Consider the following 144,179-nt stretch of genomic DNA (forward strand, 5'->3'; position numbering starts at 1 on the left):
ATTATGGCTTTCTTTCTTCCTGTATTTCAGCGGCGTGTGACTCTCGTAGTTTCGAAGAGGAAATTACTCCCGGAAAATGCCAGGGCATTCACTAAGCGCCCACCGACCATCATAGCTATCGTGGCCATCCTATATTTACTTCATAATATTTTCAGGTATTATCCCTTGTTTTACTAGGATGTCTTTTGTGGCCATCGCCATACCAAGGTTCATTATGAGCATACCCATATCCTGCAGGTTGAAATCTAGCTTGATAGTTGGTTGTTTAAGCACCATTTTGGTCAACCGAGCGTACCCTACGGCTAGACTGGCGACCACTGTGGCGTGGTATGCGTCGTTGACGAACGTTTTCCCCTCAGACATTATGTATATGATATAAAATATTAAATTATAACATGATATGCGGGTCGACCTCTAATTGGGGACGGATCACTGTGAGGTCTCCCTCCCCGGAATCCTTTGGATTCCTGTGTCGTGTATATAACCACGAGATAGCCACGGCAGCAGTTACACCTACAGCCAACAAGAGTCGAGTTGGGTGAGTCACCGTGATAATTTTATGTTGGTTACACCACCGTTTTTTACCGGCAGCTACTCTCTTAGGATTCTTCTGCCTGGTTACTGTAGGGGGTTGGGTTTCCGCCAGTTGTGGGGTCTCCTCCAGTTGGGGTTTCCCCAATGTGGGGGTTTCCTCTGAAGGGGTCTGGGGTGGGGTCTCCTCCAGTTGTGGGGTCTCCTGTGCAGCATCCATCTATACTATTATTATTATTTTTCCTCTCAAATTGACAATGCTTTGCCGTGATAATTGCCGCTGTCACCGGGGCTAACAACATACCGTATTTGTGGTACAGCTCGCAGCTATATAGAGCTCAAGGTATTAACCGATAAAGGATCTTTCTCGAGGTCTTCCCACAATCGGCGTTTTGGGGAATGGGAAGGAAGTACGACGCAATACCAGTGTATATCTGGGTCATAGCCGATCCTATTGTCTTTGTCATCTCTGCTCCGAGACGGGACTCGTATCTAGCGTACAGCTTATCAATTTCTTCGGCTGACATTTTGTGAATTTTATCTGGAGTGTACTCCCCAAAGTAATGTTTGGCTTTGCCGCCAACAGCCAACGCCACCAGTTTCTCTCGCCTGTCATCGTCCACCTGTGGTGATTGGGGTACCAACAATTGTTCGAGCAATTCCTCACACTCCATCTTATAATGTAACAAGTAAGATTTAGTTTTAACTATATATAATACGATATAGACGAAACATAGAGAAATAAAGGTTAAGTTGCACACGACGAACACTTCAAATATCATAGCTATAACTAAATGCTAAGTATTTATACTAAGCATTGCTAAGCTTTTGCTTAGCTTTTGCTTAGCTTTGCTTAGCTTTTACTAAGCATTGCTAAGCATTGCTAAGCTAAAACACCCTATAGGCCACGGGTTGGTCGGTCTTGAGCACGAGCTTAGCGTGTTTAGTTTCAGAGAGCTGTTTCTTCACCCGTTCCCGTTCTAATTTACTCATCACATCGTTCTCTCTCAAACACTCCTCGAACGAATCCCTGTCCTTGCAGTGAAATAAGGCCACCCATCGCGTCTGCTCCCTGAGGTCTTTCAACACCGAGTTGAACTTCTGCGTTAGCACCCAGACGCTGTGATTTGCGTGTCGACCAGAGAAGGCCAGGATGCGATAGCATGTCTCTCTTTTTGTTATCTCTCAATTAAGCTGCAGTCGTCCAGTATGAACAGTGTAGACTCCCTTTAAATTTCGTGAAGAGCTTTCAACCAGTCCTGCGAGGCGTGTTCCCGGTCGATTTTGTAATGCGTCGGGTCCGTCATCACCAAAGGTCTTTCCGTGTACGTTTTATTCATGCTCAGAGTAGGGCACATGATAACGATGTTGTCGAACACATCCTTGTAGTAACCCTCCAACATATCCAACACGAAAACGGTCTTCCCACAGCCAGTCTGCCCGCACACTATGGCACAGTGTGGGTCGCGGGGTAGCAATAGCTTGCTGGCAGGCAGTGGCCTAGTAGATGGCTTGCACGAATCTCCCATTGTCTATATTAAGTTGCGCGTCCATAATAACGTACAGATATAATTTCAACTTACCAGCGGGTTGAGCCTTCTTGGTAATCAGGATAGTAATCCCTTCGCTGCCGTTATCTATGCGGCACCCGCTACCATGCAGTTTATCGTCATCTGGTGGTCAGGTATTCACCGATCTTCACGGAGGATAGGTCCAGGTCCTTGGTTATGTAATGTTGTTTGCTCGGTAGCTTTTTTATCTCATCCCACTGCTGGTATGGTCTCATACCATGACTGAACAGCTGGTTGGGCGCGCCCTCGATGGTCACTTCCACCTTTTCAATCTCGGGGTTGAAAAACTTCTCGCTGTCCCTCCGGAACCGCTCGTAATCCTCCACGGGGACGACCAGGATACCTTTCATCGATCGCACCGGCACGTTCAGGTTGATATTCCACACAGTGTCGCTCTTATCACACACGACTGATCTATGCCTCAGTATGCGGTCGTACAGGATGGCCATCTTCCCAGAGTACTGGCTTCGAACCTGCCTGGCCAGCTCCGGGCTAGTGACCATGTCGAACTCCAGAGAGATGTTGTCTATGGCATAACTGGCCTCATCACCATTCGGCGTACGCACTACTTTGCTATAGTCATTAAACGTGAGCTTGTATTCGAGCCTATCACCCAGCGCGGCCTGGTAAAACGGCGCGTGTCCCGTGAGCAGCTCGAAGTCAAGCGGCACGCAGAACCGGTTCCCGTACGCTTGAGCGATGGCCTTTTCACCGTCCGTGATCTTATCTAGCTGGTCTTTAGCGTGAAGCCATACCCTATCGCTGCGACCGGGTTGATTTGCTGATACCCTGGTACACGTCATTGGCCAGCGTTCTCCCCTCGCTTTCCAGAGGTCCCCGTAGCAGTGAAACACGTCGCTGTCGTCGATGCTCAGCACCTCGTTACCGCTGATCTTGATGGTGGTTTTCTTGATAATGGCCCGACCTACGTTCCGCACTAGCTCGCGTTTGTCGTTGGTGGAGGTCAGCGTGAGGTTGAACGCCAGTCGAACCGTGCCTGGTACAATGAGGTCATTCTCACCAAGGTTTGGGAATCTAACCAGCAGAGTTTGATTCTGGTCTATCTTGCTGGGATTGTTGGTGATGGTCACCGACTGGCGCACGGCTCTGACACCTAGAGGCTCTCTTGATCTTCTGAAAGGATCTAGTTTTCTACCGTACATTGTTATATAAATGAAATATATTTTAATACTAAATAATGGATTTGTACATACCTATGGATGATATGTGGGATGATAGTGCCCAGGCATTCGAGGATGACGAAACCTCATTCCAGAATGAAGCCTCATTCTCGCAAGGTAACGAACTCGTGAAGCAGGCCGTCAACGGATTTTATGATGGCTTAAAAGGGGATAGAAATTACGTAGAGCCGTGGGGGCGAGACTATTCCAAGTTTTTTGTTGATGACAATGGCACGCTGCGACTGAGGGGTCGCCCTGAGATCGATCTCATGAATAAGCGCACTAGAGAACCGCTTGCCTTATCAACACTCAGCAGTCACCATGGGAGTGACTTTATTCGCGATGAACTAGGCTTCATAGATTACGGGGGCGCACGGCCTAAAGCCCTTCCCATTCAAGATCTGCAAGACATCAGAAGCCACATCGGATCAAGACATGACCGATAACATTGAAAAGCTGTTGGCCACCTACCATGACAAGCCCTTACCCGAGTTTGAATTTACCGCTCGGGAACTGCGGGGGCTGGACATGGCCATGCAAACCATTCGCGGACATCTCGTGAACAACACGGCCAAACTGGACGCGATAGACGACCACATCACCCATGAAAAGGTCAAACTCGGTGAAACGGAGGACAAGTCTCTGAAAGCCACCATTGAGGAATGAATACGTAATTTGGAAGAGGAAAGGAAGACCTGGCTGGAAACGGCATCCTCCTTCCGAGACCAGCTTCGATCTCAGGTCAGCCGTGTGCGGGAAACGGTTGATCGAGTCCTCCACCAAGACACCACGCTAGCTGACAGGATTCGGATCCTGTTCCGGGAGCAAGGCATCACCATCGCCAGCATTCTGACTGCATTGGGCTTCATCATATCAACCCTGGTGGTGTCACTGAGTGGGGGTACCCCCACGCCTGCCGGCGGCAGTGGCAAACCACCAAGTGGTGGGGATGTTAAAGACTGGATTAAAAAACACCTGAAATCCCTCGGGGAGGCCCTGGCTAAACTGGCTGGTAAGGCTGCCGAAGCCCTGCCCGGCATCCTGGGTAGCATTGTCTCGTGGCTGCTGGGTGCTCTGGCTAAAACTGCCACGTGGCTTAGTCAAAACCTGTGGGCAGCCATTGTCGCCATGGTGGGTTTGGTGTACGTAGCGGCTAAGAAATTTTTAACCAAATAAGTCCCAAAGCTACCCCACCAACCACCATGGTTGTTTTACGGTCGATGTGCTGCTCCTGAACGTGTGGGGCCAGCCCCACAGGGGGTGTTTGTTGAGCCCTAGGCTCCGGGGGTGGCACCACTATACCCGTTTCACCGGTCGTGGGTGGTGGGACGTGCAGGATGTTGACATCGAGGTGGACGCCCAACTTTTGGTCCGCCGTGGCTACAACTATTTTGTTGTTGTAGCCCACCACTTTTTTTACTCTCAGTTGCATATCGCTCGGAGCCATGTACAGCCCCACATCGAAGACGTAGTCGACTTTCGACCTGGCGTATTCCAACACGTCTTGGTAGCGTTTGATGGCACTCGGGAGATCAACTGGAGCATTGATAGCATCCTCAACGTTGGCAACGAACTGTTTCTGAGCGTCGTAAGCAGTCCCCTTACCGATAATACTGGAACGCGTTTGCGTCTGCGCACCCAACAGCGCCAAAACGTACGTTCGAATCGAGTCGTTTAACCTGATTACCCTGGCACGAGTAAACCCTTTCGACGTGTCCAACATAAACTTTTTCCAGTCATCCGCTGCCCCTCCCTGATCAAACCTCCAGACTCTGTACTCCTTGTTGGTATTGAAAGCCATGTAACGGTCATCCCACTCGTTGGTTGTGAAGAGATGATACGACTTGTATCCCCAATCTTTCACCAGCAGTTTGCTGGCTTCCACGAGGGGCATTTGGTGAACGATGGGGATACCCAACCCGTGGTTCGGCCCCGGCAAACGCCAATCCGTCTTCGGGTCTAGTTCGAATTCGTTGCAAATACGTTCGTAGGCCCGTCTATCGTACTTGTTGTTTAATGGGTTCCATGCGCCGTCCAGTGGGAGTGGGACGCTGATTTCTTTAAGGATACGCCTGACCTGGTAGTACACGTGGAACTTGAACACAGACTGACTCAGCGGTCCACGCCGTGTGTCGGTCAATGTCACACCACACCCCAGTGTAGCGCACCACACGGCGAAGTTGAGTTGATTCTGCCAGAACTGCATCGGATTGTTGAACCAAGCATGAACTACCTTAGCGTTAGTCACTGAAAATTTATACAGGCTGAACACATCTAAAAGCTGGGGGTGAAATACATCCCATCAGCAACTGCGATCTTCATGGGTGAGAAATCTATGTCCAGTTTAGGGTAAAACACTCCAGGGGAGTAAGACACTCCTTGGGAATACATTTTAAAACTATTATATAATGAGCATATATACTCTAACATGTACATAACACTTCCAGGAATAACGAGCGGTGAGGCCGTTCAGCTGACGCATGCGATCGATAATACGTCCTGTCAACTCGAAGTCGCACTCTGCGATATCACCTACCTACCGCAATGGACTAACATCAACGCCAGCAACAATAAGCTGTTCGTCAGTGGAGCTCGCAGCCAGATAACTGACGGCTACTACAGCGTGTGCTCTCTAAGCGATGAGGTCTTCAAACCCCTGGGAGCCAAACTCAAGATGAACGACTCAAACGGCACAGTGGTGTTAATCAACAACGGAAGAAACTCCTTGAGGCTCGGCCGACCATTTGGCGAGGACACTAGGTATGTAAGCCTGAGGAGATAAAACCAACAACAACCGTCACGGAGTGCGAAGTTACCGACCTAGTACCGTACCGAGAGCTGTAAATTCATCTTGGCCAGGTGAGCACAGCGTACAACATTCAAGGGGGTCACCCTTCCACTATACTGAGAGCCGTACCGGTGAAAACAGAGAAATACAACGACGGTAGAACCGAGTCGTTTTCACCCGCGGCAGTATAAGAGGTTGACTCAGGGCAATATACCTGAGCTGATAATATCGGTGTTAGATATAAATCATAATCCTGTGAATATAGGATACCTCAGCTTAACGCTTCACATAAAATGACCAGCGCACAAGGGCCCGGGGTGAAAAAATGCATCAATGTCGGGATCTCCGACCTCGGGGACACACGCGGTTTCGACGCGCCCGGAGTAGATGGTAAATTGTACGCCTTGCAACTGAAAAACAACATTTACAAACGCGTTGAAGTCCCTTCCGGTGGAGCCCTAGGTGATATAGTAGATACCACAAGAGCAACAACACCGGTGATGATAACTGGATAATATACCCATCGTTCGGGGGCAAACTGTCCGACTTAGACGATGTTGAGAGCACTACCGTCGCCCGAAACAAGCCATATACACTCGTCTTCACCGAAGATGACAAGTGGGTGTTGTTACCCGATAAAGACGACTGGTTTCTCAATATTAGGCTCGGCTCCCCCTTCGTGTTCACTGATAACAAAGACAACCACCTAAACAAAGTCGTTAACAACGGAACCCTGCTCGTGGCTTACGTCCCGACTCAGAGACGTAGCATAGCCATCAGCCCAGTCGCCAGTATGGCGGCCCATATGCTATCGAGTAAACCGAACATGCAAAACGTAACATTGCAGTTGGTGTCTGAATTCGAAGGCGTGGTCAGGATACTGGAGAGTCTACCGGCAAACTCAACACTGATCATCAAAGTCTACCTAGGGGAACCATCGCGGGGTGATGTCGAGATCGTGAAGGGGATCAAACTTGGGTGGGTGAAACGGCACCAGTATCAAGTTTGCAACGTTTACGGGTGGGTGTCGGCTCCAACACCAGTCTGCAGGGTGTCACCGTGATCGTGGAAAACACGATATCACTAACCAAGATATTCCTACCCGACAACATACACTTCATGGGGGTGAAGTTCACCCCTGAACTATTATCAGAAAAATGTATATATCACACCAATACCAAACCACTCGGGCAACATGTTAACTTCCAGGGAGAAGGAGAAGATAGAGATCAAATTACTTGATTACCAAGAGGTCTTTAAAAATGTCGCGGAAAACTACACATTCATCATAGACGTCTATCTCGGAGATAACCCGTCGCCTGGGAGGTATATTTACATTATGGCCGATATGATCATAAATTGGGAAGCCAGATGTAATGGCAAACGTTGCCGTATTACTAAGGTATCGGGAAACAGACCTGTAGCAAGCCTTGATGGAGTTCGTCTCCTTAATGGAAGTAGAGCTAAGACCCCGGTTTTTTACGTGCACACAAATCTAAGTATTATCAGCTTTAAGTACATTAGCCGAAGGTTAAATGAAACCGAATTAAAATATCTTTTGTAATATATATTATAGGATGGGTCTGTACCCAGTCGTAGAGGAAGTAGCGAAAACCCTGGAAACCGTAGACGGGTTCCGTTTGAGACAGTTATGTGATGTAAAAAGCGTAACTAGAACAAGACGGCGACGCAGGAAAAGCACTATGTAAGAAGTACCATAGAGCTTTCAATATCGATGGACGGGGCTGACACTGCTATATGGCAACCAGCATGGGGCTAGGGGCGGTAGGTGTTGGATTGTTAGCTACCATCGTGGCTACCCCCGTAGTGCTAGGTATTGAAATAACAGCTGGGGTGGCAGGGGTGTTAGGGTTGGTGCTTAAGTTTACATCCCGCAGACTGCATCGTAAGGCATTGAAGCACGACGAGATCAGGGTTCTGGCTGAAGCAAAGCTGAACACAGTAAGTGAGCGTATTTCCACGGCACTCACTGACAGTAAGATCTCCGAGGAGGAATTTCGTTCAATCCTCTCTGAACTCACAAAATATAACGAAATGAAACAAGAGATTCGATCCAAGTCTAGTACGTCTGCTATCAGCGAGGATGATAAAAAAAGTACATAGAACAGGGAGTACAAAAAGCCCGGCAAGCCTTTATTACAAACACCAAAGAGATCATAGGCGATTCACATTAAACTGTTTCATCGAGGTAAATGTGACATAGCGGCACGTTAGACGCAGCCCAGTATTGGATGATACAATCCCAGGGTAGACCAGTTCCTTCACCCATACACCCGGTAGCGCGATTGTGAGGTGCGTTCGCATCCCCCAACTTTTTCATAGTAGGGGTAATGGTAGCAAGAGCTAAGGGTCCGACCAAAGCCTTATTTGTGAAATAAGGCTTTGCAGAGGCTTTGGTTGGAACTGGTCCAGAACCCCCACTGTATATACTACTAGTTGTGTATTGAATATTGTCATTAGCAGACAGGCAGGCAGACACACAGGTGTCAATAAAACAAGACATTGAGTTTTGTCTGAGACAACGACATATCTATATCACAGTTAGAAATTCTGTCAACGCTAAATAATGACATTGCTTTTAAGTATGGAACTGAGAAAGTGTCTCGGTAAGAAGAACGTGTGGTGAAATAGACAAATTATATTAACAGTTAATTTACTGTCATAACATATAAAAAGCTCTCGCCTGTGAGATATCAACAAAACATTATGAAAATAGCTCACACCAAAGCCTTCACCGAGTATTCACCCGACAACCCGCTTCCAAGCTGCGCGAACCTATTTACTTGCGCACGTGCTATGAGCGCAGCCCAGCTGTTGAAACCCGTTTTCCCCTGAAAAGTCTGGGGAAAATTGGTGAAACGTTTGAACTCCGATTTCGCGTGTGTTTTTTCATCGCGTTATTTTTCGAATAAGTCGAATTTGCATTTTTTGACGATGTGTTTCGGTATGTCCATACCGAAAGGTATCAGAATCTGCAAAGTTGTGTTTTACGTTGCATGTGACCTTTAACTGTCTTTTTCTCCCACTTGCCTCCGACATGTTGGAAACTAAAAGAAATCTTCAGTCTTCGCTTTCAAAGTTAACAGGTTAACTGGTCATAAGCAATGTCAAAGTTCATGAACTAATTTTGATACCAACGGCGTACCATGTTGAATTTCCAAACACACGTGCTCTGTTAGTGTCAATATACTTCCCACAATGCAAGCTTGACGAATGTTTTCATTTTGAAACGACAGTTTATAAAGTTCCTTCAACACCAAAATATGATTTGAATTATGTTAGTAACACTTTGAAATAGCATTTGTCTGTCTTGAACTTGACTGTTACCTTCATGACACTGTATTGTTGCGCAGTGTTAGCCTCGTGTTTTTTCCGAGTCTTCAGCCGCGTGTCCTGTTTCCGTGAAACTTTCGTGACAACTGACGGGCGGGTTTTCAACTTTTGTAGGTTCCACAAACGCAGGACGTTTTTCCGCTTCTTTATTCAGGCCCATTACAGTTACAGTAACTCATATTTACAATGCAAAACCTTTAAAATACGCTGTAATACGGTTGAAAACCGTGTAGCCCTATGCCTGAACGTTGGCATGGTTTCTGCTTCGGCCGACCTCTCTCTCTCACCACTGCCCGTGGCTCGCATCGCCTCATCTCGCTGTCACATGACTGTCACATGACCCATACTCTTGTTTCTAATTATAGCTTACTGCTGTCAGTGTCAAACAGATGCTATAACTGGCACTTACAAGTATGATACCCATAGAAAAGATTAAATCAGCTATCGCATTAAATGTCGCAAAATATATAGGTGGCATGACCACCCGAAGATCGACAGGATTGGATGTTATTTGTAAATTGTTATGACATGCCGTTTACTTTCCCAGCTTAATTCCCCTAAAGGATTATCAGCTGATATCTCTATCCCCCAGCCCGATCCCAATCACCGTCTGCGACACCCGTCCTGGTTTTGCTTTTGAGACGACCCCTCCTATCTCTTCCTTTTTATAGTGATAGTGAGACTTCATGGTAGCTACATCCTTAATAGTTTCAATATCAAAGTTATAATTTTTTACGTCAGTTATCGTTTATTATGAAGCTAAGTTTAATTTCAAAATGGGCATATAAAAAAGTGCCCTTTGTAATACAATATCATCGCACACTAATTTGCATGTGGTCTGTTCCAAATAAGTCAGTTTGTTTGAGATGACCAGTTAAAATTGATATTGAAGGCGTCACCGTAAACGTTACTGTTGCTGAATAATCAAGGTGTCATTCCGTGGAGTGCAGTAGTGTTTTGGTTTACCTGACTACTGTAAGGCCTACATTCAAACCATTTTGGAAGTGACATGCGTTGTTGGTGAGAGACAGCTTTAGACGAATTGTCAACAGGAACAAGAGGGTTTTCTTAACTACAAGTAAGGATACTAGACATGTGTTTCTGCATTGGAAGGGAAGCAACAGCATAGTCATTGAGACTGTTCACAGTTTTGTGCCCTGACAGCTGACATATTGTCGTCGGTTCTACAACGGAATGAAGCAGCTGTGTACACATGGACTTTCGAGCACTGTGTCTGTGATTTTGCTGACCAAACCGGCACGGGAATCCTTTTCACGAGGCCACCGAGTGTGTTGATGCCGTTGTTTGGCAAAGGATTTGTACACTGTGAGGATTCATGTTTCATTTCCGGGGAATATTTTAGGATTGAACATGCGATGGTGAGTGGAATTTCCTTCCCTTTTTTCAGTCTCCCTTTCCCAAAATCTCAAGACACACCTGACCATCAGAATCTGTTTTTAGCTGAACGTCACCCCATTTTCATTTTCTGCTTTCATCCCGAACACGCAATCCAAACATTTTAGTAAAATAGTACCATAAAAATTGACAAAGGTGAATGACTCCTAAATTTACCCTTTTCCCACAACCGCTCCTCATCTTCCACTGACAGAGACTCGGATTTATTTGGCCGATTCCTCTTACCTGTTTGATTTAGTTCTTTCTTTTTGGCTTCAAGAACTTTTCTACTTGTACGGAATTCCGCATCTCGCACAATGTTAGAGGGGTCATCGTTGTCAGGAAGGTGGCGATCAATGGCGCGATGGTAGGATGTTAATGTATCAGGTTCGTAGGGTTCACCATTGTCCTTCTCCAGAGAAAGAATGTAGGATCCAATAAGAACATCAAGTTCTGGAGGAGGGAGAGTCAGCATGTCTTGTTTCACATTGTTTTCCAATAACAAATGGTTGAATTTAGAAACAAGACTGTTTGTTTTCTGTACCGTGGTGACACTTTTCTTGGTCTCGATGTATGCATTGAAATCTTTGATGTTCTTTGTTACGAGAGGCACTGGTGATGATTCCAAAGTAATCATAGAGTATTCCAGTTCAAATAACATGTCAAATAAGTCTTGATGGATAGTACCATCGATGTCATTGTTGCCGACATTTTGACAACAAGCAGACCATGTATGTGACGTGAAAAAAGACAAACACATTTTTTTCTTTCAATCTTTTAATGTAATCAACAAGTACGATATTGTTTTAAGTTTCTAAATTAATCATATACAACATAAAAAGCATATCATTATATTCAATTGATACACCTCTCGTTAGCTGGGTACGGAAAATCCCGGAAAGTGCCGACCTTTGGAGAAACTAGAACCGGCAGGGGTTCAGTACGGAATCTGGAGTGCAATAGGGAATTTCACCACGTCATCCTTATTGCACCCCTGTATTACTAACCTAAGTTTACATGGGTATGTAATAAAAAAAGTAGAATACGGGTTGACTTGAAATCAGTTTTGAAGAGAAACATACGTGACCTAAATACTCACAACATTTAAAATTGATTTCCTCGAGTGGCATACAGAAGCTGGTATGATGAACAGGTAAGATGTTTTAAAGAAAGACTATTGCAATAGGTGCGACGTTTCGGTGTAGATGCTAACACCGTTATCAAGCAGGTGATACACAACATTATGAACAAAGAGAGTATATACATGATAGATGTTTGAGCTTACCGGTTTCACCATGCTGTGCTATAGTACATGGGTCTAACGTTTACTGCAAGACTTGGAGTTCGGTTAATCTTCTGTCAGGGACACATATGTCAGACATATCCTTTATACAATTTTATGCTGATATCTCATGTATTGGAGATATCCATATACCTGAGGTATCCAAAATATATCTTGTCATCTTTAAGGTTTCTTGTGTATACTCAACATCATACTGTCTCGGCTTTTAAAGATCCTACCCTGATGAGAAGCTGAGAGAGTGATTACATGTATGCCAAGTCTGACACATAGACTTGACTGTGGTTACACGTGAACACCTTAATAGGTCCCTCAGTCTGAGACAAACATACATGTAACCATATGGGTCTACACAGACACCCTCAGGATAGTTCATACCGCCCTCTTCTGTCAGTATGTTTCTGACAAACTGTCCTGACTCAGTCAGATGAACGACTCTGTGTAGACTGCAGTCTGTAACCAGGATGTCGCCTGTGTCGGTACTTGTGATACCCTGAGGACAATCCAGTGCTGTGTCTCCTGTAGGGCTGTAGCTGAATACCACATCTCCGTCGCATGGTAGTTACTTTATGATATTTTGTGACAATATGATCAACTACATAAACCTTGTTGTAGACAGACAAGAGGACATACCCACAACACTACCATCTTCTGTCTGCATGTTTCTACCAGAATGTACTGACATGTAGGATCACAACATTTCCTTTTTCTGTCTGTATGTTTCTACCAGAATGTCCCGATATGTAGCAGCAGAACACTACCATCTTCTCTCAGTATGTTTCTACCAAAATGTCCTTACATGTAGCAGCACAACATTACCATTTTCTGTCTACATGTTTCAACGAGAATGTCCTGACATGTAGCAGCACTACACTACCATCGTCTGTATGTATGTTTCTACCAGAATGTCACGACATGTGGCAGCACAACACTACCATCTACTGTATGTATGTTTCTAAACGAATGTCTCGAAATGTAGCAACACAACACTATCATCTTCAATCTGTATGTTTCTTCCAGAATGTCCTGACATGTAGCAGCACAACAGTACCATTTTCTGTCTGCATTTTTCTACCAGAATGTCATGATATGTAACAGCACAAGACTACCATCTTCTGACTGTATGTTTCCACCAGAATGTCCTGACATGTAGCAGCACAACATTACCATTTTCTGAGTGCATATTTGAACCAGAATGTCCTGAAATGCAGGAGCACAACACTATCATCATCTGCCAGTATGTTTCTACCTGAATGTCCTGACATGTAGCAGCACAACACTACCATCTACTGTCTGCATGTTTCTACTGTAATATCCCGACATGTGGCAGCACAACACTACCATCTACTGTATGTATGTTTCTATCAAAATGTTCTGACATGTGGCAGCACCACACTACCATATTCTGTCTGTATGTTTCAACCACAATGTCCTGACATGCAGGAGCACAACACTGTCGTCTTCTGTCTGTATGTTTCTACCGGAATGTCCTGACATGTGGCAGCACAACACTACCATCTACTGTATGTATGTTTCTACCAGAATGTCCCGACATGTAGCAGCACAACACCATCTTCTGTCTGCATGTTTCAACCAGAATGTCCTGACATGCAGAAGCATAGCACTACCATCTTCTGTTTGTGTTTCTTCACGAATGTCCTGACATGTAGCAGCACAACACTACCATCGTCTGACAGCATGTATCTACCAGAATGTCCTGACATGTAGCAAGACAACACTACCATCTTCTGTCAGCATGTTTCTACCAGAATGTCACGACGTGTGGCATCACAACACTACCATCTTCTGTTTGGATGTTTCAACGAGAATGTCCTGACATGCAGGAGCACAACGCTACCATCTTCTGTCTGCATGTTTCAACGAGAATGTCCTGACATGCAGGAACACAACACTATCATCTTCTGTCTGTATGTTTCTACCAGAATGTCCTGACATGTAGCAGCACAACACTACCATCGTCTGTATGTATGTTTCTACCAGAATGTCATGACATGAGGCAGCACGACACTACCATCTGCTGTCTGTATGTTTCTACCAGAATGTCTCGAAATGTAGCAACACAACACTATCATATTCAGTTCGTATGTTTCTACTATAATGTCCTGACATGTAGCAGCACGATAGTATAATTTCCTGTCTGCATGTTTCTACCAGAATGTCACGACATGTGGCAGCACAACACTACCATCTACTGTATGTATGTTTCTCCCAGAATGTCTCGAAATGTAGCAACACAACACTATCATCTTCAGTCTGTATGTTTCTACCAGAATGTCCTGACATGAAGCAGCACAACATTACCAGTTTCTGAGTGCATGTTTGAACCATAATGTCCTGACATGCAGGAGCACAACACTACCATCTTCTGTCTGCATGTTTCTACCAGAATGTCCTGACATGCAGGAGCACAACACTATCATCAGTCTGTATGTTCCTACCAGAATGTCCAGACATGTAACAGCACAACATTACCATCGTCAGTATGTATGTTTCTACCAGAATGTCCCGATATGTAGCAACACAACACCATCATCCTCTTTCTGTATGTTTCTACCAGAATGTCCTGACATGTAGCAACACAACACTACCATCTTCTGTCTGCATGTTTCAACCACAATGTTCTGACATGCAGGAGCACAACACTATCATCTTCTCTCTACATGTTTCTACCAGAATGTCCTGACATGCAGGAGCATAACACTACCATCTTCTGTCTGTATGTTTCTACCAGAATGTCCTGGCATGTACCAGCACAACATTATCATCTTCTGTCTGTATGTTTCTACCGGAATGTCCTCACATGTGGCAGCACAACTCTACCCTCGTCTGAATGTATGTTTCTGCCAGAATGTCACGACATGTGGCAGCACAACACTACCATCTACTGTATGTATGTTTCTACCAGAATGTCTCGACATGTAGCAACACAATACTATCATCTTCAATCTGTATGTTTCTGCCAGAATGTCCTGACATGTAGCAGCACAACATTTCCATCTTCTGTCTGTATGTTTCTACCAGAATCTCCTGACATGTAGCAGCACAACACTGTCATCTTCTGTCTGTATTTTTCTACAAGAATATCCTGACATGTAGCAGCACAACAGTAAAATTTTCTATCTGCATGTTTCTACCAGAATGACACGACATGTGGCAGTATAACATTACCATCTACTGTATGTAATTTTCTACCAGAATGTCTCGAATTGTAGCAAGAAGTCACTATCATCTTCAGTCGATATGTTTGTACCAGAATGTCCTGACATGTAGCAGCATAACATTACCATTTTCTGAGTGCATGTATGAACCATAATGTCCTGACATGCAGGAGCCCAAAACTACCATTATCTGTCTGTATCTTTCTACCAGAATGTCCTGACATGTAGCAGCAGCACGACACTACCATCTTCTGTCTGTATGTTTCTACCCGAATGTCCAGCCATGTAGCAGCACAACATTACCATTTTCTGTCTGTATGTTTCCACCAGAATGTCCCGACATGCAGTATCACAACACTATCATCTTCTGTCTGTATCTTTCAACCAGAATGTCCTGACATGTAGCAGCACAACATTATCATCTTTTGTCTGTATGTTTCTACCCGAATGTCCAGATGTGGCAGCACAACACTACCCTCGTCTGAATGTATGGTTCTACCACAATGTCACGACATGTGGCAGCACAACACTACCATCTACTGTCTGTATGTTTCTACCAGAATGTCTCGAAATGTAGCAACACAACACTATCATCTTCAATCTGTATGTTTCTACCAGAATGTCCTGACATGTAGGAGCACAACATTACCATTTTCTGTCTGCATGTTTGAACCATTATGTCCTGACATGCAGGAGCACAACACTACCATTATCTGTCTGTATGTTTCTACCAGAATGTTCTGACATGCAGGAGAACACTACTATCGTCTGTCTGCATGTTTCTACCAGAATGTCCTGACATGTAGCAAGACGACAGTATCGTCTTCTGTCAGAATGCTTCTACGAGAATGTCCTGACATGTAGCAACACAACACTACCATATTCTGTCTGCATGTTTCTACCAGAATGTCCTGATATGTAGCAGCACAACATTACTATCGTCTGTCTGTATGTTTCTACCAGAATGTCCTGACATGTAGGAGCACAACATTACCATTTTCTGTCTATATGTTTCTACCAGAAAGTCCTGACATGCAGGAGCACAACACTACCATCCACTCTCTGTATGTTTCTACCAGAATGTCATGACATGTAGCAGCACAACATTAAAATTTTCTGTCTGCATGTTTCTACCAGAATGTCAAGACATGTGGCAGCACAACACTACCATCTTCTGTCTGCATGTTTCTACCAGAATGTATTTACATGTAGCAGCACAACATTACCGTTTTCTGTCTGCATGTTTCAACGAAAATGTCCCGACATGCAGGATCACAACACTACCATCGTATGTCTGTATGTTTTTAGCAGAATGTCTTGACGTGCAGGAGCACAACACTATTATCGTCTGTCTGCATGTTTCTACCAGAATGTCCTGACATGTAGCAGCACATCACTAGTATCGACTGTCCACATTTCAAGAATGTCCTGAAATGCAGGAGCACAACACTACCATCTTCTGTCCGTATGTTTCTACCAGAATGTCCTCGCATGTAGCAGCACAACACTACCATCGTCTGTCTGCATGTATCTTCCAGAATGTCCTCACATGTAGCAACACAACACTACCATCTCCTATTTGCATGTTTCTACCAGAATGTCACTACATTTGTCAGCACAACACTTCCATCTACTGTATGTATGTTTCTACCAGAATGTCTCGAAATGTAGCAACACAACACTATCATCTTATATCTGTATGTTTCTACCAGAATGTCCTAACATGTAGGAGCACAACAGTACCACTTTCTGTCTGCATGTTTCTACCAGAATGTCCCGATATGTAACAGCACAACACAACCACCTTCTGTCTGTATGTTTCTACCAGAATGTCCTGTGTTGTTGCTACATCGGGATTCTAATAAAATACATATAAGATGATAGTGTTGTTGTTTTTCAGACATTCGGGTAGAACACATAGAGTAGATGGTAGTGTTGTGCTGTTGATGTCGGGACATTCTGGTAGAAACATACAGACAGATGATGATAATGTTGTGCATGAGTGCATGTTTAAACCAGAATGTCCTGACATGTAGCAGCACAACACTACTATCGTCTGTTTGCATTTTTCTACCGGAATGTCCCGACATGTGGCAGCACAACACTGCCATCGCCTTTATGTAAGTATCGACCAGAATGTCTCGATATGTAGCAATACAACACTATCATCTTCTGTCTGTATGCTTCTACCAGAATGTCCTGACATGTAGGAACACAACACTACCATCTCCTATCTGCATGTTTGTACCAGAATGTCCTGACATGTGGCAGCAAAACACTACCAACTTCTGTCAGCATGTTTCTACCAGAATGTCCCGATATGTAGCAGCACAACACTACTATGTTCTCTGAGTATGTTTCTACCAGAATGTCCGTACATGTAGCAGCACCAGATTTCTCTTTTCTGACTACATGTTTCAACGAGAATGTCCTGACATGCAGGAGCACAACACTACCATCTTCTCTCTGTATGTTTCTACCAGAATGTCCCGACGTGTAGCAGCGCATCACTATCATCTTCTGTCTGTATGTTTCTACCAGAATGTCCTGACATGTGGCAGCACAACACTACCATCTACTGTATGTATGTTTCTACCAGAATATCTCGAAATGTAGCAACACAACAGTATCATCTTCAGTCTGTATGTTTCTACCATAATGTCCTGACATGTAGCAGCACAACAGTAAAAATTTCTGTCTGCATGTTTCTACCGGAATGTCACTACATGTGGCAGCACAACACTTCCATCTACTGTATGTATGTTGCTACCCGAATGTCTCGAAATGTAGCAACACAACACTATCATCTTCTATCTGTATGTTTCTGCCAGAATGTCCTGACATGTAGCAGCACAACAGTACCATTTTCTGTAAGCATGTTTAAACCAGAATGTCCTGACATGTAGCAGCACAACACTACCAACTTTTGTCTGCATGTTTCTACCAGAATGTCCCGATATGTAGCAATACAACACTATCATGTTCTGTCTGTGTGCTTCTACCAGAATGTCCTGACATGTAGCAACACAACACTACCATCTCCTATCTGCATGTTTGTACCAGAATGTCCTGACATGTGGCAGCACAACACTACCAACTTCTGTCTGTATGTTTCTACCTGAATGTCCCGATATGTAGCAGCACAACACTACTATGTTCTCTCAGTATCTTTCTACCAGAATGTCCGTACATGTAGCAGCATAACATTTCTCTTTTCTGACTACATGTTTCAACGAGAATGTCCTGACATGCAGGAGTATAACACTACCGTCTTCTGTCTGTATGTTTCTACCAGACTGTCCTGAAATATAGTAGCACAACACTACCATCTTCTGTCTGTCTGTTTCTACCAGAATGTCCCGACATGTCGCAGCACACCACTATCATCTTCTGTCTGTATGTTTCTACAGGAATGTCCTGACATGTGGCAGTACAACACTACCATCTACTGTATGTATGTTTCTGCCAGAATGTCCTGACATGTAGCAGCACAACAGTACCATTTTCTGTCAGCATGTTTCTACCAGAATGTCCTGACATGTAGCAGCACAACACTACCATCTTCAGTCTGTATGTTTCTACCAGAATGCCCTCACGTGCAGGAGCACAACACTATCATCATCTGTCTGTATGTTTCTACGAGAATTTCCTGACATCTTGCAGCACAACACTACCATCTTCTGTCTGCATGTTTCTACCGGAATGTCCCGATATGTAGCAGCACAACACTACCAACTTCTGTCTGCCTGTTTCTACCAGAATGACCCGATGTGTAGCAGCACAACACTACTATCGTCTGTCTGTATGTTCCTACAAGACTGTCCTGACATGTAGGAGCACAACACTACCATCTTCTGTCTGTATGTTTCTACCAGAATGTCCCGACTTGTGGCTGCGCTACACTATCATCTTCTGTCTGCATGTTTCCACCGGAATGTATTGACATGTGGCAGTACAACACTACCATCTACTGTGTGTTTCTACCCGAATATCTCGAAATGTAGCAACACAACACTATCATCTTCTATCTGTATGTTTCTACCAGAATGTCCAGACATGAAGCAGCACAACAGTACCATTTTCTGTCTGCATGTTTCTACCGGAATGTCTCGAAATGTAGCATCACAACACTATCATCTTCTATCTGTATGTTTCTACCAGAATGTCCCGACGTGTAGCAGCGCAACACTATCATCTTCTGTCTGTATGTTCCTACAAGACTGTCCTGACGTGCAGCAGCACAACACTACCATCTTCTGCCTGTATGTTTCTACCAGAATGTCCCGACGTGTAGCAGCGCAACACTATCATCTTCTGTCTGTATGTTTCTACCGGAATGTCCTGACATGTGGCAGCACAACACTACCATTTTCTGTCTGCATGTTTCTAACAGAATGTCCTGACATGCAGGAGCACAACACTACCATTATCTGTCTGTATGTTTCTACCAGAATGTCCTGACATGTAGCAGCACAACACTACCATCGTCTGTCTACATGTTTCTACCAGAATGTCCTCACATGTAGCAGCACAACACTACTATCGTCTGTCTGTATGTTCCTACCAGAATTTCCTGACACGTAGCAGCACAACACTACCATCTTCTCCCTGCTTGTTTCTACCAGAATGTCCTCACATGCAGGAGCACAGCACTATCATCTTCTGTCTGCATGTTTCTACCAGAATGACCCGATGTGTAGCAGCACAACACTACCATCTTCTCCCTGCTTGTTTCTACCAGAATGTCCTGACAAGCAGGAGCACAACACTATGATCATCTGTCAGTATGTTTCTACCAGAATGCCCTGACATGTAGCTGCACAACACTACCATCGTCTGTCTGTATGTTCCTACCAGAATGTCCTGACATGTGGCAGCACAGCACTACCATCGTCAGTATTTATGTTTCTACCAAAATATCTCGATATGTAGCAACACAACACTATCATCTTCTGTCTGTATGCTCCTACCAGAATGTCCTGACATGTAGCAACACAACACTACTATCGTCTGTCTGTATGTTCCTACCAGAATGTCCTGACATGTTGCAGTACAACACTACCATCTTCTGTCTACATGTTTCTACCAGAATGTCCTGACATGCAGGAGCACAAGACTACCATCTTCTATCTGCATGTTTCTACCAGAATGTCCTGACATTTAGCAGCACATCGCTACCATCGCCTGTCTGTATGTTTCTACCAGAACGTCCTGACATGTAGCAGCACAACACTACCATCTTCTATCTGCATATTTCTACACGAATGTCGTCATATGTAACAGCACAACACTACCATCTTCTGTCTGTATGTTTCAACTACAATGTCCTTACATGCAGGAGCACAACACTACCATCTTCTGTGTGTATGTTTCTACCAGAATGTCCTGACATGCAGGAGCACAACACTATCATCTTCTATCTGTATGTTTCTACCAGAATGTCCCGACGTGTAGCAGCGCAACACTATCATCTTCTGTCTGCATGTTCCTACAAGACTGTCCTGACGTGTAGCAGCACAACACTACCATCTTCTGTCTGTATGTTTCAACCAGAATGTCCCGACGTGTAGCAGCACAACACTATCATCTTCTGTCTGCATGTTTCTACCAGAATGTCCTGACATGTGGCAGCACAACACTACCATCTACTTTATGTGTGTTTCTACCAGAATGTCACGACATGTAGCAACACAACACTATCAGCTTCTATCTGTATGTTTCTACCAGAATGTCCTGACATGCAGGGGCACAACACTACCATTATCTGTCTGCATGTTTCTACCAGAATGTCCTGACATGTAGGAGCACAACAGTACCATTTTCTGTCTGCATGTTTCTACCAGAATGTCACGACATGTGGCAGCACACCACTACCATCTACTGTCTGTATGTTTCTACCCGAATGTCTCGAAATGGAGCATCACAACACTATCATTTTCTATCTGTATGTTTCTACGAGAATGTCCTGACATGTAACAGCACAACAGTACCATTTTCTGTCTGCATGTTTCTACCCCAATGTGTCGAAATGTAGCAACACAACACTATCATCTTCTATCTGTATGTTCCTACCGGAATGTCCTGATATGTAGCAGCACAACACTACCATCTTCTATCTGCATGTTTCGAGCAGAATGTCGTGACATGAAGAAGCACAACACTTCCATCTTATTTATGTATGTTTCTACCTCCTATATACTACAATTTTATTTTTTTACAAGTTTACCGATAGTTTCCATTCATTGCTATATTTTCCCAAAAAAATTCAGTTGAGTTTGTGGTCCAAGAACAGGGTCCGATACTAATATTACATCATCAGGATAGAGAAGTATTAGAAGTTCTGCTAATTTAGGTAACATTTGATACATTGCCACAATTTAGAACAATCAACTAAGTCAAATGCTTTTTAGAAATCTACAAAGGCTACGTATAGTTTATGTTTTCTTTACTATTACCCGTTTTTTAATTATTGCATATAAAGTAAACATGTTATCAGTAAGTGTATAGTTCTCTCGGAAACCAGTCTGGCATTCTGGTAGTGTGTCGTGCATATTTGCCCAAAGCGAAATTCTGTTCTTAAGGAGTCACTCATCAGTGATATACACCTATAGTTGTCTGGACTTTTTTGAGTCCCCCTTATTGACTTCTTGAGGAACGGGATTATAACAGAGGACGCCCAGGAATGTGGGACAATATCTTCATCAAAGGTTTTGTTAAAATGTTTCTAATGAATGACAGAATTTCAGGCCTCGAACATTTCCACATTTCAGCCAAGATATTATCAAGGCCTTGTGCCATTCGTAATTTCAAGAGGTTAATAGCTTCACCTTTCTCACTATCACTTATGGCTGATTCCATTAACAATCCACATCATCATAGGGTGCACTGAGCATATTATCATTAACATCAACGTTTATCATTGGGAACGCCATACGTTTCTTCAATTGAAAATAATAATTTGAAACGCGTAAACCACTGTTGTTTTTAAATACATCTTGACGTAGTTCGAGGACTTTTCAGGAGTATTATTAGTTTACAAAACTGTGATGGGCAGTAGATAGTATGTGTTAATCAGTAATTTTTCCATTTATTTAGGTCAGCAATAAAGTTTCTGCAGCCTGTTCGATACACATTTGTATTTCGTTCAACTGTATATAACTCAATAAACGTTTGTACGACATTTTCTAAACATTTTCAGGGCTTAACGGGCGTCCGGCATAGCAACCTTACATTCTGTAGGTAGACGTGGTTTCTTCGAGTCATATTGTACATTTTTAGTTTATTATCATGCAATCTGCAGATTCTACTAAAATATCAACAAAGTTCTCTATTGGTTCAAATTAATTTGCCCAAGTAGCGAAAAAATTATTTGAGAGCATATTCTCTCGTACGATTAAAAGATACATCGGAACAGGAAACTATTTTTAAATTAAGGATGCAATCTATGTTTTTAACACGAATAATGTTCGAACCGGTCAAGAGAAGAAATAATGCATTCGGCGTCCTTTTGAGCATTGTTCCCTTGTCCTGATCGTGTATTCAGATCACCACAGATTAACATATGGTTATCTCGCCTACTTGAAACACTTACTCATGTTTATCTCTCATTGTATCTTTATAGCACAGGAAACACTAGTAACAAACATTGACCAACTCAGTAAGACCCTACTGACACATTTCTGTGACGATCACTTATTGAATTCTGTTGAGCACCCAGCGACACATAAGCTGGCCACTTTATATGGTACACCTGTAGTCCATCTGTGGGCGTTGCTTTATACATGGGAGTCTCAGTACGATGGTTGGGGGTTTCGTCAACTGGGATGGTCGGGACAGGGGAACTGAACCCCTGGGGTGGGAGGGACAGGTGAATGGGAGAGCTGCGGTGGGTGTGACAGTTGAATGGGAGTGCGTTGGTGGGTGGGACGGGTGAATGGGAATGCTGGGCTGGGTGTGACAGGTGAATGTGAATGCTGGGGAGGGTGTGACAGGTGAATGGAATTGATGGGGCGGATAAGACAGCCGAATGGAAGTGCTGAGGCGGGTGGGACAGGTGAATGGGAGAGCTGAGGTGGGTGGGACGAGTGAATGGGAAAGCTGGGGTGGGTGTGACAGGTAAATGGAAGTGTGTGGGTGGGTTGGTGGGACGGGTGAATGGGGATGCTGGGGTGGGTGTGACAGGTGAATGGGAATGCTGGGGTGGGTGTGACAGGTGAATGTGAATGCTGGGGTGGGTGGGACAGTTGAATCGGAGTGCGTGGGTGAGTGAATGACAGGTGAATGGGAGTGATGGGGGTGATGGGAAAGTTGAATAGTGAATGGGACTGCTGGGGTGGGTGTGACTGAATGGGAGTGTGTGTGGGTGTGGGGTGGACAGGTGAATGGGAGTGATAGGGTGGGTGGACAGTTGAATTGGAGTGCTAGGGGTGGAGTTGGACAGGTGAATGGGATTGATAGGGTGGATGGGACAGGTGAAGAGGAGGAATGTGTGTGTGTGTGTGGGGGACAGTTGAATGAGGAGTGCTCAGGTGGGTAAGAAACAGTTGAATGGGAGTGCTGGGGTGGGTTGGACAGGTGAATGGGATTGAACAGGTGGATGGAACAGGTGAATGGGATTGATGGGTGGATGGGACTGTTGAATGGGAGTGCTGAGGTGGAGTGGAACAGGTGAGTGGAGAAGCTGGGGTGGGTGGGACGGGTGAATGGGAATGCTGGGGTGGGTGTGACAGGTGAATGGGAGTGTGTGTGTGCCAGGCAGGGGACAGGTGGATCGGAGTGCTGGGGTGGGTGTGCCAGTTGAATGGAAGTGATGGGACAGTTGAATGGGAGTGCTGAGGTGGGTGGGACAGGTGAATGGGAGAACTGAGGTGCGTGGGACGGGTAAATGGGAATGCTGTGTTCGGTGTGACAGGTGAATATGAATGCTGGGGTGGGTGTGACAGGTGAATGGGAGTGCAGGGGTGGGTGTGACAGGTAAATGGGATTGATGGGGTGGATGGGACAGTTGAATGGGAATGCTGAGGTGGGTGGGACAGGTAAATGGGAGAGCTGAGATGGGTGGGACAGGTGAATGGGAATGCTGGGGTGGAGTGTGACAGGTGAATGTGAATGCTTGGGTGGGGTGTGACAGGTGAATGGGAGTGATAGAATTGGGTGGGACAGTTGAATGGGAGTGATGGGGTGGGTGGGACAAGCAAATGGGAGTTATGGGTAGGTAGGACAGTTGAATGTAGTGATTGGGTGGGTAGGACAGAGCAAATAGGAGTGCTGGGGTGGAGTGTTACTGAATGGGAGTATTGTGTGTGTTGTGTGTGTGTGTGTGTGGGGGAACAGGTGAATGGGGCTGCAGGGTGGGTGGGACAGTTGAATGGAGCTGCAGGGGTGGGTAAGACCGGTGAGTATTGGGTCGGTGGCTGTTTCCTCAAAATGGAAAACGTATGGCAGACACACACTGATGGACAGACATGGTGATCGCTACATCCTACCGTTTCTTAACCAGGAATACCAAGAAATCTCTTTGGTAGAGAGTATATAGTGTTGTGTACCTTTGGTTTCAGGACCAAACGTGTCCAAGAGTCTCTGGATGACGAAGATAGGCTTGATGTCACCCGCCCAGTCCTCCACTGGTCTCTCAGGGGCAGACACTTTCGTCATCTTTCTGCAGAATGGACACAGGAGGGACTTGGCACTGATGGCTTCTGGTCTGGTTTTGGTGTAGTTGACGATACATTTCCGACAGAAGGTGTGATTACACACAAGTGTACAGGGCTTGTCAAACACCCCTGTACATATTGTAAAGGACAAGAAATGGTCCGTCAGCTTCTGAGAGGTTGCCATCTGAAACCAGGAAAATAATGTCTACACTCTTGACATCTATCTAACATTGTCCAACTGCAGGTGATTCAGAACCTCTGTACAGACAGGTGACTGTAAAGTTAAACTCACTCACTCACTGTCTCAATGTACCTCATGTGATGCTGATGCCCACACTGTGTACATATCACGTTTTACTGATTGGTCAGATAGTCAAGTATGCAATTAAAGCTTATGGCATATATATACGCTTCCAATACTGTCTATGGTTAATGTAACCATCTTTGGTTCTGTGGAATTACGATTTGCACACACGAATCAGTCAAAGTTATTGTGTGTAATGAATAGTCGGGTATTGTCAATGGATGTGACTGATATAAACCAATCTTCATTGAAAGCAGTCTAAGTAAACTTAGGCTAAGTATTATTCGTTACACTGAAGGTCGCGTCAGCTAACCTTTTGAACTGACCAATCAACACAGTTTACCAATTCGCGAAAGGTAACATTCGCACATGCCGTTTGAACTTTTACCTCGAAAACGTTTGTATTCGAACGATTCCGAATGCTATTTTCCGCATGTTATATAAACTTATCTACTTATTGCACAACAAGATGTAAACAAAATGAAACTACATGTACTTAATAGATGAAAATAAACAAATAAAAATAATCAATTGAGAAAAACTACTATTCCCGAAATTGAATGTTAATTATGCTCAAATCTAATGTTTTGTTTAGTTGACAGTTTTGTTGAAAAACTGCTTCAATGGAGTTAGAATGTTAATTAAGAATATCGAGGTGGCGACAGAAAGGTCGACGTTATGACGTCACTATCGTTGAATAACCTAGTTTGGTTACACAATACTCGACTTTCGTTAATCAACACCTGTTTCAAGTAACCAAACTCATCTCATAAAGATATTCAGAACATATGTATAATAATTAGTAACTTACCGGGTAGTAATGCACATTACCGGGCGCACTTTTTCAGATTGATAAAACCCTAAACCCTTAGGATCGTAGACTGGCAGCGAAGGGAGCCGGTGTAAGATTGAAAACATACCCGCGTTGAAAAGGTACCGGGCGGGTACTTTTTCAACATTGAATTATTACCCGGACTCACTTTTCAACGCCCGGGGTCTTTTTTCAACATTGAATATTTACCCGGCTGCTATTGAAAATAAGCCCGGATCACGTATTGAAAAGATACCCTCGTTGAATAATGACCCTCGCTGTTTCTACACTGTCAAGGAAGATACATATGTTCAGATATATACGCGTATGCGTACCGGACATCTGTGATTTGATGCAATGTGCGAAATAGCCACTGGTCCGCTAGTCCGTGGCTAGTAAAATTCCAGTCGGGCCAGTAAATCTCCACAGTTACTAGTACTTGGCCGACTGGCAAGTGAACTTTCATGGGGTGATTTTGAAAACTTATAATTCTCTCCGACATGTTAACTTACACTATACTTTTAAATCATGCAAGATTATGGCCTGATAAAAATGTTCATCATATTGGCAGCTTAATGATGAAACCCGTCTCTACATTCAAATTTCGAACTAGTGATATATTTTGAGGGCTAGAAACTTTCAGGCATAGCTTGCCCGACTGGTAAGTACAATTTGGAAACTATTTCGCACACTGGTTGGATGGTGAACATAGACATATTTTAGCTCACCTGGACAAACTTCAGATGAGCTTATGTCGTTGGCTGTATGTCCGTCGTCGTGCGACATCTGTAAACATCATTTCCGAAACTACCTAGCCGATGAGGCTGAAACTTGACATACATGATCCAAACCAAGAGGACACCAAAGGTTGTTAGAGGCATTCCGATCCAATTTCAGATATGGCGACTACAGCCGCCATATACTGAAAATGCCATTTTCGCTCTTTAGTCCCCTATTTCTGCAGTGAATCAGCTGAAAGATGATATATCAACTATATTTGCTTTACTTCGCCATTTTACCTCTGTTTGACCTGCTATTCGACACGGCCTTTAATTTTAGTTATATCTTTAAAACATGTTCACTGAAACTACTATCTTCTGGAGTGGTGAAGCTGAACATTTTCATATATCTTCTTGCAATATGTATATGGCCATATTGAAAATGCCATTTTGACTGATTTGTGACTCATTTCTGCAGCAATTCAGCTAAAATTTACTATGTAGGTACTGAATAGTAAGAATCAACAAACAGAGTGCGGGTTTTGCTGTGCATAGCATTTTACCTTCATGATAAAATTGCCATCTGGTCTCATACGTGGCTCATTTTCGCACCGATTCAGCTGGAATGTGTTAAATAGCCAAGCCTAACGCATGCATATCATGTTACGGATTTGGCTGTGTGTTTTGTTTTGACCTCTTTCGTTGCGCTAAGCACGTTTCCGTAAACTACAGTGCCATGGCACCATTGTTTCTGATATAGTTGTGTTATTGTAGGTATGTGTCTCTTTGATTAATTGTGTCATGGCGAGAGTACTTTTGTACTGTTGAAAATTGACCAGTAGTATGTTGCACGTTTTATAACGTATGACAGAAGTAACTTTGTCAGCGTTCCTTGAATTTTGTATACCGTGCGTGTCAAATCTCGTAGATTGTAGTAGAATTATAACTTATAGCATGAACTATTTTCAAGAGTAGATGTCCAATTTTGTTAAAACATGTTGATCACACGTTCTTTAAAATGTGAATAAAAGCGCACGGATCACAGCTTGTGAAAACCGGGCAAATCCAAAACCGTGTAAGCAAAGTATATGACGGATCTCAGACGTCCATGTGTGGTACCCAGCAGTATCTAGATAATACAACATAATATATGCCTTTTTCTGAATTCGTTTATCATGCATTGACATCAACTTAAGCCATTATTTCATCGTTCGAACGGAGGAATTAATATAAACTGGAAACCGTCAACATTCTCCATATACTATTGCATTTGGTGTCTGTGGACCGACATTTAAATACATTTTACATCCTTGTAAGTGAATTGTTTTCAATGCTATCGGATATTTTAACCCCCCAAGCTTCTGACACGTACAAACATATTGGCTGAATTTGGCTGTCAAATATTAATAAAAATACTTTCATAGGTATTGGTAATAAATTCCTTAAAGATCACATGCAACGTAAAAAACAACTTTGCAGATTCTGATACCTTTCGTTATGGATTTACTGAGCCAAATCATCAAAAATGCAAATTCAACTTATCAAGTTGAAAAATAACGCGATGAAAAAAACCTCGCGAAATCGGAGTTCAAACGATTCAATAATTTTCCCCCAGCGCTTGGGGGAAAAAGTGGTTTCAACAGTTGAGCTGCACTGCGCTGGGCTCCGGTCGTAGTCACATGCGCAGTGAAATAGGTTCGCACAGCTTGAAAGCGGGTTGTCCGGTGAACACTCGGTGAAGGCTTTGAATGAGCTATTTTCAAATGTTTTGTTGATATTTCACAGGCGCGAGCTTTTTATGTTATGACAGTAGATTACCGATTTAACTGTTTATATAATTTCATTTGTCTATTTCACCACAAGTTCTTCTTACCGAGTCACTTTCTCAGTTAGATACTTAAAAGCACTGTCATTATTTAGCCCTGACAGAATTTCTAACTGTGATATAGATATGTCGTTGTCACACACAAAACTCAATGTCTGTTTTATTGACACCTATGTGTCTGCCTGCCCGTCTGCTAATGACAATATTCAATACACAACTTCGATCACTGACCACATGCAATTTGAACACCTATCAGGCTATACACCATAAACAAATCGCATTGATTTATGGCCCGAGTTTGGTCGTCGTCACATTATGTAATTACACAAACAGGCAGGTGTGATACTTGTACACATGACATGTTATGATGTCTATACATTGCAAAATGTTATACACCAAAAATGAGCATGTATTTACAAAACCCTACATCTCTATATATACACACACAATGAGCCGTGAGGGAATCTGCAAATGTTGAACCAGCCGTTACACTTGAGTGCACACCCACCCGAGTAGTGTACAGTGTCACCCTGGGGTCTTTTTCAAGATGGCGGCACATCCGGTCCCAATGGGCGCCGCCATCTTGGATCAAGATGGCGACGCCCACGGGGACCGGATGTACCGCCATCAGGGGGAGATCACTCGGGTTCCGGTTCCGGTTCCGGTGGGTGCGTACGCATCGCGATGACGTCACGACCGGTTCCGGTGGGTGCGCGCATGACGATGACGTCATCTCCGGGCCAAGATGGCGGACGCGTTTCAAGAGGGCGGCCCATCCGGTGGGATCGCGTGAGATCTCGCGGGATCTCGTGGATTCTCTCGGGATCAAGATGGCGGAACGGACGAGCGGCGGACGGGACGGGACGGAGAGGGAAGGGAAGGAGAGGAGAGGAGAGGGAAGGAGGGAGGGAGGGAAGGAGAGGGGGTGAGGCGGACGATGGCGTGGCTAGACAAGTGTGTGTGTGGTTAAAAAAACATTGGATGTAGCATTCTTTCGAGCGAGGTGGGTGGCCCTGAAAAGGGCCGTTGGTATGGGTGGGTGAGAGATCACCGAGGTATCTATTGTGGTGATGGTGGTGCACTGGAGGCAGTGCTGCTGGAATCGTCCATGGGTTCGACAAACTCCAAGATGCGTTGAAGTAGAGAGTACATGGTGTCTATGCGATCTTGAACGAGGAGGACCTTGTCATGGAGTAGAGCCAGCAGATGTTTCACGTTTACTCACTTTCTTTGGCGGTTCACTTGGCTGGTAGGTGGACGTTTCTGGGTCTTGTTAGAGCAGTTCATACTCTTATGGTCCTCTTTACCACAGTGACGACAGGGATGTGGACAGGCGTAACTGAGATGACCTTCGTTTTTTCCACAGTTGTAGCAGGTGTTCTTGGGACATACGTAATGGCGATGACCTTGAGCACCACACTCGGTACAGGACACCTTGGGGCAGTGTAGATAACTGTGGTCATCTGTTTCGCACAGGCGGCAACGGAAGGAGGCGGAGGCGGGAGGCGTCTGCATGCTTCCAGTTTCAGTGAGCAACTGATGGGGAGAGCTCGAAAACCTCGAATTTATATAGCTTGGGTTGATGACGTCACTTTGACGCATCTGGTTCGCACCGGTTGCATCCGGTTCGCACCACTCTCATCCTGACTCAACAGGGCGATAGGCTAGTGTGACGTCATGGGTATGTCATCATTCCTATAAATAACATATGAGCTCATGGTGTGCACTGCCACGCTTAGGACGACCTATTGTGACGTCATAGGGTGACGTGACCTATATAAACCAGGCTCAGCGTGGGTCTTACCAGTTCTCACCATACCGTCACCCAGAATGAACGAAGATGAACTTGAAGAGGAGCCTGTGCCCTACCAGTTGGAGCGGACGACCCAAAGAACAACCAAGAAATTCCGGACTGGTACCCAGCGCTACAACCTGACGTTCAATCCAGCTTGGCTGCAGCGTCAACAGCCTGAAGACCTTCCCGTCGTTCTCAGAGAACAGGAGTATGGAGGGTGAAGGGGAGGGTGGGTATGCAGGGTGAAGGGAGGGTGGGTATGCAGCGTGAAGGGAGAGGGGTGGGTATGCAGGGTGAAGGGAGAGGTTTGTATGCAGGGTGAAGAGGGAGGTTTGGGTATGTAGGGTGAAGGGAGAGGGGTGGGTATGCAGTGAGAAGGGAGCGGTGGGTATGCAGGGTGAAGGGAGAGGTGGGTATACAGGGTGAAGGGAGAGGGGTGGGTATGCAGGGTGAAGAGGGAGGGTGTGTATGCAGAGTGAATGGAGAGGGGTGGGTATGCAGGGTGAAGGGAGAGGGATGGGTATGCAGTGAGAAGGGGAGCGGTGGGTATGCAGGGGTGAGGATCTTATTTTCGTGAGCAAACCTAAATAGTATGTCCGACTTCCGGCTTTCAACAGGGTGAAGTTGAGGGGTGGGTATGTAGGGTGGAGTTGAGGGATGGGTATGCAGGGTGAAGGGAGGGGTGGGTATGGAGGGTGATGGGGAGGAGGGGTATGGAGGGTGAAGGGGAGCGCTGGGTTTGTAGGGGTGAAGGGAGGGTGGGTATGCAGGGTGAAGGGGAGGGGGTGGGTATGGAGGGTGAAGAAGGAGGGGTGGGTATGCAGGGTGAAGAGGGACGGTTGGGTATGCAGGGTGAAGGGAGAGGGATGGTTCCGGCTTTCAACTTCGTTTAGTCCAAGTTCTTGCTCAAAGGTTAAATATCGTTATAGAACAATGGTTTGACATCACTGGAAGTCTATGGATCTACTGCAGGTATGCTACATGTAAACATCAGCTTGATGCGGATCCATTCTTTGGTTTAAAGGAGGATAAGAAAGGACCTCGGACCAACAAGAAAAGGTGACGTCACTCTACAAGATGCCATTGTGTCCGGGATGAGAGCTATTGTACAGGAATTATCTGAACAGTATCTTTTACGAGCTATCAATGTTAAGGCTTCATTCACCACTGGAGCATGTGATATGTTATAGAACATTTGTAAATAATACATGGATGTGTCATAAGTTAGCTAATCATTTCTTTATTTCGTGACATTTATTCCATTTTCTTCTGCTGTCACTCAATGGTCCCCATCTATTTTTATTTGAAATATACATCTACAAAGCTAATACATTCGGATTTGGAAATGATGTGAAAACTTTTGACACATTTCTGTTGTGAATGATCTGAGCATGTGTATTATTTGATATGGTAGCAGAAAGTATGTAACATTTAAATGTTTATAACAATAAGTAAGTATGTTTTTGATTAATGTCACATGGGATGAAGGAAGTAGGCTTTTTAGGTGCAGCTGTACTGGTATTCTTTTAATGTGTACATATGATTGATACAACTGATTGCTTGTTATCAGAATAACTTCTTTTATTGACTTTGTTTTGGACGTTGTTACAACTGAGCAGCAAGTAGCGCCTAATGTTGATGTTTTTGTTGGCTGTATGTTAGCGATTCCTATATAATTGTGATAGTATACTTTTAAGTTCAGCTGACATTGCCTTTGTGTAAAAGTGTTATGCCTTCTTTGAGTGGCATTTTAGAAGTTGGGAAGTACAATATAGAACAAACTTTATGGATAACAACTTCTTTTTATTTGTGAATGCAAAGTTTCGATACAGATTCTGGTACCGTTGTCAATTCCTGCTTGAGAATGGTACAAGAATCTGTATCTAAACGTCGCTTTCACAAATAAAAAGAAGTTGTTATCCATAAAGTTTGTTCTATAAAGTGTAATACTTCATGAAAGTGGTACTTGTCAACCTTCGAGTTCACATCCTTCATGGACATTAGTTTACAATGTTGAACTACAACTACAGGTGACTGTATATAGTTGAGGCAACACATATATTTTACCTGGTTTCCTGTATCAGTTGCTTTGTAATTGAATAGATGTTATAACTTTCTTTCTGGAAACAAAGTCAAGGGGTTATCATTTTTTAAATGAAGCCAGATTTTATGAATTCATATTTTAATGTAGATTGGAATTGTTAAATAAAATCAAAGAATTTCAGACAATTTAAAAAGATATTTCTTCAGTGTGTTACACATGAAATTTAGTGAATTACACACATATTTCATAAGAAAGATCTCTGTAATTTGCTGTGTGGAGTTGCCTCCCTTGGGCATGCCAGGAACCTGTAATGGTTGGTTTGAATCCCTAATTATGTTTATCAGCACAAAACACATACTCATGGGTTTCACAAAAGTTGTAAATTTCTGAGACTTTCATCACTTTGAGGTTTGATCCTATGTTCAGCTGACACACCATGATATACCTGGAGTACTGTTCAAATGCAGAATTAAAAGCTACTCACTCACTCACGCATCCACACACTCACTCGTCAGATGGTTCAAGGGTCACAGGTCACTTGCTGCGAGGTGTGTCCTGTTCTCACTCACTCACTCACTCACTGCGTCCTGCGTTGACTGGTCATATATTAGAATTGAGATCTGTACACAAGTGTCATATTCAATGAGTCACTCGTTCATCTCCAGGAAAGCACCCGGAAGTAATGTGAATGAAATGCTGGATAAAGGTACACAAAACCTCAACTGCAATTTTACATTGACAAAACGGCTATCTGATTTAATCCACTTTCACTGATATAAGAGAGTTATCTGAGGGAAATGAGAACACAGTCATGATATTGTTATGTGTTGATTCACAAGTTCCCCGTAAAGATTCAGACAAACAACTTTAAACACAAAGTTTTCTCAAAGTTGGAAAATTTGCTTCAAACATGGCAATTCTAGGTGACACAGGAAGACATTTGATTTTTATATCGACACAAGCAAAGGCCATCAAGTACTGGATAAAAGTTCTACGAATGACAACCGATCGCTGCCCACACCAGTTTTACCAAATGCTTAAATCACTCGATGATGTAGGAAAGAGAAACTGGACTTCTGATATTCGAGAAACACCGTTCAACCTAGGATCTCTCATGTATAGATCGCCCAGGATGTCGGATATGTAGACAATTCTTATCAAGTTTTAAACAGCACCTCAAAGATATATCACTCCCAAACTGGCATCATGAGATAAACAGTTCCAGTTTTCTTACCCATTACATTTCATTCAAGTTTACACTGGAAAGTGAATCATATATCACGAACATCAGGAACAAACAGCTACAAGAGTTTACTTCAAGTTTAGAACATCGCTAACTAACTTCAACATAAACGGTAAAGTAAAGTAAAGATACAAAGGCGACCATCCGGGTATATTTCCCCATATGTGAACTTTGTAATGATAACCTTAATGAAGACGAGAACCGCGTATGTTTTGTTTGTGACAAGGACAGTGAAGTCCGAATTAGAGCCAGATATCTACAGAAGCTACAACCAGTCTCCAGAGCCAGATATCTACAGAAGCTACAACCAGTCTCCAGAGCCAGATATCTACAGAAGCTACAACCAGTCTCCAGAGCCAGATATCTACAGAAGCTACAACCAGTCTCCAGAGCCAGATATCTACAGAAGCTACAACCAGTCTCCAGAGCCAGATATCTACAGAAGCTACAACCAGTCTCCAGAGCCAGATATCTACAGAAGCTACAACCAGTCTCCAGAGCCAGATATCTACAGAAGCTACAACCAGTCTCCAGAGCCAGATATCTACAGAAGCTACAACCAGTCTCCAGAGCCAGATATCTACAGAAGCTACAACCAGTCTCCAGAGCCAGATATCTACAGAAGCTACAACCAGTCTCCAGAGCCAGATATCTACAGAAGCTACAATCAGTCTCCAGAGGCCCACTAACCGTTGAGGCTATTTTCATGTCACAAAACAGTCATGTACAGCACCTAATAGCTATATAACTCAATGAGATATTTAAAATAAGATCTATATGAAATTCAAATGTTTATGATCACGTGTAATTTATATTGTATTTGTTAACTGTATCATAGACCTTATGGCCCAAATACTACTGGATATACTTCTGTCTGTCTCATCCCCAAGTTGAAAGTACAAAGTTAAATGAGTACCAGGCTGTAAAGATACTCTGAGATACAAACAACAAAGAAATGTGATGTTTTTAACAATTGTATTCTAAAATAAACAAAGTAGAATCAGTACAATTTGAAAGGTAAACTGAAATGCAAGCAACAAAGTGCTGCTTTTAGCAATATTCCTGCAAAATCACGGCAGGGTACACTAGAAATGGGCTTCGCACATTGTACCCATGTGGGGAACTAAACCGGGAAGCTTGTCGAGCAAAGGCCTTAACTACGAGGCTACCCCACCGCCCCACAAACAATAAAGACAATGATGGTACTATTCACCACTCAGTAACATTCATCCAACTTGATAGCAATGACTAGCCAGATAGGATCGAGGGTGTAAAGATCATCACACACAATGATGGTCTTCTTGTGGCTTGAGATGTAATGTGAGGCTTGAAGCAAGAGTTAGCTCCCCTAACGTGCCAGATATTTCGATACTGTTCCGTGTCGCGTTACACAACAAACATCACCGCCACATAACACTTTTCCTCAGTGTTATACCCCGCAGCGCGTTTAGCGGTCACAATGTCATTTCAAGGTCACAAGGGGACTTTAACGTTTTACCTTTGTCGGCAAGATATCTCAAGAGACGTTCACTGGATTATCTTCATATTTGACACCAAGCTTCATCTGGGGAAGGCGCAGGACCCACTGACACTTTGAAGATTTCAGTATGTTCAGGGGCGGATACAGCTTTTGAAAAAGGGGGGTGGGGGTGGGTGGGTGTTTGCACACTATTGAGAAAAGGAGGGGTACACACTTCATTTTCACCCAAGTTTGCACCCCTACACCCCGTTCTGGATCCCTCGTCCTGGGGTAGATGTATGTGGGGTAGAGGATTCTGACCAGATCTAAAGTCTATGGTGCATGACGTGACAGGATCCTAGTCTGAAGTGATGCCTGCGGGAGATGGGATAGCTTAACCTGGTCTGAAGCGATGCCTGCGGGAGATGGGCTAGCCTAACCTGGTCTGAAGCGATGCCTGTGGGAGATGGGCTAGCCTAACCTGTTTTGAAGTGATGCCTGCGGGAGATGGGATGGCTTAACCTGGTTTGAAGTGATGCCTGCGGGAGATGGGCTAGCTTAACCTGGTCTGAAGTGATGCCTGCGGGAGATGGGATAGCCTAACTTGGTCTGAAGCGATGCCTGCGGGAGATGGGCTAGCCTAACCTGGTTTGAAGTGATGCCTGTGGTAGATGGGATGGCTTAACCTGTTCTGAAGCGATGCCTGCGGGATATGGGATAGCCTAACCTGGTCTGAAGTGATGCCTGCGGGAGATGGGATAGCTTAACCTGGTCTGAAGTGATGCCTGCGGGAGATGGGCTAGCTTAGCCTGGTCTGAAGCGATGCCTGCGGGAGATGGGCTAGCCTAACCTGGTTTGAAGTGATGCCTGCGGGAGATGGGATAGCTGAACCTGGTTTGAAGTGATGCCTGCGGGAGATGGGATAGCCAAACCTGGTTTGAAGTGATGCCGGTGGTAGATGGGATAGCTTAACCTGGGTTGAAGTGATGCCTGTGGTAGATTGGATAGCTTAACCTGGTTTGAAGTGATGCCTGCGGGAGATTGGATAGCCTAACCTGGTCTGAAGTGATGCCTGCGGGAGATGGGATAGCTTAACCTGGTTTGAAGTGATGTCTGTGCTAGAAAGAAAGGGGTAGTGGATCCTGTCTACAAGTGATGACATGTGATGACCGTATAAATCTGGCACTGCTCAGGAATGCAATTTGCACGGCTGTGCCTCATATGCGTTGGTCTTTATATGTACTAACAATGCACTTAGTTGATTTTGTTGGATCCAGTATTGCCTTTATGAAGTGTCTAGCTTTCATATTTTAAGAAGTAATTCTTGCACATTGCCTTTTGCACTTTGACCATGCTCTTATATTCATTAACAATATTTTTTCTCTCATTTTTAACATCATGTCCTCAGAAGCTTTTGACAAAGAATCTGAAACAAGGTGACCTATGAAAAGGATGTCAAGGGGTTTCAGTCTGATGTTTTGATTATGGGTAGTTTGACACCTGAAGACCATTACTGAGACATCTTTGCTCAAATCATAATGCTTGTAAACATTGTAAGGTGTTGACTATATATCCCAGTGTGCTACATACCTGTGGCACTGTATATATCATTGTTCTGTACATTTTGTTGACTGTCTCCGTCACAGACCCAGTGGCCTTGAGAAATGTCACCCATTGACCTTATTTGCATGACCTTTGAATATGTCCATACTGCCCGCCTTAGAATCATCCTCTGGTATGCAGGGTGTTTATAGCCACTGTATTGTGTCAAGTACTCTTATTGCATGACAAATTCAAATACAACATTTTCTTCATAGTGAATGTTAGAAGAGGGTCTTGAATAGTGCTGGACTTCTACATACCTGGACTTGGACAGCTCCAAAGGAAGTCAGCACTGGCACTGTGATCAGTATCCGGTCTCCAATAACTGGGTCACACTAATAACTGTTGACATCTCGCCCAGTTTGAATAAAGGATTTGTATGATTTTCTGTAACATGAGGCCTCTAAATCGTGAAAAATACACCTGGCACATCTGTTTTAATGTATTTTTGGGGGGGGGGGGGGGGGGGGGGGGTACATTGTCTGAGCTTTAAACAATGACATGTCATGTTTCCTTCTGTGTTTTGTGTCATTGTTGGGGAACATTGTCTGAGCTTTGAACAATAGCATTTCATGTTTCCTTCTGTGTTTCGTGTCATTGTTGGGGAACATTGTCTCAACTGTGTATTGTGTAAGTACCTGTCATCTTAATGCACAGAGGCCTACTGTTTTAGGACTGACTTCTTACAATTCAGTTTTACGTCTGCAGTTTGTCTGTGTTGAAATTTTATAACAGGATGTTTAAGTTGGAATTTGCGTCCAAACATAATGTTTTACATAGCTATTTGTACGTGGCGATCAAAGGTTCCTGGTAATGGGTAACACTCCCATAGTTGAACCCTGAGTCATTGGGGCTTAAGAATGTGGCCGTTGTACTTGGTTCAGACTTGACACGCGCTGGGTCTCAACAGTTACAGTAGTGGACACCCAGGCTACAATGCTGTACACATTAAGGCTTTTAGAAATAATTACTTTATGATGCCTACAATTCCACAGCTGAACTCTGAGCCAGAGTGCGATTTGTACACATTAACAATTAATTAGTTTATTAAGCTTTCAACCCAGGTTTCACAGATTTGGAATGAAATTATGTTTGAAAACTGATTCTCTCTCTTGAGTTGGTTGGCTAATGAATCTTGAATCCAGGTCTTCAGCGTAACGACTGAATACTTTACCACTGGGTTACTGACAGACTCTAATTCACTTAATACATGGCCATAATTAGTTCGTCCTTAATATAAACTTGGAATACGTGTTGATTGACTTGAAATCAGTGTCGAAGAGAAGCATAAGTCACATAAATACTCACATTATTTTAAATTGATTTTATTGATTTCCTTAAGTGGCATATAGAAATTGGTATTATGAAAAGGGCGATTGTTTAAAGAAAGACAACTTGTTTGTTGTAACGGATGCGACGTTTCGGTGTAGTTGCTGACACCGTTATCAAGCAAGTGATACACAACATTATCAACAAGGAGAATATATACATGAAAGATGTTTGAGCCAACCGGTTTCACTTTGTTGATAGTGCTATAGTACATTGATCTATCGTGTGCTGCAAGACATAGTATTCTGTTTATCTAATGGCTGTGAAACATTTGTCAGACATATCGGTTATTCAATTAAGTGATGATATCTCATGTATTGCAGACATACATATACCTGAGGTATCCAAAATATAATCTTTAAGATTTCTTGTCTATGCTCCACGTCATACTGCCTCGGCTTTTAAAGATCCTACCCTGATGACGGAAGGAAGCTGAGAGTGTAAATACTCCTACGTCACGTCAGACACGCAAGATTTGTATGTGGTTACAATTGAACACCTTAATAACTCCTTTAGTGCTGAGACAAACATACATGTAACCAGATGGGTCTACACAGACACCCACAGGAAAGTTAATACCGCCCTCTTCTGTCAGTATGTTTCTTACAAACTGTCCTGACTCAGTCAGATGAATGACTCTGTTTAGATTGTAGTCTGTAACCAGGATGTCGCCTGTGCTGGTACTTGTGATACCCCGCGGATAATTCAGTGCTGTGTCTCCTGTAGGGCGGTAGCAGAATACCACATCTCCCTCGGGGGTCAGACACACGACACAGCTGGTCCCACAGTCAGACACCAGGATGTTACCTGTCCTCGTGGTACTGAGGAAGTTGGGATACTGTAAGATGTCGTTACCTTTGTGGAGGGGACTGATAGACCTCAGCACGTTTCCTGTCATATCCAGGATATCAACACAGGGAGGAGACTGGGAACTAGCTGCTAGTGTTGATGGAGTCAGGGACGTTATACCCACATACTGTTTGCTGGTTGTGATGGTTGTCAGTAACTCCAGGTCTGGTTTGACTTTTACTGTTACAATCTGTTCACTGTACGGGACAGTGACAGCCACCCGGTTGTGTGTCAACTTGGTCAGACTCCATGGGTCACCACTCAGACTGAGTTTACTGTGCTGTGTCTGGTTGTTCTTGACGTAGAAGGACTTCACACTGGTGTTACCCCAGTCTGTGACTACAACGGTGTCTGTGTCATTCCCCACCAGCACTGTCACGTCATTGGGGTTTGCCGTACTCCTATTGCCTGCTACGGTGATGTCAATGGTGTCTTGTAACACAGGAGTAGCCTTCAGGTCCAGCATACTCTCATACAGGACCTTTATCTCACCCAGCTGTAGATCGTCCAGTGCTTTACTCAGCTTGCCTGTGTCCTGTCTGAATGTGACACTGGCTATTCTTCCTCTCTCCTTCAGGTCAGCGTCTCCGACAGCCTCCACATCACCGGCCTCACATCCCTGATACATCTCATACACATCCATGTCACACTCAGATTGTAGAGCCAGGTCTATCAGCTCCGTCTGTTGTTGGTATATCAGTACTGACATCTCACCTGTCTTTATGTCTGCTTTCATTTGTCCGATGTGTTTATGTGAAATATCTTCCATCCGATCGAGTAGCTTCCTTTCTTTTTTCTTGGCCCGATCTATAACTTTCTGGCATGCGGAATGAATATGTGACTTCATCAGTGAATAATGATCTCTCTCTCTCTGCTCCTGCAACTTTTGTTCCTTCACACGAAGTTTTGTCTCACCTTCCTTCTTTGATAATGACTTCCTCATTTCTGTCAGATCTGTTTTCATTGTCACCATCTGTGAGGGGATCGTGACAACGGCATCACATTTCCTGTGGTAAAGTATGCAACATTTCTGACACACGGCCTTCTTGCAGTCCTGACACAGAAATTCTAGCGACTCCTGTTTGTGCTCTGTGCACATGGCCTTTCGCTTACCCTTGACCTTGACCTCTCCAGACAGGTCAGTGACGTCATGGTGACGAAATGATGGGATGCAGTTGTGAGCTCCAGTACATTTCTCACAGAGTGCATCAACACAGACGGAGCACCAAGCAACAGCCACAGTTGTCTCCCCATGTTCTTGGCAGTAGGTACAATTGGTCGTATCTGTAAACACATCACATTTGCAAAATAACATCTCGCCTACTTGAAAGACTTACACATATTTATCTCTCATTGTATCTGTATAGCACAGGAAACCCTAGTAACAAACATTGACCAACTCAGTAAGACCCTACTGACACATTTCTGAGACGATCACTTATTGAATTCTGTGGAGCACCCAGCCACACATTAGCTGGCCACTTTATATGGTACACCTGTAGTCCATCTGTGGGCGTTGCTTTATACACGGGAGTCTCAGTACAATGGTTAAGGAGTCATGTCAACTGGGATGGTCGGGAAAGAACAGAACAGAACAGGACTCCTGGGATGCGGTGATCGGGACAGGTAAATGGGAGGGTCGGGATGGGTTGGGCAGGTGAATGAGACTCCTGGGGTGTGTGGGACAGGTTAATGGGAGTGATGGGGTGGATAAGACAGGTGAATGGGAGTGCTGGGGTGGGTGGGACATGTGAATGGGACTACTGGGGTGGGTGTGACAGGTAAATGGGAGAATCGGGGTGGGTGGGAGAGGTGAATGGGACTACTGGGGTGGGGTGGGTGGGGGGAATGGAAGTGATGGGGTGTGTCGAACAGGTGAATGGGACTGCTAGGGTGGTTGTGACAGGTAAAATGGGAGAATCGTGGTGGGGGGGACAGGGCTACTGGGGTGGGTTGGACAGGTGAATGGGAGTGTTGGGGTGGGTGGGACAGGTGCATGGGAGTGTTGGGGTGGGTGGTGCAGGTGAAAGGACTACTGGGGTGGCGTGACAGGTGAATGTTATTACAGGGTCGGTAGGGACAAGCAATGGCATTGCTAGGGTGGATAAGATAGGTGAATGGGAGTGTTGGGGTGGGTGGGACAGGTGAATGGGAGCGTTGGGGTGGGTGGGACAAGTGAATGGGAGTGCTGGGGTGGGTGTGACAGGTAAATGGGACAGCTAGGGTGGGTGGGACAGGTGAATGGGATAGTCGGGGTATGTATGGCAGGTGAATGGGAGTGTTTGGGTAGGTGTGACAGGTGAATGGGAGTGTTTGGGTAGGTGTGACAGGTGAATGGGAGTGCTGGGGTGGGTGTGACAGGTGAATGGGAGTGATGGGGTGGTTGGGACAGGTGAATGGGACTGCTAGGGTGGGTGGGATAGATGATTGGGAGAATCGGGGTGGGTGGGAGAGGTGAATGAGGATGCTGGGGTGGATGGGACAGGTGAATTGGAGAGTCGGGGTGGGTGGGACAGGTAAATGGGAGTGATGGGGCGGGTGGGACAGGTGAATGGGAGTGTTGGGGTGGTTGGGACAAATGATTGGGAGAATCGGGGTGGGTGGGACAGGTGAATGAGGATGCTGGGGAGGATGGGACAGGTGAATGGGACTGCTGGGGTGGGTGGGACAGATGATTGGGAGAATCGGGGTAGGTGGGACAGGTGAATGAGGATGCTGGGGTGGATAGGACAGATGATTGGGAGAATCCGGGGTGGGTGGGACAGGTGAATGGGAGTGTTGGGGTGGGTGGGGCAGGTGAATGGGAGTGTTGGGGTGGGCTGGAAAGGGAAATGGGAGTGTTGGGGTGGTTGGGACAGATGATTGGGAGAATCGGGGTGGGTGGGACAGATGAGTGGGAGAATCAGGGGTGGGTGGGACAGTTGAATGAGGATGCCGGGGTGAGTGTGACATGTGAATGGTAGTGTTCGGGTGGGTGGGACAGTTGATTGGGAGAATCGGGGTGGGTGGGAGAGGTGGATGGGAGCGTTGGTGTGGGTGGGATTGGGGAATGGGAGGGTTGGGGTGGGTGGGACAGGCGAATGACAATGCTGGGGTGGGTAGGACATTCTTCTGCCACTAATCTACTGACATAGACCACTAGACTCGTTATATTTGCAGCAAATGTTATTTGGTTACTTTTGCACACTTGGCCAACGATTTAGGAATTCTTCTCCGGAAATGGAAAACAGACGGGCAGACGTGGTGATCGCTATATCTCACTGTTTCTCAAACAGGAATATACATATATCTCTTGGGTAGAGGGTATAAAGTTGTAGCTACCTTTGAATCCAGGACCAAACGAGTCCAAGAGTCCCTGGATGAGAAAGATAGGTTTGACGTCATCCGCCCACTGCTCCACTGGTCTCTCAGGAGCGGACACTTTTGTCATCTTTCTGCAGAATGGACACAGGAGGGACTTGGCTCTGATGGCTTCTGGTCTGGTTTTGGTGTAGTTGACGATACATTTCCGACAGAAGGTGTGATTACACACAAGTGTACAGGGCTTGTCAAACACCTCTGTACATATTGCACAGGACAAGAAATGGTCCGTCAGCTTCTGAGAGGTTGCCATCTGAAATCGGGTAAATAATGTCTACACTCTTGACATCTATCTAACATTGTCCAACTGCAGGTGCTTCAGAACCACTGTACAGACAAGTGTACCTTAAAGTTTGATCACTTGATGCCGCAGTGTGTACATATCACGTTTTACAGATTGGTCAGATAGTAAAGTATGCAATTAAAGCTTATGGCATATATAAACGCTTCAAATAGTGTCTATGGTATATGTAACCATCTTTGGTTCTGTGGAATCACGAATTGCACACACGAATCAAGGATATTGTGTGTAATGAATCGTCGGGTGTTGTCAATGGATGTGAATAGCCAATATCAATGGTAAAAAAGTTCCATCAAACTTTTGTGGCAGACTAATTCTGAGATCTAATAATGAGATTAAGAGTAAAAGAGTATTTGCAGCCCCACACGGCCATGTGTTGATCGACCTAGAAGTCGTTAGATATGGACAGCCATAGCATGTGATATCTCCGGGACTTCAGGGGCCACATGCACGAAGCCATCTTAGCCCTACGACTATCTTATGTCTATACTGAAGCAAGGGTGTTACGACCGCTATAGCGCTAAGATCGTCTCACATGCAAATTAAATGACCCAGCAAAAGGGGCACGGGTTGCCCAGCCGTCTGAGGTGCGGAGATTGTTCTTCAACACCAAGTATATTATCCTAAATATTATAGTTCCTAAATATAACATAGTTGTACTTGACAGAGGAACAGTTAAACCAGAAAAAGACCATTTTCCCACAAGAAGAGTGTCCGTTACAACTGGCGAGAAATTGGTACAAATCCTGAATACACGTTGCGCTCTTACAGTTGGTTTACTTGCTATGACACAATAAAGCCATATATAGCAAAATTCCCCCTTGTGAAATGGTCAATATGATGATTATGATTTTCTTGAAGTATCAGTGGAGCACAACAGCTGACTGAATACCTCATGCGTCATTCCGTGTTGATCACGTGTGCTCATTACCATAACGAAAGTAGAAACATGCACTTCCTTGTTGTGTACACTATCTACATGTACAATGTATGTAGGGCACAGGTGACACACGGGAGATTGTGGCGGCTGTAGACCACGACAGGAGACTAATACACACACACTGCTTGCATAAACTACACATAATTATCATTGTTGACATTAACTACACATAATTATCATTTTTGACATAAACTACACCTAATTATCATTGTTGACATAAACTACACATAATTATCATTGTTGACATAAACTGCACATAGTTATCATTGTTGACATAAACTACACCTAATTATCATTGTTGACATAAACTACACCTAATTATCATTGTTGACATAAACTACACATAATTATCATTGTTGACATAAACTACACATAATTATCATTGTTGACATAAACTACACATAATTATCATTGTTGACATAAACTACACATAATTATCATTGTTGACATAAACTACACATAATTATCATTGTTGACATAAACTACACATAATTATCATTGTTGACATAAACTACACATAATTATCGACTCACTTTACTCGTCAAGATCTGACGGAATACAACAAACAATATTCGACTTTGGACTGAGGCCTTGGACAGGGCGTAAATAGTTATAAATATATTGAATACTTGAAACATCAGATAACCAGAAACAGTGTGCTTGTGTTTCCATCAATACCAGGACCAACCATCCAGTATTTGATACATTATGATGTATAGCAACTTACCGCACTGTCCACCTTCACACTTCACAACCGCCACTTGCCGTGTGGGCGTCACCAGCGGTGTAGAGGGTAAATGTACATCCGCGATAAAGTATTACCTGTCAGGACAGGTAAAGATGATCTTGTGCGATATCTGCACTTCGTACCGAAGGGTAAAAGTCCAGCAAAATGGTTGGGCGCTGACAAACCTAAAGTACTGTCGGAAATAGAAAACAACTGTTTTTAGGCTGTTACTCTATATCCCTAAAATTTACACAATTGCAAATAGCATAATCGAAAAAACCCATATCGGCCTAACAGGGCGTTCAGTGGGATGCATAGTTAGATATCCAGAAAAGGCATGTCAAAGCTTAGAAAAAATAGGAACAGCTGCTGAAAACAATAGATCAGACTAAAGATGGCAATAAGGTCGCTCAGCCTTGGGTGTTGTTTTAATTAATCTCTGTATTTAGTGTCTAAGACGTGGGTGTCTGAAATGGATGTGCTGCCTACAGGCACAAGGGGTCATCTCAAATAAGATGATATACTTTTCATGTGTGTTGAATATGTTTCATCTATTGATTACGTGTCTTTCTTTCATAAAGTTTATGTTGAGATGTGTAAAAGAGTATGATACCCATAGAAAAGATTAAATCAGCTATCGTATTAAATGTCGCAAAATATATAGGTGGCATGACCACCCGATGATCGACAGGACTGGATGTTATTTGTAAATTGTTATGACATGCCGTTTACTTTGCCAGCTTAATTCCCCTAAAGGATTATCATATCTTAGCTGATATCTCTATCCCCCAGCCCGATCCCAATCACCGTCTGCGACACCAGTCCTGGTTTTGCTTTTGAGACGACCCCTCCTATGTCTTCCTTTTTATAGTGATAGTGAGACTTCATGGTAGCTACATCCTTAATAGTTTCAATATCAAAGTTATAATTATTTACGCCAGCTATCGTTTATTATGAAGTTTAATTTCAAAATGGGCATATAAAAAGTGTCCTTTGTAATACAATATAATCGACACTAGTTTGCATGTGGTCTGTTCCAAATAAGTCAGTTTGTTTGAGAATACCAGTTAAAATTGATATTGAAGGTGTCACCGTAAACGTTACTGTTGCTGAATAATCCAGATGTCATTCCGTGTATTGTAGTAGTGTTTTGGTTTACCTGACTGTTGTTAGGCCTATAGTTTGGCATGAAATGCATGTGGACCCGTTTTTCGTAAATATCTCTTCATCCAATGATGCAATCTATCCCAAACTGTGCAAGTGGATGTTTTGTCAGACAACCTAATCGCATTGTAAATCACCGAATTTATGCATTTGTATTTAAGAATCTGTCTATGTAACTGTCAACAAAATTAACAGCAGAACGCAGACTGGTTGCAGAGGGAGGGAGCCAATGACCTGTAACAGCGGCAGTGTTTGGTCATAAAGGTCAACGTTCGTCAATGTAGGTCAGCTATGCACGTGGCAGGTATGAATAGGTGTCACAGGTCGTGAATAGGGTAAGGTGGGTGCCAACTGTTAACCATCATACGGAGTTTGTTTCTCTGAGTTGTTCAACATTAACCACAAAACCCATTAGTGAGAATTATTCTGTAGGTTAAAATCTTTAAATCTGTAATGTTAATGTCATATTTTGTTTATGCAGTACCTAAGTGGAAATGCATTTAAAGAACACAGAAAGTATATTTACACTAAATCATTAATCTGACCACCTATAGTTAGAACTCAACAACTGCTAAAGCCCCGTTCCCTCGGACACAAGCACACACAATCATGTGCACTCATTGAAGAAAAGTCTGCGTTCTCCTGTTTATTTTGTTGACAGTTACATAGACAGATTCTTTAATACAAATGCATAAAATTGGTGATTTACAATGTGATTAGGTTGTCTGACAAAACATCCACTTGCACAGTTTGAGATCGATTGGATCATTGGATGAAGAGATAATTAGAAAAAAACGGGTCCACATGCATTTCATGCCAAACTATACATTCAAACCATTTTAGAAGTGACATGCGTTGTTGGTGAGAGACAGCTTTAGACGGCTGACTGACTGACTGAGTTTGGTTTTACAACGCTTTTAGCAATATTCCAGCAACATCACGCCGGGGGACACCATAAATGGGCTTCACACATTGTACCCATGTGGGGATTCGAACCCGGGTCTTCGGCGTGACGAGCCAACGCTTTAACCACTAGGCTACCCCACCGCCCCACCTTTAGACGAATTGTCAACAGGAACAAGAGAGTTTTCTTTACTACCAGTAAGGCTACTAGACATGTGTTTCTGCATTGGGAGGGAAGAAACAGCATAGTCATTGAGACTTCACAGTTTTGTGCCCTGACAACTGACATATTGTCGTCGGTTCTACACCGGAATGAAGCAGCTGTGTACACATGGAATTTCGAGCACTGTGATTTGTGATTTTGCCGACCAAACCGGAACGGGAATCCATGTTTTTCACGAGGCCACAGAGTGTGTTGATGCCAAGAAGACCGATTTGAAAACATAGACCGTCAGACTTTCTCTTGTGATTGATCGCTAGGTAAAATGGTCCATCGGGAGCTAACATGCTTTTCAGCCGTTGCTTGGCAAATGATTTGTACAGTGTGAGGATACATGTTTCATTTCCGGGGAATATTTTAGGATTGAACATGCGATGGTGAGTGGAAGGTCCGTCCCTTGTTTCAGTCTCCCTTTCCCAAAACTCCAGATACTCCTGGCCATCAGAATCTGTTTTAAGCTGAACGTCACCTCATTTTCATTTGCTGCTTTCATCCCGCCCACGCAATCCAAACACTTTAGTAAAATAGTACCATAAAGTGTTCAAAATTGACTGAGGTGAATGACTCCCAAATTCGCACTTTTCCCACAACCGTTCCTCATCTTCCACTGACAGAGCCACGGATTTATTTGGCCGATTCCCCTTACCTTTTGTTTTAGTTCTTTCCTGTTTACTTCAAGAACGTTTCTACTTGTACGGAATTCCGCATCTTGCACAATGTTAGAGGGGTCATCGTTGTCATGAAGGTGGCGCTCAATGACGCGATGGTAGGAGGTTAATGTGTCAGGTTCGTAGGGTTCACCATTGTCCTTCTCCAGAGGAAGACTGTAGGATGCAATAACAACATCAAGTTCTTGGGGAGGGAGGGTCAGCATGTCTTGTTTCACATTGTTTTCCAATAAAAAATGGTTGAATTTAGAAACAAGACTGTTTGTTTTCTGTACCGTGGTGACACTTTTCTTGGTCTCGATGTAGGCCTTAAGATCTTTGATGTTACGAGAGGCACTGGTGATGATTCCAAAGTAATCATAGAGTATTCCAGTTCAAACGTACCAAAATTCTCGTCGAATAACATGTCAAATAAGCCTTGATGAATAGTACCATCGATGTCATTGTTGCCGACATTTTGACAACAAGCAGACGATGTATGTGACGTGAAAAAAGAGAAACACATTTTTTTTCTTTCAATCTTTTAATGTAATCAACAAGTACGATATTGTTTTAAGTTTCTAAATTAATCACATACAACCTAAAAATCATATTATTATATTCAATTGACACACCTCTCGTTAGGTGGGTACGGAAAATCCCGGAAAGTGCCGAGCTTTGGAGAAACTAGAACCGGCAGGGGTTCAATACGGAATCTGGAGTGCAATAGAATTTGACCACGTCATCCGTATTGCACCCCTGTATTACTATCCTAAGTTTACATGGGTATGTAATAAAAAATTAGAATACGGGTTGACTTGAAATCAGGTTGAAGAGAAGCATAAGTGACATAAATACTCACAACATTTAAAATTGATTTCCTCGAGTGGCATACAGAAGCTGGTATGATGAACAGGTAAGATTTTTTAAAGATAGACTATTGCAGTGGATGCGACGTTTCGGTGTAGATGCTAACACCGTTATCAAGCAGGTGATACACATCATTATAAACAAGGAGAATATGTACACGAAAGATGTTTGAGCCAACCGGTTTCACTTTGTTGTACTGTAGTACATGGGTCTAACGTTTACTGCAAGACTTGGAGTTCAGTTAATCTTCTGTCAGGGACACATATGTCAGACATATCGTTTATACAATTATATGCTGATATCTCGTGTATTGGAGATATCCATATACCTGAGGTATCCAAAATATATCTTGTCATCTTTAAGGTTTCTTGTGTATACTCAACATCATACTGTCTCGGCTTTTAAAGATCCTTCCCTGATGGGAAGCTGAGAGTGTGATTACATGTATGCCACGTCAGACACATAGACTTGACTGTGGTTACACGTGAACACCTTGATAGGACCCTCAGTTCTGAGACAAACATACATGTAACCAGATGGGTCTACACAGACACCCGCAGGACACGTAATACCGCCCTCTTCTGTCAGTATGTTTCTGACAAACTGTCCTGACTCAGTCAGATGGATGACTCTGTGTAGACTGCAGTCTGTAACCAGGATGTCGCCTGTGCCGGTACTTGTGATACCCTGAGGACACTCCAGTGCTGTGTCTCCTGTAGGGCTGTAGCTGAATACCACATCTCCGTCGGAGGTCAGACACACGACACATTTGGTTCCACAGTCAGACACCAAGATGTTACCTGTCATCGTGGTACTGAGGAAGTTGGGATACTGTAAGATGTTGCTACCTTTGTGGAGTGGACTGATAGACCTCAGCACGTTTCCTGTCATATCCAGGATTTCAACACAGGGAGGTGAATGGGAACCAACTGCTAGTGTTGATTGAGGCAGGGACGTTATACCCACATACTGTTTGCTGGTAGTGATGGCTGACCGCATTACCAGGTCAGAGTTCACTTCAACTATTACAATCTGGTTCCTGCTCGGGACAGTGACAGCCACCCGGTTGTGTGTCAACTTTGTCAGACTCAATGGAGGACCATCCATACTGAGTTTACTGTGCTGTGTCTGGTTGTTCTTGACGTAGAAGGACTTCACACTGGTGTTATCCCAGTCTGTGACTACAACGGTGTCTGTGTTATTCACCACCAGCACTGTCACGTCAATGGGGTTTGGTTTACTCCAATCGTCTGCTACTCTGATGTCAATGGTGTCTTGTAACACAGGTGTAGCCTTTAGGTCCAGCACACTCTCATACAGGACCTCTATCTCACCCAGCTGTAGATCGTCCAGTGCTTTACTCAGCTTGTCTGTGTCCTGTCTGAATGTGACACTGGCTATTCTTCTTCTCTCCTTCAGGTCAGCGTCTCCTACAGCCTCACATCCCTGATACATCTCATACACATCCATGTCACACTCAGATTGTAGAGCCTGGTCTATCAGCTCCGTCTGATGTTGGTACATCAGTACCGACATCTCACCTGTCTTTATGTCTGCTTTGATTTGTCCGATGTGTTTATGTGAAATATTTTCCATCCGATAGAGCAGTTTCCTTTCCTTTTCCTTGACCCGATCTATAACTTTCTGGCATGCGGACTGAATATGTGACTTCATCAGTGAATAATGATCTCTCTCTCTCTGCTCCTGCAACTTTTGTTTCGTCACACGAAGTTTCGTCTCACCTTCCTTCTTTGATAATGACTTCTTCATTTCTGTTAGCTCTGTTTTCATTGTCACCATCTGTGAGGTGATCGGGACAACGGCATCACATTTCCTGTGATAAAGTATGCAACATTTCTGACACACGGCCTTCTTGCAGTCCTGACACAGAAATTCTAGTGACTCCTGTTTGTGCTCCTTGCACATGGCCTTTCGCTTTCCCTTGACCTTGACTTCTCCAGACAGGTCAGTGACGTCATGGTGACGAAATGATGGGGTGCAGTTGTGAGCTCCATAACATTTCTCACAGAGTGCATCATCACAGACGGAGCACCAAGCAACAGCCAGAGTTGTATCCCCATGTTCTTGGCAGTAGGTACAATTGGTCGTATCTGTAAACACATCACATTTGCAAAGTAACATCTCTCGTACTTTGAAGAAGAAAACAAGCTTTATTGTATTTTAGGCATCTGGCCCACATACAGAGTAAACAAAATATACAGTATAGCTCATAGTCTGTCATACAGACCCTGAAGCAAATATATCCAAGAAAGCCCACGCAAGTCTAGAAAATGTGGCAAGTCTAGATTTCCACAGCTTCAGGCTGAAAATGAAGAAAGTCTCAGGGCTCCTTTTAATTAGATTTTATTTTGTTTATTATGAGCTCTTTCTCTGTAAAATATTGTCATTTCAGAGACTTGTTGTTAGTCTATATTGCTCACACAATCAAATCTTACACGTAACCTTACATCAATCTGGATATACAATATCTTTCAATGCGTTATTTCTTAAGCGTGTTTCATGTTTTAAATATAATGACAGGTGTAAAATATCGGTATCATTTCTAGAGACCAAAGAAGAAGAGAACGCAATTTCTTGTTGTTTAATTAAGTACTTTTTGGCACAAAAAGAATTCTCAGGTTATCAAGAGTACGACACGTGGATTTCATTCTCTATACCTCTTTTACATAACATACAAATCATTTCTTTTTTATCAATCCTTATTTTCCTACCTTGATTGATCATTAAGTCTGACAAATCCAATCTGAATCAAACAACTAAGTCACGTAACGTTCCAGACGTGAGTACGAAAAGGTATTTTAAACGATCTGTAAGATTCAAATGTTGTACTTTCGTTTATATTCGATTTCAGATATTGAAAAAAAATAGCGTTCCCTGAATTTATTTAAAAATATACGTACATTACCAATTGTCTGGGACAACCAGACAATGCCATAACCGTATGAGAGTAAAAGGGTTCGAATGTGTGAAGCCCATGTTACCTTACCTACCTAAGTGTAGGAGCATATTGTAGGTTATTTTCGGTGGACGAAATGTCTAAAATGTGTAACCAGAATTTACGGCATCTGTTTTGTTAAGTGGATATCTACCACATCCACCATTAATCAATAGAATGTGTCGTAGAGGGCGCCACCCTAAGATATATTTTCATGCAAAAAAGGTGGGGTTTTTTCAATCGTATCTTCGGAATCCCCATACTTCTGAACCGTACATTAAAATTGGTTGTATTTGAGAATCTAACTGTTTAAAAAAGACATTTGGGGGGAATATTTCCAAGCTTAGAACAAATGTGGATTTCTTGAAGCTCTTTTTGTGAGGAAATGCCAAACCAAGATATGCGTGAAATTGTAAGCATTGAGAGAATTTCTTTGAAAACTCGGCCCACCCCTCCTATATACTACAATTTTATATTTTTACAAATTTACCGATAGTTTCCATTCATTGCTATATTTTTTCCAAAAAATTCAGTTGAGTTTGTGGTCCAAGAACAGGGTCTGATACTAATATTACATCATCAGGAAAGAGAAGTATTAGAAGTTCTGCTGATTTAGGTAACATTTGTACTCCATGTTTACCACAATTAAGAATTTTAAAGTACAATTCATTGATGAAAAAGGAAAACAGAATAGGACTAAGCATGCATCGCTGACGCATCCCATTAGGACAAGCAAACACGTCTGTGAGGTCATATCCACAACGAACACATGATTTAACATTTGCATACATAGCATTCAAGGTGGAATACATTTTACCTCTCAGGCCAACTTTTTGTGATACATTGCCACAATTTAGAATGATCAACTAAGTCAAATGCTTTTTAAAAATCTACAAAGGCTACATATAGTTTATGTTTTATTTACTATTACCCGTTTTTTAATTATTGCATATAAAGTAAACATGTTATCAGTAAGTGTATAGTCCTCTCGGAAACCAGTCTGGCTTTCTGGTAGTGTGTCGTGCATATTTGCCCAAAGCGACATTCTGTTATTAAGGAGTCACTCATCAGTGATATACACCTATAGTTGTCTGGACTTTTTGAGTCCCCCTTATTGACTTCTTGAGTAACGGGATTATAACAGAGGACGCCCAGGAATGTGGGAAAATACCTTCATGAAAGATTTTGTTAAATATGTTTCTAATGAATGACAGAATTTCAGGCCTCGAACATTTCCACATTTCAGCTGAGATATTATCAAGGCCTTGTGCCATTCGTAATTTCAAGAGGTTAATAGCTTCACCTTTCTCACTATCACTTATGGCTGATTCCATTAACAATTCTTCCACATCATCATAGGGTGCACTGAGCATATTATCATTAACATCAACGTTTATCATTGGGAACGCCATACATTTCTTCAATTGAAAATAATAATTTGAAAAGCGTAAACCACTGTTGTTTTTAAATACATCTTGACGTAGTTCGAGGACTTTTCAGGAGTATTATTAGTTTACAAAACTGTGATGGGCAGTAGATAGTATGTGTTAATCAGTATTTTTTTCATTTATCTAGGTCAGCAATAAAGTTTCTGCAGCATGTTCGATATACATTTGTATTTCGTTCAACTGTATATAACTCCATAAACGTTTGTACGACATTTTCTAAACATTTTCAGGGCTTAACGAGCGTCCGGCACAGCAACCTTACGTTCTGTAGGTAGACGTGGTTTCTTCGAGTCATATTGTACATTTTTAGTTTATTATCATGCAATCTGCAGATTCTACTAAAATATCAACAAAGTTCTCTATTGCTTGATTTAGGTTCAAATTAATTTGCCCAAGTAGCGAAAAAATTATTTGAGAGCATATTCTCTCGTACGATTAAGAAATACATCGGAACAGGAAACTATTTTTAAATTAAGGATGCAATCTATGTTTTAAACACGAATAATGTTCGACCCGGTCAAGAGAAGAAATAATGCACTCGGCGTCCTTTGGAGCATTGTTCCCTTGTCCTGATCGTGTATTCAGGACCCTGTGCCGACATCCATCATCCTTGATAACATTGATCTTTTAATTCCGACTCTTACAAAAATCATCAACATTAGTCTTGAATATGGAATTATGCCGTCTTCCTTTAAATCAGCTCTAGTGAAGCCACTCCTGAAAAGGCCAAACTTAGACTTTGATCTGCTTGGCAACTACCGGCAAGTATCTAATCTCAGTTATCTTTCCAAGTTAGTTGAGCGTGCTGTATGCACACGACTTTCTGAACATCTTGATAAACATGACCTTCATGATCATCTACAGTCCGCCTACCGTAGCCATCATAGCACCGAGACTTAGGACCGGTTCTTTTCACCTTGTATATAAAGGAGCTTGGAAGTGTCGTGGAAAGACATGAAGCGGACAGACATCACTATGCTGATGACTCTCAAGTCTACAGATCCATGGAGTCAAGGCCACCTCAGGCGCATAGGGCTTTGAGTGAATTGAGCACTTGTTGTGAAGACATCAAGGCGTGGATGCATTACAACAAACTAAAACTGAATAGTGACAAGACGGAATGCATTGTCCTAGGGCCACAGAAAAGGAGATCACAGTGTGGTCTTACATGTTTTAGGTTTGATAATACAAACATCAAAATCGCTGACAAGGTCAAAGACCTTGGTGTGATTATCGACTCAGATGTGTCACTGGATGATCACGTTTCCCATCTAGTCCAGAGCTGCTTTGCTCAGTTGCGTACTATTGGACATATCCGACCATATCTCACCACCGAATCTGCCACCACTCTTGTCCTGTCTCTAGTTATGAGCAGGATTGATTACTGTAACTCCCTTCTCGCTGGTGCCACTAAGACACAGATAAGGAAACTTCAGCGTGTGCAAAGCGCTGCTGCACGTATAGTGACCCAGTTACGTAAATCTGAGGACGCTCTGAAACTCCTACATTCTTTACACTGGCTGCCCATTCACTATAGGATTCAATTCAAGCTTCTGTGCCTCACTTTCCGCTGTCTGTCTGGATCTGCCCCTTCGTATCTGGCCCAGTCCCTCACACAGCACCGCCCATGTCGCTCTCTCCGTTCACAGGATAAACGTTTCCTCGTTATCCCCACTGTTAGGACTTCTACGTATGGTGAAAGGTCCTTTTCGTATGCAGCCTCTACAGCCTGGAATCAACTACCTCAATATCTACGTGACTGTTCTGAACTTTCTAATTTTAAATCTTTACTAAAGACGCACTTTTTCAGATTAGCTTATGAATGTAAACGATAATTCATTGCATTGTTTCCATGTATCTCTCTAATCTTTTATTCTCTCCTATAGTCTGTTTGTATGTACTTCTATGTCTTGCGCTTTGAGCATGTTGTACATGGAGAACAGCGCATTACAAGCATGCTATTATTATTATTCAGATCACCACAGATTAGTATATGGTTATCTCGCCTACTTGAAACACCTACCCATGTCTATCTCTCATTGTATCTTTATAGCACAGGAAACACTAGTAACAAACATTGACCAACTCAGTAAGACCCTACTGACACATTTCTGTGACGATCACTTATTGAATTCTGTGAAGCCCCCAGCGACACATAAGCTGGCTACTTTATATGGTACACCTGCAGTCCATCTGTGGGCGTTGCTTTATCAGTCTCAGTACAAGGGTTAAGGAGTCATGTCAACTGGGATGGTCGGGACAGGGGAACTGAACTCCTGGGGTGGAAGGGGACAGGTGAATGGGAGAGCTGTGGTGGGTGGGACAGTTGAATGGTAATGCTGGGGTGGGTGTGACAGGTGAATGGGAGCGCGTGGGTGGGTGGGACAGGTGAATAGGAATGCTGGGCTGGGAGGGACAGGTGAATGTGAATGCTGGGGTGGGTGTGACAGGTGAATGGGAGTGAAGGGGTGGGTGTGACAGGTGAATGGGAGCGTGTGTGTGTGTGGTGGGAACAGGTGAATGTGACTGCTGGGGTGGGCGTGACTGAATGGGTGTGTGTGGGTGGGGTGGGATGGGGTGGGTCAGTTGAAAGGGAGTGCTGGGGTGGGTGGCACAGTTGAATAGGATTGCTGGGGTGGGTTTGACAAGTGAATAGGAGAGCTGGGATGGGATGAACAGGTGAATGAAATTGATGGGGTGGATGGGACAGTTGAATGGGAGTGCTGTGGTGGGTGGGACAGTTGAATGGGATTGATGGGACAGTTGAATGGGAGTGCTGAGGTGGGTGTGACAGGTGAATGGGAGTGCAGGGGTGGATGGGACAGGTGAATGGGATTGATTGGTTGGATGGAACAGTTGAATGTGAATGCTGGGGTGGGTGTGACAGGTGAATGGGAATGCTGGGGTGGGTGGAGTGCCGGGTGAATGGGAATGCTTGGCTGGGTGTGACAGGTGAATGGGAATGCTGGGGTGGGTGTGACAGGTGAATGGGAATGCTGGGGTAGGTGTGACAGGTGAATGGGAGTGCTGGGATTGGTAGGACAGGTGAATGGAATTGATGGGACAGTTGAATGGGAGTGCAGGGGTGGGTGTGACAGGTGAATGGGATTGATGGGGTGGATGGGACAGTTGAATGGGAGTGCTGTGGTGGTTGGGACAGTTGAATGGGAGTGCTGGGGTGGGTGGGAAAGTTGAATGGGAGTGCTGGGGCAGGTGGGACAGTTGAATGGGAGTGCTGGGATGGGTGGGACAGTTGAATGGGAAGTGCTGGGGTGGGTGGGACAGTTGAATGGGAGTGCAGGGGTTCGTGAGACAGGTGCATGTGATTACTGGGGTGGAGGTGTGACAGGTGAATGGGAGTGTGTGGGGTGGGTGGGACAGGTGAATGAGGAGTGCAGGGGTTCATGAGACAGGTGCATGTGACTGCTGGGGTTGGTGTGACTGAATGGGAGTGTGTGTGTGTGTGGGGGGGCAGTTGAATGGGAGTGCTGGGATGGGTGGGACAGTTGAATAGGAGCGCTGGGGTGGGTTGGACAGGTGAATGGGATTGATGGGGTGGATGGGACAGGTGAATAGGAGTGTGTTTGTGTCCCGGGGGTGGTTGGAGTCAGGTGGAGTTACAGTTGAATAGGGTGGGTGGGACAGTTGAATAGGAGTGCGTGGGTGGGTGTGACAGGTGAATGGGAGAGCTGAGTTAGGTCGGACAGGTGAATGGGAATTGGAGACAGGGTGGGGTGTGACAGAGTGAATGTAGGAATGCTTCGGTGGGTGTGACAGGTGAATGTAGGAATGCTGGGAATTAGGTGTGACAGGTGAATGGGAGGGATGGGGGGGAATGGAGAGGTACACAGGTGGAGGTAGTCGGGTAATGTGAGAATGCTTGGCTGGGTGGAGTGTGACAGGTGAATGGGAATGATGGGAAGCTGGGGTGTGACAGGGTACATTGAATGGGAATGCTGCTAGGGGTAGGTGAAGACAGAATGAATGGGAGTGCTGGGATGGGTAGGACAGGTGAATGGAATACTGTCAATTGGAGTGGGACAAGGTGAATAGAGTGCTGAGTGGGTGGGACAGGTGAATGGGGAGTGTGTGTGTGTGTGTGTTGGGGGGGCAGGTGAATCGGTGAATCAGGAATGCTGGGGTGGAGGTGTGAGAGGTGAATAGGAGTACAGAGGTGGGTGTGACAGAGTGAATAGGATTGATAGGAATTGGATGGGACAGTTGAATAGGAGTGCTGTGAGGTGGTTTGGGACAGTTGAATAGGAGTGCTGGGAATTGCTGAGTGGGAAAGAGAAGTTGAATAGGAAGTGCTGAGGTAGGTGGAGACAGTTGAATGGGAGTGCTGGGATAGAATTACAGGACTGTTGAATAGAGAATAGTGTGAGGTGGGACAGTTGAGGACAGTTGGAATAGGGAAGTGAATAGGAGGGTGGTAGGTGGGACAGTTGAATCAGGAGGAGTGCTGAGGGTGAATAAATTAGGGTGACAGACAGTGAATAGGAATTAGTGTGTGTGTGAGAGCCAGGTGAATCAGTGGAGAATCTGAATTAGGTAAGAATGCTGGAGTAGGTGCTGACAGAGTACAGGACATTTGAATAGAATGGTGCAGGTAGGTGTGACAGGTGAATAGGAGGATTGATAGAGGTGGGTGAGACAGACAGTTGAATAGAAATTGCTAGAAATTGGGTAGTGGGACAGTTAAATAGGAGTGCTGAGAAATTAGGTGGGACAGTTGAATAGGAATATGCTGGCGTTAGAGGTGGGACAGTTGAATATGGGAAGTGCTTTAAGGAGAACAGGTGGAGACAGTTGAATAGAATACTGAGACAGGTAGGGCAGACAGTTGAATAGGAACACTAGGATAGGTGGAGACATGTGATTGAATAGGAAGTACTGAGATAAGGTAAGAGCATTTAGACAGAGTACAGGGAGTTCGTAGAGACAGAGTGCATGTAATTACACTAGAATTAGGTGTGACTGAATAGGAAGTGTGTGAAATTGGGAGTGAGACAGAGTGAATAGAAATTACAGGGAGTTCATAGAAGACAAGAGTGCATGTGACTGCTGAGGAGTTGGTGTGACTGAATAGGAAGTATGTGTATGTGTGTGTAGAGAGCAGTTGAATAGGAAGTGCTGAGATAGAGTAGAGACAGTTGAATAGGAAGCACTAGAATTAGGTTAGACAGAGTGAATAGAGATTGTCAATTAGATGAGACAGAGTAGAATAGGAAGTATATTTGTGTCCCAGAAATTGCCTTGGAGTCCAGTGGGATTCACAAATTGGAAGTAGGGACAGTTGAATAGGAAGTGCGTAAGGTAGGTGTGACAGAGTGAATAGGAAGCACAGGAACTAGAGTCGAGACAGGTGAATAGAAATTCTAGGTAGAATTGTGACAGATGAATGTAGAATACTTCAGTGGAGTGTGACAGAGTGAATGTAGGCACTGGAAATTGGGGAGTGCTTGACAGAGTGAATAGAATGCTAGGGTAAGGTAGTCCCAGGTACATGAGAATACTTGGCTGGGTGCTGACAGGTGAATAGAAATGATAGAGTGGAGTGCTTGTACAGAGTGAAGAGGAATGCACTAAGAGGAAATTGTATGACAGAGTGAATAGGAAAGTGCTGAGATAGAGTAGAGACAGGTGAAGGCAGGTGATGAGACAGTTGAATAGGAAGTACTGAAGAATGGGTGAGACAAGAGTGAGCCAGGAGTGTGTGTGTGTGTTGAGAGGAAGCAGAGTGAAAATGGTGACTCAGGAGAATACTAGAATTGGAGTGTGAGAAGAGTGAACTAGGAAATACAGAAATTAGGTGTGACAAGATGAATAAGGATTGATAGAATGGAATGGGAGACAGTTGAATAGGAAGTACTATGCTGTGATTTGAGACAGTTGAATAGAATTGCTGAGGTAGGTAGGAAAGTTGAATAGGAAGTACTAGAGGCAGGAGTAGAGACAGATTGAATACAGGAAGTGCTAGAGATGAGTGAGAGACTGTTGAATAGAGAATAGTGTGGTGGAGTACAGGACAGATTGAATAGGTAGTGCTAGTGTATGTAAGACAGTTGGGCCAGGGGAAGTGCTAGAAATTAGGAAGTGACAGAGTGAATAGGAAGCATGTATGTGAGAGAGAGCAGGTGAATCGAGAGTGAATACTGAATACTTTAGGAATTGGGGTGCTTGACAGAGTGAATAGGAAGTGCAGAAATTGGGTGCTTGACAGGTAAAGACAGAGATTGATAGGAGTGTAGGTAGAGACAGATTACAGAATAGAGAGTGCTAGAAATAGAGTGAGACAGTTCAAAATAGGAAAGTGCTGAGGTAAGTGAATGAGAACGTTGAGCCAAGGTACTAGCATTAGGTGGGCACAGTAGAATAGAGAGTGCTAGAAATTACAGGTGAGACAGTTGAACCTAGAATACTAGAGACAGAGTGAGGACAGATTGAATAGGAAAGAGCACTAGGACAGAGTGAGACAAATTGAATAGGAAGTGCTAGGATAGGTGGTGAACAAGTGAATAGGAAATTAGTGAAATTAGAGTGAGAGACAGTTGAACTCTAGGAAGTACTGAGGCCCAAGGTGAGACATTTGAACTAGAGAAATAATTGTAGTAAGAGTGAGACAATTGAATAGAAATTGCTAGAAATTGGGTAGAGACAGTTGGAATAGGAAATTACTTAAGAGGTAGATATGAGACAGTTGGAATAGAGAACTCATTGTAGTGGGTAGAAAAGTTGAATAGAAATTGCACAAGAGTTGAAGTGGAACCCCAGATTGAATAGGAAGTGCCTAGAGATAGGTAGAGACAGTTGAATAAGGAAGTACTAAGAATTGGTAGGTAGAGACAGATTGGAATAGGAAATTACAGGAGTTCGTAGGAGCAGAGTACATATGAAACTACTAGAGTAAATTGTGACTGAATAGAAATGTGTAGAAATTAGAGTAGAGACAGAGTGAAATAGGAAATTACAGGGATTCATAAAGACAAGTACATGCTTGACCTGCTAGGGAGTTAGTGTGACTGAATAGGAAGTATGTGTGTGTAGAGAAACGTTAGAATAGGAAATGCTACTAGGATAGAGTGAGACAGATTGAACAAAGAGCACTAGAAATTAGAGTTGGAACAGAAGTGAAATAGACAAGTTGATAGAAATTAGATAGAGACAGAGTGAATAGGAGTATATTTGTGTCAGAAATTGCAACAGAGTCAAATTGGGAGATTCTACAAGGTAGAGTAGAGACAGATTGAATAGAAAGTACGTGGAAATTGGGCAGCAAGCTTGACAAGAGTGAATAGAGAAACTGAGAGATTGGAATCAGACAGGTGAAGCGAAATTCTAGGTAGAAATTGTGACAGAATGAATATGAAATACTTCAGTGGAAATTGTGACAGAGTAAGAATGTAATTGCTGAGAGGTAGGTGCTTGACAGGTGAATGTCGGGAATACTACAAGGGGTGGGTGGGTCAGGGTAAATGAGAAATGCTTGGCTGGGTGTGACAGGTGAATGGGAATGATAGGGGTAAGGTGTGACAGGTGAATGGGAATGCTGGGGTGGAGTGTGACAGAGTGTGAATGGGAGTGCTGGGGTGGGTAAGGGACAGTGGAATAGGAGTGCTGGGAATTGGGTGGGACATTTTGAATAGGAATGGTGTGGTGGAGTAGGACAGTTGAATAGGAAGTGCACTGGGGTAGGTAGTGGGACAGTTGAATAGGAGTGCTAGGGTAAGATGGGACAGTTGAATGGGAATCGTGTGGTGGGTGCAGGAGAAAGTTGAATGGGAGTGCTGGGGTTGGTGGGACAGGTGAATGGGAATTGATGGGACAGTTGAATAGGAGTGCTGAGGTGGTGGGTGGGACAGGTGAATGGGGTGTGTGTGTGTGTGTTGGGGGCAGGTGAGATCGGTGAATCAGAATGCTGGGGTGGAGTGTAAGAGAGGTGAATAGGAGTACAGGGTGGGTGTGACAGATAGATGGGATTGATAGGGTGGATGCAGGACAGTTGAATGGGAGTGCTGTGGTGGTTGGGACAGTTGAATGGGAGTGCTGGGGTGGGTGGGAAAGTTGAATAGGAGGGAGTGCTGGGGCAGGTGGGACAGTTGAATGGGAGTGCTGGGATAGAGTGCAGGACTGTTGAATAGAGAATGGTGTGGTGGGTGGGACAGTTGAATAGGAGTGCTGGGAGGTGTTAGGACAGATTGAATAGGAAGTGCTAGGAGGTAAGAGGTGACAGGTGAATGGGAGTGTGTGTGTGTGGGGGGCAGGTGAATCAGTGAATCTGAATGAATGCTGGGAGTGGGGTGTGACAGAGTGAATGGGAAGTGCAGAATTGGGTGTGACAGGTGAATAGGATTGATAGGGGTGGGTGGGACAGTTGAATAGGAAGTGCTGAGGTGGGTGGAGACAGTTGAATGGGAGAGCACAGGATAGGTGGCACACTTGAATAGGAAGTGCTAGAGGTAGGTGAGACAGTTAATCGAGGAGTACTTAGAGGGTGGAGTGGGAGACAGTTGAATGAGAGTGCTGGAGTGGGTGAGACAGTTGAATAGGAAGTGCTAGAGGTGGGTGGGAGACAGTTGAATAGAATGCTGAGACAGAGTGGGACAGTTGAATAGGAAGCACTAGGATAGGTAGAGACAGTTGAATAGGAGTGCTGAGATAGGTGGGAACAGTTGAATGGGAATTGCTGGGAGGTGGGTAGGACAGTGGGAATAGGAGTGCTAGGGTGGGTGGGAGACATTTGAATGAGAATCGTGTGGTGGGTGAGACAGTTGAATAGAATTGCTGGGGTGGAGTGTAGGACAGTTGAATAGGAAGTACTGGGGTAGAATGGAGACAGTTGAATAGAATCGTGTGGTGGGTAGAGAAAAGTTGAATAGGAAGTGCTGAGAGGTTAGTAGGACAGTTGAATGAGAGTGCTAGAGATAGGTGTGGGACAGTTGAATAGGAATTGCTAGGAATTAGAGTGGAGACAGTTGAATAGGAGTACAGGGTTCGTAAGAGACAGGTGCATGTGATTACTAGGATTGGGTGTGACTGAATAGGAGGTGTGTGGGGTAGGTGGGACAGGTGAATAGGAGTGCAAGGGAGTTCATAGAGACAGAGTGCATGTGACTGCTAGGGGTTGGTGTGACTGAATAGGAGTGTGTGTGTGTGTGTGGGAGGCAGTTGAATGGGAGTGCTGGGATAGGTGGAGACAGTTGAATAGGAAGGCGCTAGAAAGTGGGTTGGACAGAGTGAATAGGATTGATAAGAAATGGGATAGAGACAGAGTGAATAGGAGTATGTATTTGTGTCACGAGGTGGTAGCAGAGTCAAGTGGGGAGTTCTAAGGAGTAGAGTGGGACAGTTGAATAGAGGGAAAGTGCGTAGGTAGGAGTGTGACAGAGTGAATGGAGAGAAACTGAAGTTGGAGTCAGACAGGTGAATAGAAATTCTAGGTAGGAGTGTGACAGAATGAATGTGAATGTTTCAGGTGGGTGTGACAGAGTGAATATGATTGCTGGGAGTGGAGTGTGACAGAGTGGAATAGGAGGAATGCAGGTAGAAGGGTGGGTGGGAATCGGGTAGTAAATAGAGAATGCTTGGGCTGGAGTGTGACAGAGTGAATAGAGAATAGTAGAAGGAGTAGAGTGTGACAGAGTGAATAGAATGCTGAGAGGTAGGTGTGACAGAGTGAATAGAAATTACTAGAGATTGGTAGAGACAGAGTGAATAGAATTGATAGAGACAGTTGAATAGGAGTGCTGAAAGTAAAGAGTAGAGACAGAGTGAATAGGAAGTATGTGTGTGTGTGTGTTGGGGTAGAGGCAGAGTGAATCAGTGAATCAGAATGCTAGGAGGTGGAGGTGTGAAAGAGTGAATAGGAAAGTACAGAAATTGAAAGGTGTGACAGATGAATAGGATTGATAGAATTGGAATGAGGACAGATTGAATAGGAAGTGCTGTAGTAGTTAGAGACAGTTTGAATAGGGAGTACTGAGAGTAGGTAGAGAAAGTTGAATAGGAAAGTGCTAGGAGGCAGAGTGAGACAAGTTGAATAGGAAGTGCTAGAGATAGGTAGACTGTTGAATAGGAATAATTGTGGTAGGTAGAGACAGTTGAATAGGAAGTGCACTAGAATTGTGTGGAGACAGTTGAATAGAGAGTGCTAGAAATTAGGAGGTGACAGAGTGAATAGGAATGTGTGTGTGTGAGAGCAGAGTGAAATCAGTTAATCTGAATACTGAGAATTAGGTGTGACAGAGTGAATAGAAATTACAGGATAGAGTGTGACAGAGTGAATAGGATTGATAGAATTGGAGGTAGGACAGTTGAATAGGAAGTACTGCTAGGTAGAGTAGAGACAGTTGAATAGGAGAGCTGAGGATAGGTAGCACACTTGAATAGGAAGTGCTAGGAGTAGAATTAGAGACAGTTAAATAGGAATTGCTGGAGAGTGGGAGTGAGACAGTTGAATAGGAGATGCTGGCATTAGAGTAGAGACAGGTAGGAATAGGAGTGCTTAAATTAGGTAGAGACAGTTGAATAGGAATGCTAGGACAGAGTACAAGGACAATTGAATAGGAAGCACTAGGATATGAGTAGAGACAAGTTGAATAGGAGTGCTAGAGATAGAGGTAGAACAATTGAATAGGAAGTGCTAGAAATTAGGTAGAGACAGTAGAATAGGAAGTGCTAGAATTGGGTAGGACATTTGAATAGAATAGGTGTGGTAGGTAGAGACAGTTGAATAGGAAATTACTAGAGAGTAGGACAGTTGAATAGGAAGTGCTGGGGTAGATGAGAGACAGTTGAATAGAATCGTGTGAGTAGGTAGGACAGTTGAATAGGAAGTACTGAGGAGTTGAAAGTAGAGACAGATTGAATAGGAAGTACTGAAGGTGGGTAGGACAGATTGAATAGGAGTACTGAGAGGTAGGTGTGACAGTTGAATAAAGTGCTAAGAAATTGAGTAGGAAAGTTGAATAGGAAGTACTTTAGGAAAATTAGAGACAGATTGAATAGGAAATTGCTGAGATAGGTAGAGACAGTTGAATACGAAGTGCTAGGAGTAGGTAAGAGACAGTTGAATAGGAAATTACAGGGAGTTCACCGTAGCGAGCAAGAGTACATGTGATTACTGAGGTAGAAAGTGTGACTGAATAGGAGTGTGTGTAGAAATTAGGGTAAGGTCATGTGAGGTGGACTGCTAGAGGTAAGGTGTGACAGAGTGAATAGGAAGTGCTAGAATTGGGTAGGACAGTTGAATGGGAGTACAGGGAGTTCATAGAGACAAGTACATGTGACTACTAGAGATGAGTGTGACTGAATAGGGGAGTGTGTGCATGAGGGGGCAGATTGAATAGGAAGTGCTAGGAATAGGTGAGACAGTTGAATAAGGCACTAGAAATTGGAAGTTGAACAGAGTGAATAGGATTGATGGGGTAGATGGGACAGAAGTGAATAGGAAGTAATGTTTGTATCAGGGGTGAGTAGGTGGATTGCACTGGGGTTGAGGTAGGCCAGATTGAATAGGAGTACGTGGGTGGGTAGGACAGGTGAATGGGAGAAGCTAGAAATTGATCGGACGGGTGAATGGCAATTCTGGGTGGGGTGTGACAGGTGAATGTGAATACTTGAGTGGGTGTGACAGGTGAATGGGATTGAAGGGGTGGGTGTGACAGGTGAATGGGATTGATGGGGTGGATGGGACAGTTGAATGTGAATGCTGTGCTGGGTGTGACAGGTGAATGGGAATGCTGGGGTGGAGTGGGACGGGTGAATGGAAATGCTGGGGGTGGGTGTGAGAGGTGAATGGGAATGCTGGGGTGGGTGTGACAGGTGAATGGGAATGCTACTGGGGTGGAGTGGGACAGGTGAATGGGAGTGCTGGGGTGGGTGGGACAGAGTGAATGGGATTGATAAGATTGGATAGGACAGTTGAATGGGTTTGCTGGGAGTAGGTGGGACAGTTGAATAGAAGTGCTGGGGTGGGTTGGACAGTTAAAATAGGAGTGCTGGGGCAGGTGGGACTGTTGAATGGGAATGGTGTGGTGGGTGGGACAGTTGAATGGGAAGTGCTGGGGTGGGTGGGACAGTTGAATGGGGAGTGCTGGGGTGGGGTGACAGGTGAATGGGGAGCGTGTGTGTGTGGGGGCAGGTGAATCGGTGAATCTGAATGCTGGGGTAGAGTGTGACAGGTGAATGGGAGTGCTGGGGTGGGTGTGACAGGTGAATACGATGAATGGGGTGGATGGGACAGTTGAATAGAGTGCTGGGGTGGGTGGGACAGTTGAATAGGAGTGCTGGGGTGGAGTGGGACAGTTGAATAGGATTACTGGCGTGGGTGCAGGACAGTTGAATAGGAAGTACTGTGGTGGGTAGAACAGTTGAATGGAGTGCTGCTGGGACAGGTGGGACAGTTGAATAGAGAGCACTCCAGGGTGGGTGGGACAGTGGAATAGGAGTGCTGAGGGTGGAGTGGGACATTTGAATAGGAATGGTGTGGTGGGTGGGACAGTTGAATAGGAGTGCTGGGGTGGGGTGGAACAGTTGAATAGAATGCTGGGGTGGGTGGGACAGTGGAATAGGAGTGCTGAGGGTGGGTAGAGACATTTGAATAGGAGAATGGTGTGGTGGGTGGGACAGTTGAATAGGAAGTGCTTTAGAATGGGGTGGGACAGTTGAATAGAAGTACTAGGATTGTAGATGGGACAGGTGAATAGGAATCGTGTGGTGGGTGGGACAGTTGAATGGGAGGTACTGAAACAGGGTGGGTGGGACAGTTGAATGGGAGTGCTGGAGGTGGGTGGGACAGTTGAATAGGAGTGCTAGGTGGGTGGGACAGTTGAATAGAATGATAGAATTAAGGTAGGACAGGTGAATCAGGAGTGCTGGGGTGGGTGGAGACAATTGAATAGGAAGTGCCTGGGTGTTAAGGTGGGACCGGTAAGTGTTGGGTCGGTGGTTGTTTCCTGAAAATGGAAAACGTATGGCAGACACACAATGATGGACAGACATGGTGATCGCTACATCCTACCGTTTCTTAACCAGATATATCAAGAAATTTCTTTGGTGATGCCCACACTGTGTACATATCACGTTTTACAGATTGGTCAGAAAGTCAAGTATAAAATTAAAGTGTATGGTATATACAAACGCTTCCAATACTGCCTATGGTTAATGTAGCCATCTTTGGTTCTGTGGAATTACGATTTGCACACGAATCAGTCAAGGTTATTGTGTGTAATGAATCGTCGGGTATTGTCAATGGATGTGACTGATATAAACCAATCTTCATTGAAAGCAGTCTAAGTAAACTTAGGCTAAGTATTATTCGTTACACTGAAGGTCGCGTCAGCTAACCTTTTGAACTGACTAATCAGAACATAGTTTACCAAATCGCGAAAGGTAAAATTCGCACATGCCGTTTGAACTTTTACCTCGAAAACGTTTGTATTCGAACGATTCCGAATGCTATTTTCCGCATGTTATATAAACTTATCTACTTATTGCACAACAAGATGTAAACAAAATGAAACTACTTAATAGATGAAAATAAACAAATAAAAATAATCAATTGAGGATAATAATCAACCCTAAGGATCGTAGACTGGCAGCGAAGGGAGCCGGCGCAATTATCGCGATACAGCGAGACAGCGCTGCAGCGCAGTAGCGGTATAGCGCGAAAATTGCTCAGCGGCTGGTGCCGAGCCCGGTAAACTGCATTCAAGCCGTGACTTGGGTGGAAGGCCGCTTTGATCGTTGGAGAAAGCCCGAAGTAATGCAGGTCTCAGACGTTCGTCAACCAACAGAATAGTTCGGTATTAATAAACCAAGAAACATTATCAGAATTAATCGTGATTCGAGACGGCAATGACAGATCTGTGGAGTATCCAGGGGACGCAACTCTGCACCGCGTATAGACGGAGTTACCTACAGTGAACACGTACAGTGTATCACACGTGCTGGTATGGTCTCTGCACACAGCAGGGCTGAGACATCTTAGTCTGTGATGTCCCTGGCTCGTCTAACGGTTAACATACATCCCCGTCATGCCACCTGTGTCCATGTCAAGACAGCAGTAGGCCTACTGCAGTACGCACTGAGACAAAATATACATATGTTTATTGATACAGCTATGATATCAGTACGTCATGACTATACGTAATACAGGGGCGGATACAGCTTTTTGAGAAAGGGGGGGTGCACACTATTGGGAAAAGGGAGGGTGCACACTTCCTTTTCACCAGAGTTTCAATGGTCATTTAATAAACTTTCAGGACAAAGGGGTGTGTGGGGGTGTGGGGGTGTGGGTGTGTGTGTGTGTGTGTGCACCTCCCCTCTGGATCCGCCTATGGTAATAGCTTTATATTGTATTGTAGTAGCAGTGCTTGCATGACTATTAGAACTTTATAATAAGCAGCAGTTTTTGTAAGACTGAAACTTTCACACTTTAATTATTATGAACAGCGATGGGTGAACAATGGTTAGAACCAAGCGTCGAAAATCGGATTCCAACCTCTTGAACAAAGTTTCCTGTTCGTTAGTCAGTGGATTTCCGAAGAGATGTTTCATATGAGCTGATCACTCGCCGGAAAATTCCTACAAAGATTGGGCTATCCCTTGGGAAGCATAAGCTGGATGTAGTATCTGAATTCAAATTCCTGGGGTATTTTGATCAGACACTTACAAGACATATATTAATTGAATCTACGGAGTGTCATACGTAAGCTGCTTGTGACAATCATGACAATACAAAATATAAAAGGGATGGAAACTGTATTCTTGAGAGCTGATATGAGTAATGCATACAAGGTGTACATGGTTGTAGATGCGGAATACTACTAGGAGGGTGGGTGGGATTGCATTATCTTAGAGCCGAGCCGTGCCGTGTATATGCCGGGATACTTGCCGCTGTGCCCTCTAGCCAAGGGAGATGATAAATTGTAACAGAACGTAACATTAACAGTGCAAGGGAGGGAACTCCCCCAACACTAAATCAACGTAGGCAAAGATGAACTGCAAAATGGCCACACTCCTAATTTTTAAGAACTATTTTAAATTAAAATAATATTTTAATTGAATCTACGGAGTTTAATAATACAGTATATCTTTGTAGCCGTTGTAACAGTGTTCTTTTGAAGTGTGTGTCCAAAACACAATTAGGAGCTGATAATCTACCATGTTAGTGGTATATAAAGCGCTTATCTTGTCGAGGATTGACTATGGCTGCCAAGTCTACAGGTGTGCCTCTAAAAGTCACCTCATCAAATTTGATCTCATTCAATCTAGAGCTGTTAGAATTTGCACTGGAGCTCTTGTAACCTTCCAGTCTCGGCTTTCCAGGCTGAGTGTTCTGACATGCCCTTGTTTCTCAGACGACAAAATATATCCCTGAAATACTTTATGAAGATGAAGACTATGGACAGCTATCATTCAGTGTCGGATGTACTTAATCACTGTGTGGAGTTTGTCATGTGTGACTGGTCTCATGGCAAGATTCCGTTTAAACATTCTGAAACTAGCAGCACAACATGGAGTTGTTCACTTTAATCCAGTACATCCATCTACATCCATGCTCCTAGGCTTCTCCTTAAGCCAGGACTATGCTATGAACTCAGTTCCACCGTTCAGAAGGATATGAACCCAAATACGGTGAAAGCTATTTGTGAGGACTTTATTTAGTAAGTACTGACGCCTCCAAGGATTCGACCTTGACACGTACTGCTGGAGCTTTCTAGGTCCCTGATTACACTATCTCCGATGTGTTCAGACTTCATGATTATATATCAGGTTTTGCAGAAGAAATCATTGCAATTCTACAAGAACTGAGGCGGGTGGGTAGAAATACATTTCAAAAGCGTGAAAAAGTTTGTCGTATTTACTGTATCTTGTAAAATCTACAAGTCGAGTGTGTGGATGTTATGGGGGAAATAAGACCTATCAGCGTTAGCTGTGGACTGGAAGTACAGGTGAACCTTGCTCTCCAGGGGCGAATATTTCTCGTGATAAGTTCGAACTCCTTTCTTGTGGGTGATGATTGTCATGTGTAGGACTGTTACTCTCTTGTGGGTGATGATTGTCATGTGTAGGACTGTTACTCTCTTGTGGGTGATGATTGTCATGTGTAGGACTGTTACTCTCTTGTGGGTGATGATTGTCATGTGTAGGACTGTTACTCTCTTGTGGGTGATGATTGTCATGTGTAGGACTGTTACTCTCTTGTGGGTGATGATTGTCATGTGTAGGACTGCTACTTACTCTCTTGTGGGTGATGATGGTCATGTGTAGGACTGCTACTCTCTTGTGGGTGATGATTGTCATGTGTAGGACTGCTACTCTCTTGTGGGTGATGATTGTCATGTGTAGGACTGCTACTCTCTTGTGGGTGACGGTTGTCATGTGTAGGACTGTTACTCTCTTGTGGGTGACGGTTGTCATATGTAGGACTGCTACTCTCTTGTGGGTGACGGTTGTCATGTGTAGGACTGCTACTCTCTTGTGGCTGATGGTTGTCATGTGTAGGACTGTTCATGTGAATAGTGACTCCTCTTCCTACAGATCCTGAATGCGGAGAATGTGATGGCGGTGGTGACTCGCTGGTATGGTGGCATCCATCTTGGCCCCAACAGATTCAAACACATCAACAACCTCTCACGGGAAATCTTACATCAGCATGGCTACATCAAAGAGAAGGTGAGCGGTGGGTGGAGTTGAGGGGCGGGTATGTAGGATGAAGGGGGAAGGTGGGTATGCGGGAGTGAGGGACCGGAGGGTGGGCAAGCAGAAGAGGAGGGGGTGGGTATGTAGGGTGAAGGGGAGGGTGGGTATGTAGGGTGAAGGGGAGGGGGTGGGTATGTAGTGGGTGAAGGGAGGGTGGCATGGGTGGAAGGAAGGTGAGAGGTTGAAGAGGAGGGTGGATGTAGGGTGGAAAGGGGAGGGTGGGCATGGACGAAGGGTGAAGGAGGCAATCATGGGCGAGGCATGAACACAGAAGGAGGACACAAGGAGGGTGAAGGAGGTGGAGGGAGAGGGACGACAAGGAAGGACGAAGAGGAGAGGCAAGGAACACACATGGAGGCATGGCAGGAAAAGGAAGGCAAGGACACAGGAGGGAAGGAATGGCAGGGATGGCATGTGGAAGGACAGGGATGGGCACAGGGGAGGATGGGTATGGACATGGATGGGATGGGGAGGGGACAGTATGTGGATAGGGACAGGGATGAAGGGGAGGGGTGGGGGAGTGGATGGTATGGGGATGGATGGTATGGAAGGAGAAGGGCACATTGGAGGACACAGCCAGGCAGTGGACTGGATGTTAACAGACACAGTTATTAATGGAATATACAACTTGCAGCCACTAGGCACACCGAGTTAATGTGGCTTTCCCATCCTTACGAGGTACCCATTCACAGCTGGGTGGACTGGGACACGTAGTCGCAGTATTTTGTCCAAGTCCACTGCACGTTGCTGTACCCGCAACTAGGTGTTTGCACGTATTCATGTGGCCACCATCTGGTCATATACCAACGGGTTCGTGGGTTCTTTTAAGTGCACAGGGTTGTGCACTGTACACTAGGGGTTGTGACAACACTGAAAGAGTCTGCACGCAAAGTTGACTCCAAGGTTTTTACACCAGGTCACATGTGAGCTCGATCCCGTCACCACAAGCTTGCTGGGTCACTAGCCTGGCGCCTTAGCCAGCTCGCCCACCACGCCCCAATGTATGTAGGGGGAAATGTGGTATGTAGTTGGAGGCATGGTATGCAGGGGGAGGGTAGGTATGTAGGGGGAGGGATGGGCATGTAGGGGGAGAGGTGGGTATGTAGGGGAGGATGGGCATGTAGGGGGATACAGGGAGAAGTGGAGGGTGGGTAATTAAGGTGAGGGATCTTATTTTTGTGGAGCAAACCTAAAATAGAATGTCCGACTTCGTTTAGTCCAAGTTCTTGCTCTAAGGTTAAATATCGTTATAGAACAATGGAATGACATCACTGGAAGTCTATGAATCTACTGCAGGTATGCTACATGTAAACATCAGCTTTATGTGGAGCCATTCTTTGGTTTACAGGAGGATAAGAAAGGACCTCGGACCAACAAGAAAAGGTGACGTCACTCTACAAGATGCCATTGAGTCCGGGATCAGAGCTATTGTACAGGATTTATCTGAAGAGTATCTTTTAAGAGCTATCAATGTTAAGGCTTCATTCACCATGGGAGCATGTGATATGTTATAGAACATTTGTAAATAATGCATGGATGTGTCATAAGTTAGCTAATCATTTCTTTATTTCGTGACATTTATTCCATTTTCTTCTGCTGTCACTCAATGATTCCCATCTATTTTCATTTGAACTATACATCTACAGTTCATAGCTAATATATTCGGACTTGGAAATGACGTGAAAACTTTTGACACATTTCTGTTGTGAATGATCTGAGCATGTGTTTTATTTGATATGGTAGTACAAAGTATGAAATGTAACATTTAATGTTTATAACAATAAGTAAGTATGTTTTAATTAATGTCACATGGGATGAAGGAAGTAGGCTTTTTAGGTGCAGCTGTACTGGTATTCTTTTAATGTGTACATAACTAATTGCTTGTTATCAGAATAACTTCTTTTATTGACTTTGTTTTGGACGTTGTTACAACTGAGCAGCAAGTAGCGCCTAATGTTGATGTTTTTGTTGGCTGCATGTTAGCGTTTCCTATATAATTGTGATAGTATACTTTTAAGTTCAGCTGACATTGCCGTTGTGTAAAAGTGTTATGCCTTCTTTGAGTGGTATTTTAGAAGTTGGGAAGTACAATATAGAACAAACTTTATGGATAACAACTTCTTTTTATTTGTGAATGCGACGTTTCGATACAGATTCTAGTACTGTTGTCAATTCCTGCTTGAGAACGGTACAAGAATGTGTATCGAAACGTCGCAGTCAAAAATTAAAAGAAGTTGTTATCCATAAAGTTTGTTCTATAAAGTGTAATACTTCATGATAGTGGTACTTGTCAACCTTCGAGTTCACATCCTTCATGGACATTATTTTACAATGTTGAACTACAACTACAGGTGTCTTGACTGTATATAGTTGAGGCAACACATATATTTTACCTGGTTTCATGTATCAGTTGCTTTGTAACTGAATAGATGTCATTACTTTCTTTCTGGAAACAAAGTCAAGGGGTTATCAATTTTTAAATGAAGCCAGATTTTATGAATTAATGTTTTAATGTAGATTGGAATTGTTAAATAAAAGCAAAGAATTTCAGACAATTTAAAAAGATATTTCTTCAGTGTGTTACACATGAAATTTAGTGAATGACACACATATTTCATAAGAAAGATCTCTGTAATTTGCTGTGTGGAGTTGCCTCCCTTGGGCATGTCTGGAACTCTGTAATGGTGGGTTTGAATCCCTAATTATGTTTATCAGCACAATACACATACTCATGGATTTCACAAAAGTTCTAAATTTCTGAGACTTTCATCACTTTGGGGTTTGATCCTATGTTCAGCTGACACACCATGATATAACTGGAGTACTGTTCAAATGCAGAATTAAAAGCTACTCACTCACTCATGCATCCACACACTCACTCGTCAGATGGTTCAAGGGTCACAGGTCACTTGCTGCGAGTTGTGTCCTGTCCTCAATCACTCACTCACTGTGTCCTGAATTGACTGGTCATATATTAGAATTGAGATCCGTACACAAGTATCATATTCAGTGAGTCACACGTTCATCTCCAGGAAAGCACCCCGAAGTAATGTAAATGAAATGCTGGATAAAGGTACACAAAACCCCAACTGCAATTTTACATTGACAAAATGGGTTTCTGATTTAATCCAATTTCACTGATATAAGAGAGTTATGTGAGGGAAATGAGAACACAGTCATGTTATTGTTATGTGTTGATTCACAAGTTCCCCCTAAAGATTCAGACAAACAACTTTAAACACCTTCTCAAAGTTGGAAAATTCTCTTGAAACAAGGCAATTCTAGGTGACACTGGAAGACATTTGATTTTTATATCGACACAAGCAAAGGCCATCAAGTACTGGATAAAAGTTCTACGAATGACAACCGATCGCTGCCCACACCAGTTTTACCAAATGCTTAAATCACTCGATGATGTAGGAAAGAGAAACTGGACTTCTGATATTCGAGAAACATCGTTCAACCTAGGATCTCTCATGTATAGATGTCTGAGATGTAGACAATTCTTATCAAGTTTTAAACAGCGCCTCAAAGATATATCACTCCCAAACTGGCATCATGAGATAAACAGTTCCAGTTTTCTTACCCATAACATTTCATTCAAGTTTTCACTGGAAAGTGAATCATATATCACGAACATCAGGAACAAACAGCTACAAGAGTTTACTTCAAGTTTAGAACATCGCTAACTAACTTCAAGATAAACGGTAAAGTAAAGTAAAGTAAAGATACAACGGCGACCATCCGGGTATATTTCCCCCCATGTGAACTTTGTAATTATAACCTTAATGAAGACGAGAACCGCGTATTTTTTGTTTGTCACAAGCACAGTGAAGTCCGAATTAGAGCCAGATATCTACAGAAGCTACAACCAGTCTCCAGAGGCCCACTAACCGTTGAGGCTATTTTCATGTCACAAAACAGTCATGTACAGCACCTAATAGCTATATAACTCAATGAAATATTTAAAATAAGATCTATATGAAATTCAAATGTTCATGATCACGTGTAATTTATATTGTATTTGTCAACTGTATCATAGACCTTATGGCCCAAATACTACTGAATATACTTCTGTCTGTCTGATTCCCAAGTTGAAAGTACAAAGTTAACTGAGTATCAGGCTGTAAAGATACTCTGAGATACAAACAACAAAGAAATGTGATGTATTTAACAATTGTATTCTAAAATAAACAAAGTAGAATCAGTACAAATTGAAAGGTAAACTGAAATGCAAGCAACAAAGTGCTGCTTTTAGCAATATTCCTGCAATATCACGGCAGGGGACACTAGAAATGGACTTCGCACATTGTACCCATGTGGGGAACTAAACCGGGAAGCTTGTCGAGCAAAGGCCTTAACCACGAGGCTACCCCACCGCCCCACAAGCAATAAAGACAATGATGGTACTATTCACCACTCAGTAACATTCATCCAACTTGATAGCAATGACTAGCCAGATCGAGGGTGTAAAGATCATCACACACAATGATGGTCTTCTTGTGGTTTGAGATGTAATGTGAGGCTTGAAGCAAGAGTTAGCTCCCTAACTGCCAGATATTTCGATACTGTTCGTGCCGCGTTAAACAACAAATATCACCGCCACATAACACTTTTCCTCAGTGTTATACCCCGCTGCGCGTTTAGCGGTCATGTCATTTCAAGGTCACAAGGGGACTTTAACGTTTTACCTTTGTCGGCAAGATATCTCAAGAGCCGTTCACTGGATTATCTTCATATTTGACACCAAGCTTCATCTAGGGAAGGCGCAGGACCCACTGACACTTTGAAGATTTCAGTATGTTCAGGGGCGGATACAACTTTTGAAAAAGGGGGTGGGGGTGGGTGGGTGTTTGCACACTATTGAGAAAAGGAGGGTACACACTTCATTTTCACCCAAGTTTGCACCCCTACACCTCGTTCTGGATCCCTCGTCCTGGGGTAGATGTATGTGGGGTAGTGGATCCTGACCAGATCTAAAGTCTGTGGTGCATGACGTAACAGGATCCTAGTCTGAAGTGATGCCTGCGGGAGATGGGATAGCTTAAACTGGTCTGAAGCGATGCCTGCGGGAGATGGGCTAGCCTAACCTGGTTTGAAGTGATGCCTGCGGGAGATGGGATAGCTTAACCTGGTCTGGAGCGATGGGCTAGCCTAACCTGGTTTGAAGTGATGCCTGCGGGAGATGGGATAGCTTAAACTGGTCTGAAGCGATGCCTGCGGGAGATGGGATAGCCTAACCTAGTTTTAAGTGATGCCTGCGGGAGATGGGATAGCCTAACCTGGTTTGAAGTGATGCCTGTGGTATATGGGATAGCTTAACCTGGTTTGAAGTGATGCCTGTGGTAGATTGGATAGCTTAACCTGGTTTGAAGTGATGCCTGCGGGAGATGGGATAGCCTAACCTGGTTTGAAGTGATGCCTGCGGGAGATGGGATAGCCTAACCTGGTTTGAAGTGATGTCTGTGCTAGAAAGAAAGGGGTAGTGGATCCTGTCTACAAGTGATGACAAGTAATGACCGTTTAAATCTGGCACTGCTCAGGAATGCAATTTGCACGGCTGTGCCTCATGTGCTTTCGTCTTTATATGTACTAACAATGCAATTAGTTGACTGTGTTGGATCCAAGTATTGCCTTTATGAAATGTCTAGCGTTCATATTTAAGAAGTAATAGGATTTTTACACTTTGACCATGCTCTTATATTCATTAAAAATATTTTTTCTCTCATTTTTGACATCATGTCCTCAGAAGCTTTTGACAAAGAAGCTGAAACAAGGTGACCTTTGAAAAGGATGTCAAGGGGTTTCAGTCTGATGTTTTGATTATGGGTAGTTTGACACCTGAAGACCATTACTGAGACATCTCTGCTCAAATCATAAAGCTTGTAAACATTGTAAGGTGTTGACTATATATCCCAGTGTGCTACATACCTGTGGCACTGTATATAGCATTGTTCTGTACATTTTGTGGACTGTCTCCGTCACAGACCCAGTGGTCTTGAGAAAGTCACCCATTGACCTTATTTGCATGACCTTTGAATATGTCCATACTGCTCGCCTTAGAATCACCCTGGTGTGCAGGGTGTTTATAGCCACTGTATTGTGTCAAGTACTCTTGTTGCATGACAAATTCAAATACAACATTTTCTTCCCAGTGAATGTAAGAAGAGGGTCTTAAATAGTGCTGGACTACTATATACCTGGACTTGGACAGCTCCAAAGGAAGTCAGCACTGGCACCGTGGTCAGTATCCGGTCTCCAATAACTGGGTCACACTAATAACTGTTGACGTCACCCCCAGTTTGAATAAAGGATTTGTATGATTTTCTGTAACATGAGGCCTCTAACTCGTGAAAACTACATGTCTTGGCACATCTGTTTTAATGTCTTTTTAGGGGGGTACATTGTCTGAGCTTTAAACAATGACATGTCATGTTTCCTTCTGTGTTTTATGTCATTGTTGGGGAACATTGTCTCAACTGTGTATTGTGTAAGTACCTGTCATCGTAATGCACAGAGGCCTACTTTTTTAGGACTGACTACTTACAATTCAGTTTTACGTCTGCAGTTTGTCTGTGTTGAAATTTTATAACAGGATGTTTAAGTTGAAATTTGCGTCCAAACTTAATGTTTTACATAGCTATTTGTACGTGGCGATCAAAGGTTCCTGGTAATGGGTAACACTCCCATAGTTGAACCCTGAGTCATTGGGGCTTAAGAATGTGGTCGTTGTACTTGGTTCAGACTTGACACGCTGGGTCTGAACAGTTACAGTAGTGGACACCCAGGCTACAATGCAGTACACATTAAGGCTTTTAGAAATAATTAGTTTATGATGCTAACAATTCCACAGCTGAACTCTGAGCCAGAGTGCAATGTAGTTCACATTAACAATTAATTAGTTTATTAAGCTTTCAACCCAGGTTTCACAGATTTAGAATAAAATTATTTTTGAAAACTGATTCTCTCTCTTGAGTTGGTTGGCTAATGAATCTTGAATCCAGGTCTTCAGCGTAATGACTGAATACTTTACCACTGGGTTACTGACATACTCTAATTCACTTAATACATGGCCATAATTAGTTCGTTCTTAATACAAAATTAGAGTACGTGTTGATTGACTTGAAATCAGTGTCGAAGAGAAGCATAAGTCACATAAATACTCACATTATTTATAATTGATTTTATTGATTTCCTTAAGTGGCATATAGAAATTGGTATGATGAAAAGGGCGATTGTTTAAGGAAAGACAACTTGTTTATTGTAATGGGTGCGGCGTTTCGGTGTAGAAGCTGACACCGTTATCAAGCAAGTGATACACAACATATGAACAAAGAGAATATATACATGAAAGATGTTTGAGCCAACCGGTTTCACTTTGTTGATAGTGCTATAGTACATTCATCTATCGTGTGCTGCAAGACATAGTATTCTGTTTATCTAATGGCTGTGAAACATTTGTCAGACATATGGGTTATTCAATTAAGTGATGATATATCATGTATTGGAGACATACGTATACCTGAGGTATCCAAAATATAATCTTTAAGATTTCTTGTCTATGCTCCACATCATATTGTCTCGGCTTTTAAAGATCCTTCCCTGATGACGTAAGGAACCTGAGAGTGTGAATACTTCTACGTCACGTCAGACACGCAAGACATGTGAACACCTTAACAACTCCTTCAGTGCTGAGACAAACATACATGTAACCAGATGGGTCTACACAGACACCCGCAGGACACGTAATACCGCCCTCTTTTGTCAGTATGTTTCTTACAAACTGTCCTGACTCAGTTAGATGGATGACTCTGTGTAGATTGAAGTCTGTAACCAGGATGTCGCCTGTCTCGGTACTTGTGATACCCTGAGGAAACTCCAGTGCTGTGTCTCCTGTAGGGCTGTAGGTGAACACCACATCTCCCTCGGGGGTAAGACACACGACACACTTGGTTCCCCTGTCAGACACCAGGATGTTACCTGTCCTCGTGGTACTGAGGAAGTCGGGATACTGTAAGATCTTCTTACCTTTGTGGAGTGGACTGATAGACCTCAGCACGCTTCCTGTCATATCCAGGATATCAACACAGGGAGGAGAGTTGGAACCAACTGCTAGTGTTGATTGAGGCAGGGACGTTATACCCCAATACCGTTTGCTGGGAGTGATGGCTGACCGCAGTACCAGGTCAGGGTTCACTTCAACTATTACAATCTGGTTCCTCCTCGGGACAGTGACAGAAACCCGGTTGTGTGTCAACTTGGTCAGACTCAATGGAGGACCACCCATACTGAGTTTACTGTGCTGAGTCTGGTTGTTCTTGACGTAGAAGGACTTCACACTGGTGTTATCCCAGTCTGTGACTACAACGGTGTCTATGTCATTCACCACCAGCACTGTCACGTCAATGGGGTTTGGTTTACTCCTATCGTCTGCTACTCTGATGTCAATGGTGTCTTGTAACACAGGAGTAGCCTTCAGGTCCAGCACACTCTCATACAGGACCTTTATCTCACCCAACGGTAGATCGTCCAGTGATTTACTCAGCTTGTCTGTGTCCTGTCTGAATGTGACACTGGCTATTCTTCCTCCCTCCTTCAGGTCAGCGTCTCCGACAGCCTCCACATCACCGGCCTCACATCCCTGATACATCTCATACACATCCATGTCACACTCAGATTGTAGAGCCTGGTCTATCAGCTCTGTCTGATGTTGGTACATCAGTACCGACATCTCACCTGTCTTTATGTCTGCTTTCAATTGTCCGATGTGTTTATGTGAAATATTTTCCATCCGATCGAGCAGTTTCCTTTCCTTTTGCTTGGCCCGATCTATAACTTTCTGGCATGCGGACTGAATGTGTGACTTCATCAGTGAATAATGATCTCTCTCTCTCTGCTCCTGCAACTTTTGTTCCTTCACACGAAGTTTCGTCTCACCTTCCTTCTTTGTTAATGACTTCTTCATTTCTGTCAGCTCTGTTTTCATTGTCACCATCTGTGAGGTGATCGTGACAACGGCATCACATTTCCTGTGATAAAGTATGCAACATTTCTGACACACGGCCTTCTTGCAGTCCTGACACAGAAATTCTAGCGACTCCTGTTTGTGCTCCTTGCACATGGCCTTTCGCTTTCCCTTGACCTTGACCTCTCCCGACAGGTCAGTGACGTCATGGTGACGAAATGATGGGGTGCAGTTGTGAGCTCCATAACATTTCTCACAGAGTGCATCATCACAGACGGAGCACCAAGCAACAGCCAGAGTTGTCTCCCCATGTTCTTGGCAGTAGGTACAGTCGGTCGTATCTGTAAACACATCACATTTGCAAAGTAACATCTCACGTACTTTGAAGAAGAAAACAAGCTTTATTGTATTTTAGGCATCTGGCCCACATACAGAGTAAACAAAATATACAGTATAGCTCATAGTCTGCTCATACAGACCCTGAAGCAAATATATCCAAGAGAAAGCCCGACGCAAGTCTAGAAATCTTGTGGCAAGTCTAGATTTCCACTGCTTCAGGCTGAAAATAAAGAAAGTCTCAGGGTTCCTTTTCATTATATTTATTAATTTTATTATGAGCTCTTTCTCTGTAAAATATTGTCATTCAGAGACTTGTTGTTAGTCTATATTGCTCACGCAATCAAATCTTACATGTAACCTTACATCAATCTGGATATACAATATCTTTCAATGCGTTATTTCTTAAAGCGTGTTTCATGTTTTTAAATATAATGACAGGTGTAAAATATCGGTATCATTTCTAGAGACCAAAAGAAGAAGAGAACGCAATTTCTTTGTTGTTTAATTAAGTACTTTTGGCATATAAAGAATTCTCAGGTTATCAAGAGTAGGACATGTAAGGACAGAGTGGATTTCATTCTCTATAGCTCCTTTAAATAACATACAAATCATTTCCTTTTTATCAATCCCTATTTTTCTACCTTGATTGATCCTTAACTCTGACAAATCCAATCTGAATCAAACAACTAAGTCACGTAACGTTCCAGACGTGAGTACGAAAAGGTATTTTAAACGATCTGTAAGATTCAAATGTTGTTGTATTTTCGTTTATATTCGATTTCAGATATTGAAAAAAATATATTTATGGAGCGTTCCCTGAATTTATTTAAAATATACGAACATTACCAATTGTCTGGGACAACCAGACAATGCCATAACCGTATGAGAGTAAAGGGTTCGAATGTGTGAAGCCCATGTTACCTTACCTACTTAAGAGTAGGAGCATATTGTAGGTTATTTTTCGGTAGACGTTGTTCATGCATGTCTAAAATGTGTAACCATATCTACCACATCCACCATTAATCCATAGAATTCGTCGTAGAGGGCGCCACCCTAAGATATATTTACATGCAAAAAGGTGGGTTTTTTTTCAATCGTATCTTCGGAATCCCCATATTTCTGAACCGTACATTAAAAATTGGTTGTATTTGAGAATCTAACAGTTTAAAAAAGACATTTGGGGGGAATATTTCAAAGTTTAGAACAAATGTGGATTTCTTTGAAGCTCTTTTGTGAGGAAATGCCAAACCAAGATATGCGTGAAATTAAGCATTGAGTGGCTTTCTTTGAAAACTTCGGCCCACCCTCCTATATACTACAATTTTATATTTTTACAAACTTACCGATAGTTTCCATTCATTGCTATATTTTTTTCCAAAAATTCAGTTGAGGTTGTGGTCCAAGAACAGGGTCTGATACTCAATATTACATCATCAGGAAAGAGAAGTAGTAGAAGTTCTGCTAATTTAGGTAACATTTGTACTCCATGTTTACCACAATTAAGAATTTTGAAAGTACAATTCTTTGATGAAAAAGGAAAACAGAATAGGACTAAGCATGCATCCCTGACACATCCCATTGGGACAAGCAAACACGTCTGTGGGGTCATATCCACAACGGACACATGATTTAACATTTGCATACATAGCATTCAAGGTGGAATACATTTTACCTCTCAGGCCAACTTTTGTGATACATTGCCTCAATTTAGAACGATCAAATAAGTCAAATGCTTTTTAAAAATCTACAAAGGCTACATATAGTTTATGTTTTATTTACTATTACCCGTTTTTTAATTATTGCATATAAAGTAAACATGTTATCAGTAATTGAATAGTTCTCTCGGAAACCAGTCTGGCATTCAAGGTAAGCCAGATGTGTCGTGCATATTTGCCCAAAGCGAAATTCTGTTATTAAGGAGTCACGCATCAGTGATATACACCTATAGTTGTCCGGACTTTTGAGTCCCCCTTATTGACTTCTTGAGGGAACGGGATTATAACAGAGGACGCCCAGGAATGTGGGAAAATACCTTCATCAAAGATTTTGTTAAAATGTTTCTAATGAATGACAGAATTTCAGGCCTCGAACATTTCCACATTTCAGCTAAGATATTATCAAGGCCTTGTGCCATTCGTAATTTCAAGTGGTTAATAGCTTCACCTTTCTCACTATCACTTATGGCTGATTCCATTAACAATCCACATCATCATAGGGTGCACTGAGCATATTATCATTAACATCAACGTTTACATTGGGAACGCCATACGTTTCTTCAATTGAAAATAATAATTTGAAACGCGTAAACCACTGTTGTTTTTAAATACATCTTGACGTAGTTCGAGGACTTTTCAGGAGTTTTATTAGTTTACAAAACTGTGATGGGCAGTAGATAGTATGTGTTAATCAGTAATTTTTTCATTTATTTAGGTCAGCAATAAAGTTTCTGCAGCCTGTTCGATATATATACATTTGTATTTCGTTCTACTGTATATAACTTCATAAACGTTTGTACGACATTTTCTAAACATTTTCGGGCGTCCGGCATAGCAACCTTACATTTTGTAGGTAGACGTGGTTTCTTCGAGTCATATTGTACATTTTCACTACTAAAATATCAACAAAGTTCTCTATTGCTTGATTTATGTTCATATTAATTTGCCCAAGTAGCGAAAAATTATTTAGAGCATATTCTGTCGTACGTTTAAAAATACATCTGAACAGGAAACTATTTTCAAATTTAGGATGCAATATGTGTTTTGAACACGAATAACGTTCGAACCGGTCAAGAGAAGAAATAATGCACTCGGCGTCCTTTGGAGCATTGTTCCCTTGTCCTGATCGTGTATTCAGATCACCACAGATTAATATATGGTTATCTCGCCTACTTAAAATACTTACTCATGTTTATCTCTCATTGTATCTTTATAGCACAGGAAACACTAGTAACAAACATTGACCAACTCAGTAACACCCTACTGACACATTTCTGAGACTCACCTTTTGAATACTGTTGGGAACCCAGACACTGAGTACACATAAGTTGGCCACTTGGTATCGTACACCTGCACTCCATGTGTGGTTGTTGCTTTATACATGGGAGTCTCAGTACAATGGTTAGGGGTTTCGTCAACTGGGATGGTCGGGACAGGTGAACTGAACTTCTGGGGTGGGTGGAACAGGTGAATGGGCGTGCTGAGGTGGGTGGGACAGGTGATTGGGATTGCATGGGTGGGTGGTACGGGTGAATTGGAATGCTGGGGTGGGTGTGACAGGTGAATGGGAGTGTGTGGGTGGGTGGTACGGGTGAATGGGAATACTGGGGTGGGAGTGACAGGTGAATGGGAGTGCTGGGGTGGGTGGGACAGTTGAATGGAAGTGCAGGGGTTCGTGGGACAGGTGAATGTGACTGCTGGGGTGGGTGTGACAGGTGAATGGGAATGTGTGGTGAATGTGTGTGTGGGGGCAGGTGAATGGGAGTGATGGATGGGGGACAAGTGAATGGGAGTATTATGGTGGGCAGGACAGGTGAATGGGAGTGATGGGTGGGTGGGAGTGAAGGTGAATGTGACTGCTGGGTGGATGGGACAGGTGAACAGGGAGGATGGATGGGTGGGTGGGACAGGTGAATGGGAGGATTGCATATGGGTGGGACAGGTGAATGGGAGTGATGGGTGGGTGGGACAGGTGAATGACTGCTGGGGTGGGTGGGACAGGTGAATGGGAGTGATGGGGGTGGGTGGGACAGGTGAATGTGACTGCTGGGGTGGGATAGGACAGGTGGAGGTGGGAGTGATGGATGGGTGGGGACAGGTGAATGGGAGTGATGGGGTGGATGGGACAGGTGGGACAATGGGAGTGATATGGATGGGAGTGGGACAGGTGTGGACATGAATAGGACTGCTGGAGTGGGGTGGGACACGTGGTGGAGTGGAAGTTGAATAGGAGTTCTAGAATTGGAGATGGGACAGTTGAATGGGAGTGCTGGGTGTGGATGCGTGGAGGTGGGACAGGTGAATGGGAGTGATGGGGTGGGTGGGACAATTGAATGGGAGTGCAGGGGTGGGTGGGACAGGTGAATGGGAGTGCTTGGATGGGTGGGACAGTTGAATGGGAGAGCAGGGGTGGGAGGTGGGACAATTGAATGGGAAGGCAGGGGTGGAGTGGGACAGGTGAATGGGACTGCTGGGGTGGAGTGGGACAGGTGAATAGGGCTGCTGGGGTGGGTGGGACAGTTGAATGGGAGTGCTGGGGGCAGGTGGGACAGTTGAAATGGAGTGCAGGGTGGGTGGGACAGGTGAATGGGAGTGCTTGGGTGGGTGGAACAATTGAATGGGAGTGCGGAGGTGGGTGGGACAGGTAGAATGAGTGAGAGTGCTGGGGTGGGTGGGACAATTGAATGGGACTGCTGGGGCCAGTGGGACAATTGAATAGGAGTGCTGGGGCCGGTGGGACAATTGAATGGGGGTGCAGGGGTTGGTAAGACCGGTGAGTGTTGGGTCGGTGGTTGTTTCCTCAAAATGGAAAACGTATTGCCGACACATACTGATGGACAGACATGGTGATCGTTACATCCTACCGTTTCTCAAACAGGAATATCAAGAAATCTCTTTGGTAGAAAGTATATAGTGGTGTGTACCTTTGGATCCAGGACCAAACGTGTCCAAGAGTCCCAGGATGACGAAGATAGGCTTGATGTCATCCGCCCACTCCTCCACTGGTCTCTCAGGGGCGGACACTTTCGTCATCTTTCTGCAGAATGGACACAGGAGGGACTTGGCACTGATGGCTTCTGGTCTGGTTTTGGTGTAGTTGACGATACTTTTCCTACAGAAGGTGTGATTACACACAAGTGTACAGGGCTTGTCAAACACCTCTGTACATATTGTACAGGACAAGAACTGTGCCGTCAGCTTCTGAGAGGTTGCCATCTGAAACCAGGTAAATAATGTCTACAATCTTGACATCTATCTAACATTGTCCAACTGCAGGTGCTTCAGAACCTCTGTACAGACAGGTGACTGTAAAGTTTAACTCACTCACTCACTCACTGTCTCAATGTACCTCAGGTGATGCTGATGCCCACAGTGTGTACATATCACGTTTTACAGATTGGTCAGATAGTCAAGTATTAAATTAAAGTTTATGGTATATACAAACGCTTCCAATACTGTTAAATGTAACCATCTTTGATTCTGTGGAATTACGATTTGTACCCACGATTCATTCAAGGTTATTGTGTGTAATGAATAGTCGGGTATTGTCAATGGATGTGACTGATATTCGTGGAAACCAATCTTCATTGAAAGCAGTCTAAGTAAACTTAGGCTCAGTATTATTCGTTACACTGCTATAATGTGTCTAACAAACCCAAGTAGAAGGTCGCGTCAGCTAAGCTTTTGAATTGACCAATCAGAACACAGTTTACCAAATCGCGAAAGGTAACATTCGCACATACCGTTTGAACTTCTACCTCGAAAACGTTTGTATACGAACGATTCCGAATGCTATTTTCCCCGCATGTTATATAAACTTATCTAATTATTGCACAACTAGATGTAAACAAAATGAAAGGGCGATAACTCTGTCACAACTACTTAATAGATGAAAATAAACAATTAAAAATAATCAATTGAGAAAAAGTACTATTTCCTTCGAAATTGAATGGTAATTATGCTGAAATCTAATGTTTTGTTTAGTTGACAGTTTGGGTGAAAAACTGTTTCAATGGAGTTAGAATGTTAATTAAGAATATCAAGGTGGCGACAGAAAGGTCGACGTTATGACGTCACTATCGTTGAATAACCTAGTTTGGTTACACAATACTCGACTTTCGTTAATCAACAACTGTTTCAAATAACCAAAATCATCTCATAAAGATATTCAGAACATATGTATAATAATTAGTAACTTACCGGGTAGTAATGCACATTACCGGGCGCACTTTTTCAGATTAATTAAACCCTAAACCCTAAGGATCGTAGACTGGCAGCGAAGGAGCCGGCGCAATTATCGCGATATAGCGAGACAGCGCTGCAGCGCAGTAGCGGTATAGAGCGAAAATTGCTCAACGGCTGGTGCCGAGCCCGGTAAACTGCATTCTGCCGTGACTTGGGTGGAAGGCCGCTTTCGGTCGTTGGAGAAAGCCCGAAGTAATGCAGGTCTCAGACGTTCGCCAACCAACAGAATAGGTTCGGTCTTAATAAACCAAGAAACATTATCAGAATTAATCGTGATTCGGGACGGCAATGACAGATCTGTGGAGTATCCAGGGGACGCAACTCTGCACCGCGTATAGACGGAGTTACCTACAGTGAACACGTACAGTGTATCACACGTGCTGGTATGGTCTCTGCACACAGCAGGGCTGAGACATCTTAGTCTGTGATGTCCCTGGCTCGTCTAACGGTTAACATACATCCCCGTCATGCCACCTGTGTCCATGTCAAGACAGCAGTAGGCCTACTGCAGTACACACTGAGACAAAACATACATATGTTTATTGATACATCTATGATATCAGTACGTATCAGACTATACGTAATACAGGGGCGGATACAGCTTTTTGAGAAAGGGGGGGTGCACACTATTTGAAAAATAGTCCACCTTCATTTTCACCAGAGTTCAAAACTTTCAGGAGTAGCAGTGCCTGCACCTCCCGACTGGATCCGCCATGGTAACAGCTTTATATTGTATTGTAGTAGCAGTGCTTGCGTGACTATAACAACTTTATAATAAGCAGCAGTTTTTGTAAGACACTTTAATTATTATGAACAGCGATTGGTGAACAATGGTTAGAACCAAGCGTCGAAAATCGGATTGGAACCTCTTGAACAAGGTTTCCTGTTCATTAGTCAGTGGATTTCCGAAGAGATGTTTCATATGATATGATCACTCGCCGGAAAATTCCTACAAAGATTGGGCTATCCCTTGGGAACCATAAGCTGGATGTAGTATCTGAAACCAAATTCCTGACAGTGTATTTTGATCAGACACTTACAAGACATATATTAATTGAATCTACGGAGTTTCATACGTAAGCTGCATGTGACAATCATGACAATACAAAATATAAAAGGGCTGGAAACTTTATTCTTGAGAGCTGATATGAGTAATGCATATCAGGTGTACATGGTTGAAGATGCGGAGGGTCGGAGGGTGGGTGGGATTGTATTATCTTAGAGCCGAACCGTGCCGGGATACGTGCCGCTGTGCCCTCTAGCCAAGGGAGATTATAAATTGTAAAAGAACGTAACATTAACAGTGCAAGGGAGGGAACTCCCCCAACACTAAATCAACGTAGGCAAAGCTGAAATGCAAAATGGCCACACTCCTAATTTTTAAGAACTAGTTGAAATTAAAATAATACTTTAATTGAATCTACGGGGTTTAATAATACAGTATGTAAGGTTAGGCGGCTGACTTTGTGTGCTGGCGATTAGGTTCCTGACTCTGAGGGTGTGAGTTCGAATCCCGGATGGGGCTCAACTAAAAAAAGTACTAGAATCTGTACTTTACTAAGAAAGTGTAATCCCAAATATGACATATGTTACATTTGACCACTTTCTAAATGGCATTGTGTAATCATAGCTTTCGGTCGTGGGAACCGTGCCAATTAACACCTATCAGAGGGGTACACAAAGCCTGCAGTCTAGACTACCAGTTGTCCGACTTCCATTTTTGTGGAAGTTGCGGTAGCTGAATAGGTTAGGCGGCTGACTTTGTGTGCTGGCGATTAGGTGCCTGACTCTGAGGGTGTGAGTTCGAATCCCGGATGGGGTTCAACTCAAAAAAAGTACTAGAATCTGTACTTTACTAAGAAAGTGTAATCCCAAATATAACATATGTTACATTTGATCACTTTCTAAATGGCATTGTGTAATGATATGCAGATTGTACACACATTTAGTAAGTACTGACGCCTCCAAGGATTCGACCAGGACACGTACTGCTGGAGCTTTCTGGATACCTGATTACACTATCTCCGATCAGGTTTTGCAGAAGAAATCATTGCAATTGTACAAGCACTGAGGCGGGTGGGTAGAAATACATTTCAAAAGCGTGAAATAGTTTGTGGTATTTACTGTATCCTGTAAAATCTACAACTCGAGTGTGTGGATGTTATGGGGCAATTAAGACCTATCAGCGTTAGCTGTGGCTGGAAGTACAAGTGAACCTGGCACTCCAGGGTCGAATATATCTCGTGATTAGTTAGAACTCCTTTCTTGTGGGTGATGATTGTCATGTGTAGGACTGTTACTCTCTTGTGGGTGATGGTTGTCCTGTGTAGGATTGCTATTGTCTTGTGGGTGATGGTCGTCATGTGTAGGACTGTTACTCTCTTGTGGGTGATGGTCGTCCTGTGTAGGACTGTTACTCTCTTGTGGGTGATGATTGTCATGTGTAGGACTGTCACTCTCTTGTGGGTGATGGTCGTCCTGTGTAGGACTGTTACTCTCTTGTGGCTGATGGTCGTCCTGTGTAGGACTGTTACTCTCTTGTGGGTGATGGTTGTCCTGTGTAGGACTGTTACTCTCTTGTGGGTGATGATTGTCATGTGTAGGACTGTTACTCTCTTGTGGGTGATGATTGTCATGTGTAGGATTGCTATTGTCTTGTGGGTGATGATTGTCATGTGTACGACTGTTACTCTCTTGTGGGTGATGATTGTCATGTGTAGGACTGTTACTCTCTTGTGGGTGATGATTGTCATGTGTAGGATTGCTATTGTCTTGTGGGTGATGGTTGTCTTGTGTGGGACTGTTACTCTCTTGTGGGTGATGATTGTCATGTGTAGGACTGTTACTCTCTTGTGGGTGATGATTGTCATGTGTAGGATTGCTATTGTCTTGTGGGTGATGATTGTCATATGTGGGACTGTTACTCTCTTGTGGGTGATGATTGTCCTGTGTACGACTGTTACTCTCTTGTGGGTGATGATTGTCATGTGTAGGACTGTTACTCTCTTGTGGGTGATGATTGTCATGTGTAGGACTGTTACTCTCTTGTGGGTGATGATTGTCATGTGTAGGACTGTTACACTCTTGTGGGTGATGATTGTCATGTGTAGGACTGTTACTCTCTTGTGGGTGATGATTGTCATGTGTAGGACTGTTATTCTCTTGTGGGTGATGATTGTCATGTGTAGGACTGTTACTCTCTTGTGGGTGATGATTGTCATGTGTAGGAGTACTGTTACTCTCTTGTGGGTGATGATTGTCATGTGTAGGATTGCTATTGTCTTGTGGGTGATGATTGTCATGTGTAGGACTGTTACTCTCTTACATCAGCAAGGCTACATCAAAGAGAAGTGAGCAGTGGGTGGAGTTGAGGGGTGGGAATGTAGGGTGAAAGGGTGGGATGGGTATGTAGAAATTGAAAGGGGAGGGGTGGGTATGCAGGGGTGAAGAAGGGAGGGTGGGTATGCAGGGTGAAGAGGGAGGGGTGGGTATGCGGGGGTGAAGGGAGAGGGGTGGGTATGTAGGGTGAAGGGGAGCAGGTGGTATGAAGAGTAAAAGGAGAGGGTGGGTGTGCAGGGGTGAAGGGAGGGTTTGTATGTAGGATGAAGGGGGAGGGGTGGGTATGTAGGGTGGAGAGAGAGGAGGGTATGCAGGGTGAAGGAGAGAGGGCTGGGTATGCAGGGTGAAGAGGGAGGGTGGTCATGTAGGGTGAAGGAGGAGGGGTGGGTATGCAGGGGTGAAGGGAGAGGGGTGGGTATGCAGTGAGAAGGGAGGGGTGGGTATGCAGGGTGAGGGATCTTATTTTCGTGGAGCAAACCTAAATAGTATGCCCGACTTCCGGCTTTCCAAGTTCTTGCTCAAAGATTAAATATCGTTATAGAACAACGGTATGACATCACTGGAAGTCTATGAATCTACTACAGGTATGCTACATGTAAACATCAGCTTTATGTGGATCCATTCTTTGGTTTACAGGAGGATAAGAAAGGACCTCGGACCAACAAGAAAAGGTGACGTCACTCTACAAGATGCCATTGAGTCCGGAATGAGAGCTATTGTACAGGATTTATCTGAAGAGTATCTTTTAAGAGCTATCAATGTTAAGGCTTCATTCACCATGGGAGCATGTGATATGTTATAGAACATTTGTAAATAATACATGGATGTGTCATAAGTTAGCTAATCATTTCTTTATTTCGTGACATTTATTCCATTTTCTTCTGCTGTCACTCAATGGTACCCATCTATTTTCATTTGAAATATACATCTATAGTTCGAAGCTTATACATTCGGATTTGGGAATGATGTGAAGACTTTTGACACATTTCTGTTGTGAATGATCTGAGAATGTGTTTTATTTGATATGGTAGGAGAAAGTATGTAACATTTAAATGTTTATAACAATAAGTAAGTATGTTTTTAATTAATGTCACATGGGATGAAGGAAGTAGGCTTTTTAGGTGCAGCTGTACTGGTATTCTTTTAATGTGTACATAACTGATTGCTTGTTATCATAATAACTTCTTTTACTGACTTTGTTTGGACGTTGTTACAACTGAGCAGCAAGTAGCGCCTAATGTTGATGTTTTTGTTGGCTGTATGTTAGTGATGCCTATATAATTGTGATAGTATACTTTTAAGTTCAGCTGACATTGCCTTTGTGTAAAAGTGTTATGCCTTTTTTGAGTGGCATTTTAGAAGTTGGGAAGTACAATATAGAACGATCTTTATAGATAACAACTTCTTTTTATTTGTGAGTGCGACGTTTCGATACAGATTCTGGTACCGTTGTCAATTCCTGCTTGACAATGGTACAAGAATCTGTATCGAAACGTCGCACTCACAAATAAAAAGAAGTTGTTATCCATAAAGTTTGTTCTATAAAGTGTAATACTTCATGAAAGTGGTACTTGTCAACCTTCGAGTTCACATCCTTCATGGACATTATTTTACAATGTTGAACTACAACTACAGGTGTCTTGACTGTAGTATATAGTTGAGGCAACACATATATTTTACCTGGTTTCATGTATCAGTTGCCTTGTAACTGAATAGATGTCATTACTTTCTTTCTGGAAACAAAGTCAAGGGGTTATCAATTTTAAATGAAGCCAGATTTTATGAATTCATATTTTAATGTAGATTGGAATTGTTAAATAAAAGCAAAGAATTTCAGACAATTTAAAAAGATATTTCTTCAGTGTGTTACACATGAAATTTAGTGAATGACACACATATTTCATAAGAAAGATCTCTGTAATTTGCTGTGTGGATAATCCCTAATTGTGTTTATCAGCACAATACACATACTCATCGGTTTCACAAAAGTTCTAAATTTCTGAGACTTTCATCACTTTGGGGTTTGATCCTATGTTCAGCTGACACACCATGATATAACTGGAGTACTGTTCAAATGCAGAATTAAAAGCTACTCACTCACTAACGCATCCACACACTCACTCGTCAGATGGTTCAAGGGTCATAGGTCACTTGCTGCGATTGGTGTCCTGTCCTCACTCACTCACTCACTGTGTCCTGCGTTGACTGGTCATATATTAGAATTGAGATCTGTACACTATCATATTCAGTGAGTCACTCGTTCATCTCCAGGAAAGCACCTGGAAGCAGAGACCATATAATAGATATTCTCTGGTCTCTGCTGGAAGTAATGTAAGTGAAATGCTGGATAAAGGTACACAAAACCCCAACTGCAATTTTACATTGACAAAATGGCTGTCTGATTTAATCCAATTCACTGATATAAGAGAGTTATGTGAGGGAAATGAGAACACAGTCATGTTATTGTTATGTGTTGATTCACAAGTTCCCCCTAAAGATTCAGACAAACAACTTTAAACACCTTCTCAAAGTTGGAAAATTCTCTTGGAAACAAGGCAATTTTAGGTGACACTGGAAGACATTTGATTTTTATATCGACACAAGCAAAGGCCATCAAGTACTGGATAAAAGTTCTACGAATGACAACCGATCGCTGCCCACACCAGTTTTACCAAATGCTTAAATCACTCGATGATGTAGGAAAGAAAAACTGGACTTCTGATATTCGAGAAACATCGTTTAACCTAGGATCTCTCATGTATAGATCGCCCAGGAGATAGATCGCCCAGGAGATGCAGACAATTCTTATCAACATCGCTAACTACCTTCAAGATAAACGGTAAAGTAAAGTAAAGATACAAAGGCGACCATCCGGTATACTTCCCCATATGTGAACTTTGTAATGATTACCTTAATGAAGACGAGAACCGCGTATTTTTTGTTTGTGACAAGGACAGTGAAGTCCGAATTAGAGCCAGATATCTACAGAAGCTACAACCAGTCTCCAGAGACAGATATCTACAGAAGCTACAACCAGTCTCCAGAGCCAGATATCTACAGAAGCTACAATCAGTCTCCAGAGACAGATATCTACAGAAGCTACAATCAGTCTCCAGAGCCAGATATCTACAGAAGCTACAACGAGTCTCCAGAGCCAGATATCTACAGAAACTACAATCAGTCTCCAGAGCCAGATATCTACAGAAGCTACAATCAGTCTCCAGAGACAGATATCTACAGAAGCTACAATCAGTCTCCAGAGCCAGATATCTACAGAAGCTACAACGAGTCTCCAGAGCCAGATATCTACAGAAACTACAATCAGTCTCCAGAGCCAGATATCTACAGAAGCTACAACCAGTCTCCAGAGCCAGATATCTACAGAAGCTACAACCAGTCTCCAGAGCCAGATATCTACAGAAGCTACAACCAGTCTCCAGAGCCAGATATCTACAGAAGCTACAACCAGTCCCCAGAGCCAGATATCTACAGAAGCTACCACCAGTCTCCAGAGCCATATATCTACAGAAGCTACAACCAGTCCCTAGAGCCAGATATCTACAGAAGATAAAGCCAGTCTCCAGAGCCAGATATTTACAGAAGCTACAACCAGTCTCCAGAGCCAGATATCTACAGAAGCTTCAGCCAGTATCCAGAGCCAGATATCTACAGAAGCTACAACCAGTCTCCAGAGCCAGATATCTACAGAAGCTACAACCAGTCTCCAGAGCCAGATATCTACAGAAGCTACAACCAGTCTCCAGAGCCAGATATCTACAGAAGCTACAATCAGTCTCCAGAACCAGATATCTACAGAAGCTACAACCAGTCTCCAGAGCCAGATATCTACAGAAGCTACAACCAGTCTCCAGAGCCAGATATCTACAGAAGCTACAATCAGTCTCCAGAGCCAAATATCTACAGAAGCTACAACCAGTCTCCAGAGCCAGATATCTACAGAAGGTTCAACCACTCTCCAGAGCCAGATATCTACAGAAGCTACAATCAGTCTCCAGAGCCAGATATCTACAGAAGCTACAACCAGTCTCCAGAGCCAGATATCTACAGAAGCTACAATCAGTCTCCAGAGCCAAATATCTACAGAAGCTACAACCAGTCTCCAGAGCCAGATATCTACAGAAGGTTCAACCAGTCTCCAGAGCCAGATATCTACAGAAGCTACAATCAGTCTCCAGAACCAGATATCTACAGAAGCTACAATCAGTCTCCAGAGCCAGATATCTACAGAAGCTACAACCAGTCTCCAGAGCCAGATATCTACAGAAGCTACAATCAGTCTCCAGAGCCAGATATCTACAGAAGCTACAACCAGTCTCCAGAGGCCCACTAACCGTTGAGGCTATTTTCATGTCACAAAGCAGTCATGTACAGCACCTAATAGCTATATAACTCAATGAAATATTTAAAATAAGATCTGTATGAAATTCAAATGTTCATGATGAGGTGAAATTTGTATCGTATTTGTCAACTGTATCCTAGACCTTATGGCCCAAATACTACTTCTGTCTGTCTGATTCCCAAGTTGAAAGTACAAAGTTAACTGAGTATCAGCTGTAAAGATACTCTGAGATACAAACAACAAAGAAATGAAACAATTGTATTCTAAAATTAACAAAGTAGAATCAGTACAAATTGAAAGATAAACTGAAATGCAAGCAACAAAGTGCTGCTTTTTGCAATATTCCTGCAATATCACGTCAGGGGACGCTAGAAATGGGCTTCACACATTGTACCCATGTGGGGAACTAAACCGGGAAGTTTGTCGAGCAAAGGCCTTAACCACGAGGCTACCCCATCGCCCCACAAGCAATAAAGACAATGATGGTACTATTCACCACTCAGTAACATTCATCCAACTTGATAGCAATGACTAGCCAGATAGGATCGAGGGTGTCAAGATCAACACACACAATGATGGTCTTCTTGTGGCTTGAGGTGTAATGTAAGGCTTGAAGCTCCCCTAACGTGCCAGATATTTCGATACTGTTCTGTGCCGCGTTACACAACATATATCACCGCCACATAACACTTTTCCTCAGTGTTATACCCCGCTGCGCGTTTAGCGGTCACAAAGTTATTCCAAGGTCACAAGGGGACTTAAACGTTTTACCTTTGTCGGCAAGATATCTCAAGAGCCGTTCACTGTATTGTCTTATATTTGACACCAAGCTTCATCTAGGGAAGGCTCAGGGCCCACTGACACTTTGAAGATTTCAGTATGTTCAGGGGCGGATACAGCCTTTTGAGAAAAGGGGGTAGGTGTTTGCACACTATTGAGAAAAGGAGGGGTACACACTTCATTTTCACCAAGTTTGCATCCCTACACCCCGTTCTGGATCCCTCGTCCTGGGGTAGATGTATGTGGGGTAGAGGATCCTGACAGATCTAAAGTCTCTGGATCCCTCGTCCTGGGGTAGATGTATGTGGGGTAGTGGATCCTGACCAGATCTGTTCAAAGTCTCTGGACCCCTCGTCCGGAGGTAGATGTATGTGGGTTAGAGGATCCTGACCAGATCTAAAGTCTCTGGATCCCTCGTCCTGGGGTAGATGTATGTAGGGTAGAGGATCCTGACCAGATCTAAAGTCTCTGGACCCCTCGTCCTGGGGTAGATGTATGTAGGGTAGAGGATCCTGACCAGATCTAAAGTCTCTGGATCCCTCGTCCTGGGGTAGATGTATGTAGGGTAGAGGATCCTGACCAGATCTAAAGTCTCTGGATCCCTCGTCCTGGGGGGTAGATGTATGTAGGGTAGTGGATCTGACCAGATCTAAAGTCTCTGGATCCCTCGTCCTGGGGTAGATGTATGTGGGTTAGAGGATCCTGACCAGATCTAAAGTCTCTGGATCCCTCGTCCTGGGGTAGATGTATGTGGGTTAGAGGATCCTGACAGAACTAAAGTCTCTGGATCCCTCGTCCTGGGGTAGATGTATGTTGGATAGAGGATCCTGACAGGTCTAAAGTCTCGGGATCCCTCGTCCTGGGGTAGATGTATGCAGGGTAGAGGATCCTGACCAGATCTGTTCAAAGTCTCCGGATCCCTCGTCCTGGGGTAGATGTATGTGGGTTAGAGGATCCTGACAGAACTAAAGTCTCTGGATCCCTCGTCCGGGGGTAGATGTATGTGGGTTAGAGGATCCTGACAGAACTAAAGTCTCTGGATCCCTCGTCCTGGGGTAGATGTATGTAGGGTAGAGGATCCTGACCAGATCTAAAGTCTCTGGATCCCTCGTCCGGGGGTAGATTTATGTGGGGTAGTGGATCCTGACCAGATTTGTTCAAAGTCTCTGGATCCCTCGTCCTGGGGTAGATGCATGTGGGGTAGAGGATCCTGACAGATCTACAATGACATGTCATGTTTCCATCTGTGTTTTATGTCATTTTTGGGGAACATTGTCTCAACTATGTACCAGATAGCAATGTCCGTTGGGCCAATGTTGGACCAACATTGGCATCATTGAGGCTTACGTTGGCCAATGTTGCTATCAGGGTTATTGTGTAAGTACCTGTCATCGTAATGCATAGAGGCCTACAGTTTTAGGACTGACTTCTTACAATTCAGTTTTACGTCTGCAGTTTGTCTATGTTGAAATTTTATAACAGGATGTTAAAGTTGAAATTTGCGTCCAAACTTAATGTTTTACATAGCTATTTGTACGTGGCGATCAAAGATTCCTGGTAATGGGTAACACTCCCATTGGGGCTTAAGAATATGGTCGTTGTACTTGGTTCAGACTTGACACGCTGGGTCTGAACAGTTACAGTAGTGGACACCCAGGCTACAATGCAGTACACATTAAGGCTTTTAGAAATAATTACTTTATGATGCTGACAATTCCACTGCTGAACTCTGAGCCAGAGTGCAATTTGAACACATTAACAATTAATTATAAGCTTTCAACCCAGGTTTCACAGATTTGGAATGAAATTATTTTTGAAAACTGATTCTCTCTCTTGAGTTGGTTGGCTAATGAATCCTGAATCCAGGTCTTCAGCGTAATGACTGAATACTTTACCACTGGGTTACTGACAGACTCTAATTCACTTAATACATGGCCATAATTAGTTCGTCCTTAATACAAACTTGGAATACGTGTTGATTGACTTGAAATCAGTGTCGAAGAGAAGCATAAGTGACATAAATAATCACATTATTTTAAATTGATTTTATTGATTTCCTTAAGTGGCATATAGAAATTGGTATGATGAAAAGGGCGATTGTTTAAGGAAAGACAACTTGTTTGTTGCAGTGGACGCGACGTTTCGGTGTAGTTGCTGACACCGTTATCAAGCAAGTGATACACAACATTATCAACATGGAGAATATATACATGAAAGATGTTTGAGCCAACCGGTTTCACTTTGTTGATAGTGCTATAGAACATTGACCTATCGTGTGCTGCAAGACATAGTATTCTGTTTATCTGATGGCTGTGAAACATGTCAGACATATTGGTTATTCAATTAAGTGATGATATCTCATGTATTGGAGACATACATATACCTGAGGTATCCAAAATATAATCTTTAAGACTTCTTGTCTATGGTCCACATCATACTGTCCCGGCTTTTAAAGATCCTTCCCTGATGACGTAAGGAAGCTGAGAGTGTGAATACTCCTACATCACGTCAGACACGCAAGACAAGTGAACACCTTAACAACTCCTTTAGTGCCGAGACAAACATACATGTAACCAGATGGGTCTACACAGACACCCACAGGACACGTAATACCGCCCTCTTCTGTCAGTATGTTTCTTACAAACTGTCCTGACTCAGTCAGATGGATGACTCTGTGTTGTCTGTAGTCTGTAACCAGGATGTCGCCTGTGTCGGTACTTGTGATACCCCGAGGACACTCCAGTGCTGTGTCTCCTGTAGGGCTGTAGCTGAACACCACATCTCCCTCGGGGGTCAGACACACGACACGCTTGGTTCCCCAGTCAGATACCAGGATGTTACCTGTCCTGGTACTGAGGAAGTTGGGATACTGTAAGATGTTGTTACCTTTGTGGCGTGAACTGATAGACCTCAGCACGTTTCCTGTCATATCCAGGATATCAACACAGAGAGCAGAGTGGGAACCAGCTGCTAGTGTTGATGGAGTCAGCGACGTTATACCCCAATACTGTTTGCTGGTCCTCATGGTTGTCAGTAACTCCAGGTCTGGTTTGACTTTTACTGTTACAATCTGTTGGGTGTCTGGCACAGTGACAGCTACCTGATCGTGTGTCAACTTGGTCACACTCCATGGGTCACCACTCAGTCTGAGTTTGCTATGCTGTGTCTGGTTGTTCTTGACGTAGAAGGACTTCATACTGTGGTTATACCAGTCTGTGACTACAACGGTATCTGTGTCATTCACCACCAGCACTGTCACGTCACTGGGCATTGGTTTACTCCTATCGCCTGCTACGGTTATGTCAATGGTGTCTTGTAACACAGGAGTAGCCTTCAGGTCCAGCACACTCTCATACAGGACCTCTATCTCACCTAGCTCTAGATCGTCCAGTGCTTTAATCAGCTTGTCTGTGTCCTGTCTGAATGTGAAACTGGCTATTCGTCCTCCCTCCTTCAGGTCAGCGTCTCCGACAGCCTCCACATCACCGGCCTCACATCCCTGATACATTTCATACACATCCATGTCACACTCAGATTGTAGAGCCTGGTCTATCAGCTCCGTCTGATGTAGGTACATCAGTACCGACATCTCACCTGTCTTTATGTCTGCTTTCAATTGCCCGATGTGTTTATGTGAAATATCTTCCATCCGATCGAGTAGCTTCCTTTCTTTTTTCTTGGCCCGATCTATAACTTTCTGGCATGCGGAATGAATGTGTGACTTCATCAGTGAATAATGATCTCTCTCTCTCTGCTCCTGCAACTTTTGTTCCTTCACACGAAGTGTCGTCTCACCTTCCTTGTTTGATAATGACTTCTTCATTTCTGTTAGCTCTGTTTTCATTGTCACCATCTGTGAGGTGATCGTGACAACGGCATCACATTTCCTGTGGTAAAGTATGCAACATTTCTGACACACGGCCTTCTTGCAGTCCTGACACAGAAATTCTAGCGACTCCTGTTTGTGCTCCTTGCACATGGCCTTTCGCTTTCCCTTGACCTTGACCTCTCCAGACAGGTCAGTGACGTCATGGTTTCGAAATGATGGGATGCGGTTGTGAGCTCCAGTACATTTCTCACAGAGTGCATCATCACAGACGGAGCAGCAAGCAACAGCCAGAGTTGTCTCCCCATGTTCTTGGCAGTAGGTACAATTGGTCGTATCTGTAAACACATCATATTTGCAAAGTAACATCTCGCCTACTTGAAACACTTACACATGTTTATGTCTCTTTACTGACCCTACTGACACTTTAATGAGACGATCACTTATTGAATTCTGTGGAGCACCCACTTTATATGGTACACCTGTAGTCCATCTGTGGGCGTTGCTTTATACATGGGAGTCTCAGTACAATGGTAAAGGAGTCATGTCAACTGGGATGGTCGGGAAAGAACAGAACAGAACAGGACTCCTGGGATGCGGTGGTCGGGACAGGTAAATTGGAGGGTCTGGATGGGTTGGGCAGGTGAATGAGACTCCTGGGGTGTGTGGGACAGGTGAATGGGAGTGCTGGGGGGGATAGGACAGGGGAATGGGAGTGCTGGGGTGGGTGGGATAGGGGAATGGGATGGATGGGGTGTGGGACAGGTGAATGGGAAAGCTGGGGTGGGTAGGACAGTTGAATGTTAGAGTGCTGGGTGTGGGTGTGACAGGTGAAATGGAGGTTGGTGTGGGTGGGACAGATGATTGTGAGAGTCGGGGTGGGTAGGACAGGTGAATGGGACTACTGGGGTGGGTGGACAGGGAATGGGAGTGTTGGTGTGTAGGACAGGTGGAATGTTATAGCAGGGGTGGGGGTGGTGGGACAGGCAATGGCATTGCTAGGTGGATAAGACAGGTGTATGGGAGTGCTAGGATGTGACAGGTGAACGGGATTGCTGATGTGGGTGGAACAGATGATTGGGAGAATGAGGGTGGGTGGGACAGGTGAATGAGGATGCTGGGGTGAGTGGGACAGGTGAATGGGAGAATCAAGGTGGGTGGGACAGGTGAATGAGGGTGCTTGGTTAGGTGGGACAGCTGAATGGGAATGTTCGGGTGGGACAGGGTGAATGGGAGTGTTGGGGTGGTTAGGGACAGGTGAATGGGATGGTGGGGTGGGGTGGGACAGGTGAATGGGGCTGTTGGGTGGGTAGGACAGGTGGATGGGAGTGTTGGGGTGGGTAGGGATAGGGGAAATGGGAGGTTAGGCTAGAAGGATAGGTGAATGGGAGTCCTGGATGGGTGTGACAGGTGATTGGTATGGCGGGGGTGGGTGTGACAGGTGATTGGTATTGCGGGGGTGGTAGGAACAGGCAATGGCATTGCTAGGGTGGATAAGACAGGTGAATGGGAGTGCTAGGGTCGGACAGGTGAATGGGAGTGCTGAGTTGGTGGGACAGGGAAAGGGGAGTGCTGGGGTGGGTGGAATAGGCGATGGCATTGCTAGGCTGGATAAGACAGGTAAATAGGTGCCAGGGTCGGACAGGTGAATGGGAGTTGTGGGCAGGATGGGGCAGGTGAATGTTATTGCGGGGATGGTAGGGACAGGTGAATGTTTTTGCTGACGTGAATGGGACAGATGAATGGCAATTCTGGGATGGGTGGGACAGATGAATGGGAGCGTTGGGGTGGGTGGAACAGGTGAATGGCAATGCTGGGGTGGGTGGGACATTCTTCTGCCAATAACCTACTGACATAGACCACTAGACTCGTTTATTTGCAGCAAATAATATTTGGTTACATTTGCACACTTAGCCAACGATTTAGGAATTCTTCTCCGGAAATTGAAAACGGACGGCAGACATGGTGATCGCTAGGCCTCACTATTTCTCAAACAGGAATATACATATATCTCTTTGGTAGAGGGTATAAAGTTGTAGCTACCTTTGGATCCAGGGCCAAACGAGTCCAAGAGTCCCTGGATGAGAAAGATAGGTTTGACGTCATCCGCCCACTCCTCCATTGGTCTCTCAGGGGCGGACACTTTCGTCATCTTTCTGCAGAATGGACACAGGAGGGACTTGGCTCTGATGGCTTCTGGTCTGGTTTTGGTATAGTTGACGATACATTTCCGACAGAAGGTGTGATTACACACAAGTGTACAGGGCTTGTCAAACACCTCTGTACATATTGTACAGGACAAGAAATGGTCCGTCAGCTTCTGAGAGGTTGCCATCTGAAACCACGTAAATAATGTCTACACTCTTGACATCTATCTAACATCGTCCAACTGCAGGTGATTCAGAACCTCTGGACAGACTGACTGACTGACTGACTGACTGAGTTTAGTTTTACGCCGCTTTTAGCAATATTCCAGCAATATCACTGGAGGAAAACCACAAATGGGCTTACTGTACAGACCGGTGACTGTAAACTTAAACTCACTCACTCACTGTCTCAATGTACCTCAGGTGATGTTGATGCCGCAGTGTGTACATATCATGTTTTACAGATTGGTCAGATAGTAAAGTATGCAATTAAAGCTTATGGCATATATAAACTCTTCCAATAGTGTCTTTGGTATATGTAACCATCTTTGGTGCTGTGGAATTACGATTTGCACACACGAATCAGTCAAGGATATTGTGCGTAATGAATCGTCGGGTGTTGTCAATGGATGTGAATAGTCAATATCAATGGTAAAAAGGTTCCATCAAACTTTGTGGCAGACTAATTCTGAGATCTAATAATGAGATCAAGAGTAGTAAAAGAGTATTTGCAGCCCCACACGGCCATGTGTTGATCGACCTAGAAGTCGTTAGATATGGACAGCCATAGCATGTGATATCAAATCTCCGGGACTTCAGGGACCACATGCACGAAGCCATCTTAGCCCTACGACTATCTTATGTCTATACTGAAGCAAGAGTGTTACGACCGCTGTAGCGCTAAGATCGCTTTACATGCAAATTAAATGACCCAGCAAAAGGGGCACGGGTTGCCCAGCCGTCTGAGGTGCGGAGATTGCTCTTTAACACCAAGTGTATTATCTTAAATATTATAGTTCCTAAATATAACATAGTTATACTTGATAGAGGAACAGTAAAAACAGAAAAAAGACCATTTTCCCAAAAGAAGAGTGTCCGTTACAACTGGCGAGAAATTGGTACAAATCCTGAATACACGCTGCGCTCTTACAGTTGGTTTACTTGCTATGACACAATAAAGCCATATATAGCAACATTCCCCTTTGTGAAATGGTCAATATGATGATTATGATTTTCTTGAAGTATCAGTGGAGCACAACAGCTGACTGAATACCTCCTGTGTCATTCCGTGTTGATCACGTGTGCTCATTACCATAACGAAAGCAGACAACATGTACTTCCTTGTTGTGTACACTATCTACATGTACGATGTATGTAGGTCACAGGCAACACACGGGAGGTTGTGGTGGCTGTAGACCACGACAGGAGACTAATACACACACACTGCTGGCATAAACAACACATAATTATCACTGTTGACATAAAGAACAGCTAATTATCATTGTTGACATGAACTACACCTAATTATCATTGTTGACATGAACTACACCTAATTATCATTGTTGACATAAACTACACCTAATTATCGACTGACTATACTCGTCAAGATCTGACGGAATACAACAAACAATATTCGACTTTGGACTGAGGCCTAAATATACTGAATACTTGATACATCAGATAACCAGAAACAGTGTGATTGTGTTTCCATCAACACCAGGACCAACCATCCAGTATTTGATACATTATGATGTACAGCAACTTACCGCACCGTCCACCTTCACACCTCACAACCGCCACTTGCCGTGTGGGCGTCACCAGTGGTGTAGAGGGTAAATGTACACCCGCGACAAAGTATCACCTGTCAGGTCAGGTAAAGATGATCTTGTGCGATATCTACACTTCGTAGTAAAGGGGAGGGACCAGCAAAATGGTTGGGCGCTGACAAACCTAAAGTACTGTCGGAAATAGAAAACAACTGTTTTTAGGCTGTTACTCTATATCCCTAAAATTTACAGGGCGTTCAGTGGGATGCATAATTGGATATCCAGAAAAAGCAGGTCAAAGCATGGAAAAAATAGGAACAGCTGCTGAAAACAATAGATGAGACTAAAGATGGCAGTTAGGTCGCTCAGCCTCGGGTGTTGTTTTAATTAATCTCCATATTTAGTGTCTAAGATGTGGGTGTCTGAAATGCATGTGCTGCCTACAGGCACAAGGGGTCATCTCAAATAAGATGATATACTTTTCATGTGTGTTGAATATGTTTCATCTATTGATTACGTGTCTTTCTTTCATAAAGTTTATGTTGAGATGTGTAAAAGAGTATGATACTCATAGAAAAGATTAAATCAGACATCGTATTAAATGTCTCATACAATAAAGGTGGCATGACCACCCGAAGATGGACAGGGCCTAGATTTTCGAAGCTCTCTTAGCGCTAAGATAGTCGTATGTTAATGTTAATGTATGGCACTTATGACTATCTGAGCGCTAAGAGAGCTTCGAAAATCTAGGCCGTGGACTTGATGTTATTTGTAAATTGTTATGACATGCCGTTTACTTTCCCAGTTTAATTCCCCTAAAGGATGATCTTATCTTAGCTGATATCTCTATCCTCCAGCCCGATCCCAATCACCGTCTGCGACACCCGTCCTGGTTTTGCTTTTGAGACGACCCCTCCTATCTCTTCATGGTATCTACATCCTTAATAGTTTCAATATCAAAGTCATAATTTTTTACGTCAGCTATCGTTTATTATGAAGCTAAGTTTAATTTCAAAATGGGCATATAAAAAAGTGTCCTTTGTAATACAATATCATCGCACACTAATTTGCATGTGGTCTGTTCCAAATAAGTCAGTTTGTTTGAGATGACAAGTTAAAATTGCTATTGAAGGTGTTACCGTAAACGTTACTGTTGCTGAATAATCCAGATGTCATTCCGTGTAGTGTAGTAGTGTTTTGGTTTACCTGACTGCTGTTAGGCCTACATTCAAACCATTTTGGAAGTGACATGCGTTGTTGGTGAGAGACAGCTTTAGACGAACTTTGAACAGGAACAAGAGAGTTTTCTTTACTACCAGTAAGGATACTAGACATGTGTTTCTGCATTGGAAGGGAAGCAACAGCATAGTCAATGAGACTGTTCACAGTTTTGTGCCCTGACAACTGACATATTGTCGTCGGTTCTACACCGGAATGAAGCAGCTGTGTACACATGGACTTTCGAGCACTGTGATTTGTGCTTTTGCCGACCAAATCGGAACGGGAATCCATGTTTTTCACGAGGCCACAGAGTGTGTTGATGCCAAGAGGACCGTTTTGAAACCATTGACCATCAGACTTTCTCTTGTGATTGATCGCTAGGTAAAATAATCCATCGGGAGCTGACATGCTTTTCAGCCGTTGTTTGGCAAATGATTTGTAAACTGTGAGGATACATGTTTCATTTCCGGGGAATATTTTAGGATTGAACATGCGATGGTGAGTGGAATTTCCGTCCCTTGTTTCAGTCTGGCTCTCCCAAAACTCCAGACACTCCTGGCCATCAGAATCTGTTTTAAATTGAACTTCACCCCATTTTGATTTTCTGCTTTCATCCCCCCCACGCAATCCAAACATTTTAGTAAAATAGTACCATAAAAATTGACAGAGGTGAATGACTCCTAAATTCGCCCTTTTCCCACAACCGCTCCTCATCTTCCACTGACAGTGACTCGGATTTATTTGACCGATTCCTCTTACCTGTTTGTTTTAGTTCTTTCGTTTTTGCTTCAATAACTCTTCTGCTGGTACGGAATTCCACATCTTGCACAATGTTAGAGGGGTCATCGTTGTCACGAAGGTGGGGATCAATGGAGGTTAATGTGTCAGGTTCGTAGGGTTCACCATTGTCCTTCTCCAGAGAAAGAATGTAGGATCCAATAAGAACATCAAGTTCTGGAGGAGGGAGAGTCAGCATGTCTTGTTTCACATTGTTTTCCAATAAAAATGGTTGCATTTAGAAACAAGACTGTTTGTTTTCTGTACCGTGGTGACAGTTTTCTTGGTCTCGATGTATGCCTTGAAACCTTTGATGTTTTTTTGTTACGAGAGGCACTGGTTATGATTCCAAAGTAATCATCCAGTTCAAACGTACCAAAATTCTCGTCCAATAACATGTCAAATAAGTCTTGATGGATAGTACCATCGATGTCATTGTTGCCGACATTTTGACAACAAGCAGGCGATGAATGTGACGTGAAAAAAGACAAACACATTTTTTTCTTTCAATCTTTTAATGTAACCAACAAGTGCGATATTGTTTTAAGTTTCTAAATTAATCATATACAACCTAAAAATCATATTATTATATTCAATTGACATACCTCTCGTTAGCTGGGTACGGAAAATCCCGGAAAGTGCCGAGCTTGGGAGAAACTAGAACCGGCAGGGTTTCAATACGGAATCTGGAGTGCAATAGGGAATTTGACCACTTCATCCGTATTGAACCCCTGTATTACTATCTTAAGTTTACATGAGTATGTAATAAAAAAGTAGAATACGGGTTGCCTTGAAATCAGTGTTGAAGATAAGCATAAGTGACATAAATACTCACAACATTTAAAATTGATTTCCTCGAGTGGCATACAGAAGCTGGTATGATGAACAGGTAAGATGTTTTAAAGATAGACTATTGCAATGGATGCGGCATTTCGGTGTAGATGCTAACACCGTTATCAAGCAGTTGATACACAACATTATGAACAAGGAGAATATATACATGAAAGATGTTTGAGCCAACCGGTTTCACCATGTTGTGCTGTAATACATGGGTCTAACGTTTACTGCAAGAGTTGGAGTTCGGTTAATCTTCTGTCAGGGACACATATGTCAGACATATCGTTTATACAATTATATGCTGATATCTCGTGTATTGGAGATATCCATATACCTGAGGTATCCAAAATATTAAAACTTGTCATCTGTAAGGTTTCTTGTGTATACTCTACTTCATACTGTCTCGGCTTTTAAAGATCCTTCTCTGGCGGGAAGCTGAGAGAGTGATTACATGTATGCCAAGTCAGACACATAGACTTGACTGTGGTTACACGTGAACACCTTAATAGGTCCGTCATTTCTGAGACAAACATACATGTAACCATATGGGTCTACAGTCATTGACACCCGCAGGACACGTAATACCGCCCTCTTCTGTCATACTTTATGTTTGACAAACTGTCCTGACTCAGTCAGATGGATGACTCTGTGTAGACTGTAGTCTGTAACCAGGATGTCACCTGTGCCATTTGTACTTGTGATACCTCTGAGGACACTCCAGTGCTGTACAGTCTCCTGTAGGGCTGTAGATGAATACTGTACATCTCCCTCAGGGGTCAGACACACGACACAGTTAGTTCCCCACAGTCAGACACCAAGATGTTACCTGTCATCGTGGTACTGAGGTACTAAAGTTGGGATACTGTAAGATCCTGTTACCTTTGTGGAGTGGACTGATAGACCTCAGCACGTTTCCTGTCATATCCAGGATATCAACACAGGGAGGGGAGTGGGAACCAACTGCTGGTGTTGAAGGAGGCAGGGACGTTATACCCACATACTGTTTGCTGGTAGTGATGGTTGACCGCAGTACCAGGTCAGGGTTCACTTCAACTATTACAATCTTGTTCCTGCTCGGGACAGTGACAGCCAACCGGTTGTGTGTCAACTTGGTCAGACTCAATGGAGGACCATCCATACTGAGTTTACTGTGCTGTGTCTGTTTGTTCTTGACGTAGAAGGACTTCACACTGGTGTTATCCCAGTCTGTGACTACAACGGTGTCTATGTCATTCACCACCAGCACTGTCACGTCTATGGGGTTTAGTTTACTCCTTTCGTCTGCTACTATGATGTCAATGGTGTCTTGTAACACAGGAGTATCCTTCAGGTCCAGCACACTCACATACAGGACCTCTATCTCACCCAGCTGCAGATCGTCCAGTGCTTTACTCAGCTTGTCTGTGTCCTGTCTGAATGTGACACTGGCTATTCTTCCTCTCTCCTTCAGGTCAGCGTCTCCGACAGCCTCACATCCCTGATACATCTCATACACATCCATGTCACACTTAGATTGTAGAGCCTGGTCTATCAGCTCCGTTTGTTGTTGGTACATTTTTACTGACATCTCACCTGACTTTATGTCTGCTTTCAGTTGTCCGATGTGTTTATGTGAAATATTTTCCATCCGATCGAGCAGTTTCCTTTCCTTTTTCTTGACCCGATCTATAACTTTCTGGCATGCCGACTGAATGTGTGACTTCATCAGTGAATAATGATCTCTCTCTCTGCTCCTGCAACTCCTGTGAGGTGATCGTGACAACGGCATCACATTTCCTGTGGTAAAGTATGCAACATTTCTGACACACGGCCTTCTTGCAGTCCTGACACAGAAATTCTAGTGACTCCTGTTTGTGCTCCTTGCACATGGCCTTTCGCTTTCCCTTCACATTGATCTCTCCAGACAGGTCAGTGACGTCATGGTGACGAAATGATGGAGTCAGTTGTGAGCTCCAGTACATTTCTCACATAGTGCATCATGACAGACGGAGCACCAAGCAGCAGCCAGGGTTGTCTCCCCATGTTCTTGGCAGTAGATACAATCGGTCGTATCTGTAAACACATCACATTTGCAAAGTAACATCTCACGTACTTTGAAGAAGAAAACAATCTTTATTGTATTTTAGGCATCTGGCCCACATACAGAGTAAACAAAATATACAGTATAGCTAATAGTCTGTCATACAGACCCTGAATCAAATATATCCAAGAAACCCCACGCAAGTCTAGAAAATGTGGCAAGTCTAGATTCCCACAGCTTCAGGCTGTAAATGAAGAAAGTCTCAGGGCTCCTTTTCATTATATTTTATTTTTTTTATTATGAGCTCTTTCTCTGTAAAATATTGTCATTTCAGAGACTTGTGGTGGGTGGGACGGGTGAATTGGAATGCTGGGTTGGGTGTGACAGGTGAATGTGAATGCTGGGGTGGGTGTGACGGGTGAATGTGAATGCTTGGGTGGATGTGACGGGCGAATGGGAGTGCAGGGGTGGGTGGGACAGGTGAATGGGATTGATAGGGTGGAGTGTGACAGGTGGAATGGGAGATGCTGGGGTGGAGTGGAGTGACAGGTGAATTGGAGATGCTGAGGTGAGTGGGACAGGTGAATAGGAATGCTGGGGTGGGTGTGACAGTTGAATGGGAGTGCTGGGGTGGAGTGTGATAGGTGAATGGGATTGATGGGGTGGATGGGACAGTTGAATGGGAGTGCTGGGTAGGGTGAGACAGTTGAATGGGAGTGCTGAGGTGGTGGAACAGTTGAATGGGAGTGCAGGGGTGGGTGGGACAGGTGAATGGGAATGCTGATGGAGTGCAGGACAGTTGATAATGGGAATTACAGAATTAGGGGTGTGACAGGTGAATGGGAATGGTGGGGGTGAGATCTGGACAGTTGAATGGGAGTGCTGGGGTGGGTGGGGCAGGTGAATAGGAATGCTGTGGTGGGGTGGGACAGGTGAATGGGAGTGCAGGGGTGGGTGGGACAGGTGAATGGGAGTGATAGGGTGGCAGTGGGACAGTTGAATGGGAGTGTTGGGGTGGAGTGGGACAGGTGAATGGGAGTGCGGGGTAAGGTGGGACAGGTGAATGGGAGTGCTGGGATGGGTGGGACAGGTTGAATGGGAATGGTTGGGTGGAGTGGGACAAGTTGAATGGAAGTGCTGGGGCGGGTGGGACAGTTGAATGGGAGGTACTGGGAGTGGGTGGGACAGTTGAATCGGAGTGTTGGGGTGGGTGGGACAGGTGAATGGGAATCGTCAGTGGTGGATGGGACAGTTGAATGGGAGTGTTGGAGTGAGTGGGACAGCTGAATGGGAAGTGCTGGGGTGGGTGAGACAGCTGAATAGGAATGCTAGGTGTGGAGTGGGACAGCTGAATGGGGCTGCTGGGAAGGGTTGGAGACAGGGTGAATGTGGCTGCTGGGGTGCCAGTAAAAGACCGGTAGGAGTGCAAGTCTGGGTCAGTGGTTGTTTCCCTCAAAATGGAAAACGTATTGCCGACACGCATACTGATGGACAGACATAGTGATCCGCTACATCCTACCGTTTCTCAACCAGGAATATCCAAGAAATTTCTTTGGTAGAGTATATAGTGGTGTGTACCTTTGGATCCAGGACCAAACGTGTCGAAAGAGTCCCTGGATGACGAAGATAGGCTTGATGTCATCCGCCCACTCCTCCACTGGTCTCTCAGGAGCGGACACTTTCGTCATCTTTCTGCAGAATGGACACAGGAGGGACTTGGCACTGATGGCTTCTGGTCTGGTTTTTGGTATAGTTGACGATACATTTCCGACAGAAGGTGTGATTACACACACAAGTGTACAGGGCTTGTCAAACACCTCTGTACATATTGTACAGGACAAGAAATGGTCCATCAGCTTCTGAGAGGTTGCCATCTGAAACCAGGAAAATCTAACATTGTTCAACTGCAGGTGATTCAGAACCTCTGTACAGACAGGTGACTGTAAAGTTAAACTCACTCACTCACTGTCTCAATGTACCTCAGGTGATGCTGATGCCCACACTGTGTACATATCACGTGTTACAGATTGGTCAGATAGTCAAGTATGAAATTAAAGTGTATGGTATATACAAACACTTCCAATACTGTCTATGGTTAATGTAACCATCTTTGGTTCTGTGGAATTACCATTTGCACACACGAATCAGTCAAGGTTATTGTGTAACAAGAATCGTCGGGTATTGTCAATGGATTAGCTGACTGATATAAGCCAATCTTCATTGAAAACGGTCTAAGTAAACTTAGGCTCAGTATTATTCGTTACACTGAAGGTCGCGTGAGCTTAACCTTTTGAACTGGACCAATCAAGAACACTGTTTTACTGCTACAAATCGCGAAAGGTAACATCTGCACATGCTGTTTGAACTTTTACCTCGAAAACGTTTGTATCTCTAACGATTCGAATGCTATTTTCCGCATGTTATATAAACTTATCTACTTATTTCACAACAAGATGTAAACAAAATGGAAACTACTTAATAGATGAAAATAAACAAATAAAAATAATCAATTGAGAAAACTACTATTCCCTACGAAATTGAATGTTAATTATGCTGAAATCTAACGTTTTGTTTAGTTGACAGTATTGTTGAAAAACTGCTTCAATGGAGTTAGAATGTTAATTAAGAATATCGAGGTGGCGGACAGAAAGGTCGACGTTATGACGTCACTATCGTTGAATAAATCTGAGGTTGGTTACACAATACTGTGATTCTTCTCATTGATCAAATCGCTTGGCTGTTTCAAATAATGAAACTCATGTCATAAAGATGTTGGGAGACATATGGGGTGGTGGGGAGGTGCGCACCCCTGCACCCCTGCACCTCCCCTCTGGATCCGCCTATGGTAACAGCTTTATATTGTATTGCAGTAGCAGTGCTTGCATGACTATTACAACTTTATGATAAGCAGCAGTTTTTGTTAGAATGAAACTTTCACACTTTAATTATTATGTACAGCGATAGTAGTGTACCATCACCCTGGCGTCGCTTTCAAGATGGCGGCATCAGTCCCGGATGTGCCGCCATTAGGGGGGGATCACTCGGGTTCCGGTTCCGGTGGTTCCGGTTCCGGCGTGTGTGAACGAATCGCGATGACGTCACGTCCGGTTCCGGTGGGCACGCGCATGACGATGACGTCATGTCCGGGCCAAGATGGCGGACGCGTTTCAAGATGGCGTCCCATCTGGTGGGATCACGTGAGATCTCGCGGGATCTCGTGGACTCTCGCGGGATCTCGCGAGCGTAGACGCATTTCAAGATGGCGGAACGGACGAGCGGCGGACGGGACGGGACGGAGAGGGAAGGGAAGGAGAGGGCACACATCATCGTGCTGCTGTTGTTCTCTCTTGATGATGCCTTCCCCACAGTAGAGGCAAATGTAGAAGTCAGCTCCTGGGACGACATCAAAGCGATTCGAGGGATATGCTTTGAAACAGGTAGGACAGATAATCAGTCGCCATTTTGATGACCATTTTGGTAATGTTTTCGCTGTGGCTGCCATTGTTGTTGGTGGGGCTACCGTGTCTCCTGCCGCCGTTGGTGGTGGTGGTGGTGGTGGGGATGCCGCTGCTTCTGTTGCCGTTGTTGGTACCGGTTCTACAGGTGTTGTTGCTGCCTCTTCCATTTTGATGCCGGCCTTCCCTTGTAAGGTAGGGCTGCACCGCAAGCATTGCCGTCTACCGCAATTTTTCCGGTAAGGCGCCTGTCGCATGACTTCCACTTTCCTTGTGTCCATGTTACATCAAGATAGCCCTCACTGACCCATGCTGGAGTTTATATACAGGCGACGAGACAGCGATTACGTGTCGTCGATGACGTGGTATCGATGACGTCATGGTCGCGCGTGAGGGTAATGACGTGGTACCGATGACGTCACCGTGAGGTGGTGGCGCCCCCATAGCCTTGGATTGGCTGAACTCTCACTATATATGATGAGGGGGATGACCGAAGCAGTGTTACAACCAGCAATCATGTCTGGAGAAAACTGGGATCTGGAACTCATGTCCTTGGAGACAGCATCATCACCCTTACCGGCATGGCAGTGCCACCAATGCCATGGCTGCCTGCCCGTCTACGCCAATGGGACTGATGACTATCATGGTACCTTTCAATGCGTCTACTGCAAGACAGTGTTAAAGGACACTTATATAAGGCGTTTGACTCATGGGAGCAAGTACCCCGTAAAAACAAAGATGGCCATTCATCCCTGTCAATGTAGGTGCCAGCTCTGGTCCCTTGAGTGAGGTACACTCTAAAAAAACGGCCCTTTTCAGGGCCATCCATCTCTCCCAAAAGAAAGGTTCATTTCAATGCCAACAATAACAACAACACTAGGTTGACATTTTTCAAACGTTTTATTTCCCCCGCTAACAAGAACACTTTGATGAAAGAGGCAGGATTAGGGGCGTCCCTGATCTTTTGTTTACAAACGGTATGAACTGTAACATCAGAACATCATAACTGTAACATCATAACATCAGAACGATAAGGTTGTGTCCTTTGGCAGGGCTGTGGATCATGGACAGCGTTGTTGTCTGTCAGGCGTGTGGGTTGAAACCAACGTCTTACACGTTCTTCATTGACGAGGGTATCGTAGGGATCAAACTGTTCCATCACTTCGTCAAAAGACCATCCACGGGCACGATGAGCCAGTACATACAAGCAGTACATCCCACAAGAGGCACTGAACCAGGGTTGAAGTGACTGACCATTCCACTGTTGTTGGAGCCATCCGGCGAAGGTCATGACATTCCGAAAGTCTGGATGCTGCTGGTAGGGATGGAGTCCATAACTGTCAAAGTAGTCAATGGCACCTGGTACTGGGCGATACACGCACACCCAGTGTTGTCCTGGGAGATGGCTGGGGTCCGTGTTGACAATGTAGGCTTTAGGATAATGTCCCTCCTGCTGTTCACACAGCACGGTGGTGGCAAAGTGATCTCGGGCAAAGGTACCTTGGTAGAGGGGTCGCAGCAGGGGATCCTGTTGTACGTAGGCGTTCAAGTGTCTGGTCGTCAAGCCACTGTTGTCGTCCATCCTTAGACCATCAGAGCGTTGCGGAACCGATCAATTTTGCAAACGCTTTTCATTATTCCTCGTAGCAGACGAGGCGTGACGGGCGTGGTAGGGGTTCTGCAAACTGAAGTTCAAGTCCCAACTTGCCCGTCTGTCGTGGGTAGTTATACACTTCATCTGCACCCAGATCCGCCGTCAGATCCACCACCCACACAGTGAATCCGTTCCTGAATTCGTTCAGGGTGAGGTTGCAGGGATGTTCTTGCCACAGGTGTCCCGTGTTGCAGAACAGGTTCATGTACAACTGTTTGAGCGAGGCACTGTTGTTCTGAAAGTCGCTTTTGATTTCGGTGCCATGCACTTCTTGCCCATTGAGTTTCAGCTTGAGGCTGGTCACGTTGTTGTGCTTGAAATGGTAGGGGTTCTTTTCCTTGCTGCCAGCAAAAGCATCATTGTCCACCAATCCCAACACCACTAGTTTGGGCAGTTGGCCTCCAATCAGTTGATCTTTGTGGAAATCGCGTCCTCCTCCTGAAATGTCGTGGGCTGTGACTTGGACCCGGGTCAAAGGATATTTGGCCGTGACTCCTGGTGACATGTGTTTCACGTGTTGTTCCCGTATGGCAGGATCAATATTGACTTGGCGCACGTAAAAACTCGGCTTTGGTCAGTTCAAATCGACACTCGGCATCTCCAGCACTCATCAAGTAGAAATCACTCGGGCTGCGAATCAGTTCTGGTTTCATGGGGACTCCATCCACCAGGTACCGGTCTTGGAGAAACAGGTCACAGTTGAGACGCCCTGTCAGTTCCACGTCTCGGGTGGGTAGAATGACCCCTCGTCGTGCGACAAGTCCTGCGTTGGCATTCTGGGCGACAGCATTAAAGTGATCCATTTTTCCAGCTTCATCGGTGTACCATCCTGGACACTGGAGATGGGTCCCTTTGGCTGCCTTCCCATAACTCAGCAACGTTTCCAAATAGGATCGGTAGGGATAGGTACCCATAGAAGGAATAATTTCCAGCTGGTTGTGTCCCACTTGCACACGCACTTCACGAAAGAGGGAATGCATCATGTTGTTCACCGTGGACACGGCGAGTGCCCCATCGCCATCACGAACTGCATCCATACCATCTGTATTCTTTATTTTGAGGCAGATGTGGAGGTAACACTGGCTCAAATCGATGTAGGCATTGACAGGGTCAGCAATGTTAAATTGGAGGGGGCCCGCGACCGAAGGGGGTGCCAGAGGGCTGTATCGAATCCACTGACCTTCTTGGACGGAAGTCACTACAGGGGGCACAGAAAAGAGATCCAGTTGGGCCTTGGAACATTCGCAGGCATCTCGGCGCATCATCTTGACAGCTGATCTGGACAACAGGTCTGCACAACAGGTCTTGACCGTACGGTGTCTGGTGTTGAACTGAACTCCTTTCCCATGGTGGTGGGGCTTTATCTCTTTCTCTCAAAACAATGGTTTACGTTTCTTGGTGAATCCCACGGGCTGTTTCCGTTTTCGTTTGCGAGCGGGTGATCCTGGTGGTGGCTTCGGTGTCCTGAACTGATATCTTGCACCAATCCTGGCAACATCTTGACGCCTGATTTGAGAGCTGATTTTCCCACCGTCTTGAGGATGGAGAGCGCTGAACGTCCCAAGTTTCCCAAGATGTTACCGAAACCTCTCCCTCGTTGATGAATGCGTCCTCGTTACACGGTTAAGCTGCCTCCTCGCTGCTGTCCACCCAAGTCGCTGCTGCTGCGGTGTCTGATACACTGGTGTCCTACCATGCTGATTCTCAGTACCTACCCAGGCGATGGGGACGGAAATGAAGTGTCACGATGGTCTTCCCAGTCTGGAATGGCACGAGACGTCTTACCTCATCCGTTAAATAGATTCGAATGGCATCCGTGGTTCCCTGACGCAATCCCATGTAGCGTAGGTGCTGAGGGGTTTTGATCACGACGCTGTCTTCCATCATCTGGCGCGACACGGGGACATACATCAGTAAAGGAGGCATGGTATCCCCGACGATTTGATCTTCCACCGCATCCGAGTAGACGTACACGGTATCAAAACCAGCCAGATGGTGTGCTTCCTGTTCACCCACGACGAGAGAACGGTCAAACACACCCACCTGGACAGGCTGAGCAGAGACTTGGCTTATTTCTTCTGCTTCATCCACCATGGGGAGCTGTATGAATCCCAGCATACGTACTAAAGGAGCAGGCAACACCAATCGGGTGGTGTAGGCAGACCTGATGGCATCATGGTCAGGTTGGCTTGAGGTTCTGCAGGAGGAACCCGTGAGGGCTCTGCACATGTCTTTCGGGGTGGGAGCATAAAAGTTGACATGCGTTTTGCCACGCATTTCAATTCGGAGGTCTTCTTTGGGGTAGTTCACGGTGACGGTGAAACGTCCTCGAGCATCCTGTTGGTAAACATCAGCTGTATGCTTTTCCAACAGCCGTGCACAGGTGTGTTGAAGCAGGATGTTCAGTCTCTGGACCAGTTGGCGACTGGAATACACTCCTTCTGGAATAATGACCTTTTCGCTGACGGCTCTGATGATGCCTGGGTTCTCTTCTGTCACGGTCGCATCGAGTGCTGATGAGCTGTAAATCCGGGTCATGCGTTCCAAGTTCACATGAAGGACAAACCAGTTGAAGGGGAACGACACATTGTACCATGTCATGGGAAAATGAAGTTCACTGACGCCGACTTCCCACTCCTGGCGATTCACTTGAATGGGAAAGGGTAGTTTGACTTCGTAATGATTCACTCTGTTGTCGGGATGAACATCCATGGATGCATCGCTGGGTAAGGTCACGTAAAAGTCCCGCTTGGAAAACAAAGACACCGACATGTTTCTCTCTCTTAGGGAACCAGGCTGGATACAGAGGGGGTTGGAGATGCAGTCGACGAAGGTGGCAACGGGGATGATGACGACGACGACGACACTAACGTGGGTTGTGGGAGCAAGTACCCCAAGCAACTGGCCAACAAGGCTGTCCACAACTGTTTCTCACCGTTGTCCAATGCCAACTGAACCATGCTCATGATGACCACGCCATATATCAGAAACACTTGGGAGAAAAACACCACTTCACTTCGTTGCAAGTCCATGCCAAAGCAGCACCAGCGTGGGGATGGCTTGACGCCTTCCTTGCACCTTGAGATCGGTTCACTCTGCATGATGGTGGAGGCTCCACTGACGGTGGGAGACTGGAGGCCACGCTATTTAAAGACCAGATGAGCCGCAGGGATCCATGAATCAAAGCTGGCAGGGTATCCTGACCAACTCACCAACACTTCATCCTTTTTTTGACGGCGTCGTCGTTTCAGGACCTGATCCACTTTGTACACGTCATCCGTTTTCTGAATGGGTTGCAGTTCTTGCGGGTAAAAGGTGCCTTGCAGTACTTCTCCATGATCATCTTTCACTCGGTAGACAGGATGAACACGCCCTTTCACCACCCGATCCACGGTGAACAGTTCGGTGGTCCAGTTGGGAAGGTACCCTTTGTCAAACGTGCCCTTGGTCTTGTTCAAACGGGCACGGGTCCCGGGTAACAAGAGAGGGTGTTTCTTCTTCTTCTTCTTTGTCTTGAGTTGGCGCGGCTTCTGCTTCTTCTGTCGTTCCATGTGATCCAACACCCGAATTTCATCATAGGGAGCGTTAGGACGTACATCCACGGGCCGTTGTCCAATCGTACGATGGACGCGATGATTGTAGGAATGCATCAGTTGGGGTAATGCCTTAAGGTAGTGCCGTGTTCCCTGTTGGGTGAAATACCGCCACATACGGTTTTTCAACGTCCTTTGAAAACGTTCCACCACAGAGGCTTTGGTTTCTGGGTTTTGACTGGTGTAGAAATGAATGCCCCGTTTCTTGAGGAAGGCTTGAAAAGGTGCATTGACAAATTCAGTCCCTTTGTCTGTCTGTAACTGGGATGGCACACATCCTTTGGCTTGTTTCAGGATCCGTTGAAAGGCCTCTATCAAAGTGGTACCCGTCTTGGCTTTCATGGGCTGCACCCAAACCATTTTGGAGAAAACATCGATGACACACAACAAATATCGGTAGCTTTGTTCTCTTTCTGATACGCAAGGAGATCGCTCAGATCGGCTTGCCACAATTCATCCACGCCACCCACACAGTAATGATCCCTGTGAAACGAGTGTCGGGCTGGTTTGTGCAAGGTGTACGTGTCCTGGGTTTTCAACCATTGGCGAACCTGGCGTTGGGTGGGCCTTGGCCCCGTTTTGCTTCCTCCCTTCTTGGGTCCCCCATTCTTGGGTCCCCCCTTTCTGGGTCCTGCTTTGGCTTGATGTCCTGCTTTGGCTTGATGTCCTGCTGCTTGCCACAAGGCAAGCCATCCTCCATAGCCTGCAGGGTGTTTGGTATCGTAATAAGTGTGGTGGAGCCATCGTGTCCATGCAGGAGACAGAGACGATGATGCTTTGCTGTTGTTGTTTCTCTTTGGACGTCTCATGGTGACACTGTCGTTGACATCACCCTCTGCTCCCTTTTATTAAAAGTGAATCCACTGACAAACCCGGTTGAGAGGGGAGGAGGGGGTCTCTGCAGCTTTCTTCTTCTTGGGTTCCAGAGGAAGGTTGGATGCGGGTGGTGTCAAAAACAAGTCAGCGGGTGGATGGTGTTGACGTTTCACGGGGGTGTCAGGGGGCTGGGTGGATGACCCTTTGGTTTTCATCATCCAGGACCAAGCGTAGAAGGTTGCCCATCAGTTCATGGGGTACGTTGCTGGAAGCGAGATACTGACCCAGAATATTCCAACCCCGTGGAGGGTCTGATTTGGTACGTTGTCGAACTAGATCATTGATGAGATCCACCATGTGCGTCCCAGGCATGGGTTCCCCTTCCACCACGAATTGACCCGTCTCATTCCAACCCAAGTCGGGGTGAGCACGAATACGGGCCATCAACTGCTTGGCCTTGGTTTGTAGCGTTTTGGGAACTGTTTGCAAGACTTCATGCAGAATGGCTTCGACATCAGGTTCTGAAACAAAAGAACAAAAAAAACATGAGCCACTGCTCTACCATGTGCTTCGTTGACTCATTCTTAGGAATGCGACCTCTACGCCACTGGAACACGAGTGTGACTCAGTAAGTCAACCGTACTTACGGTGAGGAGTTCCATCCCTGGGGGTTCCAACCCTGGGAGTGCCCGTCCTGGGGGTACCAGCTGCCTCTAAAGGTTTGGCCGTGGCTTGGTCTTGAAACGCCAAGGTGCGTTGCAACAAGGTGTTATACTGTTGCTATCGGTCCCTAAAGGGAACCGTGTCATCACGGACGAGGGTATCCATATCGTGAAGCGTGTGCACGCGTTTCTGTTCCAACAGGTTGGACTTGAGCAAATGCCGTTGACGTTTTTCTTCTTGCAGACTTTGCCATACCTCTTCTGGGACCATTACCATCTTCCGTGCATGTTTCATCTTGGTGATAGGACGGTGCAGATGCAACTAACCCCAATCTAGGATGCGTCCTCTATTTATGATCTTCCTTGAGGATCATCTACCCAACAGACCAGACACCAAGGGACCCACCACCGATGCCAAGGCAGACAAGAGACCCAATCCCCTTCCTTTCTGCTGTAATAGTTGACGCTTCTTGGACACAGACACCTTCTTTTTCATCAACGTATGCATCAGTGACCCATGCTTTTGTAAACGTTGACGTTGCTGTGCTGTCATAGGAATGTTGCCTCCATACAAATTCACCACGCATTCACAGATGGCTTGAATCAGTTCCGATGGGGCCTGTTTCAAAATAGCCTGTCGCATGGCTGGTGTTATGCATGAAGGACTACACACATGACAGAGCGCTTCTTTGTGACGCTTCAAACGTGCAGACATGATGGTGTCGTCCCTGCAGCTGCTACCGTTGAACTGACCAGAATGGGGGTGGGAGGCTCTATTTATGGTAATGTCGCTGGAGGGAGTGGGGGTAATGTTGCTGCCGTCTTCTTCTTCTTTTGACTTCTTAACACCATCCGGGTCAAGGTTGCACCTGGGGCTGAGGGTGAAGTGACCCTTTTCTTCTTCTTCTTGTTCTCTTGTCGGATGGGTGACTTGCGACGTCCCTGGGGTTTCTTTGGGGCAAGGTGGCGACGAGGTGCTGAGGGCTTCTGCTGTTTTTCCTGTAGGTAGGACTGCCAGTTCAGCAAGATACGGGTCAAAACACCAGCCAACGTACCACTTCCACTGCGTTTCATCAGGTAATTCAGGCGATCATCCATAGGTAGTTCGCAATCTTGGTCAACACGTCTTGGTGCCTCAACAGCCAGGTCTTGTGCTGCGTCTTCAAAGGAACACGTCCTGCTCGCAGATTTCTCACGGCAATGACAAAACATTGCAACAGCCGATGACGTCCTTTGACAGCTACGCTCTCTGCCGAAGGCAGTCGTTTCTTCACGATGATGGGTTTGACTTTTCTGCGGGCGGGCATGCTTCTGTGGCTTCCTTTGCGTAGGGTGCCCGGGCTGGGGCGTTTAGCACCCGTGCGTTTGTTGCCAGTGCGTTTGGTGCTGGTGGTACGAGGTTGGGTCAAGGGTTGAAAGGGTTGAATCATGGTGGGAGAGAGGGGAGACGATGGGAATGAAGGGGGAGAGGACAGAAAAGAAGAAGGGGGAGAGAAGGCGGCAGGAGAGGCACGATGCGTACTGACAGGGACAAACGTGTTCATGGTGGGCGCTGTGGGGTACAACTGCTTTAAGGAACGTCTTTGTTTGGAGGAGGAGGAAGCAGAGGGAGGAGGAGCACTTAGACTTTCGTACAGCCGTTGCACACCCGATTGATGTTGTTCGGTGGGATCACGACCCAAGGTGGTAAGGAGTGTTTTATGGATCGGTTTAAACAACCCTGTGGCAACAGCACGTTTGCGGGGCTGGGTCTGTTTTCCGTCTGTCTCCCATGGCAGCTCTGGGTCAACTGACCGTAGGGTAGATGGTCATCTCTATTTATCGCTACTTGGGAATGTAAAGGGTGGTGGGGTTACGAAAGAGATGGGACCGTACACGGTGCTCTTTGGCCGTGGTCGGTTTCAAGTCCAGAAACAAATAGGAATAAGGAGCCAAAGTGGCATCCTCATAGGCTTCCCGAAGGAAGGCCGTCTGTCCTGGAAAGATTTGTCTGGCCAAGTGATCCATTTGCGAGGCGTCCCTCGGGTTTTTAAACAGCACCATGTAGTGGGCATTTACACTAATGGTGCGATGATGAGGCGATGAAGCAAAGAGGTTTTGCGTCAAGTACAACACGGTCGTGTTGCGATGATGGCTTTTCTTGGTAAACCATCGCAGGACTTCGGCTTCTTCCTCTTTGGTATTGTCGCCCAGCAAATCATCAATGATCAACCAATGGGGCGTAGGCAAACCCTCCTCTGCCTTACCCCCACACCCTGCAGGTAACTGCGTGTTGGCTTCTCCCATGGTTTGCACAAACGTCAGGGGTATCCCTAACCTCAAAGTAAGAACTTCCAAGTCCTCATGCATGGGTTGCCATTCACTGTACACCCACACGATGCCCTGAGGTGGAAGATCAAGGATCCCCGGTTGAAACACATGTTCCATGAAGGCTTTGACAAACGATGTTTTACCCGACCCTGTAGGGCCTGCAATCAACATGGTAAAGGGATGACGTAACGTGAGTGGGGTGACCATGGCATCCACCAGGTCTGAGTCTAACAGTGTCCCTGACATACTGACACACGTCTTACCACCCTGCGGGTTGCACCGGAAATGACCTCCAAGAGCTACGATCCCTGAAGATATAGAAGACACAACCCTTTGAAATGGAATTCACATTTTATTGAGGAACAAAACATGGCAAACAGATCAACAATAATGATGCATCAACAGATCAACAACAGTACATCAACAGATCACCACCAGTTCAGGTGATCATCGGGATTGCAGGTAGAACACTGTAAAAAGTCCATTTGACCTGGATGAAAATGATTTTCATCGTTAAACATGGGGATGTCGATGATGTCCTCTGGCTCCTCTGGAGTCGTCACTGAAGTCATCACCAGATCCGTCTCTGGAGCCATCACTGGAGTCGTCTCTGGAGTCGTCTCTGGAGCCCTCTCTGGAGCTGTCTGCTCTGCTTCCATGGTGACAGCCATCGGGAGTAGATCATACAAGTCTTGAAGATCTGGAGGTAACTCTGCCTGGGGGATCTCTTTGGGGCTAGCAGGACTGATCCCTTGACCCTTCTCGTTCTCTTCAACCCCAGCATGACTGGTTTGTGGATAGTTCTCCCACAAGTCAGCAATCTCCAACTGTTTCTTGGGAGTCTGGGGTGCTTTGAGACTCTTAGGCTTTGGGGGTGCCTTCTTGGTGGGTGTCTTGGTGGGGGCCTCCTTGTTTGGCTTCTTCTTCTTCTGTTTCTTTGGAGAAGCCAGGGCCAGGGTCACCTTGGGAGGTGACGTCTTCTTGGTGGGTGCCTTGGGAAGGGGCGGGGCGGGGGGCTTGGTGGGGGTCTCCTCCTCCTCCTTCTTCTTTTTCTTCTTCTTTGGAGAAGTCTAGGCAGGAGTGGTCTTAGGAGGTATTCTTTTTTGAGGGACGGGCTTGGGCGTCATGTCGGTGACCTCTGGATCGTTGGAGAACAAAGGTAGAGTGCAGGTGGCATATCAAAGATCATAGCTGGGTGGGTGAGGCCAGAGTTTCACCTGGAGTTTGTCCAGCAGCTTGCTGTACAGCACACCATGGTCATAGGCCATTGGACGTCCATTTCTCAACTTGAACACGATGTGGAACAGCTTGCTGAGGAAGGTCTCCCCTGCATTTTCCTTGGCATACGCATCATTGATACCTATGAGTATCAAGCGAACAGAGTTGTTGTTGGCTGTCGGACAGGATCTCTAAGTGGTCTTGGTGATACGCCATCCAGTAATAGTCTTCCTCAGTCAACTCACAGAAGCGACCCATCATTCCATACAGTGTTTCTCTTTTCGGATGAATACCTGCCAGCTTGCGGATGATCGACTGCAACTTTTGTTCCATCACACGCAGCCGGTCCTGGAGATCCATGTAGTTGGTTTTGTATAAGCCATCATGTTGTTGTGGAGATGGGCCATGTCAGAAGCTAGGTCCTTTGCCTGCGAAGCCAAGTTGATGAAGGAAGAAGGGAGGTTGCCTGGAGATGCCATCTTCAACGACTGAACTGATGCAACTGATGACCCGCTCGATCGATCCTGCGTTTTTACAGGCAGCACCAGCAGCGCGAGCTATGACGTCACTTCAAATGACGTCACGATCGTGTTGTTTCTGAACAGCGTCTTGCACTGCTTTTCTGAACTGTTCTAAAAAGTGTCTCTCTTCTAGATAGGTGGCGAGCACAAAGAGCAGCGTGAACAGCATGGCGACGAATAACGATTGGGCCAGAGTCTTTTTATATAGATACACAGGGTGACGTCACGTGGCTCGTGCATGGATGACGTCATTGGAGTTTGTCCATGGATGACGTCACTCACAACAACAACGTGTCACGAACATACATGAGCGCTTTTCCCAACTTGTTTTTCCCCGACCATTTCCAGGGCTTGTCAATATCAGGATTAGATGCACCCATTCCTATTCCCCATCTTTGATCAAAGGGGCTAGCTTCAGCTAACGGCTTAGGGTAGGATTGAATCAATCTCTGTTTCAAGTCATTGTTCTGGGAAAGTTTAGCCGTTATCGCCTTGGTCATCACATCAAGACTGACAGTGTCCCACACTTTTTGAGTGAAGCCTTTCACACATCGCCCCAGACGTTTTTGCTTTGCTGGAACAGCCTCTTGCAGAATCTAGCGTTGCACTGTCCAAATCTCCAAAGTACATTGCTTTAGAGTACATGTAACACTGTTCAACACAATTAAATGTAACGCCATCCAAGGTAAACACAGCTGGATGAAAGTTGCTGAACGGTGACTTGATTCCATAGAAGAATAGCCAGTGGACTGTCACTTGTGACTGTGCCTTGTCAGTTGGAGTCTTGAGACCCAGCAATGTCATGGCTTCTGTCTCTCCGCATTCCTCCAAAGCTTTGCAGAAGAGGGAGTAAGCTTGGGGTCCACGTCGGGGAAGCATATCTAACAATTCTCTGACACGGTCAAAGGAGGTCCGAGGTTTTTAATCTCTGATAATCTCTGCCTTCATCCCACGACCACGGGATGGTAGCGAGCACGAGGACTTTGGTTCCATCCTTCTCTTTGTAACGACACCCTGACGAAACGTCTCTTTATATATACACAGGGACCTGCTTGATAGGGTGTGTGACGTCAACCCCACTTCAAGGGGTTGTATTCGCAACATAGAAAGAAAAAATAAATACAGAGCAGAGCGTGGTTTCGATCCATGGGCCTCTGGGTTATGAGCCCAGCACGCTTCCACTGCGCCACTCTGCTCTCCCTTCTCTTCCCTTTTGTTACAGTACCTATACATGGTAAACGTGACCATGGCATCCACCAGGTCTGAGTCTAACAGGGTAAAAATGGATGAGGGTGACCATGGACTCCACCAGGTCTGGCCCTGAAGAGAGACGACACAACACAAGAGTGCAATACAATAACATTTTATTGAATGATAGAGCAACAGATGAACAAGGCAATCACATTTTATGGGTTAAACATCAATAGATCATGAACAGAGCATGTCTGCAACAAAAGTCCATGAGGGATTTGTTCACTCTTTATAGCCATAGGGGAGAGTTTCCCTGGGGACGCCTTGTGGGTCGTACTGCACTCGTCGTTTGGTGTAGACCAAACGATAGCTTTTGGTAGTGTCCTTGGACAGCAACACGTTGCCCTGGCGAAGTCCTCCGCGAATGATGCGGTGCGGGTACGGGACAGTGATGTTGGCTTGATCCCTCTGACAGACGAGGTTCTTCATGCTGTCAAAGTTGACATGTTGGCTCGCCCTGTGATTTAAAGTAAATCCTCGGACCTTGCTGATGCCCACACTGCCGTCAGATTGAGGATGACGCAGCTTGTAGCCATAATTCTTGGGTCCTGCCGAGACAAAGGTTTGAATGCTGTTGCCCCCTCCCAGTTCATCAGTCAGCTCCCCCAAGGTATCTCCCAGTGGATGGTTGTAGCTTAGTGGACGGTGAATGTAGATGATACTGTCCGTATCAAAATAGAGGACACGTCGATCCAAGGGTTGCAAATAAGAATACAACTTGAGACGGGCTTGTGCTGTCACCCAGGCTGCAATGGCCACATTGTGGGCTGGATGAGGTCGTGAAATTCTGTCTGAGGTTCGTGAGTGACACAGATGAGGTCTTCATTGATGATGTTAATGTCTTTCACCACACAGCGCTCATCCCGGAGGAGGGCAAAGTACCTCTCAGGGGAACTGATGTATTCCGTCTTGGCAAACCCAACGCGTTGACCAAACTTGCCCCAGTGATTGTTCAGGCAGGCTTTTGCTAAGGCACGTAGTCCTGGGTTTTTGCGAATGTGAGCAGGATCCAAGGTGACTCCTTCTTTTTGTTGTATCTCGTTGATGTAGGCGTCTGGGTCTGGACAGCCTTCTGGGTATCCACTGGCCTCTTGCTTGATCTTGAAGAAATTGTTCACATACTTGGCAAACAGCCCTCCCTCTTGAGTGTCAGGGTCGTAGGTGGCGAGCGTGTCAAAGTGCCAAGCCTCAAAGATGTGAAGCACTTGATAGCCACACTTTTCAACAGCATACTGAAGCTCCTTGCTGACGTAGGTACCGATCCATGCCCGGTCTTCATCCCCGTGGGGGCAGGGAGCATCCAACTGCTCTTCAGCACAAGTACGGCACAGAGGAAATAACAACTTACCCTGGACACGGTAAGGAAGAACAGGATGATAGAGGTCGGTGGGTGGTAAGACACGGCACTGGATCAGGCCGTGGAGCTCAAACAAGTCAGACACGGGAGGATGATCTTTGATCTCGGGATGTCCCACGGGAAAAGTGCCATACTTGCAGATGTAAGGGTACAGCGAGCAAACATCCACATATTTAATTTCTTCATCTTCTTTGGCTTCATAGTACAGTTTGGTGGCGTTGGTACGTCCTCCAAAGCAGCATCTGGGATCAACGGGTCAGGCATGTAGGCATGGGGTCCTTGCAGTGTGGTCAGGAAGGCTCTCAGGTCACCATTGTCTTTCTGTTGTTTCAGAAAATCACATTCCCAGAGGGTCACCACTTGGTCGATGTCGGGATGTTGACGTAACACACCCAGTCGGTACATGGTATGATGGTATCGTTCCCAAGGGGTTGTACCCAAGCTAGCATGGTGTTCACATCGGCCCGTCTTGTAACAGCGAGTACATCCATGCCAGAAACAGCCCAAGTATTCATACACGGTGCGTGTCTTGGCGTCGTAGCCATCCACCATGTAGCGACTACCGTCAGCACAGTCAAAGCCTACTTCTCCACCATTCCGAGCATGTTGGATGTGGACACCAGGGTGTTGATGCATGACCCAGTTGAGCCAGTGGAGACACTGAAGAGAGTAGCGACGCTGGGGGCGATAACCTTGAGTAGGTATGATGGCAATGGTGCGGGTTCCAAAACTGTTTTCGGAAGGTGAGCATGCAAGCCATGGGTAGAGTCACTGCTTCATAGAAAGGGTCCACGTTGTTCTGTTGGATGAATATGTTGCGGAATGCAGCACAGCCTCGACGCAAAATGTCCACATCACTCTGACAGTAGGTCAACAATTCTTCATCAGATCAAAGACAGCCTCTTCAGCCACCCGTGCATCGTACCAGGCCAAGAAAGCTTTACGTTCTGCAGGAAACATGCTGTCAGGATCGTAGGTAGACACGGGAGGATAAGGACCCACATAGCCTTGGTGAGCTTCGGTGTTGAAGAAGTGAGGGAAGTAGCCTTTCTTGAGTTCCGTCAATGCAAACGTTTTTGGAAACTGCTTCCAGAGCCATCGTGAGGAAATTGAGTGAATCCTTGAAAACAAGGCGTCCCACGGTCATCTGCAAGATGTGATTCCCTCGAAGTGTGACCTGGGGTGCTTTCACGAGATGTTGATGGAAGTACTGTTGGAGCAAGTGTCCATCATACCCACGGTAGTTGTGAGCAATGACCAAAACGTCGTCATCATCAATGGTAGGGGAAATGTCATCTTCATCGTCTTGCTCTTCCTCATCTTGTTGTTCTACATCATCATCGGGTTCTGGTGATGACAGTTTGGGTTGTTTCGAGGCACGGCCCGACGACTGCTGGTGGGATGCCTTACGTTTCTTCTTCTTCTGTTTCTTTTCTGCCAGGGCCATCAGCCAGTCGCCCATGTCCTTCAAGGTCGTAGATCCCTGAAACACTTTGATGCGGCTAGGCCCTTCTCCTTCCTTACGCCAGGGACACTTTTCACACAGCTGATCCGAAGCCTCGGAAATACATTTTCCACATCCCAGATGCACCACGCACAAGTTGGGAACATGAGTCCCTTGATCTTGGGTACATTCAAAGTCGTAGAAGATGAACTGATGCTGTTGTCGTTCTTTGTCTTCGTCCTTGTTTTCACCGTCTTCATCTTGTGTGGGTGGTTTGATGACAGACATGTAACACTGGTGGTTGGGTTTCAAGGGTTCTTTGCAGATCTTGCAGTCACGATTCGTGCCACACTGGCGGTTGGTCATGCCCTGAATTTTTTTCACGTTGACTTTGGCCAGACATCGATGACACGTGTGGATGGTGGAGCAGGTGCTCGGTTGCTTGGCGGAGGCTGTCCGATGGCGTTGAAAGCAGGTAGGGTTTCGGAACCACCCGCCACATTGGAGACAGGAGAGTCCTTCACTGACCACGTCGCCACAGTATCCAGGACATTGGCACCAGTGGCATTGAAATTCTCGGGTGCAACGATGATCTTGAGTGTTGGCGTATCCTTGGTCACAAGTTTCACAGTAGTAGGGATAACCTGTAAAAGCTGGCATAGAGGTAATGACATCGTAATGCTGATGGTGATGATACAAGTGAAGGATCTTGGTGGGTTGAGCCACTTCACTCTTGTACAGGAGCCGATTCATGACATCTTGGGAGTAGACTTTGAGCTGATAGTAAGGTGCCAAACGTTGACTGAACAACTCCCACGTGGCACGTCCTGTACAAGGCCCTTGGGGGATCTTGAGTTGGCAAAATAAGCCCTTGGCGGCCTTCAGTTGGGTTGGTCTACGATGGTCGCATATGTATTTCCATTCCTTCGTCCATTCTTTGGTCACAGGATCGGGTTTGTGTGCATGGTGACTGGCCACGACCAGGGCACGGGCAAAGCAGAGCTGATCCTCATTCTTGATTTGAACGATGCATTGTTTCTTTTCCAGGAAAGTGTTTAAGCCGACAAGGTGCCTTGGCCGTCCGTGTCCCTCACCTATACGATCAGGATCCTCTACATGCAGTAAGAAAATATCCATGGTGTCATCGATATGTACGTCGTGGTTGCTTTGTTGTACTTTTTCCACTTCGGCCATGATGTGTTCCCCCTGGAGGTCACCCATCCGCTGAAATGGGACTCGGATGTCTGAATCCAGGGCTGGGTGTTCCAGGGCCAATCCCACACGATCACCATCCTGACCGCCCACATCGTCTCTCAAATCTGCTAACACTGCATCAAACTGTTCTCTGAGAACAACGGGGAGGTGTTCAGGCTGTTGACGCTGCAGCCAAGCTGGATTGAACGTCAGGTTGTAGCGCTGGGTACCAGTCCGGAATTTCTTGGTTGTTCTTTGGGTCGTCCGCTCCAACTGGTAAGGCACAGGCTCCTCTTCAAGTTCATCTTCGTTCATTCGTGGTGACGGCATGGTGAGAACTGGTAAGATCCACGCTGAGCCTGGTTTATATAGGTCACGTCACCCTATGACGTCACAATAGGTCGTCCTTAGCGTGGCAGTGCACACCATGAGCTCCTTTGTTATTTATAGGAATGATGACATACCTCATGACGTCACACTAGCCTATCGACCTGATGAGTCAGGATCGGAGTGGTGCGAACCGGATGCAACCGGTGTGAACCGGATGCGTCAAAGTGACGTCATCCACGTCAGCTATATAAATTCGAGGTTTTCCAGCTCTCCCCATCAGTTGCTCACTGAAACTAGAAGCATGCAGACGTCTCCACCCTCCGCCTCCTTCCGTAGCCGCCTGTGCGAAACAGATGACCACAGTTATCTACACTGTCCCAAGGTGACCTGTACCGAGTGTGGTGCTCAAGGCCATCGCCATTACGTATGTCCAAAGAAGACCAAGGACAACAACAAGCACGATAACAACACCTGCTACAACTGTGGAAAAAAACGAAGGTCATCTCAGTTACGACTGTCCACACCCCTGTCGTCACTGTGGTAAAGAGGACCATAAGAGTATGAACTTCTCTAACAAGACCCAGAAACGTCCGGCTCTCTCCACCAACCAGTCAAGTGAACCGCCAAAGAAAGTGAGTAAACGTGAAAGCAAACATCTACTGGCTCTACTCAATGACAAGGTCCTCCTCGTTCAAGACCGCATAGACACCATGTACTCTCTACTTCAACGCATCTTGGAGTTTGTTGAACCCATGGACGATTCCAGCAGCACTGCCTCCAGTGCACCACCATCACCACAATAGATGCCTCGGTGATCTCTCACCCACCCATACCAACGGCCCTTTTCAGGGCCACCCACCTCGCTCGAAAGAATGCTACATCCAAAGCTTTGAACCACACACACACTTGTGGGTAAGCGGAGTGAAGGGGAGGGTGGGTATGCGGGGAGTGAAGGGAGGGGTGGGTGTGTAGGGTGAAGGGGAGGGTGGGTATGCGGGGGTGAAGGGAGGGTGGGTATGCAGGGTGAAGAGGGAGGGGTGGGTATGCAGGGTGAAGAGGGGGAGGGGGTGGGTATGCAGGATTGAAGGGGAGGGTGGGTATGCAGGGGTGAAGAGGGAGGGTGGGTATGCAGGGGTGAAGGAGAGGGGTGGGTATGCAGGGAGAAGGGAGTAGATGCACAGAATGCAGATGGAGGAGGGTGGGTATGGTGGGGTGAAGAGGGACGGTTGGGTATGCGGGGTGAAGATGGAGGGTGAGGTATGCAGGGTGAAGGAAAAGGGTGGGTATGCAGGGTGAAGGGAGGATGGGTATGCAGGGGTGAAAGGGAGAGGGTGGGTATAAAGGGGTGAAAGGAGGGTGGATATGCAGGGTGAAGGGAGGTTTGGTATAGGGCGAAGTTGAGGGGTGGGTATGCAGGGTGAAGGGAAGTATGTGGTTGATGGGTTGTCATGTGTAGGACTGTTCATGTGAATAGTGACTCCTCTTCCTACAGATCCTGAAAGCGGAGAATGTGATGGTGGTGGTGACGCTGGTTTGGTGGCATCCCATCTTGGCCCCGACAGATTCAAACACATCAACTCAAAGGAGAAATCAACATGGGTACATAAAGAATGTGAGGCGGTGGGTGGCGTTGAAGGTGGGGCTTGGTGGTATGTAGAGTGAAGGTGGGTATGAAGGGTGAAAGAGGCGGTAGGTATAGCAGGTTGAAGGAGGAAGCGGTGGGTATAGCAAGGGTGAAGAGGCGGTGGGTGGTATGTAGGGTGAGGAGGGGCAGTGGGTATGTAAGGGTGAAGAAGAGGTGGGTATGCAGGTTGAAGGGGAGGGGGTGGGTATGTAGGGTGAAGGGAGTGGTGGGTATGTAGGGGTGTGAAGGGAGGTGGGTTTTAGGGTGAAGGAGGCGGTGGGTATGTGAGATTGAAGGCCGGGGGTGGGGTATGTCCGAGATTGAAGTGGAGGCCGGTGGGTATGTAGGGTGAGAAGAGGGGGAGGAGGAAGTCGATATCTCGGAGTAAAGGAAAATCGTCTCTAAAGATGAAAGGAAAGAGTAAATCTCGTCGCGAGTAAATATCTCGCGGAGTAAAATGTCAGTGTCATCTAAATCAAAGAATCGTATCTCCGTCGTCGTCTCCGGGATAAAACAAAATCAAATTATCTCCAAAATTAAAATCATCCCGGTATCTCAGATAAAATCCGTCTCGTCACGAAAAATCGTCTCGATAAAGTCGTCGTCTCCGGATCACAAAAATAAATATCTCGGAGTAAAACAATAAATCATAAAAGGATAGTATCTCGAGTAAAACAAATCTAAATTATCTCTAAATAAAAACAAATCATTATAAAATCCGGATTCGGAGTAAAGTCAAAATCTCAAAATCATCCGGAAAAGGTCGTCTCAAATTAAAAGGTAAATTATCAAAATTAAAAGAGATCATAAAGACAAAGTAAAGTCGATATAAAGGTCGTCGAGAAAGAGTCGTCTCAAAGTGAAAGCAGTAAATTATCTCCGTCGTCGTCTAATCGTATCTCCGGGTCGTCGGTCGTCGGTCGATAAAGTCGTCATCTCGAAAGTAATAAAGCGTCGTATCTCGGAAATCGGTCGATATCTCCGTCGTCGTCTCAATTAAAGTCGTATCGTCGCGGCGATATCGTCGCGTCTCCGTCGTCGCTCGTTCTGCGTATCTCCGTCGCGTCGATCCGTCGATATCGTCGCGTCGTCTCGTCGCGTCGATATCATCGATAAATTATCGTCGAAAAGGATTCTCGTCGTCTCGTCATCGTCGCGTCGATCATCGTCGGAAGTCGATATCTCCGTCGTCGTCGATATCGTCGCTCGTCGGTCGGTCGTCAGTCATCGCGTCGATAAGTCATCTTTCCGTCGAACTCGTCGATATCTCGAAGTCATCGGCTCGTCGTTAAATATCGGGAACAAAGTCGTCATCTGGTCGCGAAGTCGTCGTCTCGTCGCTCGTCGTCATCGTCGCTCGTCGTCATCTCGTCGTCGATCGATATCGTCGTCGTCATCTCGTCGCGTCGATATCTCGGAGTCGCTCGTCGTCATCGTCGTCGATGTCATCGTCGAAGGATCGTCATCGTCGTCGATATCGTCGAAGTCGTCGGTCAAAGTCGGTCATCTAAAATTAAAGTCGATATCAAAGTCGCTAATGTCGAGTCGCGTCGATATCTAAAGTCCGGTCGTCTCGAACAGTCGATATCGAGTCGAAAGTCGTCCTCGGTCGAAGTCGATCATCAAAGTCAAATCGTCATCAGGTCGTCGATCCCGGATCGAAGTCGTCTATCGATCGTAGGATTCGTCATCGAGTCGGATCGAATCGTCATCGGTCGTCGTCATCAGAAGTCGTCGGATTGATCGTTATCATGTCCGGATATTCATAAATCGTCAGATCTGGAAAATTAAGTGAAATTGACAGGTATAGGTCGATAGTCGATGGACAAAGTCGATAAAGTCGTTATAAACAAAGTCGATTAAAGTCGTTATCAAAGGTCCAGAAACAAGTCGATCTCGAAGTCGTTATAAAGATTAAGAAGGTAAATTAATTCGATTAATCGACGGTCGATATCAAAGATAAAACAATCCGGTATCAAATTAAAGTCGACGATAAAATTATAAATTAAAGGCTCGATATCTCGGGAGTAAAGTCAGTTCGTCGAATTAAAGTCGAAATCTCGTCGAAAGTTAAGTATAAAGATTAAAGTCGATCTCGAACAAAATTAAAGTCGATATCTCGAAGTCGTCGATATCAAAGTCGAAACGGTCGGTCATCAGGTCGTCGTTAATTATTCGGATAAGGATCGTCGTCGGTCGGTCGAATTTCAGGTCGATTATCGTCGATAATGAAGTCGATTAATCTCCGGGTCGAATCGGTTTCAGATCGATTATAAAGATTAAGTCGTTATCTCGAATTGAAGTCGATTCATCTCGTCGATATCTCGTCGAAGCCGATTCGATATAAAGATTAAAATTAAATGGTTAAATATCAAAAGGTCGTCGATCCGTCGATATCTCGTCGTCGATATCAAAGGTCGCGTCGTCATCGATAAATCGGCTCGTCGTCGTCCTGGAAAGGATTCTCGTCGTCTCGATATCGTCGATATCGTCGGAGTCGTCATCTCGATGAAGTCGAAGTCGATATCGATCGTCGTCGGTCGAATCGATATCGTCGAAGGTCGTCATCGTCCGGATCGTCGATATCTCGTCATCGATAGTCGTTAAAACAATCGAATCGACAAAGTCATAAAGTCGTCATCGCGCTCGTCGATATCGTCGCTCGTCGGCTCCTCCGTTGAAAAAGGATAGGTGGGTATGTAAAGTGAAAGGGGAGAATTAGGTATGTAGGGTGAAGAGGAGAGGAATTAGGTATCTTAGGGTGAAGAAGAAGGGGCAGTAGGTATGCGAGATTAGGGAGGGTGGGTATAGGGTGAAAGGGAGGGATGGGTATGTAGGGTGAAGGGGAGGTGGGTGAAGGTGGGGAGAGGTGGGTGGAGTTTGGGGTGGGTATGCAGGGTGAAAGGGTGAGGTGTGGGTATGAGAGATTGAAGGGGAGAGGAATTAAGGTATGCAAGAGGTGAAGCGGAGGGTGGGTATGTAGGGTGAAGGGAGGGGTGAGTATGTAGAGATTGAGAGAAGGGGAGGGGTGGGTATGCAGGGTGAAGGGAGGGGGAGTGGGTATATAGGTTGAAGGAGAACAGTGGAGTGGGAGTTGAGGGTGCGTATGCGGGTGAAGGGGAGGGTGGGTATGCGAGTGAAGGAAGGGGTAGGTATGGGGTGAAGGGGGAGGGACTGGTATTCAGGGTGAAGGGAAAGGGTGGGTATGCAGGGTGAAGGGGGAGGGGTTGGGTATGCAGAGAGAAGAGGAACTGTTGGGTATGCAGGGTGAAGAGGGAGGGTGGGTATACAGGGTGGATTGGTTTGGTGGGTATGTAAGGTTGAAGAGAGGGATGGGTGGAGTAGGTAGGGTGAAGAGGGAACGGTTGGGTATGTAGAGTGACGGGGAGAGGTGGGTATGTAGGGTGAAGTGGAACGGTGGGTATGTAAATTGAAAGGGGGAGGGAGGTGGGTATGTAGGGTGAAGGGGGAGGGGTGGGTATGTAAGATTGAAGAAGAAGAACTGGGTATGTAGGGTGAAGGAGAGAGCGTTGGGTATGTAGGGTGAAGGATGAGCGGTTGGTATGTAGGGTGAAAGATGGATTAAGTGGGTATGTAGAAGGGTGAAAGGGAGGGTGGGTATGTAGGGTGAAGGGAAAAGGTGGGTGTATGTAGAGTGAAATTGGAGCGGTGGGGTATGTAGAGGTGGAGAGGGAGGGAGAAGGTTTGTACAGGGTGAAGGGAGTTGTGGGTATGTAGGGTGAAGAGAAAGGGAATTGGGTATGTAGGGAGTGAGAGATTGGCATATGGGGTGGAAGAATTGAGAGGTGGGTATGTAGGGTGAAGGGAGAGGCGGTGGGTGGAGTTGAGAAGTGGGTGTGTAGGAGTGAAGGAGAGGGTGTTGGTATGTAGGGTAAAGGGGACAGGTGGGTAATGTAGGGTGAAGTGGAGCGGTGGTTGGAAGGGAGCGATGGGAATGTAGGGCGAAAGGGGAGGGTGGAGTATGTACGGTGAAGGGGGAGGGTGGGTATGTAGGGTGAGAAGGAGAGCGGGGTGGGTATGTATGGTGAAGAGGAGAGGCAGTGGGTATGTGCAGGGTGAAAAAGGGATGGTGGGTATGTAGGGTGGAGAGAGGGAATTGGGTATGTAGAGGGTGAAAGAGGGAGAGGTGGGTATGTAGGGTCGGAAAGAGGGGGCTGAGTAGGTATGTAGAGATTGAAGGGGAGGGTGGGTATGTAGGGTGAAGGGGGAGGATAGGTATGTAGGGTGAATTGAAGAGGTGGGTATAGAAAAGGTGAGAGAGAGGAGTGGGTGGAGTTTAGGGGTGGGTATGCAGTGATTGAAGGGTGAGGTGTGGGTATGTAGGGTGAAGGGGGAGAGGTGGGTATGCAGGGTGACGCGGAGGGTGGGTATGCAGTGAGAAAGGGGAGGGTGGGTATGTAGGGTGAAGAAAGGGGAGGGGTGGGTATGCATATGGTGAAGGGAGGCGGTGGGTATGTGGGTTGAAGGGGAGAACGGTGGGTGGAGGTTGAGGGGTGGGTATGCGGGTGAAGAAGGGAGGGTGGGTATGCGAGGTGAAAGGAGAGGGGTGGTGAAATGCAGGGTGAAGGGAGGGGCTGGTATTCAGGGTGAAGGAGAAGGGGTGGGTATGTCACGGGGTGAAGGGGGAGGGTTGGGTATGCAGGGAGAAGAGGAACTGTTGGGTATGCAGGGTGAAGAGGGAGGGGTGGGTATACAGGGTGAAGGGAAAGGGGTGGGTATGCGGGGTAAAGGGGAGGTGGGTATGCAGGGTGAAGGGAGGGGGTGGGTATAAAGGATGAAGGGAGGGTGGGTATGCAGGGTGAAGAGGTTTGGGTATGTAGAGACCAGAGTTGAGGGAGGTAGGTATGCAAGTTGAAGAAGAGGAGGGTGGGTATGCAGGGAGAGGGGAGTAGTGGTTGATGGTTGTCATGTGTAGGACTGTTCATGTGAATAGTGACTCCTCTTCCTACAGATCCTGAATGCGGAGAATGTGATGGTGGTGGTGACTTGCTGGTATGGTGGCATCCATCTTGGCCCAGACAGATTCAAAAACATCAACAACCTCTCACGGGAAATCTTACATCAAAGAGAAGGTGAGCGGTGGGTGGACTTGAGGGGTGGGTATGTAGAGTGAAGGGGGAGAGGTGGGTATGTAGGGTGAAGGAGAGCTGTGGGTATGCAGGGTGAAGGGGAGCGGTGGGTATGTAGAGTGAAGGGGGAGAGTTGGGTATGTAGGGTGAAGGAGAACGGTGGGTATGCAGGGTGCAGGGAGCGGTGGGTGTGTAGAGTGAAGGGGGGGAGAGGTGGGTATGTAGAGATTGAAGGAGGAGGCAGTGGGTATGTAGGATTGAAGGGGGCGGTGGGTATGTAGGGTGAAGAGGGAGGTGGGTATGTAGGGTGAAGAGGGAGGTGGGTATACAGGGTGCAGGTGTAGTGGTGGGTATGTAGAGTGAAGGGGGAGAGGTGGGTAGGTAGGGTGAAGGAGAGCGGTGGGTATGTAGGGTGAAGGGGAACGGTGGGTATGTAGGGTTAAGGGGAGCGGTGGGTATGAAGGGTGAAGAGGGAGGGGTGGGTATGTAGGGTGAAGGGTAGGGGTGGGTATGTAGGGTGAAGGGGAGAGGTGGGTATGTAGGGTGAAGGGGAAGGGACTTTGTTTTGGACGTTGTTACAACGGAGCAGCAAGTAGCGCCTAATGTTGATGTTTTTGTTGGCTGTATGTTAGTTGCCTATATAATTGTGATAGTATACTTTTAAGTTCAGCTGACTTTGTGTAAAAGTGTTATGCCTTTTGTGAGTGGTATTTTAGAAGTTGGGAAGTACAATATAGAAAGTACCACTTTCATGAAGTATTACACTTTATAGAACAAACTGTATGGATAACAACTTCTCTTTATTTGTGAGTGTGACCTTTCGATACAGATTCTTGTACCATTCTCAAGCAGGAATTGACAACGGTACCAGAATCTGTATCGAAACGTCGCACTCACAAATAAAAAGAAGTTGTTATCCATAAAGTTTGTTCTATAAAGTGTAATACTTCATGAAAGTGGTACTTGTCAACCTTCGAGTTCACATCCTTCATGGACATTATTTTACTATGTTGAACTACAACTACAGGTGTCTTGACTATATGTAGTTGAGGCAACACATTTATTTTACCTGGTTTCATGTATCAGTTGCTTTGTAACTGAATAGATATCATTACTTTCTTTCTGGAAACAAAGTCAAGGGGTTATCAATTTTTAAATGAAGCCAGATTTTATGAATTTATATTTTAATGTAGATTGGAATTGGTGAATAAAAGCAAAGAATTTCAGACAATTTAAAAAGATATTTCTTCAGTGTGTTACACATGAAATTTAGTGAATGACACACATATTTCATAAGAAAGATCTCTGTAATTTGCTGTGTGGAGTTACCTCCCTTGGGCATGCCAGGAACCTGTGATGGTGGGTTTGAATCCCTAATTATGTTTATCTGCACAATACACATACTCATGGGTTTGACAAGAGTTGTAAATTTCTGAGACTTTCATCACTTTTGGGTTTGATCCTATGTTCAGCTGACACACCATGATATAACTGGAGTACTGTTCAAATGCAGAATTAAAAGCTACTCACTCACTCACGCATCCACACACTCACTCATCAGATGGTTCAAGGGTCACAGGTCACTTGCTGCGAGTTGTGTCCTGTCCTCACTCACTCACTCACTGTGTCCTGCGTTGACTGGTCATATATTAGAATTGAGATCTGTACACAACTATCATATTCAATGAGTCACACATTCATCTCCAGGAAAGCACCCCGAAGTAATGTAAATGAAATGCTGGATAAAGGTACACAAAAAAACCCAACTGCATTTTTACATTGACAAAATGGGTTTCTGATTTAATCCAATTTCACTGATATAAGAGAGTTATGTGAGGGAAATGAGAACACAGTCATGAAATTGTTATGTGTTGATTCACAAGTTCCCCCTAAAGATTCAGACAAACAACTTTAAACACCTTCTCAAAGTTGGAAAATTCTCTTGAAACAAGGCAATTCTAGGTGACACTGGAAGACATTTGATTCTTATATCAACACAAGCAAAGGCCATCAAGTACTGGATAAAAGTTCTACGAATGACAACCGATCGCTGTCCACACCAGTTTTACCGAATGCTTAAATCACTCGATGATGTAGGAAAGAGGAACTGGACTTCTGATATTCCAGAAACATCGTTCAACCTGGGATTCTCTCATGTATAGATCGCCCAGGATGTCGGAGATGCAGACAATTCTTATCAAGTTTTAAACAGCGCCTCAAAGATGTATCACTCCCAAACTGGCATCATGAGATAAACAGTTTCAGTTTTCTTACCCATTACATTTCATTCAAGTTTTCACTGGAAAGTGAATCGTTGAGGCTATTTTCATGCCATAAGACAGTCATGTACAGCACCTAATAGCTATATAACTCAATGAAATATTTAAAATATGATCTATATGAAATTCAAATGTTCATGATCACGTGTAATTTATATTGTATTTGTCAACTGTATCATAGACCTTATGGCCCAAATACTACTGAATATACTTCTGTCTGTCTGATTCCCGAGCTGAAAGTACAAAGTTAACTGAGTATCAGGCTGTAAAGATACTCTGAGATACAAACAACAAAGAAATGTGATGTATTTATCAATTGTGTTCTAAGATTAACAAAGTAGAATCAGTACAATTTGAAAGATAAACTGAAATGCAAGCAACAAAGTGCCGCTTTTAGCAATATTCCTGCAATATCACGGCAGGGGACACTAGAAATGGGCTTCGCACATTGTACCCATGTGGGGAACTAAACCGGGAAGCTTGTCGAGCAAAGGCCTTAACCACGAGGCTACCCCACCGCCCCACAAGCAATAAAGACAATGATGGTACTATTCACCACTCAGTAACATTCATCCAACTTGATAGCAATGACTAGCCAGATAGGATCCAGGGTGTAAAGATCATCACACACAATGATGGTCTTCTTGTGGCTTGAGATGTAATGTGAGGCTTGAAGCAAGAGTTAGCTCCCCTAACCTGCCAGATATTTCGATACTGTTCTGTGCCGCGTTACACAACATAAATCACCGCCACATTACACTTTTCCTCAGTGTTATACCCCGCTGCGCGTTTAGCGGCCACAAGGTCATTACAAGGTGACAAGGGGACTTTAACGTATTACCTTTGTCGGCAAGATATCTCAAGAGCCGTTCACTGGATTGTCTTATATTTGACACCAAGCTTCATCTAGGGAAGGCTCAGGGCCCACTGACACTTTGAAGATTTCAGTATGTTCAGGGGCGGATACAGCCTTTTGAGAAAAGGGGGTGGATGGGTGGGTGTTTGCACACTATTGAGAAAAGGAGGGGTTCACACTTCATTTTCACCAAGTTTGCATCCCTACGCCCCGTTCTGGATGCCTCGTCCTGGGGTAGATGTATGTGGGGTAGAGGATCCTGACCAGAGCTAAGGTCTGTGGTGCATGACGTTACAGGATCTTGGTCTGAAGTGATGCCTGCGGGAGATGGGATAGCCTTACTTAGTCTGAAGTGATTCCTGCGGGAGATGGGATAGCCTAACTTAGTCTGACGTGATGCCTGCGGGAGATGGGATAGCTTAACCTGGTCTGAAATGATGCCTCCGGGAGATGGGATGGCTTAACCTGGTCTGAAGTGATGCCTCCGGGAGACGGGATAGCTTAACCTGGTCTGAAGTGATGCCTGCGGGAGATGGGATAGCCTAACTTAGTCTGAAGTGATGCCTGTGGGAGATGGGATAGCCTAACCTGGTTTGCAGTGATGCCTGCGGGAGATGGTATAGCTTAACCTGGTCTGAAGTGATGCCTGCGGGAGAAAGAAAGGGATAGTGGATCCTGTCTACAAGTGATGACCGTATAAATGTGGCACTGCTAAGGAATGCAATTTGCACGGCTGTGCCTCATGTGCGTTGGTCTTTATATGTACTAACAATGCAATTAGTTGATTTTGTTGGATCGAAGTATTGCCTTTATGGAGTGTCTAGCTTTCATATTTTAAGAAGTAATTCTTGCACATTGCCTTTTGCACTTTGACCATGCTCTAATATTCATTCATTCAATATTTTCTCGCCTGTTTGACATCATGTCCTCAGAAGCTTTTGACAAAGAAGCTGAAACAAGGTGACCTATGAAAAGCATGTCAAGGGGTTTCAGTCTGATGTTTTGATTATGGGTAGTTTGACATCTGAAGACCATTACTGAGACATCTCTGCTCAAATCATAATGCTTGTAAACATTGTAAGGTGTTGACTATACATCCCAGTGTGGTACAGACCTGTGGCACTGTATATATCATTTTTCTGTACATTTTGTGGACGGTCTCCGTCACAGACCCAGTGGCCCTGAGAAATGTCACCCATTGACCTTATTTGCATGACCTTTGAATATGTCCATACTGCTCGCCTTAGAATCACCGTCTGGTATGCAGGGGTGAGGTGAGGTGAAATTGGGTTTAACGTCGTGCTTGAGAATATTTCGCTCATATGACGACGTGCATGTGTGTGTATGTGTATGTGCGGCTGCTTGTACTAGCCCAGACTGAAACTGGTTTCATAGTGCTAGCCCACTGAGATACCATGCCGCAGTGAAGCATGAATACCCCACTCAGACACATTATACTGACTCCAAGCCGACCAGCACTTGTTGTACCCATTAATGCCGAGCGCCAGGCAGGGACCAACAAGTACCATATTTTAACGTCGTTTGGTATGACGCGGTTGGGGATCGAACCCGCGACCTTCCGCTCTCCGGGCGGACGCTCTAACCACTACACCACGGAGGCGGTCTGGTATGCAGGGTGTTTATAACCATTGTATTGTGTCAAGTACTCTTGTTGCATGACAAATTCAAATACAACATTTTCTTCCCAGTGATTGTAAGAAGAGGGTCTTTAATAGTGCTGGACTTCTACATACCTGGACTTGGACAGCTCCAAAGGAAGTCAGCACTGACACTGTGATCAGTATCCGGTCTCCAATAACTGGGTCACACTAATAACTGTTGACGTCTCCCCCTGTTCTTACAATACAGTTTTACGTCTGCAGTTTGTCTGTGTTGCAATTTTATAACAGGATGTTTAAGTTGAAATTTGCCTCCAAACATAATGTTTTACATGGCCATCAAAGGTTCCTGGTGATGGGTAACACTCCCATAGCTGAACCCTGAGTCATTGGGGCTTACAAATGTGGTCGTTGTACTTGGTTCAGACTTGACACGCTGGGTCTCAACAGTTACAGTAGTGGACACCCAGGCTACAATGCAGTACACATTAAGGCTTTTAGAAATAATTAGTTTATGATGCTTACAATTCCACAGCTGAACTCTGAGCCGTAGTGCAATTTGTACACATTAACAATTAATTAGTTTATTAAGCTTTCAACCCAGGTTTCACAGATTTGGAATAAAATTATTTTTGAAAACTGATTCTCTCTCTTGAGTTGGTTGGCTAATGAATCCTGAATCCAGGTCTTCAGCGTAATGACTGAATACTTTACCACTGGGTTACTGACATACTCTAATTCACTTACTACATGGCCATAATTAGTTCGTTCTTAATACAAACTTGGAATACGTGTTGATTGACTTGAAATCAGTGTCGAAGAGAAGCATAAGTGACATAAATACTCACATTGTTTTAAATTGATTTTTATTGATTTCTTTAAGTGGTATATAGCAATTGGTATGATGAAAAGGAGGATTGTGTAAGGAAAGACAACATGTTTGTTGTAATGGGTGCCACGTTTCGGTGTAGTTGCTGACACCGTTATCAAGCAAGTGATACACAACATTATCAACAAGGAGAATATATACATGAAAGATGTTTGAACCAACCGGTTTCACTTTGTTGATAGTGCTATAGTACATTGATCTATCGTGTGCTGCAAGACATAGTATTCTGTTCATCTAATGGCTGTGAAACATTTGTCAGACATATCGGTTATTCAATTAAGTGATGATATCTCATGTATTGCAGACATACATATACCTGAGATATCCAAAATATAATCTTTAAGATTTCTTGTCTACGCTCCACATCATACTGTCCCGGCTTTTAAAGATCCTTCCCTGATGACGTAAGGAAGTTGAGAGTGTGAATACTCCTACGTCACGTCAGACACGCAAGACATGTGAACACCTTAATAACCCCTTCAGTTCTGAGACAAACATACACGTAACCATATGGGTCTACACAGACACCCGCGGGATAGTTAATACCGCCCTCTTCTGTCAGTATGTTTCTGACAAACTGTGCTGACTCAGTCAGATGAATGACTCTGTGCTGATATAAGTCTGTAACCAGGATGTCGCCTGTGCCGGTACTTGTGATACCCTGAGGACACTCCAGTGCTGTGTCTCCTGTAGGGCGTTAGCTGAACACCACATCTCCCTCGGGGGTCAGACACACGACACAGTTGGCTCCATTGTCAGACACCAGGATGTTACCTGTCCTCGTGGTACTGAGGAAATCGGGATACTGTAAGATGTTTTTCCTTTGTGGAGTGGACTGATAGACCTCAGCACGTTTCCTGTCATATCCAGGATATCAACACAGGGAGGAGACGGGGAACCAGCTGCTAGTCAGTCAGATGGATGAGTCCATGTGGACTGTAGTCTGTAACCAGGATGTCGCTTGTGCCGGTACTTGTGATACCCTGAGGACACTCCAACACTGTGTCTCCTGTAGGGCTGTAGCTGAATACCACATCTCCGTCGCATGGTAGTTACTTTATGATATTTTGTGACAATATGGACAACTAGATAAACATTGTTGCAGACAGACAAGAGGACATACCCACAACACTACCATCTTCTGTCTGTATGTTTTTACCAGAATGTCCTGACATGTAGCAGCACAACACTACCATCATCTGTCTGTATGTTTTTACCAAAATGTCCTGATATGTAGCAGCACAACACTACCATCATCTGTCTGTATGTTTCTACCAGAATGTCCTGACATGTAGCAGCACAACACTACCATCATCTGTCTGTATGTTTCTACCAGAATGTCCTGACATGTAGCAGGAGCTCATCAGTGTTTCTCTATTTACACGAGAACGTCTGTATGACACCCTCGTTAAGACAAACACGTAGCCACCCTCTCTCATCTATACACAGTCCACGTGGATTCTGAATACAGTCCTTGGATGTCAGCAGATTTTGTACAAACTGTCCTGACTCAGTCAGATGGATGACTCTGTGTTGTCTGAAGTCTGTAACCAGGATGTCGCCAGTGTCGGTACTTGTGATACCCTGAGGACACTCATGTGCTGTGTCGCCTGTAGGTCTGTAGCTGAATACCACATCTCCCTCGGGGGTCAGACACATGACACCCTTGGTTCCACAGTCAGACACCAGGATGTTACCTGTCCTCGTGGTACTGAAGAAGTCGGGATACTGTAAGATGTTGTTACCTTTCTGCAGTGGACTGATAGACCTCAGCACGTTTCCTGTCATATCCAGGATATCAACACAGGGAGGAGAGTGGGAACCAGCTGCTAGTGTTGATGGAGTCAGGGACGTTATACCCACATACTGTTTGCTGGTTGTGATGGTTTTCAGTAACTCCAGGTCTGGTTTGACTTTTACTGTTACAATCTGTTCTCTGGACGGGACAGTGACAGCCACCCGGTTGTGTGTCAACTTGGTCAGACCCCAAGGGCCACCACTCAGACTGAGTTTACTATGCTGTGTCTGGTTGTTCTTGACGTAGAAGGACTTCACACTGGTGTTGCTGTAATCTGTGGCTACAACGGTGTCTGTGTCATTCACCACCAGCACTGTCACGTCACTGGACATTGGTTTACTCCTATCGTCTGCTACTGTGACGTCAATGGTGTCTTGTAACACAGGAGTAGCCTTCAGGTCCAGCACACTCTCATACAGGACCTCTATCTCACCCAGCGGTAGATCGTCCAGTGCTTTACTCAGCTTGTCTGTGTCCTGTCGGAGTGTGACACTGGCTATTCTTCCTCTCTCCTTCAGGTCAGCGTCTCCGACAGCCTCCACATCACCGGCCTCACATCCCTGATACATCTCATACACATCCATGTCACACTCAGATTGTAGAGCCTGGTCTATCAGCTCCGTCTGATGTTGGTACATCAGTACCGACATCTCACCTGTCTTTATGTCTGCTTTCAATTGTCCGATGTGTTTATGTGAAATATCTTCCATCCGATCGAGTAGCTTCCTTTCTTTTTTCTTGGCCCGATCTATAACTTTCTGGCATGCGGAATGAATGTGTGACTTCATCAGTGAATAATGATCTCTCTCTCTCTGCTCCTGCAACTTTTGTTTCTTCACACGAAGTTTTGACTCACCTTCCTTCTTTGTTAATGACTTCTTCATTTCTGTCAGATCTGTTTTCATTGTCACCATCTGTGAGGTGATCGTGACAACGGCATCACATTTCCTGTGGTAAAGTATGCAACATTTCTGACACACAGCCTTCTTGCAGTCCTGACAGAGAAATTCTAGCGACTCCTGTTGGTGCTCCTTGCACATGGCCTTTCGCTTTCCCTTGACCTTGACTTCTCCAGACAGGTCAGTGACGTCATGGTGACGAAATAATGGGATGCGGTTGTGAGCTCCATAACATTTCTCACAGAGTGCATCATCACAGACGGAGCACCAAGCAACAGCCACAGTTGTCTCCCCATGTTCTTGGCAGTAGGTACAATTGGTCGTATCTGTAAACACATCACATTTGCAAATTAACATCTCGCCTACTTGAAACACTTACACATGTTTATCTCTCATTGTATCTTTATAGCACAGGAAGCACTAGTAACAAACATTGACCAACTCAGTAAGACCCTACTGACACATTTCTGAGACGATCACTTATTGAATTCTGTGGAGCACCCAGCGACACATAAGCTGGCCACTTTATATGGTACACCAGCTGCAGTCCATCTGTAGGCGTTGCTTTATACACGGGAGTCTCAGTACAATGGTTAAGGAGTCATGTCAACTGGGATGGTCGGGAAAGAACAGAACAGAACAGGACTGCTGGGGTCGGGACAGGTAAATGGGAGGGTCGGGATGGGTTGGGCAGGTGAATGAGGATGCTGGGGTCAGGACAGGTCAATGGGAGGGTCGGGATGGGTTGGGCAGGTGAATGAGGCTCCTGGGGTGTGTGGGACAGGTGAATGGGAGAGTCAGGGGTGGGTAGGACAGGTGAATGAGGATGCTGGGGTCGGGACAGGTCAATGGGAGGGTCGGGATGGGTTGGGCAGGTGAATGAGGCTCCTGGGTGTGTGGGACAGGTGAATGGGAGAGTCTGGGGGTGGGTAGGACAGGTGAATGAGGATGCTGGGGTCGGGACAGGTAAATGGGAGGGTCAGGATGGGTTGGGACAGGTGAATGAGGCTCCTGGGTGTGTGGGACAGGTGAATGGGATTGATGGGGTGGATAGGACAGGTGAATGGGACTACTGGGGTGGGTGGGACAGGTGAATGGGAGAGTCTGGGGGGTGGGTAGGACAGGTGAATGAGGATGCTGGGGTCAGGACAGGTCAATGGGAGGGTCGGGATGGGTTGGGCAGGTGAATGAGGCTCCTTGGGTGTGTGGGACAGGTGAATGGGAGAGTCGGGGTGGGTAGGACAGGTGAATGGGACTACTGGGGTGGGTGGGACAGGTGATTGGGAGTGTTGGGGTGGGTAGGACAGGCGAATGGGACTACTGGATTGGGTGGGATAGGGGAATGGGAGTGTCGGTGTGTGTAGGACAGGTGAATGTTATTGCAAGGGAAGGGGGGAGAGGCAATGGCATTGCTAGGGTGGATAAGACAGATGAATGGGAGTGCTAGGGTGGGTGTGGCAGGTGGATGGAACGACTTGGATGCATCAGACAGGTCAATTGGACTGCTGGGGTGAATGGGACAGGTGATCGGGGAGTGCTGGAGTGGGTGGGACAGGTGAATGGGACTGCTCGGGTGGGTGGGACAGGTGATTGGGACTGCTGGGGTGGGTGGGACAGTCGATTGGGAGAGAGTCGGGGTGGAGTGGGACAGGTGAATGAGGATGCTGGGGTGGGTGGGACAGGTGAATGGGAGTGTTGGGGTGGATAGGGCAGGTGATTGGGAGTATTGGGTGGGGAGGGTGTTAGGGACAGGTGAATGGGAGTGTTGGGGAGGTTGGGACAGGTGAATGGGGAGTGTTGGGGCGGGTGGGACTGGTGAATGAGGGGAGTCAGGGTGGGTGGGACAGGTGAATGAGGATGCTGGGGTGGGTGGGACAGGTGAATGGGAGCGTTGGGGTGGGTGGGACAGGTGAATGTGAGTGTTGGGCGGGTGGGACAGGTGAATGGGAGAGTCAGGGTGGGTGGGACAGGTGAATGAGGATGCTGGGGTGGGTGGGAAAGGTGAATGGGAGCGTTGGGGTGGGATAGGGCAGGTGATTGGGAGGTTGGTTGGTGGGGACAGGTGAATGGGAGTGTTGGGGTGGTTGGGACAGGTGAATGGGAGTGTTGGGTTGGGTTGGACAGGTGAATGAGGATGCTGGGGTGGGTGGGACAGGTGAATGGGGAGCGTTGGGGTGGGTGGGACAGGTGAATGTGAGTGTTGGGCAGGTGGGACAGGTGAATGGGAGAGTCAGGGTGGGTGGGACAGGTGAATGAGGATGCTGGGGTGGGTGGGGAAAGGTGAATGGGAGCGTTGGGGTGGATAGGGCAGGTGATTGGGAGTGTTGGTTGATGGGGGACAGGTGAATGGGAGTGTTGGGGTGGGTGGGACAGGTCAATAGGAATGTTGGGGTGGATAGGACAGGTGAATGTTATTGAGGGGGTGGTTGAGACAGGCGATGACGTTGCTAGGGTGGATAAGATAGGTGAATGGGAGTGCTAGGGTCGGACAGGTGAATGGGAGAGTTGTGCAGGATGGGACAGATGAATGTTATTGCTGGCGTGAATGGAAAACAGACGGGCAGACATGGTGATCGCTATATCTCACTGTTTCTCAAACAGGAATATACATATATCCCTTTGGTAGAGGGTATAAAGTTGTAGCTACCTTTGGATCCAGGGCCAAACGAGTCCAAGAGTCCCTGGATGAGAAAGATAGGTTTGACGTCATCCGCCCACTCCTCCATTGGTTTCTCAGGAGCGGACACTTTCGTCATCTTTCTGCAGAATGGACACAGGAGGGACTTGGCACTGATGGCTTCTGGTCTGGTTTTGGTGTAGTTGACGATACATTTCCGACAGAAGGTGTGATTACACACAAGTGTACAGGGCTTCTCAAACACCTCTGTACATATTGTACAGGACAAGAAATGGTCCATCAGCTTCTGAGAGGTTGCCATCTGAAACCAGGAAAGTAATGTCTACACTCTTGACATCTATCTGACATTGTCCAACTGCAGGTGATTCAGAACCTCTGTACAGATAGGTGACTGTAAAGTTAAACTCACTCACTCACTGTCTCAATGTACCTCAGGTGATGCTGATGCCGCAGTGTGTACATATCACGTTTTACAGATTGGTCAGATAGTCAAGTATGCAATTAATGCTTATGACATATATAAACGCTTCCAATAGTGTCTATGGTAAATGTAACCATCTTTGATCCAATTAAATTACGATTTGCACCCACGAATCAGTCAAGGATATTGTGTGTAATGAATCGTCGGGTGTTGTCAATGGATGTGAATAGCCAATATCAATGGTAATAAAGTTCCATCAAACTTTGTGGCAGACTACTTCTGAGATCTAATAATGAGATCAAGAGTAAAAGAGTATTTGCAGCCCCACATGGCCATGTGTTGATCGACCTAGAAGTCGTTAGATATGGACAGCCATAGCATGTGATATCAAATCTCCGGGACTTCAGGGACCACATGCACGAAGCCATCTTAGCCCTACGACTATCTTATGTCTATACTGAAGCAAGGGTGTTACGACCGTTGTAGCGCTTAGATCGCTTTACATGCAAATTAAATGACCCAGCAAAAGGGGCACGATCCTAAATATTATAGTTCCTAACTATAACGTAGTTATACTTGATAGAGGAACAGTAAAAACAGAAAAAGACCATTTTCCCACAAGAAGAGTGTCCGTTACAACTGGCGAGAAATTGGTACAAATCCTGAATACACGCTGCGCTCTTACAGTTGGTTCGTACAACCAAGTGGATACTTTTAGATAACGGAGACGTTGAGCGCGTTGGTGACGA

At 45.0% G+C, this 144,179-nt stretch overlaps 5 protein-coding genes and 3 long non-coding RNA genes across 9 annotated transcripts; all 8 read right to left on the bottom strand.

The window, feature by feature from the left end:
• Positions 1 to 12,812: 12,812 nt before the first annotated feature.
• On the bottom strand, positions 12,813 to 13,833 carry LOC124264183. The gene is made up of 3 exons (XR_006895073.1): positions 13,689 to 13,833; positions 13,343 to 13,351; positions 12,813 to 12,988 (listed from the first exon to the last, which is right to left on the bottom strand). It is a non-coding gene; the product is annotated as an uncharacterized LOC124264183 (long non-coding RNA).
• Positions 13,834 to 17,819: 3,986 nt separating this feature from the next.
• Positions 17,820 to 21,192, bottom strand: LOC124264192. The gene is made up of 3 exons (XR_006895075.1): positions 21,181 to 21,192; positions 18,101 to 18,167; positions 17,820 to 17,867 (listed from the first exon to the last, which is right to left on the bottom strand). It is a non-coding gene; the product is annotated as an uncharacterized LOC124264192 (long non-coding RNA).
• On the bottom strand, positions 18,647 to 20,471 carry LOC124264175. Of its 2 annotated transcripts, none has more exons than XR_006895071.1 (2): positions 20,376 to 20,471; positions 18,647 to 19,045 (listed from the first exon to the last, which is right to left on the bottom strand). It is a non-coding gene; the product is annotated as an uncharacterized LOC124264175 (long non-coding RNA). The 2 variants fall into 2 exon arrangements; XR_006895070.1 differs by lacking the exon at positions 20,376 to 20,471 and adding an exon at positions 19,796 to 20,314.
• A 16,342-nt stretch (positions 21,193 to 37,534) lies between the features above and the next one.
• LOC124264216 lies at positions 37,535 to 40,247 on the bottom strand. The gene is made up of 2 exons (XM_046698958.1): positions 38,691 to 40,247; positions 37,535 to 37,561 (listed from the first exon to the last, which is right to left on the bottom strand). Exons 1-2 carry the CDS (start codon positions 40,245 to 40,247, stop codon positions 37,535 to 37,537), a joined length of 1,584 nt encoding a protein of 527 aa, XP_046554914.1.
• A 7,891-nt stretch (positions 40,248 to 48,138) lies between these two features.
• LOC124264137 (protein wech-like) lies at positions 48,139 to 83,307 on the bottom strand. Its single transcript, XM_046698874.1, has 3 exons — positions 83,119 to 83,307; positions 76,848 to 78,481; positions 48,139 to 48,556 (listed from the first exon to the last, which is right to left on the bottom strand). Exons 1-3 carry the CDS (start codon positions 83,225 to 83,227, stop codon positions 48,503 to 48,505), a joined length of 1,797 nt encoding a protein of 598 aa, XP_046554830.1. The 5' UTR covers positions 83,228 to 83,307; the 3' UTR covers positions 48,139 to 48,502.
• An 11,936-nt stretch (positions 83,308 to 95,243) lies between these two features.
• LOC124264228 (E3 ubiquitin/ISG15 ligase TRIM25-like) lies at positions 95,244 to 100,671 on the bottom strand. Its single transcript, XM_046698968.1, has 4 exons — positions 100,658 to 100,671; positions 98,788 to 99,079; positions 96,502 to 97,082; positions 95,244 to 96,408 (listed from the first exon to the last, which is right to left on the bottom strand). Exons 2-4 carry the CDS (start codon positions 99,077 to 99,079, stop codon positions 95,422 to 95,424), a joined length of 1,860 nt encoding a protein of 619 aa, XP_046554924.1. The 5' UTR covers positions 100,658 to 100,671; the 3' UTR covers positions 95,244 to 95,421.
• A 3,650-nt stretch (positions 100,672 to 104,321) lies between these two features.
• LOC124264239 lies at positions 104,322 to 119,563 on the bottom strand. Its single transcript, XM_046698977.1, has 2 exons — positions 119,542 to 119,563; positions 104,322 to 105,231 (listed from the first exon to the last, which is right to left on the bottom strand). Exon 2 carries the CDS (start codon positions 105,195 to 105,197, stop codon positions 104,322 to 104,324), a length of 876 nt encoding a protein of 291 aa, XP_046554933.1. The 5' UTR covers positions 105,198 to 105,231; positions 119,542 to 119,563.
• A 19,356-nt stretch (positions 119,564 to 138,919) lies between these two features.
• LOC124264146 lies at positions 138,920 to 143,232 on the bottom strand. The gene is made up of 2 exons (XM_046698886.1): positions 143,019 to 143,232; positions 138,920 to 140,697 (listed from the first exon to the last, which is right to left on the bottom strand). The coding sequence occupies exons 1-2, from the start codon at positions 143,125 to 143,127 to the stop codon at positions 139,049 to 139,051; spliced, it is 1,758 nt and encodes a 585-aa protein (XP_046554842.1). The 5' UTR covers positions 143,128 to 143,232; the 3' UTR covers positions 138,920 to 139,048.
• Between the last annotated feature and the right edge of the window lie 947 nt (positions 143,233 to 144,179).

Source organism: Haliotis rubra, unplaced genomic scaffold (assembly GCF_003918875.1).
Source record: "Haliotis rubra isolate DU_JTF1 unplaced genomic scaffold, ASM391887v1 Scf1204, whole genome shotgun sequence".
Lineage (NCBI taxonomy): Eukaryota > Metazoa > Mollusca > Gastropoda > Lepetellida > Haliotidae > Haliotis > Haliotis rubra.

Bases quoted from the DNA above. Each gene is read 5' to 3' on its own strand.
- LOC124264239 (XM_046698977.1), bottom strand. From the start codon at position 105,197: ATGAAGTCACACATTCAGTCGGCATGCCAGAAAGTTATAGATCGGGTC.
- LOC124264228 (XM_046698968.1), bottom strand. From the start codon at position 99,079: ATGGCAACCTCTCAGAAGCTGACGGACCATTTCTTGTCCTGTACAATA. The intron at 97,083-98,787 runs GTAGCTACAACT...ATGTGTTTACAG, and splicing joins GTTTGGCCCTGGATCCAAAG to ATACGACCAATTGTACCTAC. The intron at 96,409-96,501 runs GTACTGATGTAC...CAGGGATGTGAG, and splicing joins TAAAGACAGGTGAGATGTCG to GCCGGTGATGTGGAGGCTGT.
- LOC124264216 (XM_046698958.1), bottom strand. From the start codon at position 40,247: ATGTTATTTTGCAAATGTGATGTGTTTACAGATACGACCAATTGTACC. The intron at 37,562-38,690 runs GTAAGAAACATA...ACCCATTACCAG, and splicing joins TGACTGAGTCAGGACAGTTT to GAACCTTTGATCGCCACGTA.
- LOC124264146 (XM_046698886.1), bottom strand. From the start codon at position 143,127: ATGACGAAAGTGTCCGCTCCTGAGAAACCAATGGAGGAGTGGGCGGAT. The intron at 140,698-143,018 runs GTAGCTACAACT...ATGTGTTTACAG, and splicing joins GTTTGGCCCTGGATCCAAAG to ATACGACCAATTGTACCTAC.
- LOC124264137 (XM_046698874.1), bottom strand. From the start codon at position 83,227: ATGACGAAAGTGTCCGCCCCTGAGAGACCAGTGGAGGAGTGGGCGGAT. The intron at 78,482-83,118 runs GTACACACCACT...ATGTGTTTACAG, and splicing joins GTTTGGTCCTGGATCCAAAG to ATACGACCGACTGTACCTAC. The intron at 48,557-76,847 runs GTGTTCACATGT...GGTCCTATCAAG, and splicing joins GCACTGAAGGAGTTGTTAAG to GTGTTCACGTGTAACCACAG.